At 34.5% G+C, this 113,451-nt stretch overlaps 1 protein-coding gene across 7 annotated transcripts; it reads left to right on the top strand.

The window, feature by feature from the left end:
* Positions 1-11,058: 11,058 nt before the first annotated feature.
* On the top strand, positions 11,059-106,785 carry LOC123554964 (ecotropic viral integration site 5 ortholog-like). Of its 7 annotated transcripts, none has more exons than XM_053525011.1 (21): positions 11,059-11,146; positions 32,398-32,468; positions 39,692-40,008; positions 43,375-43,458; positions 49,594-49,748; positions 51,508-51,590; positions 52,212-52,436; positions 53,180-53,254; positions 54,804-54,929; positions 57,708-57,851; positions 61,981-62,168; positions 88,448-88,508; positions 93,298-93,351; positions 94,132-94,302; positions 94,864-95,019; positions 95,544-95,690; positions 96,453-96,629; positions 97,014-97,160; positions 97,652-97,747; positions 98,172-98,258; positions 101,300-106,785. In XM_053525011.1, exons 3-21 carry the CDS (start codon positions 39,734-39,736, stop codon positions 101,957-101,959), a joined length of 3,111 nt encoding a protein of 1,036 aa, XP_053380986.1. In that variant the 5' UTR covers positions 11,059-11,146; positions 32,398-32,468; positions 39,692-39,733; the 3' UTR covers positions 101,960-106,785. The 7 variants fall into 7 exon arrangements, with proteins under 7 accessions (XP_053380986.1, XP_053380990.1, XP_053380989.1 ...); XM_053525013.1 differs by lacking the exon at positions 11,059-11,146 and adding an exon at positions 21,384-21,404; XM_053525012.1 differs by lacking the exon at positions 11,059-11,146 and adding an exon at positions 21,405-21,426.
* Positions 106,786-113,451: the final 6,666 nt, after the last annotated feature.

Here is a 113,451-nt window from a genome sequence, read left to right as displayed (position 1 = left end):
TTCTGCCTTGTAATTGTCCATGCATTAATGTTTGATTTGCAGAAATATATATATTTATTTCTCGAGCTGTTCCTTTTAATTACTTCACAATTTGTATACTCTGAAAATCATTGCTAATCAGTCACCTTACATTCAGGAATATATTTTTATAAGGTTTTTCTAGATAATATAAGAAACTCGTTGATAGTTGTAACACACCGTTGATGATTTGAGCCGCACCATGAGAAAACCAGCATAGTGCGTTTGCGACCAGCATGGATCCAGACCAGCCTGCGCAGTCTGGTCAGGATCCATGCTGTTCGCTTTCAAAGCCTTTTGCAATAAGAGAAACCGTTAGCTAACAGCATGGATCCTGACCAGACTGCGCGGATGCGCAGGCTGGTCTGTATCCATGCTGGTTGCAAATGCACTATGTTGCTTTTCTCATGGCACGGCTCATTTATTGATTACTAGAAATACATAGATAACAGCGGCTGTAAAAGTCTCCCCTTACTTGGACTCAGTGTTATTATATTTTCTGGTCCTTTGGGGTCATTGAGTCCATTGAAGTTTTCACAGATTTTATTATTCTATCATGGAATAAATAAAAAACCGGTACAAGGAGTGTGGAGGGGAATGAGTAATGTTGCACATTTTATTATCTCTCATAAACAAAACTCGGTGGTCAAACCGAGTCTGCTATTATTGTTCTTGGCTGCGTTCTATTCTCCCAAAAGATCTTCTTGATAGGTTTTATTTACAGAGCCGATGCTTCCTTCAGACTGTAAATGTGCAAATACAAATTTGTTAAAATTTTCAACAGCTGTATTGATTTAAATTTATACTAAATTAAGCCAGGCAACAACAAGAATGTTCGTGATCTGCATAGTCACAATGCATGTACACACAAGATAATAATGATCAAGCGACCCACAATGTGGCGGGTCACAAATGATTGGTCCTGTTACATCAGGCTAAGACAGTAGAAACAACGAGCAGACGTCTTCCTTCATTTCTATGCTTGCTTAGAACTCCCTCCAGAAATACAAACTTACCTAGAGAAATGTAATTAACGTGTCTGACTCCCTAATAGTAACTTAAGTGAAACAAAAAATGCAATCTGCAAAGCACCGAAACATGTTATTAGAGTGTAATAGAATAAAAAATAATGCATCAGTTCACATTTCTTTATTTTTCTGATATTGCTTTGATATAATGACTTTGGTTATATGTAAGTTTGTAAACATCATTATTCAAACATATTTGTATGTAAGTACTTTTATAGCGAAGTAATAAACTCACTGGTTGTGGGAAGGTATATCTTTGTATCGAACGCAAACGAATTTGAAAATATTCATGAAGCATATTGTTACAGAACAACATAAAAAATGCAATAGGTCCTGTCACCTGATTTATTGATATATCCGGAATCTGAATTAACTTGAGCTTATTACTTGCATAGTTTATTGTCATTTCACTAGTTTGTTCGTAATAAACTTGATCCAGCCGCCCTGGTTATTGCCACGTCAAGATACAAAATACAAGAACATTTATTTTGTGTTGGATAAGGTATAACAATACAACACTAACTATAAAGCTTATTTGCGATAAAAACAATTAAGGTCTATAACAAAACAAAACAAACATCTGTAAAATGAAGGGGTTCCATAAAAAACAATTTTAAATAGGCAATATAATGTCACATTCCAAATAACACTGATTTGAATATAACTACTAGTATATATCTATAATATACACTAAAATATACCTAATTACAATGTATGCCAAGAAAGTACAAGCAGAAGCAATAAAGCCTATGAGGTATATCCTTTTAAAAGTATATAAGATTATGACTACACTCGTAAAAGCAAATTATATATATATATATATATAGTGACTAAAACAAGCCTAGATTAGAGCTTTGCCAGTAAAGCAAAATTAAAAGACAAGACAAAGCAAAACAATAAAAAAATGTATAGGCAGAAACGTTTAAAAAATAAAGCTAAATCATGTTACTGATGTATTCGCAAACTAACACAACTGGATTTTTTTAATTTGGTATATTGCAGTGTCATAATAAAGCCCAACACTTTCTTATAAAGGTTTTGTCAGTCAAAAAATGATTATATAGCAGACAAGGCCGTCAAGTGGTAACAATCTGACTAAGAAACCACGGGTCGTGAGTTTGAGACCTGCCACTCCAACTTAGATTACTAGCTACGGGGCGCTATAAAGAACAAGGGAAGCTTTTGGAAATTTGGGCGTATTCTGTTTTATGCACAGTTCTCACACAGTCTTCTGGAGGACTTTCCCATATCTGTAATAGATGGATTTTGAATTAGCTTACATACACACAATAAAAGGATTATACTTAAGTGTTAAAAATACTCTCTTTATTAAAGATGGCACAGGCATTGATGTAAGCAAGTTTACAGTTCTAACAGTCATATTAACATATTAACATTACATTCCATCTAAGAACGCCCAGATACGATGCAGCGCCATGCAATATAAGTTGCGTAAAAATGAATAGGCCTACTTCACTTATTCCAGCGTATCCAAAATGCAGTTAAGTTTGTTGGAGGTCCCTTGAACACAATAGAAATGCCAGGCTTATCAGGCTTATGTTTTAATAATAGCTTGATCGCTACACAATCCATTCCCCTTTATCTCCAGTATACTGTTAGGATTATCAACCTTTTGTACCCTTGTTGACCGCGCCATATACTTGACGAAACAACGTCAGATAAGTATAATAACATTAAAACTTAAAAGAAGTTTGAACGTTGTTTAAATGTAAGTCATATGAAGAAGAGCAATCACCAATCACCAAAAACAATCCTAGGCGCTTTATATTGAAGTTTTCCTTTTATACTGTACTATTTTTTTAGAAAAATACAAAGTTAGAGGTCAGTAATTGAAACTGGACTGAATGAATGTTCTAAATATAACAAAACATGTATCAAAATTTGAGAATTCACTTAATCTTTGCAGGACATTTGCAGGACTTTAAATTGTCTCGCTGCCTTTTATCATGACTTATAGACCTGATTGTCAAAATTTAAGAGGTAATCAAAATCTCGTTTGACTGCAATTTTCAGGGGAGGCGTAGGTTCAAGTCCCACTGGAACCAAATTTTTTCCCCTTATTTTCCTTTTTTTCTAGTAAGTTTTTACTTCTTTCAAGACTTATTATTGATTTAATGTACAAAAGTGGGAAAAAATTCATTTGATAAGCGATTTCTTGCTGTTAAAAGTGAATTTACCTATGAAACAGAAGGGTAGAGTTAGACATCTTTAAAAATACTGAGTTACATGCGGTAAAAGTTCTCTAGTTTGCCTTCATTCTTTAGATTACATATTGTGGAAGAAATGTAGGTAGGTTTTACTTCTGCCCCAATGTTATTTTTGAATGAAGTAAGCAAAATTCAAAACAGACCCGCAGCATTCGACCTTAATTTTTCAATGTTGGAGTTAGAATTCTGTCTCATTAAATCCGTTTACTTGAGGCACCCTAGAAAAAATGATATTGACAGTTTTGTTTTAAGTTTTATAATTGTTTACTAATAGTTTGATGTTTCTTTTATAAAAAAAATAATGGTATAATGAATTCTCTGCGAACGTTTGGGATAAAGGCTGTCACTTTGAAATTGGTCTCAATTTGAGCTTGAGGAAATAGCATAAATTACACAAAATTTATAAAAAAAAACGGTACGGTAAAAGTTTTTAAAAAATTGCAACACTGTGCGAAGCACGCTCAACTGTAAGAATATACCAAGCAAATGCCATTTTTAAACATTAATATTAGGGGTCTAATACCTTAACAAGTGATCTCATTATTGTCAATTTGTGAAGATTCTATTACATTTGTTTTGCATCCTAGACATAAAAAAATATAGGCTGTTTTTTTCTGGCTTTGCATGTTATTACGATATTCTGGAATGGTCTTCTACCGTCCACGAACATGCTCAATCAAACCGAGCATGCTACTCGTGTTTCAAGCGACCTGTGGAATTTCCTCTTTTTCTATTTTATTATCACAGCAGCGTTGTTTGTGTCGTGTAGCGGCCGTAAAATGTCTTCCTGTACATTCAATTAGGGCTGTTATATTGTTATTGAGGGTAGAAGTGTGAGAAGTTGTTTTCATGTGTTCTGGACATTAGAGTGTTTTTTGGATATATCTGTGTATAGTTTCTATTAAAAAATATATCTAAAGAATAGTGAATGTATGGACTATGTGATGAGAAAATCTATTTTGATGCAAGTGTCTTATTAAATGAGAAATTACCAATTTTCTGAAGAACAATAGAGAATAATAGATATAATAGACTGCTATTGGAAAAATGTTCACTAACAATTCAAGTGTACCAACTAATCCATCAAATATGTTTCATTGTGTTCCATTGTGTATGGATTAATGTGAAATTTTAGGACACCTAGAGGGCATAGAATATATGGTAATCAAAAACTGTCAAGCTTAGTTATGGGAATAGATATCTCTTTGTATCGAGCAAGGATTGGGTTCTTTGGAGGTGGTCGTCATCATGCTTATAAAAATAGTCGTAAACATTTACAGAAATATGTATACAATCCTTATACCAAATCATCAGACATTTATGTGCGAGTTTTTTTCTTCTTGTATAGTGATCTTGGTATCACTGCTAGGGTATAAATATGCAATGCTGGCCAGTCAGAGCATCAACTTTAATGATGCTGTTGGTATTGATAATTGCTCGAAAATTCCTTCAGAGACTCGTATTTGCACCAACTACGGAACCAGCTTGGATATGTACAGTGCAGAGGGTGGCACGTTTACAAGCATGTATGCCTTTTTTTATTGAACGTCTACTCCTCTTAGCATCTGATGTCGAGTTAAACCCAGGGCCATCTTCAGAAACACAGACCATTCTAGACGCTATTGCAGCTTCCAACTCTAAAACTTCTAAAGAAATAAGTGAAGTTAAAAGCGAGATCCTATCAGTGAAATCTGAATTATTGAATGTTAAAGCCGAAATATCCTCTGTGAAATCTAGGGTCGAAGAGGTTGAACAAAAGCAATCTATGTTAGAGCATAAGGTGGTCGAAATTGAAAACAGGCTTTACAATACAGAATATGGAAATGAATTAGTAACCAATGATTTAGATGCTCTTGATATGAAATTTGATAACCATTGCGACAAATGCGAAAAGCTTGAGGAACAGGTAGATAAATTAGAAGCTGAACAACGTAAGAACTCCCTGCGTATATTTGGTCTTCCGGAACAAGTAAATGAAAATACAGATACCTTAAAGTCATTTGTCAAAAGTAATGTTCTTGATATTGCCTGTCCAGATAAAAGTATTGATCAAAAAGAAATCAAATTTGCAAAGAGATATGGTGAAACTGATAATGATGAACCACGTATGGTGCTAATAAAACTTAGTGATTTCAGCCTGAAATTGAAAATGTTTAACGGTCGTGATGAGCTGAGGAATTCGAATTTCAAATGACCTAACAATAAGACAGCGTACAGTTTTGAAATCATTGAGAGCCAAGGGACAAAAAGCTTATTACAAAGGTGGGCGGCTACAAATAATAACAGATGATACTGATGAAACTCATGATGCATTTAAAACTCGCATATTTAAACGGGGCGTGCGCAAAATCTCCAAAAGTGGATCTGATATAAGTATAAACTCAGTAATTGAGAATACAAACCAAAAACATGGAAGTATAAGTACTGATATCTATGAATCAGGTCAAGGCCCTATACCTACTACCAATCTTAAAAAACTTTCTTTTCTAGAGTGGAATGTAGAAGGCTTATCTAACAAATTGACAGATGCTGATTTCATAAAGTATTGCCAGAAGTTTGATATCATTGGTTTTATTGAAACGTGGGAAACTGATGTGCAGAAAGTGATTCCATATTTTAATGATTTTAAAATATTTATATGTCCAGCCATAAAATCTAAAAGAGGCGGTCGGAATATGGGTGGTGTAATTGTTTTGATTAGGGACTATATGGCTAAATATGTTAAACAAGTTAGCCAGGATTTCCAGTATGGCGTTATATTAGAAATAGATAAACATGTAACTGAGTTTGAGAAGAAACTCTTATATGCGTGTATATATTTTCCACCAGTTGGATCACCTTTCTATGACAATAAGTCAGAGTCTGGACTACAGAGCCTTGAAAATGAAATTATTAATATGGAGAATCTACATGAATTTGACCTTATTTTATGTGGTGATTTTAATGCTCGTACTGCAGAACTGGATGATTTTGTATTGTCAGACAAAAATGTACCATTATTTCAAGAATATTCTAATATTCTTAATGATACAATTACTACCAACAGAGTGTCCTGTGACAAAGTTATAAATAAACAAGGACAAGAATTAATAGCCTTTTGTAAAACATATGGTGTTTCAATTCTGAATGGGAGGGTTGATAAAGATGCTTATAAAGGTGATTTCACATTTATTGATTCTGTAGGATGTAGCGTTATAGACTATTTTGTTGCATCTAAAGCTATATTTATAAATATGTGTAACTTTAGTGTTGATGCTATGTCTAATTTTAAGCATCTACCTGTAACATGTTCATTATGTACACAAAACAGATATACAGTGAATGACAATATTTGTCAAGAGAACACTCAATCAGATTCAACTTTCTATAAATTTTATAGCAAAGATGAGGAGCAAAGGTACTATGAAAATATTGAAAATAGTGTTCTTAATGGCGATTTTGATTCACTAGATAGAAAGTTGTCAGACATGTCAGCAGATATAAACGATATCATAACAAATTTTGAATGTCTTATTTTAGAAAATTGTAAAGAAATGAAAAGAGTAAAAAAAATGTAAAAGACAGTGTAATAAGAATAAATGGTTTGATAATGAGTGTGTAAAAAACAGAAATGTAAAAAATAAATTGTTGAGGAAGTTTCGATATAGTAAAGATGTTAATGATTTGACTTCTTACATAGAAAGTAAAAAAACATTTAATAGAGTTTGTAAAACAAAGAAACATGAATATTATAGAATAATCTTAACACTATTACATCATCTGTCCGAGATTCAAAGAAATTTTGGAGTCAAATTAAATCTTCACAGAATATACCAAATACAATTCCAAAAATTGCAACTGCAGATTGGCAAGCACATTTTGAGTCAGTTTTTCAGTCCGGTTTTGAAAATAGCGATGATATCAGTGTTGATGATTATATTGATGAAAATGAAAATTTGGAATTCACTGATGATTCTGAAAATGTATTGTTCAATGGTGAAATTACTGATGAAGAAATTATTTATGCTGTAAATGAATTGAAGAGAAATAAATCCTCCGCTGGTCTTTTGATACCTGAGCATTTTATTACCACAGTGAATGTATTGTTACCTTATTTGCGCAAACTTTTTAATAGAATTTTTGTGAGTAATGTTTTTCCTGAAAATTGGTCAATATCTGTCCTAATACCTGTATACAAAAAGGGACTAATAGATAACCCTGACAATTACAGAGGAATAACATTACTACAGATTTTGAGTAAAATATATGTGAGTATTTTAAATAAAAGACTAACATTTTTTACTAATGCTTATAGCAAAATCACAGAAGCACAAGCTGGATTTCGCTCTGGGTACTCAACAATAGATAATGGTTTTATTTTATATTCACTTGCAAACAAGCATTTATGTAGAAAAGGAAGAAAGTTATATGTTGCTTTTATTGACTTTAAAAAAGCATTTGATAGTGTAGATAGGCCAAAAATGTTCTCTGTCTTGTCAAAATATGGTGTCAAAGGACACCTTCTAGATTCTATAAAAAGTATATATAATTCAGTTAAGGCCTGTGTAAGAAACAGAACTGTGTGTAGTGACATATTTGACTGCCCTATTGGGCTACGTCAAGGCTGTAATTTAAGCCCTGTTCTTTTTTCATTATTTATAAATGAATTATATGTTGCTATGGATGAAAGTGGCCTCTCTGGTATACAATTAACTCCAGATATGATTCAGATCTTAATGTTACTGTTTGCTGATGATGTTGCTTTAACTGCAGATACAGTAAATGGTCTGCAACAACAGTTAAATATACTATCTAATTATTGCCATGAATGGAAAATGTGTGTAAATATTCAAAAAACAAAAATAATTGTCTTTAAGAACGGTGGGCATCTATCAAGACATGAAAAATGGTTATATAATGGGGAGAAAATCCAAGTAGTTAACGGTTTTTGTTATGTAGGTTTATTTTTTAGCAGTAAACTTTCTATGTATAAAATGTCTGATCATATGGCTTGTAAAGCAAAAAGGATCTTAGTGTCTCTTTTATCATCTTTGAATCATTTAATGCCTATGACGAAAACTACATTTTTTAATTTGTTTGATGCTAAAATAGCCCCAATATTGTTATATGGATCTGAAATATGGGGTTTAGATTATATGTATGAAATTGAAAAGGTACAAATGTATGCTTGTAAACGGTTTATGTCAGTTCCTCTTAAATCTTGTAATGCAGCTGTTGCTGGTGATTGTGAAAGATATCCTATGCATGTTATAGCATCAAAACGTTGTATAAGGTATTGGCTCAGGATAATAAATATGCCTGATTATAGATATGTTAAGAAATGTTATCAGATGTTATATTATTATGATAGTATTGGTTACCAAAATTGGGTAACGAATGTAAGATTAAATTTATACAGAAATGGATTTGGGTATATTTGGGAAAATCAGAATTGTCAGAACCCTGAATTATTTGTATGCCAGTATGTGCAGCGATTAAAAGATCAATATTTACAAGAATGGTCGGAAGAATGTAATAATAATGCCAAGTTGATCTCTTATAGGCACTTTAAAACAACCTTTATGTATGAACCTTATCTTGATATATTAGATATTAAGAAATATAGCTATGCTTTCAGTACTTTGAGAATATCCTCACATCCGCTAATGATTGAACAAGGTCGTTATTTTGGTATAGACAGAGACAGGAGATTTTGTTTTTATTGCAAAAATGTTGTTGAAAATGAATGTCATTTTATATAAGTATGTCCTTTGTATAAAACACTTCGAGAAAAATACATACCAAAAAAATTCTATGAAAATCCAAATGTTCATAAATTTAATATTTTGTTGGCTTCCAAAAATGAAAATATTATTAAAAATACTGCAGTTTATATATATAATGCTTTAAAGTTACGGCAGTCTGAGATAGAGATAGTTTAAATTTTGTGTTGTATGTTTTACATATGCCATAACTATTGTATTTATATTTTGTATAAGTTTTATTTTATGGAAAAGCATTACTTTCTTTATAGCCAAGATATTGGTCTTGCCTTGACAAGGCTGATAGTTGGGCATAGTAACAAAGGTACAGATATTAATCTATTCTGTCCATGTCTTTTCTTTATTTCGTTTCGGCAAGATACATGGACAGGCATGTATTGAAGCTTTAAAAAGTTAGAAATTATGTACAAACCTCTTTCTCAAAACAAATGCTTTTTATGACATGAGTGATATAAAAAGTTAATATTTACTTCATTATTCCTTATAAGAGTTGTTGTATGTAAATGTTATGTTTGTATATATGTATATAATGTATATGATTGATGGTGTATGGGCCGGAGGCCTAAATCACAATAAAGATTTGTATTGTATTGTATTGTATTGTATTTCGATCTTCTCAGGTCGTTCAGCACGGCTTTTATGTCGTGTTATTGGTACTGTTTAGTTTATCAGCTTGAACAATTCGGCCTGGTGTTTCCAATACTCCCGCTTTAATAGCTTTAGGTTTTGTATAACCACCCCCTGGATATGGTGCCTGCTTTTTAATTTTGTCTTTTGGCAGTTCCTGTGATATGCATGCTCCATAACCTGAGATCCCCTTTCTAAATTTCAGTTTGTTTAGTTATACCCATTGTTTTCTCGTTTAAGGCAAACCCATTATTTTAACTGGGGACCATACGCCGCTTTTCATGGAATTACATATATTTTGAAGGTTCCATGTGCACCGCCGTATGAATGCATCTGCGGATGTTTCTAAATTGATTTTTGCACTTGTAGCATGTGTAAATGTTAAGTTCTGCTCAACCCGGGGCTAGAGGGCGTGGACAGCAGCATGCATTTCCACTACCGTCCATGAACAGGCTCAATCAAACCGAACCTACAACATTTTCGTTTTTGTCGTGTTGAGCGACCTGTGGAATTTCCTCTTTTTCTATTTCATTACATTGAACTGCCTAGCTCGGACTTTTTCAAGCAGTGTGTCTCAGAATTGAACTTTTAAGTCACCAAAGGATGCTTTTAATGCTATTAACTTGTTCTCACTTCTATCTATTATCGGATATACACCTTAAAATACATGCTGTATGCTTTTTATTCCATACTGTAATCATCTCTCACTTCTGTCCTTATCACTTGAAAGAGAGGTGTGACAGTAGCAGACAGACAGATTTCTTCATTACAGATTTCTTTATTACAACCCAAGTATACATTTACATATACAATATGGGGAAATAGATGACCTTGAGTAAAAGAAGACAGTGCTTTAGGGTATAGCGGATAGCTAACAAACTTTTAGTGTAAACACGAGTACATGATAGCTTTAGTCGTTTTTCAGTTGTTATATATATAATTATTTAAACCTCACCTAAATACATTACCCAAGATTTTTTTTACTACTACACAAAGAACTATAAAATACATTTATATTTATCAGAATAATAATGTGTACTATTTTCAAAAACATTCAACATTTTAAATTTCTATCAAATACTTTTCATTCACTGATGTCTTTTTATATGCACAAACAGCAGGAAGGTCTAGTAGATCTATTAGTCGTTCCAGGCATTTTTTTTAAAACGGATAGCTTTGATTTTCGTCTGGTGACATGTTTAAAATAATACAACAAGCAAACACTTGAAATGTATGTCATTTTGCCTGTCTGCAAGCCAGTAAAAGAATGAGATGGAAATCTATACAAGAATCTGTCCAAAACAAAAATTATCAACCTATCCTCTATATACCATAAAGCCCCGTTATTGAAAATTGATGATTCATACCTAGGACACTGAGTGATTCTCACGCTGCATTTATTCTTATGTATCACTTCATTTTGACAGAAAGAAGTTGGGCGTAAAAAAGTTTGGAAAACATTTAATTTACTAAGATATTACAGGTAAATTGACACTTAGAATATATATCTTTAAATCAGACATCTATTATAGGTGTCCTTGAAAACCTGTGGTCAGTCGTTAATTTTAGTTGTTTACATATAGTTGGGTATGGGTTTTGTGTGGGTGGGGTATGATTAATTCTGGAATGCACTAAATATTTTAAGCACAGGAAGTATTATGTCAGAAAATTAAGAGATGTGCCTTCGTGGTCCACTCAAATATAGTCCATATCAGTATATAGTGCCATTTTCCTGCCAAGTATAAGCCTTTTAATGCAAGATATTAGTTTAAAAAATGAATCATCAGAGACCTGTGTTTATAAACTTTATATGAGTGACAACAAATTCTGGTAATCAGTATACAATTACTACATTTCTAGTGTATATTGTAATTGCGAATATACAAGCTATCAGGGCCTCCTCTGCCAATGTAGCCAAATGCTACAAATTCAAAGAACTGGTAACAGATTTTCAAAAGTGGCTACAAGAATGTAATTAAAGGCAGTGGCAAGGTAGCTGGTTCCACCTACCTAGACCAAAAGTCTATGTAGCCGGTTCCGGCTATGTAGACTAAAGGTCTAGGTAGTCGGCTGTATATATACATATCGTATATGAACATGTACATGTATGTCAAGGTAGCCAGCTTTAATAGTAATAATACACTGTATTAATTATAAAGGATCATTATATTGGTTAAATAAATTGCATATTTTGTGATTTATTATTTACTGTTTGTGACTTACTTGTTTATTTTATCGTATTTACACACTCATATCATATTGGCCGACATGTTGTTATGTTATCAACGAATGATCAGAGTGTCATTATCGAAACAGACAGACATGACATTGTATCTTTAAAAGGGCCCAGTATGATTTTACTCTTTCGAGCGTGATCAATGCAGACGCAATTTATTAAAGGTTTCTTTTTTTGACACAAGGGCAGTCAGACAAACGGACAAAAAGAAACAGACATGACACTGTATGTTATCCTAAATAATTGGCCCTAAATAATTTATAAACTGTAAATTTTTACGCCTTGCGAGCATTCATGATCAATGCAGACGTGTTTTATCAAAGTTTGGCAGTTAAAGTTTTCTTGTTTTGTTTTATCTGACACAAATGACACAATGTGAATTGCTAATGTGAGTTCTTATACCTTCTAAAAAGTACTTGATACATATTTGCGATACTGTTATTCCTTCTTAAAACAAAACAAAAACAAACGGTTAAAAAACAGAAGGGAAAAACAAAAGAGTGGCTCTGCTGAACATAACGGCGTTTGACCCAATCATCTCCTGTTTTTAATAGCTAATTATTGCATCTTCACTGCAAATATCATTTTCACTATTTATATTGATTGCCAGACATCTAGTCATCCCAGATATAGGTAATATGCAGAAATTTCATGTATCATATGTTTTTGCATTAATGTCAACCCCATATTTCTGTGACCTAGGGCATATCACGATTGAACTGTATGTTCTTTTATATATCCATCCTTACAGAACCAGACTTTACCATTGTGAATACAGCCAATATTAAGGTAAATGAGTGGTGGGGGCATATAGATTTGCTCTTGTCCGTCCATCCGTCCTTCCGAGAATGTTTTGTCGCGCGTACCTCCAAAAGTATTTGACGTAGAGTCACAAAACTTTACAGGAATGTTGGTCAGCATGTGTAGTTGTGCACCTGGGGTTTTGCGTCCGGATTCATTCAGTCGTGTAGGCCTCTGACTTTGTAAAAATTGGTCATTTTAATGTTGTGTCACGCCTAGCTCCAAAAGTATTTGATGTACAGTCACAAAACTTTACAGGAATGTTGGTCAGCCTGTGCAGTTGTGCACCTGAGGTTTCGCATCCGGATTCATTCAGTCATGTAGGAGTTATGGCCCCTGACTTATTTTGTTTTTAGCTCACCTGTCACATAGTGACAAGGTGAGCTTTTGTGATCACGCAGCGTCCGTCGTGCGTTCGTCCGTGCGTCCGTCCGTCCGTAAACTTTTGCTTGTGACCACTCTAGAGGTCACATTTTTTGTGGGATCTTTATGAAAGTTGGTCAGAATGTTCATCTTGATGATATCTAGGTCAAGTTCGAAACTGGGTCACGTGCCATCAAAAACTAGGTCAGTAGGTCTAAAAATAGAAAAACCTTGTGACCTCTCTAGAGGCCATATATTTCACAAGATCTTCATGAAAATTGGTCAGAATGTTCACCTTGATGATATCTAGGTCAAGTTCGAAACCGGGTCACGTGCCATCAAAAACTAGGTCAGTAGGTCTAAAAATAGAAAAACCTTGTGACCTCTCTAGAGGCCATATATTTCATAAGATCTTCATGAAAATTGGTCAGAACGTTCACCTTGATGATATCTAAGTCAAGTTCGAAACTGGGTCACGTGCCGTCAAAAACTAGGTCAGTAGGTCAAATAATAGAAAAACCTTGTAACCTCTCTAAAGGCCATATTTTTCATGGGATCTGTATGAAAGTTGGTCTGAATGTTCATCTTGATGATATCTAGGTCAAGTTCGAAACTGGGTCACGTGCGGTCAAAAACTAGGTCAGTAGGTCTAAAAATAGAAAAACCTTGTGACCTCTCTAGAGGCCATATATTTCATGAGATCTTCATGAAAATTGGTCAGAATGTTCACCTTGATGATATCTAGGTCAAATTCTAAAGTGGGTCACGTGCCCTCAAAAACTAGGTCAGTATGTCAAATAATAGAAAAACCTTGTGACCTCTCTAGAGGCTATATTTTTCATGGGATCTGTATGAAAGTTGGTCTGAATGCTCATCTTGATGATATCTAGGTCAAGTTCGAAAGTGGGTCACATGCCATCAAAAACTAGGTCAGTAGGTCAAATAATAGAAAAACCTTGTGACCTCTCTAAAGGCCATATTTTTCATGGGATCTGTGTGAAAGTTGGTCTGAATGTTCATCTTGATGATATCTAGGTCAAGTTCGAAACAGGGTCATGTGCGGTCAAAAACTAGGTCAGTAGGTCTAAAAATAGAAAAACCTTGTGACATCTCTAGAGGCCATATTTATGAATGGATCTTCATGAAAATTGGTCAGAATGTTCATCTTGATGATATCTAGGTCAAGTTCGAAAGTGGGTCACGTGCCTTCAAAAAGTAGGTCAGTAGGTCAAATAATGAAAAAACGTTGTGACCTCTCTGGAGGCCATATTTTTCATGGGATCTGTATGAAAGTTGGTCTGAATGTTTATCAACTGGGTCTTGTTGGAAGAGGTGAGCGATTCAGGACCATCATGGTCCTCTTGTTTAAGTTTTTTCATTACACAAGACCTGACTTCTTGTCCAGACTTACTCAAAAAAAAAAGTTTGTGAAACATGTATGTTACAATGTACTTGACCTAGAATCATAAAACATTAGACGGTTGTTTTATAGCCTGTGAAGTGTTCTCTTTAGGATTTTACTCAGCTAGGCCAGAGTTATGGCTAACTAAGTGAAAAATACACATAAGGTTCTTAAAAGTTTGTGTTGCAAACATCTTAAAAATTATTTTATGAGTCATAAAACCATGTTACAGTGGCAGGAGGTGGGGGGGGGGGGGGGGGGCACCTGTGTCCTATGGACACACATCTAGATTTACATAACTTTCTTCCTTCTTAACTATTTTAGCTCTTACTAACATACAACAGTGCTTGTGGCAGAAATTTAAACTGACCTATACATAGATGACCTTGACCCTCTTATAACCTTCAAACTTTAAACCTTAATAAGCAACAACCCGCATAAATGGCCCACTTTAGATCATACTCACACTCAACAAACTTTGTGGCAAGACTTACAAATGAACCTACACAGATGACCTTAACTTTCATACGATCTCCACCTTAAACTTAAAACCTCAAAAACAACAAGCCCGCCTGCTTAGCTCAGTAGGTAAGAGCGTTGGTCTACGGATCACGGGGTTGCGAGTTCGATCCTCGGGCAGGGCGCATGTTCTCCGTGACTATTTGATAAACAACATTGTGTCTGAAATCATTAGTCCTCTACCGCTGATTCATGTGGGGAAGTTGGCAGTTACTTGCGGAGAACAGGTTTGTACTGGTACAGAATCCGGGAACGCTGCTTAGGTTAACTGCCCGCCGTTACATGACTGAAATACTGTTAAACGGCGTTAAACCCAAAACAAACAAATCAAAAACAACATCTTTGTCATACACCCAGGGGCATGATTTTGCGTTTTGAATACACAGCTGCTTGTTTTGTCGAGACAAGAGCGATCTTGCAAGAACTTGAAGAAGTGCATGAAAAACTGGAATTTTTTATGCTGATAAATAATATGTTATAAATACATTGTTACTTTAACAGAGAAACTAGTAGCAAAGACCTTTAGTACTGACTAACCTGTATTGCATATACGGATCTGACCGTTGATTGAGATATTGATGTGTTGTCGATATGACAAAGTTGATAATTAAATAAAAAAATGGAATATTAGTATGAAAAGAAAGAAAAATCAAAAGTTGGCAAAATTATTCACTTGATTCTAGGATAATGAATTTTTCAGTATTTTTACTGTTGTAGCTATAGCTGCCCCAACCTCTTTTCATGAGCTGCTTGCCGAATCTTCATCAAACTTGGTCTGTAGCATCATTGTAAGGTCCTTTCCCATGTTTGGAATGTGGGGATACATTTTGTATTTGGCCGCCAGGGCTGGACATTAACTTCTATTTTCACTTGTCCAGTCAGACAAGTACTCTCTGAAAATACTTGTCTGTACCAGATACTTACTTGTTCAGACCTCTTTGAACACATGGACTTTAGAGAGAAGTCACATCTCCCTCAGCTAAGATCAGGAAGAAGAATAGAGGTTTTATGGAGAAGTGCCATGACATGTAAGATGAAAAAGGAACTTGATATTCTTGTAAGCTTTTTTTAATATAACTTCCTGTCCTTGTTGAAGTCTATATTAAATTTAAAGTGAATAACAAATTCATTGAAAATGTATTTGAATCTGTTTTCTAATCTTTGTGAATCTAATTTGTGATTATTGTAGATTGCAATTCAAAGTGTTTTTTTTTCAGTCTTGCCTAATCATTAGCAAAACTAAGAAAACTCAATTATAAATACTATTTTCAAAAAAGAACATTTCATACAAAAAAAAAATGAAATCAACCTCCAAGTGCTATTAGTGCACAAAACAGAAGTATAAAATGTGTATTGTACTGACCCTGAATTAAATAAGTACATGTATGTCAACAGCAGTGACATCGCATAAGAGAAACAATACTTTTTTTTAAGATTTTAACCAACTCTGAGAATAACTATTTATTCAGTTATTGCACTTATAGTGCGATCAATTCGTAACAGAAAATGCCAAAATACTTCAGAAAATGGGAAAAGCACCAAAATTGGCACAGCTATTTATTAAAGCATTAAAAACATTTTTTTCATGGGACCCATTTGATATCTGTCAAGATGGCCGATGTGGCGGCCATTTTCCAAAATGGCCGCCCAAAACTCAATATTTACCTTAGAAGACTCTAATGAAAGGTCATTATATTTACATTCACCCCAAAATGCACTAAATATAAATGTATATAATAAAATAAATCCTAAATTTGCATCAAATGCAAAAATAACAATTCAAATGATGTTAGTTTCTTTCTGTTTCCATGGTAACGGCAAAAATCTAACCTTTAAAACTTAGTTTAATATTATCATTGTGTAGTTTTCATATTTTTAAGAATATTTTGTTTTGATATATGTAATTTATATTATTTCACTTGAATTCCCTCCACAGCAGCATGTTGAAACATTGTTGTTATTCCCTTACCAGTATTTAGCCAGATGGGGCTTATGGGTTGCCCCTGTATGCATGTCAATACGTCAGCCATGCAGAGTGGGATACCGCAATAACTTTGAAAGTACAGCAGAATTTTTCATGATACGTGGTACATGGATAGATGGCAATGCAGAGAATGCCAATGTCATTTAATTTTGTTCCTATGGCAACAAATGTTGTTGCTATGGCAACAAATAGTGCACAAATATGACACAAAGTGTCATCCTGCATTTCTTCAAAACAAGGAGAGATTGTTTCTTGAGAAATTTTACATAGACAGAGGGACAAATTGAGAACATGCTTGTTATCTTATTTTCTCCTCTTGTACATCATTTTGTCCGTCTGTATGTCGGTCCATCATTTGCAAATGGCGGATTCTTCAATAACTTCAAAATTGCAAATTCTATAGACTTCTTTATGAAACCTTGTTTATAGATGGTAAGTAATATGGAGAATGTGAAGGTCAATTAACTTAGTTGCTATATAAAATTGTAGTTTCTTTGACACCAAGTACGACAACTACCCCTTTCAGTTTGGGACTTCGAAATGCAAGAATAGATTATAGCGACGGGCTAGTAGGATCAAATGAAACAATGTTCGTTATTATGCACCCGCAGTCAGAATGTCTGCGTAATAAATTGCTAACTGTGTAACAAAGAAGAGTAAGGCTGAAAATATAAAAGTTGTTGTCATGGACAACACTTAGTAACTATTCTGTGAAATATATTACTCTGAACAGTGAGCTGAAATCTGAAATAAGGTACATGTCAGTTACTCTTGTCAGTACACACAAGCACAAGATTGTCGGCAACTTTAGTTAACTTGCATAAGGCAGTGCAGAGCATTTCAGCACGTTTGACAAATTACGTCTTCCTCGACAGACTTTATCGAGGTTGCAAATGCACTTGAGGAGCTATTGGTACGAGACTCGGATACTTGAGACAAAACTACTGGAAAGGTTCCAGTATATCAAAGATCTCTCTGGTCAGCCTTATTTATCTTGACTAGGAATTTTAGGAAAATGATAGAACACCCGACACCCATATGTGCCCGACCTAATGGGCAACCTTTTTTAGTATGTTCAAGAGGTGTGCAGACGATGCAGGAATGCACATTATAGCCCTAATCTATATGTGAACAGATGGTTGATCAAGCTACTTGACATGTTTTGCTGTAAAGAAGAGTATCGAAAGCCTCCATTTATACCCCAGAAATATAATACGAACAGTTTGCTTGTAGGAAGATGTAGAAAATGCATTTAAAAGCTTGATTCACCGGTAAGCGCGAGCTGTACTGGTTAGTTTTGTTTGACAAGACAGTGTTATTCTTACATTGGACTGCTTAACTGGAAGTACAAATGGTAAATAGATAATATTTGTCGTCTTAAAACTAGTAATTTAAATTGGTATTAAAATTGTGTTTCGAATGTACCTGTGCTCATTAGAAAAATCTTCAAGTACTCAAATTTAATTTAATTTTAATTTCAGTAAAATGTTCAGAAATAGATATCAGAGCACATTTTTCTTGTAGAAATGATAGATTCTGCTCTTAATTTATACCCCCGTTACACTCAGCCACGTCCCCACTACGTCGTAAAAACTAGCAGGACGCAGTAAGAACTTGTACAATGTAGAAGAAATACAGTAGACTCCGATAAAAACATGATAATTAATAATTATGGTCTCCATGAGTGTAGAGAACGCGGTCGAATTTTGGACATGTTCAAAACAAATGTAGTGAGAACGCAGTCTAATAAGGAAGCAGGAAGGACGTAATAATGATTAACTAACACCTAGTAGGACATAGTACAAGCGTGGTGCGGACGGGAAAGGCTGCATGGCGTGCTCACTGCGCTGTCATTGGGTTATCATTGCGTTCTTGCTACGTCAATGGAGTTCTTACTACAACTTATCTACGCTTGTGTGCTATGACCATGCTACGTGCATGCCACATTGTAGTATACCGCATAAGGTTATGAATACGTTCTTTCGGTTCTTAACACATCTATGTCACGTTTGCAGCAGGTTTTCACCATGATTGGTTCAGATTCTGATAATTAAGTATGAATACTGGATCCAATTCCCAATCACTCGTTTTCAATCACAATGGGTATCGAACATCATCAGGAATTGCCACATAATCATGGACTCAGCAGCACTGGCAGCTTGTAGTGGACTTTTGGACCTCCGTATATCCTTCACACTGCTTTTGCTTATTCCACCGCAGTCTCTCTCTATAAGACTGCTCTTTTTTCTTCATTGGGGCGTTGGGGTGGGGTGGGTGGGCCGTCATTTATTGTAATTTATGGTTGTTGAGGGGAGATGCGGACAAAATTATGTCAATATAACTTGCAGAAGGAATGAAAAAAAAGAGGCCCATTGCGTAGTATTTATAAGTAGCCGACGAATGCAGTGAAAAGGTGATAAGCATATGGTTAAAGCATGGTAAGCAAGAGGTGCAATCTGACTGATCGTACTAAGAATGTAGTAAGAACACACTGGACGTGAAGAAGCGCATGGTAAGAAAATTAGTGTGAACGTGTTAGACACCGTGAGAACCTGGCAAGGATGTTAAAAGCGCGCAGTATGAATTTTAGAACTGCACATTTTTCGAGTTTGATCCCCGTCCCCACCGAGTCAAAATTTTCAGAAAGCAGTATGATCTTCATGGTCTTTGCCCGAGAGTGATCAGGGCATTAGTGACTGTACATTATATGCTTATGACATTAAACTATAAAACCATAATGTGCTACAATTTGACAAAAACAGAATATTACAGGGACATGCAAATGTAAATTTGATTACGCTGATCAACCGGCAATGACTTTTTCCCAAAGAAATCATGATGATCTGACAGGCCAGGGATGTTCACATGGTCTATCACACTAACATAATTAATGAATAATATAGTTTTATTAACTGTCATTAGTTCTCTTAGTGTAAATAAATTGAAATGAATACAGCAACACTTACAAATTCTGAGTCACGAAAACTAATGACAAAGTGAAACACAAGTCATTTATTCACTAATACACATTATAGACTAAAATTTCGTTTGCTCAAACTCTGATAATTCGAACACCATTCTTCAATTAATCGATCATCAGGTCCCAAACAAATTCCTTTATAATATATTTTTCGATCACTCATACTAGTACTACCGATAATTCGAATAAATTTAGTCGGTCCTGATGGTTCCAGTTACCGAAGTTCGAATGTATTTATAATTAATTAATTTACAATTGTTGTAAAGTTCTGCACAAGACTGTTGCATTTTTAAACTTTCTTGATATGCCAGTTACCATTATATACTAAATTTTGATTCATATAAATGCATTATGACTTTTCTTCTGCTTAATAGCACATTTTATCCAAGGGAGACAACTTTTTTCATTTTTGTTGGAAGAGCGGTATTTTTGTTAATATAATATGTTTGGATTTATTCAGGCAGGTGGTTTTAGCTTATTATACAGATAACTGTAAGTGTCAATAGAAATTTTATATATGATATTATGTATTTTTGAAAATATATACATATATGGCGGCCATCTTGGATTTTTCGGCCATATTGGATTTTTCGGATTGGGTCTCATGCTCATTTTTAGTATTTTGCCCTAAAGTAGTTATGTACCAAGTTTCATGCTTTTCCCATTTTCTGAAGTATTTTTACACCATTTTACTGTACTATTATGCTCACTGTAGCCACCTTTCATTATAGCATTTTAAATGGAAGAATGTTTATCCAAGTTAACCATAAAAGAAATTCAAAGGGAGGTAACAATTAACAAATCCCTTTGACAGATTTTTATATTGAGCTCATATAAATTTTTCAATTAAAGGGTAAGGCAGAAGCAGTATGTTGTTCACAAAATTGACAAATCTGATTTGCCATGGTTCAGTGAAGACTGTTATTTTGATTGATGGTCCAAATGTTGTCATTTATTCAATGTTAATTGGTATATACATGTAAGGAATGTTCATAAATACCTAGTCACCTGCTTGACCAGGTCTGTGTAAAATCTACACTTTCATAATATAAAATATCATTAATAATTAACAAGTTAACTTGACTACATGAGGTAAATTATACGTCAATTAATACTTACAGGTATATATAGGTATATACAATTATAATACTATCATACATATATATAGTTACGTATTGTTTCAAGAGGTAACTTAAGATAATTTATATGTGATGTACATACATACCAGTATATGATTGGATGTAATTATTTATGATTTATAGTGACACAATAAAATAACAATATTAAAAGTTTTAGATAAAAATGAATATGACTTCCTTATGGACAGACATGGTATCTTTTTTAAGGGAAGTTTAATGGATAAATTTGTGTCTTAAAAAGTCTTTTATTTGTGGATTTACACTCGAAGTATTCATTTTATGTAAAGAGTTACAGCAGAATAAACAGACTTAAAAAGGTACATTATTATTGACAGAAAGGTAATTATTAAGAAAAATTATTCGAAAATAATATTTTAATGTATTAAGAAAACTGGTAAGAGTTTAAGATATGTTGAAACATGATTTCTTTTTAGGATATCTGTTAAGATGTTTATCTTAAAGTTTAAGGTAATTGACATACAATTTGAAACGTTTGTCTCTCATAATTGGATAATAAAGGTTACTGTGATTTATATCATGTATGAGGAAGAGTTATGTAATAGCCTCTTTATATAACTTAAAATGTTGAATGAGTTGTTGTATAGCCATTGGAAATTGTCCAAGGATGAGGTCCGAGTCCTCATCCACGAAACTGCTATAATGTATGTACTTCTTTACTTTAAAATATACAGTTGCAACATTTCTACATAGAATGAATATGTATATAAATGAGTGACCATACACATTTCATGGAGACATTGCTGACTGTTTCTGTTTTAACCCTTAGCCTGCTAAATTTCTAAAATAGACTGGTCCATCATTTAATTTGGGCAATATCATTTATCATTCGAAGGGGTGTTCTATTTCTATGAAAATTTACTAACTGAATAGCGAACAGTGCAGACCATGATCAGCCTGCACGAATGTGCAGGCTGATCTTGGTCTGCACTGGTCGCAAAGGCAGAGTCACTTGCTGCCAGCAGGCTAAAGATTAACATAGATTTACACAATCCACCATAAGACCCAACTGAAACCACAGACTTATTTCTCTTTTATCACATATTAGATGTCGCAGGAGTGAAATAAAGCCATCACATAATTTTGGTATTACCCTAGTGTAATAAAGCTTTGACATTGACGTTGTTTTAAGTATAAGAGACTTTGGTCAAATTAACTTGGTCCATAATATGTAAAGAAAGAAGAAATTTTAACACCTTAACATGGATAAAATGAATACTACATTTTTGTCTTTACACATTGAATTTATTAAACATGTTGAATGAAATGGAAATGGATAAATTAATCGACAGAGCCTCGTATTTTATTATTATCTTCAACTTGTTGAATAATTTCAATATGAAAAGACACTTGTGTAATATCCACTATTTTACATAGTTACCCAGTTCACTAAAAGGCCCAATGAGATTGCTTACATCCTCCTTTCACGTACGCTGTTTACTATAAGGTCCAACGGAGACCACGGAAAAATTCCAGAAATAGTGCATGAATAGGCATCAGGGGTCATTTTCCACCATTTAAAAGCTGGGAAGTTGCCATTAGACCTGAACCCCTTTATGACTTAAAAAAGCAGGACCTTTTTCTTCATGCAGTTTTTATGCCCCCGGCATCTACTGATGCGGGAGGCATATAGTGATTGTCCTGTCCGTTCATCCGTCTGTTTCGTCCGTCTGTACGAGGTTTACCAAATGGGACTGGTTCGTCTAGCATCAATACCCCTAACTAGAATGACTTGATACTAATGCATCTTCAGACATCACCTGACTTCAGTTTGACCTTGACCTTGAACTTAACCTTTTGGACTTAGGTTGCTTTGTATCGTCAAGGATGCCACCGGGGGCATCAAGCGTTTATTGAACGCAGCTCCTTGTTTTTCTTATAATTTAAGGGCTAAGCATTTTTTTCCCAAATAACAGCTGTTTTTAGTAAAAAAACAAAACAAATGAGATAAATTAGATTTGTCTTTGGAGAGGTTTTGTTACTAAGGGGGGAAAAGGGCCCACACCTCTGATTTGGGGGAAGACAGGCTTGGTACTTGGGCAAAAGGGAATAAAATACCTGTTGTAAAGTCGATTTTTTGGGTGAACTGCAAAAATTGAAAGAAATTTTCTGAAGGGAAGATGTTGGTAAATGGCCCTTGCTATAGAAGGGGAAAAATCCACCTGAAATTATTCAGTGAATGTAGTGCCAGTATAAATAAGCTAAAAGGGTAAAGTAATGACTTTATAAGCAGACTTACTGACAGTTATTTCAAGAGCATTGAAAATTACAAGGATGGCTGATTTGGATTTTGGTATTTGTTTTTATTGACCAGTCATATTAATAATTATCCTGTTACTGGTTTCAGATACAATGTAATTATTTTCCCTGTTAGATATGCTGCTGTACATGTAAGTAGTGGGCAGAGACTGAGTAGAAATTTGGCGAACAGTTGAAAAAGTCACACGCATTGAGTGTTGTTTATGTAGATGTATGTCTTGATAATTTGTCATTTTCTACATGTTCCAGCCCCGAGGTGATCAAGATACATGTCATGTATTGACACTTTAGATTTCATGCAATGTAAAACTATGTAAGCTTTGCCCAACATTTATATGGTAAATTAATGAATAACTATAAGACCTTAAACATAAAAAATGTTTTCGTGTAGGCTGCTTAGCAGTACTTGCACTTCCATCGAAATCAGGGGTTTGCTTAGAGTTTGTATTTTAGCTATTAATGAAGAAAGAAAATGATTTAAAAGGTTGTAGATTAGTAAATTCAGACAGGTTGTAGTTTTGAAAATTCAGACAAGGTTGTAGATTTGAAAATTCAGACGAAGTTGTAGATTCAAAAATTCAGACAGTGTTGTAGACTGGTACATGTACACTGAGATTAATTAAAAAAAAATCCCTGTATATTGTAACACTTAAACTTTATAAGCTCTCTGAAAGTTGTTAAGAGTTAGGTCCATGTTTCAGAGAAAAAAGTTTGAACACCACCAACTCATAGAAAGAAAGCATTGTTTAGATAAAAATTAAACAGCATATAAAACATGTATATTATTCTACAAAACCATTGTCAAATTACTCATATATATATTGAATTCCGGAAAGGGACTGCATGATGGGGCCACACTTCTGGACAGTTCAGCACCTTTAAAACTCACCATTTTTAAAAAGCTGTTACATGATTGTCTTCGTTTTGATGCATTTGCAACAATGTACCAGTGTTTAAACTTAATATAACTAGGTAAAACATCGTTTTTGACAATTGTTTACATTTATTTCTTTACAAGTTGCATTCTTTTTTAAAGGGGGACAACTCCTTTAGAATATTTTAAGTATCCAATTCTGTTGGACAGAACAGTAAAACATGTATTGGACAGATAAGGCCATCCTTAAAAAATTGTTTGTTTGCAGTAACGCGACCCAGAATTTTTAGTGTGAGTAGGTAGGTAGGGATTTTTTTTTTTTTTCGTTTTTTTTTTTTTTTTGTATGCTAATTGTACAACACCTGCATTTTCTTTTTAACCCTCTGGTATGTACACCTTCTGGGTACTAACACTTCTCTGTAGAATGCTAACTTGATTGTAACATATCTGCAAGGGTGGTAGTTTTCACATAGTATGAATACTAATATTACTAGTAATATCACCTTTTTAATAACAATAAAAACAACAGATAGCCTGACACCAGTCAGAAACAGAGCTTTTTATCTCCATATGAACTTAAAAATTTAAGATTATCAACATATTAAACAAAAATAATTGGCCAGACCTCTTGAATGTCCTTGCACTGGCTAGGGTAATAAAAAAAAACATTACATTCCTTAGGATTCAGCATTGAAGTACATAGCAAAATCTTTGATATTTTAATACCCTGTAGACCTGAGTCTGAGCACCCGCACTCCTTCAAAGCCTATGTATCATGTAATTTTAAGACAATACTTAATTGTTTTACATTGTTTACTCAGGGCTTAAGCAATGTTTATATTTTAGGGAGAAGTCATTTCTTCCTCAGCTAAGATTATGGAGAAGTGGAGAGATTTTAGGGAGAGGTGGAGTGATTTTAGGGAAACGCGGAAAGATTTTTAATAGCGCCATGACATGCAAGTTGAAAATGAAACTAAATATACTTATCAATGTAAACCTAATTTCTTATCCTTGTGAATCTAATGTGATTAAATTGCAAATTAAAGTTTTTTTCTCTCTTGCAATGATTGCCTTAACCAAGAAAAGCCTAATCTGAATATGAATACAATTAAAAAAAGCTAGGTTAATTCTATATCAGCAAAAAATAAATCAAGCTTCCAGTGCTAATGCACTCAAAGTCAAAACACAAAAACCCATAAAAGCATTTCACAGTCACTTCTTGAATTAAATACATGTCAATAGCAGTGACATCACTATGACATCACACATAATACATGTCTTCTTTGATCTGCTACTGTCGGCACACATTAAAAGAAACAGTTGTCAAACAGATTAAACCCAGTTTCTGATGGCAGATGTCAAAAATTTGCATGAATTTCAGTTACATTATTTAAGTCACAGAAAGTTTCAGTAATAATAACTATGTTTCTAAAGTCTGGGTTTTGAAAAATAGGAAAAAGTGGACCCATGGAAATTTAATTTCATGCAAATAGGAAAATCTAGAAATGTAAACATTATGGATTTCTTTCGCTGGTTTTAGTCATTGCATTGAAAGGATGTTTAGCTTTTATAAATAAATTTTCAGGTAAGAAAATTTTGTTTGTCTAATATTTTTGACGTTTATTGTGCTCTTTCCAAGTGACTTGTGCAGTGTCACTGCAGTTTTATCCTCGGGGCAGATTAAAAAGATTATGCAACAACAAAAGATCGAAACTAGAATTATTATTTGTTTGCAAAATTGTTTGAGAAATTATGACAGAAAGATATCCAAGAATTTATCTATCCCAGATGTTTTACGTACGAGAAAAATCATTATTTTACAAATCTAAAACTCGGTTAAATACGCCTGCAGTATTGCACAGATAACACTGTGTACCACGATTTTTCCATGTGGAATTTTTTAAACAACTTTTTGCATGAATTTTTGTAGTATATCAGGAAATCGGCAGGGCGTTCGGTAGACCCGAGGTTCTGGGTTTTCACTCGCACTTATCGAGAAAAACTCGTATTTGACCCACACAAAAAAATTTCCCGTGCGTCGGCTTGACCCGAGGAAATTTTCTTTTATGGTCTCGAGTTCGAAAGAACTGCCCCTTGTCAATCAAAATTCCGGTGAATTCGAATATTGTTCGCCGCCATAAGCGGAAGTATGGCAGTAGGCGGAGCTTGGTATATTAATCAGCTTCTGGCAGATGTCAATCATGCCACGCGCCGACTGACACGTGGGCTTCTCGCGGTTTGTATTTGGTACAATAATGTCCGTCATTGCCAAAGGTATTTATTGATCAATGTGTAGAAGTTAATTGATAAACAATGCATAGAAGAGCAGCCTATTATCGTATTTGTGTCACTTGTTAATTAGCGGAATACAGAAAGCGTAACATTCACATATTTTGTTTCTTATCGGTCATATCGATCATTCATGTAGTTGAACCTCAACGAACACTGTCTTGGAAAACTTATAAATACAAATACAAATAGTTACCCAAAAGAAATAACGAAACAGGAAAGAATAAAAACATGGCACCGATAAAAAAAAATCCGAGTTTTGGGTTAAAAAATTGTTTGAGTCGCGGCGATTTTCGTGAGTCGGTCGCGTTACTGCAAACAAACAATTTTTTAAGGATGGCCTAAGTTGTTTGTCAAGTTGTTATTCATTTACTAATAATTTCTGTTATTTTATGATATACTGCTAAACCTTAAATTGTTTCCACCATGTGTTTTCATCAGTCAAACAAAACCCAAAGAAGTAGGTGCTGAAATTTCTCTTACCCTATCTAAGCAGTGAATATTGTTATTTTTAGCTCACCTGAGCTCGAAGTGCTCAAAGGTGAGCTTTTGTGATCGCCCTGTGTCCGTTGTCCGTCGGCGTTGTCAACAATTTGACTTTTAACACTCTAGAGGTCACAATTTTGGCCCAATCTTAATGAAACTTGGGCAGAATGTTATCCCCAATAAAATCATGGACGAGTTCGATATTGGGTTATCTGGGGTCAAAAACTAGGCCACCAGGTCAAATCAAAGGAAAAGCTTGTAAACACACTAGAGGTCACAATTTTGGCATAATCTTAATGAAACTTTGTCAGAATGTTATCCTCAATAAAATCTTGGACATTTCGATATTGGGTCATCTGGGGTCAAAAACTAGGTCACCAGGTCAAATCAAAGGAAAAGCTTCTTAACACTGTAGAGGCCGCATTTATTACTGTATATTCATGAAACTTGGTCAGGGTGTTAATCTTCATGATCTCAAGGTCCAATTTGAATCTGGGTCATGTAGGATCAAAAACTAGGTCACCAGGTCAAATCAAAGGAAAAGCTAATTAACACTGTAGAGGCCACTTTTATGATCATATCTTAATGAAACTTGGTCAGAATGTTAATCTTGATGATCTTTAGGTCACATTCAAATCTGGGTCAGGTGGGGTCAAAAACTAGGTCAAATTAAAGGAAAAGCTAGTTAACACTTTAGAGGCCACATTTATGACCATATCTTAATGAAACTTGGTCTGAATCAATGTTAATCTTGATGATCTTTAGGTTAATAGGTCAGGTGAGTGATAGAGGGCCTTCATGGCCCTCTTGTTTTATATAGGATTAAGTTAGCTGTCTACTGCATTATTTAGTTGCAAATGTCAGCTTCTGTAATCAGAAATATCTATTATGACAAATTGAATATGATTGTGTAGAAAAATATTCTGTTGTGTCAGACAGGCCAGACAAGTGGTATTTTCCTGCATTCATCAAATATGTACTATTATTTATAATCACTGTGAGGGTTCTGCTCTTGTTTCAAAAATGAACTGGTCTATCACAATGTACCAGTATTGGTTTCAATGCGAGTATTTATAAAAAAAAGTAATCAACTCCACATGAATGGAAATAGGAGTGCAACTCTTGACAAAAAAGTATGACATCAATAAAGACAGGCTGAAAACTGCACGTCTGAGTAATTGGAAACTCGTCACTAAGGACCTGAAACTGGTTACTTCTGAGTGATCAAAAACTTGTCATATGTATGACTTTGTGATCCAAAACTTTGTCTAATTATGAGTGATCGAAAACTGTATATGTAGTTGTAAAAGCAGAAATTTTTGCAAGGGTTTAATTTTTGCCATATTTGCGAGGCCCTGCATCTCGCGAAAATTAATCCTCGAGTAAATATTTACCATTTAGTATGAATCAAATTAAAGTAGGATACCATTTTAACTATTTCGCGGATATTAAACCTTGTGAACATACTCAAAATTTAAAATTTGCGAAATTTTGACCCAGCGAAATTATATGCTTTTACAGTAATTATTTAAGTTATTGAAAACTAGGCACATGTAAGTGATAAAAGTCTTGTCACAGCTAAGTGTTTTAAAAGTTCAGCACATCTATTGTGATCAAAATAATAAATTGGTACTTATATGTAGTATTAAGTAATTGGTTTATTCTTTGCATCTCTTCGCACCAAAATTTTTAAGCTAGACTATAGTCACTATACGAGAGCTATCCTACTTGCCAAGGCATTGGTGTTGGCCTACTTCCGTGTCCACACCTTGGTTAAGTTTTGATGCACTTTCTCTTTTTTAATCCCCCAATACTTGTGGTGGGGGGTTATAGGAATGGTCTCCTTCCGTCTGCCCGTAACAATTGTGCCTGCTCCATAGAACTTAAACCCCTTGAAGGATTTTCATGAAACTTAGGACAAATGATCACCTCATCAAGACGATGTGCAGAACTCATGAGTCAGCCGTGTCGGCTCAGGGTCAAGGTCATAACTCAAAGTCAAAGGTATGAGAATTTTAGGTTAATTTTGATGCATTTTTACTATTTCTCTGTTATTACAGAAGGGATTTAATTCAGACTTAAAACAATTGTTCAGTGTCATCACCCACATATATGACTAATTGGGTCATACATCTGGCACAAATATTGCATGAATTATGCCCCATTTTTACCTTAAATTTCTGGTTAAAGTTTTGATGCACTTTCACTCTATATTCTGTTATTCCAAACATATTTGATTCAAATTTAAAATAGTTGTAGAACATCATCACCCACATCATAATGACACAAGGGCCATAACTCTGGCACCAATATTTTATGAATTATGCCCCGTTTTTACTTAGAATTTCAGGTTAGTACTCAGGTGCACTTTCACTTTATCTTTGTTATTAGGGTACTTAATGAATTTGTCTCAAACTTAAAATAGTTCTTTCACATCGCCATCTGCATCATATGACACAAGGTCCATAATTCAGTCACAAATATTTAGTGACTCATGTCCCCTTTTAACCAGAATTTCAGTTTAATTTTGAGTTTTTTTCACTATATCTCAGTTGTTTCTAAATTTTATGGATTTTATTCAAACTTAAAACAGTAATGTTTCACATGGTCACCCACATCATATGACAAAATTTTCATGATGCTGGCACCAAAATGATATACTTCTCTTTCTCTGTTATTACTAAATACATTTGACACAGACTTAAGCTGTTGTCCAATATCTTCATCTACGTTCGAGTAATTAAACACTCTAGTGACAGCTCCAGCTTTATCAAGAATGTGCCAGGTTTCACTATCCAGCATCGAAATAGTCGCGGGTGCTGTCTCCTGTGACAGCTCTTGTTCCTGTTCCATTAGGTCACCGAATGAATACCATGAGCTGGATTCTCAGAAGTTTAAGACAAGATTCTGGTATGTACTGTTTTCACCGGATTTTAAAATAGACACATTAATTTTATTTGAGTAATGTGGTTTAATTTTTACGTAATTAATGGCAGAACAAATACAAATTGCAGCAAAATTAGTGAAAATTTTAACCAGCTTGTCCTACAACCAGCTTGCTGTCAAGGAATTTGTCAAGCTCTGTACATTGTTTCACTATTATAACTATAAAGGCATTTTTGTGTGAGGGGGTGGGGGGGGGTGGGGGTTGGAGAGCAAGTTTGTTTTATTGTATCCTTTTTTTGTTGTCAAATTTGAATGTTTGCAAGCCTCGGACTTTGAAGAATTTAGCTATATACATTATTGTACAGCCTGAAAATATTTATGTTAACTTTGTTTCTAGTATTTCTTTTAAACTTGAGCTGATGCTGTTGTTTAGCATCATAATCACTCCATTGAGTAATGTAGTTCCTTACAGGACTGTCTATAAGGACCTGTTGTGGTGAGATACAGGTATTAACTTTGTAAATTTTGAGGCTCTGATAGGGAAGAGATCACTAAATCTTCAAAAAACATTTTTTGTTTCCACATGTTCGGAAACACAAACTAGAGCCCGACATTTGCGTGGGAATTTGTCAGTAGAAATCCAATTACTGGTAGAAGATTCAGCTTTAGTGTATTCTAATCATTCTGGTGATGGTAGAACTTGTTATAGAATCGATCCATGTCTGATGGAAGCTTGGAATCCCAGGGGGTCGTGTCAAATGTGATTCTCAAACAACAGTATGAATTCCAGCACAGAGCAACTCAAGAAGAATTTAATTGTTGTGTTTCATGTTCTTCATTAAATTATGGTTTAATATTAATGCCTTCTGATTTATTATGAGAATTTGATCGTCCTTGATATTTGAATAGTACACCCAGACTGGTTAAGAGTGAGGTGGCAGTTTCAACAGTTTGAAAGCATCAGGCAGGAATGAATGTGAAATTAGTTAGTGAGAGGATGAAACCGTTAGTTACTAATGTGTGTGAAAGCATTTTGTTTTAGTGAGATGATTTGTCAACAATATTAAAACATTTAGTTTTGAGTGAGATTTATTCTAAGCATTGTGAAACCTGGTTATGTATGAGATGACTTGTCAGCGATATTAGCTGGTTTCCTTGATTTGTCAGCGGTGTGAGGGTCTTGTTGTTAGTAAGATGATTTGTCAGCAGTGTGAAATGATAGGTCATAGTGAGATTATTTGTCAGCAGCATGAAACTTCTTATTAGTGAGATGATTTGTCAGCAACATGAAACTTTTTATTCGTGAGATTATTTGTCAGCAACATGAAACTTTTTATTAGTGAGATTATTTGCCAGCAACATGAAACTTTTTATTCGTGAGATGATTTGTCAGCAACAGGAAACTTTTTATTCGTGAGATGATATGTCAGCAACATGAAACTTTTTATTAGTGAGATGATTTGTCAGCAACATGAAACTTTTTAGTGAGATGATTTGTTAGTAACAAGAAACATCATATTATATGATTTGTCAGCAGTGTGAATCAATATTGGTTGTTAGTGAGATGATTTGTCAGGAGTGTGAATCAATATTATTGGTTGTTAGTGAGATGATTTGTCAGCAGTGTAAGGGCATTTTAGATTGTTTAAGTGAGGTGTTTTGTCGGCAGTGTGAAAATGTTTAGTTTTAGTGTGATGTTTTGTAAGCAGTTATAAGAAAATTTGGGTGTTATATATATATAATTAAGATGGTTCATCAGCAAGGAAATTGTTTTGTTATTGGTGAGAAAGTTTATCAGCAGTGCAAAACTATCTTTGGTTTTAGAGAGATGATTAATTAGTAGTGTATAAGCATTTTGATTTTAGTTGGCTTTATCATTAATTTAGAATTTAAAACAGTTAATCAAAAGTGTGATAGAACAATAGATATTTGTAAGTTGGTTTATTAGAAGTGTCACTTGGGCCATTGTGACTATTGGTTTATTAAGATGGTTTAAGCAGTGGTGAAGCTATAGAATGTAAATACTTAAGTATCACTTGAATGGGATAGTATCAGCAATAGGTTTTACAGTAGTACAGCAGATTAGAGTATAAATAACTTAAAATAAGGTGCTTGGAATACAATTTAATTTATTAAGTCTGAATGTTGAATAAAAATATTAGTATGGTTCTTTCGTCGCATATTTTTGACAATTTACAGCAGTTATAGACCACATCTAAAGGCTGGCCACTGTACAGAATATTAAATAAGCTGTATATATGCTTAAGGCGGTGAATATGAAAAGAACAAGTAAAATTTCTACACTGAATGATCTTTTCTGCAGTGTGTGTTTTATTGGTTGTAAACTTGGTGAAAACACAGGAGAATTTTTTTCATGTTTTCTTTAGTTTTCTCTTGTCTGCTTGGATCTTTGAAGTAAATATTGTATTTGATGTGTTTTTATTAACTTTTCAAGTGCTATTTTTGAGTGATGCCTAGTATTTTTTTTTTATTTCCAGGAGTGAATCATTGATATGTTGATATGCCTAGAGTAATCAGGTTTAAATGGATTAGCTTCTGACATCCGCTGGTGAGTGCATTACATTCATTACAAAAAATGTGTAATCCAATTTGTGTAGTGCTCATCTGGATATCCTGTCATACAGCTAATTTACATTTCTGAAATTTGCTTTTCATGTTGTGTGTTCATAAAATATACATGTTTATCTAAGTCAAAAGGTAGGTCTCACAGTTTTGAAGTTCACAAGATAAAAATGAAGGTATTGATTTTGGATCTATTCCATCTCTGAAAATTATGATTTAATTAAAATTAAACACAAATTTTAGATTCACCTTTTGTCCTGTGTTAGGTTTATACAATTTCATGGTGAAAAAAGTTCCTTTTCATTAATATACTATGTTGTTTGGATTTTAACAGCTGGGAAAAACTAGTGTTAACCCATGGGGAAATGTATAGGAGTGATGAAGGGGATGTAGGAATGTTTTAACAAAACTATAATGTTGAAAAGTACAAAACCCTTTCAGTGGTGAAACAAAATACAGGACTCTTTTGAAGCTTTTAGAAAGAAATTACTCCATTGTGTAATCAAGTTATTATTTTCCCACGTCTGTGTCAATGAACAGGTTAAGTATATAGACTGAATATAGACATTTCCTTACTTCCGTGATAGACATTTAGAAAAAACATTTAGACATATTACATTTATTAAAGAATGTTTTTATTTGTTATGTCAGTGTTTTGCCCAGGTGTTTATTTAATTAAGAAAAGATGTTGTTTTTTTGCAACCTTTTGCCACTGGTTTAATTTGTACGAGATTGTAAATAGACATTGTATCACAGAAAAGCCATAGAAAAGCTTAGAATAAGTTGTTTTATATGATCAGTGTTATTTTCATTTACATTCAAGTATTAAACAAATAGATACTTAACATCTTCACATATGGGGTGTGTGTGTGTGTGTGTGTTCGGGTTTAACATCTTTTTCAACAATTTTTCAGTCATATAACCGACGGTGTCTACTTGTAGCAGTGAGCACATTTATGCCCAACTTTATAGTGCTGCTTCACTGGAGTATCACGCTGTAGACAGGTGGCATGATACCCCACCCAGTCATATACTGACACCGGGCCGACCAGTCCTAGCACTATCCTCTTAATGCTGAGTGCCAAGCGAGGAAGCTACTAGTACCTTTTTTTACGTCTTTGGTATGACGTGACCAGGGATCGAACCCACGACATCCTGCACTCGAAGCGGATGCTCTACCACTAGACTATATGGGTTGTAGTAATTGTTAGATTCATTATTTATAAGTAACAACTTTTTTTATTGCAAAAAGCGGATAAGTGCTTTTTGTGATATCATTATTTGAGCTCATAGCACAAGAAACATAACCCTTACTTTTATTTTGACAAATTCACGCTGCCTAGCTATTTTTATGCTCCCCGAAGGGTAAGCATATAGTTGTCGCTTTGTCCGTCCATCTGTCCATTACATTTTTGTCCGGAGTATAACTTGAAAAGTATTAATCATTGGCATTTGATTGAAACTTCACATAATGATAGAGGCCAATTTGAGACAAAGTGCAGTGTCAAAGAATCGTAACTCTACCTTACCTAGTTTATTAATTATCTCCCTTTATTATACAAAATAAGGCTTGTCCGTACCCAGACGAAATGATGACCACGGTTTTTGATGGTTGACCATGATACCATGGTGAAAATATGGTCAGGACCACGGTCGGCCATGGTCGACCATGGTGAGATCGGATTGGCCATGGTTGACCATGGTCAGAAAAAGACGATCAATATTTTGACCATGGTCTACCGTGGTCAACTTTTTTCAACCACGGTTGACCATGGACTACCATGGTCATGATTGTCATTTTCACACTTATCAAGTTTTACAATGCACCAAAGACGCCTGACTGCATTTTGGTTCCAAAGGTTTTCCTAGATACAGAATAGTTTTCCTGCATTTATATACAGATTCAAGCGTAAACTTTCATAGTCTGACTTTAATTTATTGTCATCTTAGCAATTTCATGACAAATAAATGACTGACTTGCAAAAATAGATATAGACTGCCATTGTCATGTTTTTTCACGACCCTTTCAATTCCTATTTATACAGTTTTTGATAGTCAGTTATCACCATGGTTGACCATGGTTGTCTGGTCCACAACTATGGTTGACCATGGCTTTTGACTATGGTCTGAAACCATGTTTTATGACTGTGGTGCCAAATACCACAGCCATGGTCAGTCATGGTAAACCATTCCCAACAAATGATCGTCTTTTCTGACAGTGGTCGACCATGGCCAATCTGATCTCACCATTGTCAACTGTGGTCCTGACCATGTTTTCACCATGGTATTTGATGGTTGGCCACGTTGTGACCATGGTGAACCATGGTAATCATTTCGTCTGGGATTGTGTACTTGACTCCATCCAGTTGAAATGAAACTTGGTATATATTTTCAGCATGAAGTGGACAAGTGTAATTTCTTCAGAATCTTCTTTTCCAGATATTTTTCTGATTAGTTGGGGCCCTGCTGTGAACTTCATTTATTTCTAGGGGGCAGATGTCATACAGAATTTATCATTCTTGTTCAGTAAATTCTTAATGAACACCCCTTCGAATAATAAATGGTACTGCCCAAATTGAATGATAGACCAGACCATTTTAGAAATTAAGCAGGGTAAAGGTTAAAATTAGAAATTCATGAATTCATGTCCACATAAAATAGACTTAAGTCGTTCTTGTCAAAACCATGAAATGCAATACCCCTGGAAATAAATTATTTTACAGTACTGTACTTTTAATATCATTTAAGTTTTATCCGTGGGAAAGTTTTCAATATCTATTTTCTATAAATTTTCTAGTCTACTGCTTGCTTATGCTAAGAGATTACATAAGATTTTTCTTTTTTACCAGTAGAATGTATTATTTAAAGTGTATTCCTGTAGGACACGCTTCCATGAACATTTTTATTGCCCTTGCAAAACAGACCAATAAGTTGAACATACAGATGGAAAGACAGTTAAAAAAAACTTGTAATGTCAGAAATGCATTTCTGTCAGTTCTGTAGGGTCACTTGCATGAGACTCTAAACTTACATTTTTCAAATATAAACAAAATACCTGAGAAATATCAAAAAAAAGTTTTGTTCCATAAGGATTACATATGATTCAGCTAAATGCATTTAATGTTCTCGTGACATTTTGTGTTGAGTGAGTCTTGACTTTTCCAAAATATGATCTTCAGTGTCTATAAAAACTGTAAGTTAAACACAAGTCTTTTTTTTACAGTAAAATACTGCTTTGATGCCTCTCAGAATAATTTTGTTTTGTTTTTTGTTTACAATCGTTGACAAATGAATGTACTGACTGCTCTTTTAAAGAAATGTCTTAAATCTTGAAAAATGACCTGCCTGAAGTTTGAAGGGAAATAATCAGCATTTGCTTATGTCTAATCTGCAGGTGAAATACAAATTATTAGAATGATGAAAGAATTACAGTGAAGATACTAAACTATTTACATTAATAGTCTTATTTATGCCCCCCTTCGAAAAAGGAGGGGTATATTGTTTTGCAGATGTCGGTCGGTCTGTCGGTTGGTCGGTCTGTTGGTCGGTCTGTATGTAGACCAATCCGTTTCCGGATGATAACTCAAGAACGCTTGAGCCTAGGAACATGAAAGTTGATAGGAAGGTTGGTCATCACCTGCAGATGACCCCTATTGATTTTGAGATCTGTATGTCAAAGGTCAAGGTCACAGTGACCCTGAACAGTTAAACGGTTTCTGGATGATAACACAAGAACACTTGGGCCTAGGATCATTCAATTCAATTCAATTCAATTTTATTCAGGTTATAAGATCATAAGAATATAATATCATATTAAAATATCATACATCACATAAACATATACGTATTCAATATAAAAGACAGTTATTCTAAGAATATGATATTAATAACTAATCATATGCAAATTTGATCTTATAGCCTGGGATGGCCCATTAAAGTAAACTTAATCACTTATTTCCAATGGGGTCCCTAAAATTATATATCCTGTTGAATGCTGAAATTGTTACAATGACGATATAAGAACTTCACTCGACGATTGACCTTGTTCAAGATTGAACTAACTATTTGATCACCAGAGAGAGACTGGTCAAGTACCACACCCAGATATTTGACACTGTTTTGAGAAGGAATAACACGACCTTTGCAGACTACCTTGAACGAATTGACCTTTTTAAGTTTTTTAACTGATCCAAATAACATACATTCTGTTTTGCCCAAGTGCAAAGATAGCTTATTGTCAACAAGCCACGTCGAACAATTTTCCATGACCTTACCAAGTTTATCCGATATAACACTTGGATCTGTATATATGTGAAAACAATATGATACTGTCATCTGCATACAAGATGAGCTTGCAGTCAGATTCAACACAAGAAGACATATCGTTGACATAGCATAAAAACAACAGGGGGCCAAGTATACTCCCATGAGGCACACCACAAGTAACCTTTGCTGGAGCTGATTGAACCTTATTGATGTTGACCAACTGAGACCTATCAGTAAGATACGAACGAAACCATTCAATAGATTGAACTCCCATGTGTTTAAGTTTATCACATAGGATCCCATGATCCACAGTATCAAAAGCTTTTTGGAGATCCAGCATAACCATTATTTTAGATTTTTTTCAAACAAACTTCATATACATGTTCACCACTATGAGGTTATGGGGCCCATCAAGTTTCAGACAGATTGCCCAAGTAACACCAGGGTTATGGCCCTTAGAAGTTTCTAGTGTTAACTATATAGGGTACTATAGATCTATAGATATGCCAATTTCTGCATCATAACTTTTGATATATTTGACCTAGAACTATGAAACTTTAACAGAATTTAGAGCACTATAATGTGGTTGTGCACAGACAATTTTGTACGGATTTCTTTTTGTAACTTCAGAGTTATTGCCCTTTAATTGTCTAAAAATCCACATATTTGTACATAACAAACTTACCATTTGGCAGAATTTCATTAAATTTCTTTCATTCTTTTCTGTGAACATTTATTATAAACATGTGAAGTTGCGCACCCACACCTGGTCACCCACTTGCCTTGGTCACACCCCCTCCCCCTCCCAACCACACTCCCCCCCCCCACTCCCAATTTTTTTTTTTTTTTTTTTTCATTTCTTAGTTTAGATTTTTTTCAAACCTTCCAAGTTGTACTATTCCCCCACCTCACTTCTCCACCCAGTCATGCCCACCACTGATCATGCATTCTCTGACCCCCCCCCCCCCCCCACTCCAGCTTCACCCTTTTACCTTTTTTTTTTTTCATTTTTAATTTTCAATCAATATTTATAATCAGCATGATTGTGAAATTTTGTTTCCTCTCCCGTTCCCCTGCAACCCACCCCCTAAAAAAATAAATATATACATATATCTATATATAGATATATATATTTCCATTCCTTTTTTTTTTTTTTTTAAATGTTCACACCTTCAACATGTTAAGTTGTGACTGCACAAACCTTGCCCTCAGCCATGTTCAAGATATCTTATCTGTGTTCTCTTAAGGACATCTGATTTTTTAAGTTCAAATGTACATGTAAAACAGCAACACCTGGTGCCAAACCACTCAAAGACAATATTTCATTCCAGTTAAACTTCAAGCTCACATTTCAATTTACTGCATTTAATTTTAAAAGCTAAGCTTATTACAGTAAGCAAAGCCCATTCAAAATAAATTCTTTAGTCCGGATCAGAGTATCATACATTTATTGTGTACTCTTTAATTAAACATTTGTTTTCTGTTAAATTGATTTTGACTAATGAAATTATTTGCTTGTTGTATATTGTAATTTGTTGCACTTTAAAGTCCCATATCCAAATGCTCATAATTCTGTATAACATAATATACACCATAAAAACTGGTAGGGCTATAAAGAGGAGTAAATCCAGTCATTGGATTCAGTAATTCCTTCTATTGTGTTGATTAAAACTTTACATGATACAAATATCGAAGAAAACTGTCACCAAAAGCAGGAATTATTTAAAGAGGGAATTCACAATGCAAGTCAGGCTCATAACCCAAAACATGTGCATCAACATTATAAACAATTTATAGACCTCATGAAAATATTGAGTCTGGATACTTCTGAATTGTTATAAAATTTCAGAATTTGTTTTGAAGGCCATTTTTGTTCAGTGCCGAGTATTGGCTTAAACTTGCATGATTCAGTACAAATTCAGTACAAGTTCAGAAATATTTAGCTATATTTACTGACATATTCAGAAATAAGCAGAAAGTTTTCAGACACTTTTCAGAACACTAAAATGTTCAGATATAGTCCAGGAAGTATTCAGACAATTTTCAAAACTCAGTCATTATTCAGACAGCAACTTTTTCAGATTCAGTATGTTTCAGAACTCAGAAAATAACTTTCATAAGGAGTTACAAGCCTCTAAGCAAAGAATGTTAAGATCAAGTTAAAGTTGTAAAAAAAATAAGTTTTTTTGAATGTGAAATCTGTTTCCTTTTTAATTTGAAACAAAAACATGATCAAAGCATGTGTAATGTCATGATATATTATGTTTCATTAGTTGTCGGTCCACCTTTAAAGTTTTTGTGTTGTAACCTTTAAATTATTCAAGATATAATTTTTGCTGTACTTGAGATAGGTAATTTTTTTTTTTTTTTTTTTTTTACATGTTATCAGCTTGTAATTAAGTTCATGTTGCTGAATATATTAAAGATAAATACTTAGTGGGAATGTTTGTTTCTAACTAAAACAACACTGAAGTTCAGCATTGTCAAGAACTGCATTAATTTCCATTTAATCCCATCAGAATAGTTTCACCACAGATTGATGATTATCATGATTTTTGGAATAATCATCTTACCTGTTGAAATAAATTATACTTAGCATGCTGAAGTCATTTTTTGTTGGCACTATAAAAATGATTTATTTTAGATTTCTCCCGATTTCACCCTGATTATTTGATATGAGAGAAAGTGAGGATTTTTAATAACCTGAAAACTTGGCATTGTGTGAATATAGCTGACAAGATAACAGGAAAATCTGAAAATGATTGGAAAATTGAAGATGTAAACCCTGCAAAAAATATGCAAAAATGCAGAAAGCAAGTTTGCAGATGTAATTATGTACAGGATACAAAGGGAAAGACTGAATTTATTACAGGAACTTAATGCAAGTATTAGTTGTTATTTTGACATATTGATGATGAATTTGCAATTTTTGTCATTTTGTAGATTAACCACAACATGATATGATGTGATAGGTGGGTTAAGATAATGTCCACAGTGGAGAAGGCAGGCTCTGATGAGTCTGCCACCACTACAACAATAGAAACCGTACCCCACCCACCAGATGACAGCAGTGTGACCAAGTCTGAAAAAACCTCAAAAGCAGCTGACACAATTGGAAACCAGTCTGTACCAGAAACTACCCAGAATGCTCAGACAGCAGCAAAAGGGACATGTGGTGGTCAGGAAGAGAAAGGAGGAGGGACTGAAGTACTACACCCATCAGATCTAGAACTGCTTGCTAAATTAGAAGAAGCTAATAGGTAATGAATGATGATTTAATCCTTCAGTTATCTTAGCTGCAGATAAGTAATGTTGTTATCTTATGCACTCTTTGCCTAGTATAATTTTATTATCTTGAATGATCTAAATGGTCAAGACATTGATACGGGATGAATATAAGAATAGGGTTGAACTTGCCTCAGCACTATCTGTCTGATCAGCTTCGGTCACATAGACTTGTCTGGTTTTGAACTGAGTTGCACCATCAATACCGTTTATGATTGTGATTTGAGCCACGCCATGAGAAAACCAAACCAGCATAGTGATTTTTCGATCAGCATGGATCCAGACCAGCCTGCACATCCGCGCAGTCTGCTCAGGATCCATACTGTTCGCTTACGGTTTCTCTTATTGCAGAAGGCTTTGAAAACAAACAGCATGGATCCTGACCAGACTGCGTGATGCACAGGCTGGTCTGGATCCATGCTGGTCGCAAAGCCACTATGTTGGTTTTCTCATGGTGTGGCTTTTATCAACAGAAATTCTACAAAATAGCTATGGCTATTTATGAAGTTTTAACATCAGTGTGACATAATTTTAAAGTTTGATGCAGTAATAAATTTGTTTGAAAATTCAACACCTGATCATTTACACATACTTATACCCCCACAAAACGAAGTTTGGGGGTTGGGGGTATATAGGAGTGAGCTTGGCCATTGGTCAGTTGGTTGGCTGGTCGGTCGGTCCGTTGGTTTTCATGGTTTCCATATGATAACTCATGAAAGGCTTGACCAATTTAAATAATTTTTGGTACACAGGTGTAACATCAGAAAATACAGGTCATGTTCGACATTGGGGTCAGTAGGTCAAAGGTCAAGGTCACAGTGACCTTGAACAGTTAAACAGTTTCCGGATGATAACTTAAGAACGCTTGGGCCTAGGATCATAAATTTTGGTACACAGGTGTAACATCATGAAGTGTAGGTCAAGATCGACTTTGGGGTCTGTAGGTCACAGGTCAAGGTCATGGTGACCCTGAAAAGTTAAAACGCTTTCCGGATGATAACTTGAGAACACTTGGGTCTAGGATCATAAATTTTGGTACACAGGTGTAACATCATGAAATACAGGTCAAGGTCGACTTTGAGATTAGTAAGTCAAAGGTCAAGGTCACAGTAACTTGGAACAGTAAAACGATTTCTGGATGATAACTTGAGAACGCTTGATTATAAATTTTTGTACACAGTGGTGTAACATGATAAAATACAGGCCTAGTTCGACTTTAAGTTTAGTAGGTTAAAGGTCAAGGTCACAATTACACGAAACAGTTAAATGTTTTATGGATTATAACTTGAGAATGCTTGGGGCTAGGGAGAATGCTTGGGGCTAGGATCTTGAAAATTGATAAGGAGGTTGGTTATGACCAGTAGATGACCCCTAATGATTTTGAGGCCAGTAGGTCACAGGTCAAGGTCACAGTGACTGCGAACATTTAAAAGGTTTTCAGCGATAACTTCAGAATGCTTGGGATAAGGAACACAAAACTTAATAGGGAGGTTGGTCATGACCAGCAGATGACCCGTATTGATTTTGAGTTCCAAAGGTCAAAAGTCAGAGTGACCTGGAACATTAAACCTTTTCCGGACAATAACTTGGGAACACTTAGGCCGAGGATCATGAAACTTCATAGGGAGGTTGATGATGACCAGCAGATTAGGGGTGACTATTGAGGCCAATTTTGACTATTGCAATACTATTGATATCGCTTAAAAACTATTGCGATACTATTCTATTGCAGGTTACTATTGCGATACTATTGCAATAGTTATTGGCCATCATATTTTATACAGTAAAGCTACCAACTGGCATTGTTACACAGTGTAAGAGACGGCACTGTTTATAATTGCTGTTAACACACATTGAGATGTTTGTATAACTGAAACGGACAGAAATAATTCTAACATTAAATATTTCTTGCCTTCCTTGGCTTTGGAAAAATAAGTAAAACAATAAACCTATGCAAGGTATACTCAAACGAATCGGCCATTTTGTTGCGAATGTCAACATGTTTAATAAACCAAAGCATCAAAAAAGACGAAAATTAACGGATCGGATTAAGGTGTACCAGCACTAAATGAAGGGCCCTACCGAACAGTTTGCTGTATAATACAAGTATATAGCCTTCTTTCTCCATGTCCATAGCACATTTTCTCATCTAAAATTAACAGGTTATTTAAATATATTTAATCAAAGTTTCTAAGAAACTAAATTTATTAATTATCTCCCAGACTTCTCAGTCCTTTATGGTAGTTTAATTCCGTGAGGGTAATTATTGTAATGGAGACGTTAACATTTTCCGAGGCGCAAATGAAAGCTGGCTCTGTTTCTTGGTTTATAAATTATAAATTATTTCTGTATTTACAAAAATTTCAAAACTATCGAAACTATCGATTGTTGAAGGAACTATCGGCGATTGTTATTGGATCGTGACTTTTCTATCGATGCATGCTATCGGGACACTTAGTATCGCAATGCATCGATAGTTCGATGTATCGTTACACCCCTACAGCAGATGACCTCTATTGATTTTGAGGTCAGTAGGTCAAAGGTCAAGCAAGTTCGGCTTTGACATTGGCTTAGTTCTGTGACAAGGCCATATTGTGGGGGTATAATTTGTCACTCCTGTGACAACTCTAGTTTTTGTTGACTTGGTGCTTAATACATGCTGGGTTTTCACTTGAGATATTTTTATTAAAATTTAATTTTCCTATCCAGTTTTTCCAACCCAGTTATTTTAGCATAAGTATAACTTTGATAAACATACTAGCTGAAGAAAAGATATAAGACCTTTTATATTATTATATAAAAGATTAGATTTGCATTAACCTAAAATATTTACCTGGTTTGTTTGAAAAATTACTATTACCTCCCTTTGTCTTCGTTTTGCATCCAAGATGGATTGGAATAGCTAGACACTGTTTTAAATCCTTGCCTTTTGGCTCAGATTGTTGAAAAAGCCTGATATCTATCAAATGCAAATGTAAAACTAGAAAATATATTGAAATACAAAGAAATACTCAGCTTTTTAGATAAGTTCATGTTGAATAGAGGTAATTACAAAATTTTATAGAAATCAGTAAACATACATTAATTAATTAATTTTGTAAAAAGGATCTAAACCTCTGCAATGTTTCTTTTTGTTCCTAACAGAATATATCATACCTTAGTGAATAATGTCTTAAAATATTGTTAAAATGTGTTTGTCATTGAGGATGTGTAATGATAATTCCTTTTGACAGAAGTCAAGCTTCTACTCTACTCTTGTTTGTTTAGTATAAAGTACATATTCACTGTAAAAAGTGTAAACAGTGGAATGGTTTTAATTTGCAATTTTCCCAATTTTACAGGCAGATAGCTCTGAGTCCCTCCTCTGTGATTACCACCGACCCTACAGAACTTGAACTCATTGCCAAACTAGAAGAGGCTAACAGGTAACTATTACTTTTTTTGTTTTTTTGATTTAACATCACACCGACACATGATAGGTCATATGGCGACTTTCCAGCTTTAATGGTGGAGGAAGCCAGCTGGATGGCTACCTCACATGAAGAATTCAACGCCCAGAGTGAGGCTCGAACCCACATCGATGAGGGGCAAGTGATTTGAAGTCAGCAACCTTAGCCACTCAGCCATGGAGGCCCCTGGTAACTATTACAGTTCAGTCATCACCATAAAGGCAAATTTGCAAGAAATATAAGCAGAAATGAAACATTTAACACAACAAAGTTTTAACCCTTAGCATATTGGACATGATTGATTCTGCCTTTGACCAGTGTAGATCATGATCAGCCTGCACATCCATCCAAATTGAAAGATAGACAAGTTCATTATAGAAATTTAGCAGGATAAGGGTTAAGGCATATCTAGGACCAAAAGACAGCAGTCCTGAAACTTACAAGCAGGCCAGAGCCTACATTGCCTACATGGAGATATGCCAGTAGCTGTTTATTTGGTAATTACTTCATTATATGGCAGTACATTGAAAGTTCTTACTGTCCTGTTTCTAGATTTATTGCTGGTCAAATTTGTGTGGAAATTTGCAGTCAGAATTTGAATTTGTTGACAAAAAAATCAATTAAGGTTTTGTTCATTTATTTCAGTTTACATCTTTGTTACTGATCTTATTACTGATTACCAACAGTTGAGTTAGAATTTCAAAAATTTGATCAGTTGAAAAGTGAAATTTAGATGGGAATGAAACTAAAAATGTAAAGTACATAAATTTAGTGTATGGTAGCAGATATGAAGGAATTTCAGTATTGCACTACTTTTGGGGACGATCAGGTGTTTGAATAATTATTGAACTATTGGTATCTGATCTGTATTGGTCTTGGCTATCATCTCTCGTGAAAGTAAATCAATAAGTTAGATTGCCCTCGGCATGTTTGATAAATTATCTAGTTATCCCGACTGTTACACGCCAGGCGATTATACATCATAAAGTTAAATGACAGTTCATAAATGTAATATTTCTACAGCATGTCATGATAGACAATATTTTCCTTTTAATTATGCATCCGTCATACTGTGCCATTTCTCACAGGAACCTTTGATCTTATTGTGAAACGTGACATATTATTGAGCGTAATTAGTGAAATACTATCTTGTTTATTAATTTTTAGTTATTTTGCTGTAAAGCCATAGGTTACACAGAATTTTTGTAAATGTCTTTTATAAATACATCTATGAAAATTGTTGAAAGAAATTTTGTATTTACAAAAAAATCTAAATGAGCCGCGCCATGAGAAAACTAACATAGTGGCTTTGCGACCAGCATGGATCCAGACCAGCCTGCGCATCCAAACAGTCTGGTCAGGATCCATGCTGTTTGCTTTTAAAGCCTATTGCAATTAGAGAAACTGTTAGCGAACAGCATGGATCCTGACCAGACTGCACGGATGCGCAGACTGGTCTGGATCCATGCTGGTCACAAAGCCACTATGTTGGTTTTCCCATGGCACGGCTCAAATATTTCTACCAGCAGGTATATTGTACTAACATCATAAAGGATTAAACAACATTTACACTTGTATTTCTTGGGCAGTGTCCAGTTAACAGCACATGACTAACTTGACCATGTGACATGACTGTAAAGGTGCCAAGCCTTCAACATGTTCAAGGTTGAAGTTTTTGCCTGAAAAACAAAATGCTTCATATATTGAAATACTCATAGAAGAAAACAAGGATGAATTGTTTCAATGGCTTATTAAACGATTAAAAAATTGAATCAGACTTTTATATTGTTTGCAATGCAAGAATATAAATTTTCACAATTAATCAGTATTTTGAACTTTTTTTTTTTTATTTGAAGAAAAAATACAATGTATGAAAGTATGAATGGGTGCAGAATGGGTGTAATATATGACTGACCTATACATGCTTTGATGACACACATTTGTTAATGTGAACTTTCAATCATGAAGTGTGTAAGGGGAAAAAATGCAAAACTGTATTTGGTAACTTGAATGGATTACTTCCCTTTACCTGTCTTAACAGATGAGTAATCTGATGACATAATACTGACACTTGTGGTTATCGCACAAGTGCAAGGACGGGTCCATTTCATAATTGGTGAAACAACAATTCATATCACTTGAAGTAAATAACAGTATTTTAACTGCTGAGTATGCAAATACCAATAGAAAATGTGCAAGTTTGAGTTCTCATGAATTTTTTCGTATCATTTGTATCTGTCCTTTCTCTGTTCTATTTTCTTCATTTATTTCTCTGGTTATTTGTATATATGACTTTACTTAATATATTTTCATCTCTATTTATAAGATAATTCTAGTATGCATTTAACTAATATCGTATCTGTCACATTGCCTTCAGAAATTTGCATGTTGTTGTGTCAAAGAAAAAATGATAAACTCTCAATGAATAAAAAGAGAAAAAAAACTGCCATGGCTAAGATGCTTCATTAAAATCTATTTATAGTTACGTTTGTAAATATCACATTATCCTGACCTTATGAACATTGATAAGCTGTTTCCTTACTTGGTTTCTTTATTTGTTAGACCCTGTTTACACCATATTGTTCATTTTTCATTTGCCGAACTTTGTTGGTGCAACATTTTAAAATCATGCTTTTTTCATAGATTTGAATTTTAGAGCTGTTCTTAGCATTCGCTTGGAAAGTCAGAAATTAGGTACAATTGTTTGCAGTTGTTGTTTTCCCATCCATGGCTACCGTTTGAATTCTTGTGAAGTTTGTGCAGTTATTATTCATCAGTGGGAGATAGACAATAAATTTCTTGACCTTTAAAAACAAATGCTGAATCTGGCAATGGTTGAAGTCAAGCATCCAGAAGTATGAAATATCCACCATTACAAAAGTCTTACAATTTGTGGTAAACGAGGTCATATCTTTGTTTTGTTGTTATTTTATCTTTATGTCTAAGGGAAGTTATTTCTGGATCTTCTGAAGTGTTTTCCCTATTGTTAAAGTGTTTCACCAATTGTAAATATTTGGAAGTAAATTGGGATTATGTGCTCATGTGATTGAAATAATTGAAACTGAATTCTGGAACATATTCATATATATTTGTTTTGAAATTGGATAGAAATAGTCATGTTCATTGTACAAAAAAGGTAATATTTATTGTTTGATTTATTAGACTGTTCAAGATACTTGAAAAGCCAAGTTTTTGTCTTTAACGTTTATGACAACAATACCAAAGACCTCAAGCAAAAATAAACTAAAATTTTTTTATGAATATGGCCAGACTCATGGTTCATGTAAAATGTCTGGTTTTATACAATGTTGAATTATTAGCAATTAGTAGAATGTTAGCAGAATAAATGTCAGCATTTAGCAGGATGTTAGTATTTAGCGGAATATCAGCATTTAGCAGAATTTTTGTATTTAGCAGTATGTCAGCATTTAGCAGAATGAAGTAAACAATTGTGCCAGAAATCTGCTATGCCGTGGATGGGTCTGCCCGCCCATGGACGTCTGAGAAGTCTTGGTTTCTGACAACATAATAATAGAATAACTGCACGTGCAGATTTTGTATTTTAACTAGATACTATCTTGTTTCTTGTCACAAGTTTGTTACACCCAACTTGAAAAGATAACTGCTTTTGTTGTATCTAAATACAACGCAGCCTATATATATAGAACTGTACTGTAGACTGAAATTTGTTTGTTGTACATATTTTTTCTGCTCTGAAGAGGTTAATCTCCTTGGAATTGGTCAAGTTTTTAATTAGAATTATACCTTTTAGAGGGGTTGATTAGGGATGAAACTGTTATGACTTTGTATACCCCAGAAAATGAAGTTTAGGAGTGTGTATAGGGGTCATGATAATGCCGGTCAGTCTTGTGGTTGGTCAGTTTCAAGAAACAACTTTCACAGTTTTAAAGGGATTCCAGTGAAACTTCATACATGTTATCACCATGAAGTGCAGAATCTGATGTGCTTAACCTAGATTTTTAGGGGATGAAGGCTGGGGTATCCATTCCTCTGTTCACTTACCCACACACCCAGAAATAGTACATTTTGTATTTCTCTCTTCTTTTGGAACTTCATATGCATGATCTCCATGAGGTGAATATGAGCGTTTCTTTTGTTTATTTTGGGATGGTCAGAGGTGTTTGTGTCTGTTGGGGGTAGGGGTGTGTGGGTAAACTACTTTTACAGTTTCATTTTTTTCTGGAGTGGATGAAGGTCGGAATTGCGGAATTTTTTTTGGGGGGGGGGGGGGGGGGGGGGGAGGGTGTTAATCATATTTAGTGATAGCTCTAGTTAGAAGCACATAGTTCAGATTTTGTTGACTGATTACTAAGCTTTAAAATTTTCACATTTAATAAACAAGGAAGTGTACTTAGTCTAATTAGTAAGGTCAAACTTACCTATTGGTATCTCAATTAACAACATTGATTTTAATATTTATTTCCTCTTATGTCGTAATATTTTTTTTCAGCAGTATAAACTTCCAACTAGAATTATCGTTTAATATAATTTTAAATGAGATTTGTTTTTACTTGGATATGTAATTTTTTTTACATAATGTACACATATTCATATTTTGAAAGTTTGATTTTTTCTTAATTAAGATGTACAGTGTACAATGTATTTATTATGCAAATTAGTTGGTAATGAGAGTGAATAATGTTTGTTGTGACGAAGTAAGACGTTTATTGTTCTGACTATCAGAGCTGTTTCATTATACATTGAAACGTAATGATGTCATAGTTGTATTCTTTATGCACATCTTATTATTTTGACATTTATAATGGATAGGTTCGGATAACATATGATGAATGTTTTATAAAATAGTATTTTATACAGTACTTAAACAAATATGAAAGATAATAATTGCAGACAGTATCAGTTTAAAAGAAAGGACTTTTGCAAAGCTTGAGTGTACATTATGTTACATGGTTGGATTTACTTGGACATGTTTGTAAATGATAAGCCAGTAAAAAGGAGTAACAGCTTGTAATTCTGTTTGGCAGATAAATAAGGAGAGTCCACTCTTTATCTCCAAAATAAGATTATTTGACAGTAGATAAATTGGCAGACATTTTTAGTGTGTTTTCTTTTCTGTACATGTTAGTGTTCAAAAGTTGTGAAATGCACAGTGCAAATTTCTTCTTTTTGGATATATGTTGTGTTTATTTTTGAGAAAAAAGTGCTCCAATACAGAGTAGATTTCTGCTAAAGTCATACAGAAAGGTTGCATAGTTCTATAAAGTTAGCATAACTCGTGTGAAATACTAATACACAAGCACCATGATGAGAGCATGGTTGGAATCGTTTAAAGACGACGTGTTCTCGGACTGGTCTGCCGATAATGAAGATAGTGATAATAATGTCGTTGATGATGAGGACAAGGCTGATGAAAAAAAGGATAGACCTCGTCATAATAAACATGTTGATAATGAAATAAAACATCTCTTGAAAAAGAAAAAGTCAGCTGTTAGCAGGTATAAGTCAGTTGTAGAAAGATTTGTTACTAAAATTCTTTGCATAACATGAATTGAAAACAAAGCCTAAAAAATTCAGAAGAAACAGGTGTTTGCTGTTGAAATCATGCTCTCAAATCCTGAATATAGGGATAAATTCAGTTGTTCATTTTCTTAAATGCAGAGATCTCTGTACACTATTTGAAGGAATACATCCTCATCACCCAAGATTGTTCAGTTCTTAGTTACTAAAATGCACCAATAATTTGTAAAGATTGGGTTCCAGGTAGCCAGACTGAATTTGCTAAGATATGAATTTTACTTGTGAAATACTCCCAACAGTGTTAGAATAATGCATTTTCTTCAAATCGAAGTGAACTTTGATATTTATACCATCTACATGGCTTTGCTCTTGACTGATGTGTTTGTACTTGTTTTACTGAGAAAAGAAGTTAAAAACTACCCTCATTGTGATTGGTTTGTCTGTCAACACCGTGTGAAATATATCTAAAAAATTTAGACATCAATTTTCAGTTTGAAGGCCATATGTCTGTTTTGTTTATATTAACGATTATGGTTTCAGGCAATATCATTACCATATTTTTACTGACGTAATTCATACAGTCAGTATAATCATCGTACTGTGTGTTTTCAGGTTGCTTGAAGCAGATAAGAAGGGTATTACGCCCTCTCACTCAAGGAACGGATCGTCGACCGGACTGGCTGGAAATGGTCACTCACGGAAAGGTTCCTCAACTAGTCAGATTTCAACAAACTCAAGTACCAGTCAGCATGTAGAAGAAGATTCAGGTATTAAAAAAGAAGATGGTGGTCGTATTTCACTTGATTGTCAGTTTGTCAAGGACATCCGTTGTATGTTGCTTTGCAAGGCCTGTGACTCTGTAAACAGCCATTTGGTTTTCATAAACCTTAAGCCTGCTTCTGCCTATGCGACCAGTGCAGACCAAGATCAGCCTGCACATCCATGCAGACTGATCATGGTCTGCACTGTTCGTTGGTCAGTCAGTAAATTTTCAGTGAAAACCCCTTCGAATAATAAATGGTATTGCCCATATTGAATGATGGACAAGTCCATTTTAGAAATTTAGCAGGCTAATGGTTAATATGGTTAAAATTTGGAAAAAATAACTGTACGAAACATTCCTAAAACAGCTTTACATTCTGTCATTGGTCTGGCTTTCATGTTAGACATCAGAAATTCTCACTTGTCCTTAAAACATAGGTGTTTAACAAAGTCCGGCATCCTGTTGGACTTGAGAACTATTTGCTATTAAATGCCTACATGCTTTTAGCTGTTGATGACTAATTAGTGTTATACCATATACATCTTGATTTATATCTCAGTTGCGCAAGAACAAAACTAGGTCATTCTTAAACATTTTGCAGTTTAAAAGCAGTTCAGATTTCAAAAGGAAATAGCACATAGGTATCTGCTTTCACTGGCCGGTATCTTTTAGTAATTAGGTAACAGTTTGTTAAAAAGGGGCTTTTTATTGTATCCATAAAATACCTTCCATTTCATGATGATACAAAAAAACTACATGAATTGCTTTAACCTTTAGCCTGCTAGCAGTGCGGACCAAGATAGTGCAGGCTGAATTTGGTGCACTGCTCACTATTCAGTCAGTAAATTTTGTAGTGAACCCCCCTTCAGATAATAAATGGTATTGCCTGAATTGAATAAATGACCAGTCCATTTTAGAAATTTAGCAGGGTAATTTACTGAAGGTTAAAAAGCTACTTGTGTTGCACTACATAAAATTTCGGTCCGAGTAATAAAATAATTTCTGATGTAAAATTTTTCTTTTTATGTTCCCCTTCAAAAGCTCAATAAATAAATTTGTATTGGTTGATCTTACACTGTTTGTTACAATAAAATTAAGCAGTAAAATGTACAGTCTCAACTTATTGGCAATAATGTAATGTTTTACATGCAATGAAAAGTTTGTATTTTCATGTATAACAGACATTAAAAAATGACTTTTTATCAGTAACTCATTAAAAAATTTTGCAATTGTGTTTTATACAAATTTGAAAAAAATTGAAATGTCGTGAAAAAGTTAGTATTTGCAGGGGACAAATTTTCATGGATTTCAGGACTGTGTCATCTGAACAAACAAATAAAATTCTCATTTATTTTTATGTGTAAAATTTGAGATCTTAGAACTCAAGAGCCAATTTAAGAGCCAATGAAATTGCCATTTCATTTCTAACTTCAAACACTTGCCCTGCATCAGAGGTGGGGGAGGAGTGCAGGTTCAAAACCTCGCTTTTGATGTAGAATTCTTCATGTGAGGAAGATATCCAGCTGGCTTATGGATAGTTGGCAATATCTTAATTCATAAGAGGCCAGTAAGGGAGCTGTAAGTTTTTCATAGTTTAACATATAAACTGTAGGTAGCTGTTAGCAGGACTAAATGATCAAGTGAATGATTCATTTGAAAGGTACTGCATAAACTGGCATAATAAACTAGTAAATGAGTAAATAATTTGAAGATTGGACGTTTAGGCTAGTTAAACTACAAACATTTTGCTCATTATATTTCAGGAAACTCTGGCAATTTGTGGGAGATCTGGGGCAAGTTGGTCAATGACTGGGCCAGTGCAAAGAAAAAACCTGCCTTCATTAAGGTAACCACTAGTATAAATATAGCTTTACAGATATGTTGAAGGTTTATTTATGGCATGGTTGTCAAATCATTTTGTTTTTATGCCACCAGAAGGATGTATATAGTGACTCAGGGTACGTTGGTGAGCCCATTCATACTGAACACTAATTCAGATATGAGATTGATCAGAGATTCCAATGAAATGATGTTTGGCACACAAAAGTGAGGTCTGTACCTCTCTGTACTTCAAAGGTTAAGGTCAAAAGCAAGAATCTATTTCTTGCCCGAACCCTAAACCTACCATACAAAGGCATTCCATATCAGGAGCAGCCTTCTAAATATTTTACATTAATAGTGCTCATTTTTACCTTTAAATCATCCAGCCAAAACTAATGAAAGGGAGGTAATTAGCTGGAAAGGCTGTGATAATTTCAACATTATGTGCATGCACATGCAGGGAAAATTATCATGAGGTGTGCTGTGGGTAAAAATATTTGCTATGCACTTCTAGGTCCAACCTACATAAAAAAGGACCCCAAAGCAGTTTTGGCAGAAAATGGACATTTGGAGACTAGACACCTTTTAATATACCGTTTCGTAAAAAAAAATCATTATTCAAACCATGTTAAAATATGAATTTCAGCAACTTGTAAGAAAGGGCATTCCTCATCCATTTCGGGGCCTGGCTTGGCAATTGTTGTTAGGAGTTAACCACTCACCGATGAAGGACATGTATGTTGAGTACCTGAAACAGAAGTCACCGAGTGAGAAGATGATTCGGCGAGACATTGCTAGAACGTTTCCGGAACATGACTTCTTCAAAGAGAAAGATGGATTGGGTCAAGAGAGTTTGTTTAATGTGATGAAGGTTAGTACAGGCGATGATAATGTGTAACAGGCGGGTTGCAGTGATTACCTTAGAAAAACCATATTTCAGCGATATTCAGTGGAACAGTCATAAGTTAAGAGCGACCATTTTTGTAGAAAATACTTAGCTTCGAGTGTTAACTAATGCTGAAAGTTTAGACATGATTTAATTAGTTATAGTACATAATCATTCTGATGAGTCATTATTATTATTATTATTATACCAGATTTATATAGCGCCCTTTTCATGATGAACACATTCAAAGGCGCTTTACATAATCAATTTTTACGCAGCCACACAGGGTGCGAAATTCATCCTCTACTAGTACAGACGCAGAGTAATCTGACCAGGGACAGGGTGAGACAAAGCCCCCAGAACAGATAGAGAGAAATCATTTTTAGATACAGGCCTGTCCGGCTAACTTAGCCTAGCTCTTTGCGAATAGACAGTCTGGTTCTTACGTGCCCAGTGTATAGCACCGATACATGCGAAGCCGTCTTTCCTGGGAAGAACCAGTACAGGCCTCTTAGTTGGGTGGGAGACACTCAAGAGCATCTCAGAAATTTCCAGTGCCTGGACAGGGATTCGAACCCCGGACCTCTGGATTGACAGTCAAGCGTGTTACCACTAGACCACCGGCCCACCTATGATATGTGCATTGATTTACTGGACCAGCTCCTTAAAGCATTACTCACAAAACTGGCAAAATATTAAGTAATTTTGATAAATTTCTGTAATTTCAGGCATACTCACTGCATGATAGAGAGGTTGGTTACTGTCAGGGTAGTGGATTTATTGTCGGCTTACTTCTTATGCAGGTAAATCTTTTATAAAAAATTCCATTATTAACACCCCTTCAAAAGAGAAATATCATCTTAGATTATCATACACCCTGCTGCCTTACTCGTTGCTCCCACACCACCTCCCCACCCCCACCCTACCCTCTTTACACACACACGCACCACACACACACAAAAAAAAATTTCATACATTTACTTTGATTTCCTAGTATTCCTCAAAGTCGTCCAACGATCATAAAAGGAGAGAAAAGTTTTGTTCACATTCCTCACATTACATCTTGTTGCTTATATTCCCTCACCAGGAAAAGCAGTCCAGACTAGTACCCTAGAAAAAGTGGTCTAACTTCATGGGATGATTGCCTGTTATTGTTAGATGATCTGTATTATTTAGGGTCAGTAGTTCAGAGGTCAAAGTCACAGTGATCTTGAGACTGAGAACCAGTTTGGCTCAGTAACTGAAGAACTTTAAGACCTACATGGGCCAAACTTTGAAGTATAATTTCCTTTGTCAATGAAGAAGTTTTGCACCTGCATGGGTCAAACTCAAACAATAATTGCCTGTGGTCATTAGATGACCCTTGTTGTTTTATGTTCCCATGTGATTCTAGAACAACAACTCACATATGAAAAGAATTGGAACCACTGCCTTACCCTTGCATGAGCATAAGAGACAACTAATTGAGTCTGAACACTTGGTTTTGCTGTATCTCTTTGATTCAAGCAGTGTAAATTTTTTTTTATTTCATACCTCATATTTTTATTTCAATGTATATGAGATGAAACCAAAACTTGTAGTTCAGTTTGGCATCATATAACTATTAGTCTATTACTATGTTGATGCTCTGTGAAACCAAAATCAAATGGTTGTTTTAGGGGTCATTAGGTGAATGGTCAAGGTCACAGCAAATTTGAGACTGGCCTACTTCCAGTAGCCTGTCATGGGGGATGCATATGTGTTTTACAAACAGTTGTTTTGTATGTAGATTTTGAACACAAATGTTAGTTCAATACCATATTGTTCTGCAGTTTCAAAGAGTTTGTTTTATTAACATTAAGTTGGAAATTTTGTGTTGACTAAAGTTTGTAAGTATTAATGTAATTAGTACCCTTTTTACTTGTAACTTTCCCCAAAGCATTAGTAGTTACTTTCAAGGATACAAAACAGTTTCCCTCTATTTGAGGGTAAAGTATATAATAATTGAGCCGTGCCATGAGAAAACCAACATAGTGGGTTTGCGACCAGCATGGATCCAGACCAGCCTGCTGTTCGCGTTCAAAGTGTATTGAAATTAGAGAAACCGTTAGCGAACAGCATGGATACTGACCAGACTGCGTAGGCTGGTCTGGATCCATGCTGGTCGCAAAGCCACTATGTTGGTTTTCACATGGCATGGCTCATATCATCTTATGCCGATGAGCAACAACTGAATATCCGGTCTTACAGCAGATGTTGTAATTCCTTAAATGATTGGCAACTTTTGTGTTGCTGGAGTTAGAATTGTAGATGATAATTTATATCAAAGCATAAAAAATATTGAGAGTTTGAATTTTTGTTTTGAATTTTTAGATGCCTGAGGAGGAGGCCTTTGCAGTGCTTGTGAAATTAATGCAAGATTATCGACTCCGAGAACTTTTCAAACCCAGTATGGCAGAGCTGGGTCTCTGCATGTATAAACTGGAATGTCTTATACAGGTAATAACAAATTCATTAGTTGATATCAATTGGTATTTTATAAGGAATTTCGTTTGAAATGTCACTCTCATTTTTACTTCATTCAACCCTGACTTTACAGAAAGAGTGACACACACCCAGCATAGTTTCTGTATGTCTAAACAACTCACTGAAGTTTACGTCCAGTGACACACAAATTGGCAACTTCAAGCACTTTGTTGTAGTGATTAAGATATGAGCCGTGCCATGAGAAAACCAACATAGTGGGTTTGCGACCAGCATGGATCCAGACCAGGCTGCGCATCCGCACAGTCTGGTCAGGATCCATGCTGTTCGCTAACAGTTTCTCCAATTTCAATAGGCTTTAAAAGCGAACAGCATGGATCCTGACCAGACTGCACGGATGCGCAGGCTGGTCTGGATCCATGCTGGTCGCAAACCCACTATGTTGGTTTTCTCATGGTTCATATTTTATGGTAGTTACAGTGAAAGTATTACAAGTTTTTAGTTCGACTATTCGAAGAATAAGTAGAGCTATCCTACTCACCACGGCGTCGGCGTCGGCGTCACACCTTGGTTAAGTTTTTCGTACCAGTCCACATTTTGACAAAGTCTTTTGAGATAAAGCTTTGAAACTTTCAACACTTGTTTACCATCATCATGGCCAGTTATAGGCAAGAGCACATAACTCCATCAAGGATTTTGGCTGAATTATGGCCCCTTTTGACTTAGAAATCATGGTTAAATTTTTCGTACCAGTTCATATTTTGACAGAGTCTTTTAAGATAAAGCTTTGAAACTTTCAACACTTGTTTACCATCACCATGGCCAGTTATAGGCAAAAGTACATAACTCCATCAGGAATTTTGGCTGAATTATGGCCCCTTTCAACTTAGAAATCTTGGTTAAGTTTTTCGTACCAGTTCATATTTAGACAAAGTCTTTTGAGATAAAGCTTTGAAACTTTCAACACTTGTTTACCATCACCATGGCCAGTTATAGGCAAGAGTACGTAACTCCATCAGGGATTTTGGCTGAATTATGGCCCCTTTCGACTTAGAAATCTTGGTTAAGTTTTTCGTACCAGTTCATATTTTGACAAAGTCTTTTGAGATAAAGCTTTGAAACTTTCAACACTTGTTTACCATCACCATGTCCAGTTATACGCAAGAGCACATAACTCCATCAAGGATTTTGGCTGAATTATGGCCCTTTTTGACTTAGAAATCTGGGTTAATATTTCGTACCAGTTCATATTTTGACAAAGTCTTTTGAGATAAAGCTTTGAAACTTTCAACACCTGTTTACCATCACCATGTTCAGTTATAGGCAAGAGTACATAACTCCATCAAAGATTTTGGCTGAATTATGGCCCCTTTTGACTTAGAAATCTTGGTTATGTTTTTCGTACCAATTCATATTTTTTGTAAAGTGTTTGACATATGGCTTTTAAACTTTTATTACTTGTTTAGTATAATAGTCTCTATCTGTAGGAAAGAGAACATAACTCTGTAATCTATTTTGGCTGAATTATGGCCCTTTTTGGACTTTGAAATTGGTTCTGTTTTCATACAAGTCCATGTTTTGTCAAAACTATTTGACATATGGCTTTTAAACTTTGAACACTTGTTTATCATTATGATTTCCATCTGTAGGCAAGAGTACATAACTATTTTGGCTGAATTATGGTCCTTTTTGGACTTTGAAATTGGCTCATATATTGCCATTTAGTGCAAGACTAATCGAAATCAAAGTAATACAGGAACATTGTTTGTCTAATCTATTTATTTCTTTTGTCTGAATATCTGTGGAAATATTTTGACCCCATTCTTCAATCAATTCTTCGAATAGTCGAGCGCGCTGTCATCAGACAGCTCTTGTTATTTTCATGCTACAGAAAATATATACTTCTGATAAGTTGTCAGTCTATAAATGTAGTAAATGATGTTTTATATTTTAGCCCTTACCCTGCTAAATTTCTACAATAAACTTGTCCGTCTTTCAATTTGGACAGTACCATTAACTGTTAAAAGGGGTGCTTACCATAATGATTCTGACTGAATGGAGAATAGTGCAGATCTTGATCAGACTGCATGAATGTGCAAGTTGATCATGATCTACACTGGTCGCAAAGGCAGAATTAATCGTGTCCTGCATGATAAGGGTTAATGGTAAAAATAATTTGTCATGTAATTTTCAACTGTCAATTGATGTGGTTCACTTGATAACTCTTAATATTAAAGGCAGTACCTTTGCATAATTATATAACTTTCTCATAAATAGAAGAACTGGTTAACTATATTGAATTTCGCAATGGCTGCCATTTCCAAAAATGATCACAGAATCATTATGTGAAGTCTACACAATTACTAGCCTGCTCCTTTAGCTCAGTAGGGAGAGCGCAGATCTAAGGATTGCGGGGACGTGAGTTGAATCCTGAGGCAGGCCATAATGTTCTCCGTGACGATTTGATAAAAGACATTTTGTCTGAAATCATTCGTCTTCCACCTCTGATTCATGTGGGGAAGTTGGCAGTTACTTGCGGAGAATAGGTTTGTACTGGTAAAGAATCCAGGAACACTGGTTAGGTTAACTGCCCGCCATTACATAACTGGAATACTGTTGAAAAACGGCATTAAACCCAAAACAAAACAAACAAACACAATTACTGTTCTGTCTTCCTAATTGTTAACAAGATTTACTTTTTCTTACATGCCAAGACTATTAGTTATCAAGATTTACTTCCCTTACATGCCAAAAGACTGTATTTCTAATATTCTGTAATTTTATGTATTACAGGAGCTGTTACCTGATTTATACACTCATTTTCAAACCCAGAGCTTTCACACTTCTATGTATGCGTCTTCCTGGTTTCTTACACTGTTTGCTACTAATGTCTCATTGTCTGTTGCCTGTCGTGTTATGGATTTATTTATTTCTGAAGTAAGTATACAATAATTCTTTTTATTTCAGAACTTTGAGGACTCTTAAAGTACTTAAAGAATTTATTGCTTGTTAGAATTAATTCTCAATTTTGTATGATCAGCTGGGAGTATGGCTTGGCTGAGTGTTAATTTATAGTTTTTTGCTCGACTATTCGAAGAATAGGGGAGATATCCTATTCACCCCGGCGTCGGCGTTAGCGTCACACAAATGTTAAAGTTTGCATACCACCCCAAATATTTTCAAAGTCCATTGAGATATTGCTTTGATATTTTGCATACTTGTTTACCATCATGACCCCAGTCTGTAAAAAGAAGGAGGCAACTCTATCTAGCATTTTGACTGAATTATGGCCCCTTTTCGACTTAGAATATGCTTATTGTAATGTTAAAGTTTGCGTACCACCCCAAATATTTTCAAAGTCCATTGAGATATTGCTTTCATATTTTGCATACTTATTTACCATCATGACCCCAGTCTGTGAAAAAAAGGAGGCAACTCTATCAAGCATTTTGACTGAATTATGGCCCTTTTTAGACTTAGAATATGCTTATTGTAATGTTAAAGTTTTACTCATAGCTTATATTATACTATCAAGCACTGAGAATAGTTGAGCGCGCTGTCAACAGACAGCTCTTGTTCTAAAAAAAAAATACAAATAGCTTTATTTACAACAGTTTGAATATCACATAATTTGCTGTTGATTTTGAACATTGAGTTACTAATATTGATTATGGTATGAAGATATGGAGAGTTTAGCCAGCCTGCTTAGCTCAGGGAGAGCGCAGATTTATGGATAGTAGGGTTATAAGTTTGGTCCCCGGGCGAGGAGTATGTTCTTTATGACAGTTTGATGAAAGATGTGTCTGAAATCATTCGTCCTCCACCTTTGATGGGGAGAACAGATGAACAGATTTGTACTGGTACATTATGCAGGAACACTGGTTAGGTTAACTGCCCACCATTACATAACTGAAATACAATGTACTGTTAAAAACAGTGTTAAGCCCAAAACAGACAAACAAACAGACTTGGAGTGTGTAACTGGAGGAGCTTATATCGATATCTTGTCTCTTGTTTACTCAGTGTAGTGTAAGTGCATAGTGCATGTCTGCAAGAAAGTTGATTTACCGCAAATGGAATTACTATTACCTGATACATTTATATCATGTGTCAGTTGGTTTTGGTTTCAGTGGTATTATGTCTTCCACCACACAGTAGTGTGGGAGACAAATTGATATACTCCTGTCTGTGTTTCCGTGTGTGTGTGTGTCTGTCTGTCACAAATCTTGTCCGCACTCTTAAATCGAACATTTCTCATTCGATCTTCACCAGACTTGAACAAAATGTGTTTGCTAATAAGCCAAGTTTGATAACTAGCAAAATTGACCCAGGCACTTCAGAATTATGGCTCTTGAATTACCGAAAATCGCTCTGTACACAGATGCCAGTAATACATGTATTGGTGCATGGTTGACTCAGATACATAACTATTCAGATAATTAGGTAGTTGTGGGAGACATGCGCTTTTCTCAAAAGCAGCTGTAGTTTCACTTACTTTACTTGGCACTCAGTAAACCAGAGGTCCCTTTTAATAGATAATTTTGATAAAATGTCCTCTACTGTTACGACTTAACAGAAATACTAGAATTGTTACTTTATAAAGGACAACTTTGATAATATTATGCTAAAAGTTATATAACAATAAATGTTTGTAATATTTGATCAAGGTATGGATGTGATATTTCGAATTGTGATATTTGATCTAGGGTATGGATATTATATTTGTACCCCCCGACAACAAAGTTGTAAGGGGTGGGGTATACTGGTTTCAGGTTGTCCGTCCGTCCGTCTGTCTGTAGACACAATCTTGTGCGCACCATCTCCCCTCATCCCCTTGACACAATTTAATGAAACTTCACACAAGTGATCAGTAACAATGGTAGTTGTGCATGGGGCATGTTAGGTTCTTTCAGAAAAAAAAAATGCAGAGTTACGGGACTTTGTTTTTTGTTACTATACTATATACATAGTCACAATCTTGTGCGCACCATCTCTCCTCATCCCCTTGACACAATTTAATGAAACTTCACACAAGTGATCAGTAACAACAGTAGTTGTGCATGGGACATGTTAGGTTCTTTCAGAAAAAAAAAATGCAGAGTTACGGGATTTGTTTTTTGTTACTATGCTAGTATATACATAGACACAATCTTGTACGCACCATCTCTCCTCATCCCTTTGACACAATTAAAGAAACTTCACACAAGTGATAAGTAACAAGAGTAGTTGTGCATGGGGCATGTTAGGTTCTTTCAACAACAAAATTGTAGAGTTATGGGACTTTGTTTCTTGTTAACATACTATGTACATACAGTCTGCATAATATTATGCAATCTTGTGCGCGCCAAATCTTCCAAACCCTTGCACACAATTAAATGAAACTTCACACAAGTGATCAGTACCAACCCTAGTTGTACATGTGCATGTTACCTTCTTTTAGATAAATATTCTGCATAGTTATGGGACTTTGTTTTTTGTTACTATACTGTATACATACAGTCTATATACATACAGTCCACATAATTATGCAATCTTGTGTGCGTCGAATTGCAATGTACTGTGTCAGTGCATGCGGGGGGTACATTCATCACCTTTAGTGATAGCTCTAGTTTGTATTGTGATATTTTATTTAGGGTATGGATGTGATATTTCATATTGTGAATCACTGATATTTTATTGGCCCACCATCATAAGATGGTGGGCTATTCAGATCAGTGCGTCCGTGGTCCGTCTGTCCGTTAACAATTTCTCGTTATCGCATCTCCTCACTTGTGACATCACCTAGTGGTTCTCTACTAAGATTGTTCAAAGTATTCCCCTAGGGTCAAATATGGCCCCGCCCTTGGGGTCACATGGTTTACATAGACTTATATAGGGAAAAACTTTGAAAATCTTCTTGTCCAAACCACAAAGACTAGGGCTTTGATATTTGTAATGTAGCATCATTTAGTGGTTCTCTACCAAGTTTCTTCAAATTATTCCTCTAGGGTCAAATATGGCCCTGCCCAGGTGGTCACATGGTTCATATAGACCTATATAGGGAAAAACTTTTAGAATCTTCTTGTCCATAAACTATATCATTCAGATTTGGACCACATGTATAGTTTTGAGTGGCAAGATGAACCTTGACATGAGTTGACCTTGATCTTGACCTAGTGACCTACTTTCACATTTCTGTAGCTACAGCCTTCAAATTTGGACCACATGCATAGGTTTGTGAACCGAAACAAACTTTGACCTTGACATTGACCTAGTGACCTACTTTCACATTTTTGAAGGTGCAGGCTTCAAATTTGGACCACATGCATAGTTTTGTGTTCCGAAATGAAATTTGACCTTGATTTTGACCTATTGACCTACTTTCACATTTCTCAAGCAACAGCCTTCAAACTTGGACCACATGCATAGTTTTGTGTACCGAAATGAACTTTGATCTCGAGATTGACCTAGTGACCTACTTTCACACTTCTGAAGCTACAGGCTTCAAATTTGGACCACGTGCATATTTTTGTGTTCTGAATTGAAATTTGACATTGATTTTTACCTAGTACCTACTTTTATATTTTTCAAGCTACAGCCTCCAGATTTGAAGCACATGCATAGTTCTGTCTGCCGAAATGAACTTTGACCTTGAAATTGATCTAGTGACCTACTTCCACATTTCTCAAGTCACAGCTTTCAAATTTGGATTACATGCATAGTGTTGTGTACCGAAATGAAATTTGACCTTGATTTTGACATTGAGCTAGTCTTGAAATTTGGAACATTAAAAATGGCTCAATGGTGGGCGCCAAGATCACCCTGTGATCTCTTGTTTAGGATATGGATGTTATATTATTGTGATAATTATTTGATCTAGGGTATGGATGTGATATTTCATATTTTGATATTTTATCTAGGGTATGGATGTGATATTACGTTTTGTGATATTTTATCTAGGGTAAAAACTATGGATGTGATATTACGTTTTGTGATATTTTATCTAGGGTATGGATGTGATATTACGTTTTGTGATATTTTATCTAGGGTATGGATGTGAAATTTAGTATTTCGATATTTTATCTAGGGTATGGATGTGATATTTCGTATCGGTATAGCGATACTTCAGTCTAGTCAACCCCACCTATTGTCTATGGATATGGAGTGTATGTTACAGTTCTTCCAGAAAGATGTCGCCTCACTGTTTCAGAGGGACGAGGATACCCTCTTTAATATGGCTTGTCAGGTCCGCTTTAGTGCCAAAAAATTTAAGAGGTAAGTGCTGAATATTGTGTAGGTATACTCAGTATAAACAGTTTAGTATATTCACTTGCTAATTATTGTAGCTTGGTTGTGGAGAAAGCTCAGAGCTTATTTGAATCACTGTTAAATTTAATACCTTGAGAAAATCATAGAATATGTATCTTGTAAGATCTCAAATGTATCTCCCAGTAACTTACATATTCTAATGGTCAAATTAATGTTAACTGTATGTATGTTTAAATTAAGACTTACTTCTTCACACTTTCAATAGCATTCCTTGGATTCTGATACGTAGGAAGAAATCAATGCACACCAGTATGGTGTCATCTAGACTTAGCTGAACTGTCAAATTTGTTTTTTATTTGAATCTGAATTTGGTAAACCTGTAAGAAGGGAAGTAACTCTGATTGTCTTGCGTCACAAAAAAGAATAGATACACAAAACACAGATCATTAATTTCAACCTGTCTGTAAAAACAGACTTTCTACATATTTTCTTTTGACAAAATGAATATTTGAAATTTTTCACAAATATGCTGAATCATCTTGTAAAGATAGTTTAATTGAAAGAAGAGTATACCATGTCCTTTAATTGAAAGAAGTATATACCATGTCCATTAATGTTTTTTGAATTTACATAATACTTGAATGGTTGCTGTCAACTTGAACACAATAACAAAGTAATACTTTACAGCATCTTTTTGCTTCGCCTATCTGTTATGCAAATTTGTGAACTAATTGAAATTTCTCACATAAAATGGTTATATTGAAACATTGATAAACTTGTATCTATAGAGAGCAAATGTATTGTAACAAAGCAGACAATTTATTCTAAATAGACCAGTTTGTAAGTGAGATAACTAAGTCTAGAGTTACATTATTTGTGCAGCTTATAATTTCTTTGCATTGCCTGGTAGCATTGAATTAAATGAGAATATGCCACAATAGAAATAAATGTTCTTTTTAGAATGAGATTGTAGTATTGAAATCGGTGAAAATGTTATGAAAATCGGACTACAAACAAAAAACAGATAGTCATCCGAATACTATACATGTAATGTAATGTAATGAGCCGGCAGCCATTTTGGGCACAATTATCATTGTTCTTTCCTTACAAAAATGGGTGTTAACATATTTAATTGTATTTCTTTAACATAATATTTTCTATAAAAAATCATATTTATCAGTGCCTATAGATGGAAAGAGTGGTGACATCATTGTGCCCAAAATGATGTTTCTCAGTGATAGTATTCTTTTTTTTTTTTTTTGTAGTCCAATTTTCATAATTTTTCTCCTCCTTAAAATTTTCACCAAGCTCTTCCAAAATAGAAATAAGGTCAAATGATGTATATTTCCTTTAAAAAGTGATGAAATGGGTTTTCTTATTGCTACGACATCTATTCACTTGATGACTCTTTGATATAACTTACTTTGCCCTTGTCATAATTGCAACTTAAATTTGTCAGTGGCTGCCTTTTATTGCAACATTTTGAAATTCTTTTTTTTACACGATATTTTCCTAATGTTTTTCCTCTTCAATAAGGAGATTGTCCAAATGTCACATTGCATTGTTCTCTTGTGCATAACACTTTATAGTGGTGGAGGTGGTTGTAAACAGCTTAGCCAAATCATCAGATATATTTAAGTAATTCTGTAGGACAGTACATTATCTTAAGCCACACCAAATGACAATGCACAGTTGCTATATTTCTGAAATGTCACCATCTTTGATACATACCCTGTAATTTTCAGACAGATATTGCAATGAAAGACTGTGTCTGATTTCTCCAAGTTTGTTATATATAATCAGTGCTGACCTCTTTGTCTGGTCATTTCTTTGGATCACATTGTAAAATGTTGATAAAATAAGTGTGGAAATATTGTTGATGTTTTCCAGTAAAATTAAAGAAAAGTATTTTCTGAGATATAGATTTATGTCTGTAGCATTTTTAGCTCACCTGTCACAAAGTGACAAGGTGAGCTTTTGTGATCGTGCGGTGTCCGTCGTCCGTCGTCCGTCCGTAAACTTTTTGCTTGTGACCACTCTAGAGGTCACATTTTTCATGGGATCTTTATGAAAGTTGGTCAGAATATTCATCTTGATGATATCTAGGTCAAGTTCGAAACTGGGTCACGTGCCGTCAAAAACTAGGTCAGTAGGTCTAAAAATAGAAAAACCTTGTGACCTCTCTGGAGGCCATATATTTCACAAGATCTTCATGAAAATTGGTCAGAATGTTCACCTTGATGATATCTAGGTCAAGTTCGAAACTTGGTCACGTGCCATCAAAAACTAGGTCAGTAGGTCTAAAAATAGAAAAAACCTTGTGACCTCTCTAGAGGCCATATATTTCACAAGATCTTCATGAAAATTGGTCAGAACGTTCACCTTGACGATATCTAGGTCAAGTTCGAAACTGGGTCAAATGCCTTCAAAAACTAGGTCAGTAGGTTAAATAATAGAAAAACCTTGTGACCTCTCTAGAGGCCACATTTTTCATGGGATCTGTATGAAAGTTGGTCTGGATGTTCATCTTGATGATATCTAGGTCAAGTTCGAAACTGGGTCACGTGCGGTCAAAAACTAGGTCAGTAAGTCTAAAAATAGAAAAACCTTGTGACCTCTCTAGAGGCCATATATTTCATGAGATCTTCATGAAAATTAGTCAGAATGTTCACCTTGATGATATCTAGGTCAAGTTCGAAAGTGGGTCACGTGCTGTCAAAAACTAGGTCAGTAGGTCAAATAATAGAAACACCTTGTGACCTCTCTAGAGGCCATATTTTTCATGGGATCTGTATGAAAGTTGGTCTGAATGTTCATCTTGATGATATCTAGGTCAGTTTCGAAAGTGGGTCATGTGCCATTAAAAACTAGGTCAGTAGGTCAAATAATAGAAAAACCTTGTGACCTCTCTAAAGGCCATATTTTTCATGGAATCTGTATGAAAGTTGGTCTGAATGTTCATCTTGATGATATATAGGTCAAGTTCGAAACAGGGTCATGTACGGTCAAAAACTAGGTCAGTAGGTCTAAAAATAGAAAAACCTTGTGACCTCTCTAGAGGCCATACTTGTGAATGGATCTCCATAAAAATTGGTCAGAATGTTCACCTTGATGATATCTAGGTCAAGTTTGAAACTGGGTCATGTGCCTTAAAAAACTAGGTCAGTAGGTCAAATAATAAAAAAACCTTGTGACCTCTCTAGAGGCCATACTTTTCATGGGATCTGTATGAAAGTTGGTCTGAATGTTCATCTTGATGATACCTAGGTCAAGTTCGAAACTGGGTCAACTGCGGTCAAAAACTAGGTCAGTAGGTCTAAAATTATTAAAATCTTTTGACCTCTCTAGAGGCCATATTTTTCAATGGATTTTCATGAAAATTGATCTGAATGTTCACCTTGATGATATCTAGGTCAGTTTCGAAACTGGGTCACGTGTGGTCAAAAACTAGGCCAGTAGGTATAAAAATAGAAAAACCTTGTGACCTCTCTAGAGGGCATATTTTTCATGAGATCTTCATGAAAATAAGTGAGAATGTTTACCTTGATGATATCTAGGTAAAATTCTAAACAGGGTCACGTACCTTCGTAAACTAGGTCAATAGGTCAAATAATAGAAAAACCTTGTGACCTCTCTAGAGACCATTTTTTTCAATGGATCTTCTTGAAAATTGGTCAGAATTTTTATCTTGATAATATCTAGATCAAGTTCAAAACTGGGTCACATGAGCTCGAAAACTAGGTCACTATTTCAAATAATAGAAAAAACGACGTCATACTCAAAACTGGGCCATGTGGGAAGAGGTGAGCGATTCAGGACCATCATGGTCCTCTTGTTATAAAATATTTAAGGGAATGCTATAGTAGTGCCTAGTTGTTTCATGTAGTGTATGACAAAAACATGTTCAAAAATGGAATCAGTGCAAAATGATATTTGATTATGTTGACCCTAAATGAAGTGTTTAAATTCAGACCTAGATACTATGCCAATAAATATTTAACATCTCCAGATATCTTGTTACATGTATTAACCATTAGCCTGATGGCGGCAAGTAATTCTGCCTTTGCGACCAGTGCAGACCAAGATCAGCCGCACATCTGTGCAGTCTGATCATGGTCTGCACAGTGTTCGCTATTCAGTCAGTAAATTTTCAGTGAATACCCCTTTGAATAATAAATGGTACTGCCCTAATTGAATGATGGATCAGTTCATTTTAGAAAAATTTAGCAGGCTAAAGGTTAATATATACATTTAACTTTGACTCAGATACCATGCCAATAATTAACATAGCAAGATATCTTGTTACATGTATTAATGTATGTACTGATTAATATCAACTTGATAGGTATTGTAACCTTAAGAAGGGCGGGGATTGATATTTCACACAGAGTTAAACCTGTTCAAGCCGAGTTTTGTGTAAGCATGTAAATATGTACTAATGTTTAATTGAATGTATCAACTGTTCTACTTGGGTGTCCATCACTATGTCTAAGTCCAACTTATATCTTGTAGTCTTCTCACACCTGGACATAAAGTACTACACTCGCATAATCCTTTCCTGAAATATAAATTTTCAGGTGATAATTAGTGGAAAATAAAGGCATTCAATTTTCATGGTTTCTGGATTTTCATGCCTCTCTTCATAATCCAGTGAAAATGTTTTGTCCAATTTATTTCATGATGGACAAGGTTTGCCCATCTTGTAAGAAAAAACTTAATTTTTAGGCAGATTTATTTCAATATTTAAGATTAATTGTCTGGACTATTATACCATCAGGTGAACATCAAAGTTTCAATATTTTAGTAACAGATAGCAATATACAATAAGTTTCAAAAATTACAGATGAATATTATTTATAAATGAGTATGAGGATATGTTAAAGAACATCCTAATTTCAGTTTTCAGTTTCTTGATTTCTCGGACATTACTTTATGTTTTATAGACTTCACACCAGTATTGATACATACTAATTTTTTTTTATAAAAATGCTGTCTAAAGTAAATTGGTCAAATCTTTAGGTGTACTATTTTAAGAAAATAATGAGAATATTAAAGGTATGGTTGAACTTGAGATGACAGAAGGCTGTGTGAAAGTGTAATTTGCTGAGACTACAATAGTCACATTCTTTACCACAAAATGAGATGCCTTGAATGTACTTACATGAGTTTAAAATTCAATTAATGTATGTATTATGTATTCAACATGCATAGGCAGGAAATCAGAATAACTTAAGCATAATTTATAGAGGTTAAAATGTCATGCATTTACTGTAATTTGTCTTGAATGTGTGCACAAAATGACCAAACAGTATTGAAGAAAATAATATGTTCATGTAATAGTTTGTATTGTTAGAGCTTATGGGCTTACAATACTCATAGTCATAGCAATTTTGGGGTGAAATGATTTTTTGCACTTTTGTCCATGTTATGGATCAAGGTTTTGAATAAAAATGATCTTTCTTTAAAATTGAAGTTTTGACATAATTATTATGAACATTAGAACATGAGATTTTGTTTATTTACTTTCTTAAAAATGCCAAAAGTAAGAAGAAAGGAAACATGTCAGAGTCGGGAATTGAACCTGGGCCACTAAGGCAATAAATTTTTTCTTGCTATCTTTGACCATGGAGTACACCACAAAGAAGTATATACTGTCAGCATCTAAGTTTCAAAGCTTTCTTAAGAAATGTAGCAATAATTTTCAGATATCTAAAAATGTTCTTTTTATTTTGTTGTCATATGACCTGAAGAGCAGTGCCTTAAAAATTTAAAATTCAAGTATACCCAGACTGCTCTTGGCTGATGTTGTGATAATAATTGTTTGCTAATTACCAAACTGTACCAGTACATTCGTACATCTACTTTGTTTATTTCTGCCATTTTATCAAGGTTGATCAGTAGATGAAAGTGAATTGCTGATGGGAATCTTTCTTTTAATGTTAAATAGATTTAAATGTAATAAAATTTGTTAGAAGATTGTAATCTGTGATAATTTTCTTGAATGAATGAGCAATGTTTTCCTGGCTCACTTGCAATTTGTACTTACTATTTCATCTTAAACAGGTTGTGAAATTTAGGTTTTTATTTATCCATTGAAATTTACTAAAGACTTGTAATGCTTTAGAAAAAAACAACAGTTTTTAATGAATTTTTAAAGCAGAACTAGTGTCTGCTTAAGTATAGATGGCATTTTTTTAGTCCAAATTGCCATGTATAGCAGATTTAAACTCTAAGAGTAGCTGTGCGTTTAAATATGTTGCACAGAGTTCTGTGTTGCCATTGAATGCTCCTTTTCAAAAAGAAAATTTTCCTTAAATCTCCCAGTGATAAAAAACCGGAAACAAAAATGGTTTTAGTTTTAAATCTGAATTATTTTCAGTTTAAAAAAGGTCCCATATAATGAAATGACTTGGTTATATCCAATATTATGACTTAATTTGGTAGAAAAATGAACCAGTTTGAGTAAAGGTTTACGCGCCAAGTTGAAATGCCTGCTGTTTTTTAGTATCTAAATTGCAGTAATTTTCCCAGTATTTCCCAAACATAGTCATTATCACTGGCAGGTGGTGTAAAGATTTTATTTTGTAGGGAAAATTTTCTTATTTGCAAAGTTTCAGTAAGTAAGTTCAGTGTAGTTTGTTTTCTCTTTGTTTAGAATAATAGAGAAGTAAAAGGCATGACTGAGTTTCTATTTTTATGCCCCCGGCATCTACTGATGCGGAGGCATATAGTGATCGTCCTGTCCATCCGTCCGTCCGTACGAGGTTAACCAAATGGGACCGTTTCGTCTAGTATCAATACCCATTACTAGAATGACTTGATACTAATGCAGATGTAACCTGTGACCATTCCTCATCTTCAGACATCACCTGACCTCAGTTTGACCTTGACCTTGACCTCATTTTGGACTTAGGTTGCTTTATATGGGCCAGCTCTTGGTTAACCAAATGGGCCCGTTTCGTCTAGCATCAATACCGCTTACAAGAATGGATTGATACTAATACAGATGTAACCTGTGACCATTCCTCATCTTCAAACATCACTTGATCTCAGTTTGACCTTGACCTCGTTTTGGACTAAGGTTGCTTTGTATCGACAAGGATGCCACCGGGGGCATCAAGCGTTTATTGAACGCAGCTCCTTGTTTATTTCCTACTTTGCTAATTATGTTCTGTTGTTCCAGGTACATTGTAATAATCTCAAATTAGGCTTGAACATCTTAATTATGCATGCCTTCCAAGAAGAAAGGGTATTTTATTTTACTCTGTGTCTGTGGTCAGTTAAGATGACCTCTATTGTTTTGGGGGTCAGTAGGTTAAAAGTCAAGGTCACCTTGACCTCTGGACTGAAAACTGTTTTCACTCAACAGTTTAAGGATGTTTTTCTTGTAAGGCTTTAGTGATTGTTGCCTGTAGTTTAAGTAGACCGGTCATGTTGTTTTTGAGACCATTTGGTCAAAGGTCATGGTCACAGTGTACAAAATTTCATACTCACTGCCTCCCAACAGGCCAGCATTGCAGTTGGTGTTGGGGTTGCATATATGTTTTAATACAAACAGCTTTTGTGTATTGTTTCATCTGAAACTGTGCGTTTGTCAAAAGTAGATTATCTTATTATTCAGATTATATTTAACACAACAATAAACAGTTTGTGAGGGGAATAATGTGGCTATAAAAAAAGTTAATTTTGAATAGAGGCGAGCTATAAAAGAATGCAGGTGTGTTGCATGTTGAAGGAAAGTAATTACATGTTCATGGGGATACCTGTAGCTCTGTCTGGAGTGTAACATGTATAATTATACAGACAATTAAAACGTCACTGATTCATTTTTTTTTGCCAGTTGTGTTGTTTTATGTTGTTAAATTGTAGTTTTTGTTGAAGAAACGATTATTAAAAGTACCGAAAATGGGACCTTTTATCACTTTTGAGATATGAAAGTGTGGATTTATATGAAATGCTACGTACTGTTAATAAATCTTACTTTTTCTGCAATGAAGTTACAGTGATTTGCATCTTAATATATAGAATTACAATATTCACAGGTATTGATTTACTAAATCTGTACACTGCAGTGCAGATTTTCTGTTGTAGAATATGTATTGATTTGCTTAAGTGCTGTGGTTTTGAACATGCTTCTTTTTTGAAAAATCATTGACTATTATTTCAAAAAATGTATTGACATATTTTTCTAAAGAATTAATACTACAGACAGCATTGACTGCTTATTAATGCTGTATTTCTATATATGGGTGTAATAAACTCTTTAACCCTTAGCCGGCTGGCGGCAGATGATTCTGCCTTTGCGACCAGTGCAGACCAAGATCAGCCTGCACATCCATGCAGTCTGATCATGGTCTGCACTGTTCGCTATTCAGTCTGTAAATTTTCTGTAAACACCCCTTCAAATGATAAATAGTACTGTCCAAATTGAAAGATGGACCAGTCCATTATAGAAATTTAGCAGGGTAAGGGTTAAATTTTATGGCTTTATTATGTTTTTAGTTTTGCATGAGTTTTAAAGTTACATATCTCTAAAACTATAATTCTGGTTGTTGTTGGAATACCAGATGTTCTAACATGGCATTCTTTAGGCAACATCATGTTATATAAACAATTGTGTCTTATAAGATGAAATCAAGCTGTTGTGTAAAAAATGAAATTTCACTTTTGGGTCAAAAGATTGCATGAAAATTGGAACACAATACCTGTATACAGTTACATCAAAGGAAACACCTTTACATTGGATGTTAATAGTCATTTTTTTTCTTCAGATTGTACACTGTCGTCTTCTAGTTGTAATCCTTTAAAATGATAGGTTTGATTCACAAAACTGTAACAGTATCATGTCTAAATAACTCTTGAATAATGATAAAGCAGTTTTGATTTTTTTGAGTTAAAATAATCATGTTATCTCATTTATTCAAATTTAAAACCGGTATCTTGTAACACACAGCATGTCTTGAACTCAAAGAATTTTCTAAGGTTAATGATTACCTTTGAATAAAAGAGGCAGTACAATTTCTTCATATAAATCTGCTCTCAGTGAGTACAATAATCAAAGTCATTGACATATGGTTAAAGCTATAGGCAGCCTAGTCTGAACACTGTCATAGTGATTTTACCCATTTCCATACTTACAACAGAATTGTACAGTCGATAACAAAAATATACAACTGGTATTTGTCATCCTTAATATCGTATTTATAACTGCTGAGGCTGAAAAGATTATCTCCCCTGCATGGATGATTCTTCAATAATAGGAGGTTAAAAGGTTCAACGAAGCATTCAGTTCAAAGTGTTTTCGTTTGTGTCAACTTGGATGGACACTTCACTGGATTTATAGTGAACGTAAACAGAGAAATTGTTCTTTTAATGACATAAATTGTCAAAATAGTGCGTCTCTCCTTGAGGATATTATTTTTTGGCTTTCATTTCATATTTTGATACTGTATTTTTCGTCATGATTGTGTTCATGCTAATAAATGATAATATTTAAATGGGTATTTTTTACCTTTAATAGGATGGTATAGCATTAGTATGAGGATTATGTTTCAACAAGGGGATATATACTTTTAACTAACCATACTTGGACATAGCGGAGCATAACGTAAAACATTTTTGATACAAATTAGGTGATAAATGAATTTGAAAGTGTGGTAGAAACATTAGGCTGTTTTTTTTCTTTCAAGTTTTGTTTGACATGGTGATTTTGTTGTTATTTGCATTGTTTTTGGTTGGATAAAAAATTATATCATTTAAGAGGATCGTGAATGTGAGATAGTTTTCTTTTTCTTTCTGTAAACACTTAAGTTGGATGTTGCTCCAGTTTTAACTGTACAAGTTTTTATGTTTGTACTGGGGCCTATTTGGTGTATAGTATATTGAAGTAGGTGTATAATAAAATTATGTCATGTCACTTGTATGCCTTAGGTCACTAGAGGTAGGTAAACACAGTTATTGTCTTAGGGCAGCTAATTAATTGATAACCTAACAGGGCACACCTTGAGTAGTGTAGGAGACAAGTGAGACACACTGTTAATTAATCTGCACTAGATCGGTTCTCACCTCTATTTGTTGTCATTGTATGTATGCTTGAATAGTCAGAGTCTCTCTCAACCCTCCATGGCTGAATCACTGACTTTGCTCACTGACTTTGAATATCTGGCCTCTCACCTTTATTGGATTGAGGTCCACTTGGTTCTTCATGAGTAGAAGTTATCCAGATGGCTTGAGGAAGTTTGTGGTTCTTCCCAGGGGTGCCAGCCCATGCCTGAAATAATGCCTAGAGGGCACACCTAGGCTCTTGCTCCCAGGAAATGCTGGAAAGTCACCATATTGCCTGAACTGAATTGGTATGACATAAAATCAAACGAAAACAGACTCCTTGCATAGAGCTGTAATTCAAAAGTGTTTTTTTTTTTTTTTATATCTTCATGGTCCTATTTCTTTCTCCAGTGCTTGGCTGTGTTTGAAGATAGTGGCTCATATTGTCTTAGTTAAAATTGTTTACATGCTGATAAGAGTCCTGGCACAGTTTTAAAGGAGTGTCCTTTTACTGAAAATGACATTTATTTGGATATTTAAATTGTCTTGTCACCACTATGGTCAGTCATTACCAAGCTGTGTCAGTTTTAGTTTATGGCCCAGAGTTTATCAAGATGACCAGTGGGTTGTGAACCAATCCCCTGTCAGATTGAAGAGTTGATAATGGCCTGACATACCATTACTATTGTCAAACTAATTTAATTTATCTCATATATTGAAATGTCTCAAATTTCTTACCAGAATATATTAGGTGATCTTTCACATTTTTGTGAAATTTTTCCATTTTTATACGCCCGAAGGGACGTTACTATGTTATGACGCGGGTGTCTGTCTGTCCATCTGTCCGTTAGCAATTTCGTGTCGGCTTTAACCCATGAAGGAATATCGAAGAAACTTGACACAAATGTTCACCACATCAAGACAACATGCAGAGCGCCTGTTTCCAATGGCTAACTTCAAGGTCAAGGTCACACTTAGAGGTCAAATGCTATTATGACTTTGTTTCGTGTCCGCTCTGTAAGTTGAACTGTGCGAAGGATTTTACAGAAACTTGGCACAAATGTTCACCACATCAAGACGATATGCAAGCCGCATGTTTTGGATGGCTTGCTTCAAGGCCATGGTCACACAAAGGTCATATATATTGCTCAGCATTGCGGTGCTCTTCTTGTTTTGTTGTTGCGCTGACAGTACGGTAGTTGGCGCGAAATATCACTTAACATCTATTGTACTTGTCGGAGGTCCTGGAACATTCATTGATGTATTTCATTCAGATTAAAAGAAGGCTGCATTAAGACTTAATTATATAAATAATCTTAAATGTTAAACTCTATATATGTTATGATTAAGGCCTTAACATCTGTGGCATTGAATTTATTTAAAGGATTTAGTAACGGTGATAAGTCAAAATGCAAATATGTACAGTTTCTTATGAATACTTTATAAACACTATGTGTTAAAAGAGTGTTAAAAGTTGCTGAAATAACTGGGTCTTGTAACAACTGGATTTTAATCAAAATCTCTTTCTTTAAATGTTTTTTCTGTGTTTGGTAACTTATAATATCAACCTAGATTTGAGGACTCAGAATTTTCTTGATTGTATGTAGTAATTGACACAACCATGTTAACTCCTTCCATTGTGATACAAGTTTTTTTTTAGCGTCTTTATGTGAGGATGTCAAACTACTACATTAATTTGGATATATATATATACATATAAATATATCTCTTTAAAGAAATGTTGAAAAAGATAAGAAAATTGAAGATTGATTTAGAAAAGTTCAACCACAAAGAATGAGCGTGTGTGCATTTTAAGATTTTTATTGAATTGATTTTAATACATTATAATTTCAATAAAATCCGGCTATTTTTGCAATTTTATCCTGATTAGCCAAATAAAATTCAGCTGATATGATTTATGTTTCAGTTTAATAGCTAAACAAGGATTGTATGGCATATATAAGTGACATTTGACCCATAGGTGATATCAAAAGTTTCAGGTATCGAATAATCCTTTATTTGGACTATGTGGAGTAAATTAGAATACAAGTAACTTTTCTATTAGTAGGCTGTCAGCCGGGTTGACTCCTGTGGCTTGAAACTGATAACTGGTTTACAAAATGTCAGGATTGAAAGTTTTGATATTAGAGGATATTTTGAAGGATTTAGATTTTGTAAATGATTAGAGGGTTCTTTATAAGTGTTTGATGTGAACCATAGTTTTAGAAGACAATTAAACTTTGTAGATTTGCCAATATTGCCAATATTGATATGTAGGTGGAATTAGAATCTGTATGTGTATCACGAAGATAAAGTTTAATAAGTTTGTATAATTATATTTTTGAAAGAATTGATAGTACTGTTAAACATTACTTGCTTGAGGTTGTAATTTTGAAGGAAGCTGCAATTTAATGATGTTATCCAACTTGGTTTCGAGCAATCTAAACATAGAAAATATAAGGAAAACAATCTGGTGGTCTGAATGAATCGCTCGAGCTTAGATCAGATGCTTAAGTCTTTGGTGCTTCTCACTACTAACTGAACAGAGTTTTACTGTACTTTGAATATAAAGAATAATGATTCATTTTGTTGAACACAAACTAGTTATATAGTAAAGGGACGAGTTATTTAAATAAATTGAAATGTGTAGAATATTCTTTGTTTAGAGTATGGAGTAGATATTATTTGTAATTTTCTGTAGTCCATGACAGCACGGTTTGTTGAAAAAAAAAAAAAAAAAAACAGCAACAGAAAGGTCTAGGTATTTTAAAGAGCATCTGAAAACCTTGTTTGTTTTTGTCATTAAAAACAGAAGTTCAAGATCACATTACATGTAAAAACACTTGTTTCAGTGTGAACATCAATTTGTTAATGGCCGAATCATTTACCTTTGAGCTATATTAGCTACTCATTACAGCAACGCATTTTGACAGACGTCTTTTGTCTTATCCTGGTGGAAATGTTAAAATGTTACCAGTAGCTGTTACATACAATGTTACCTGCCCTACAGGTGTCACTTACAATGACTTAACTACTGTTTCTCTCTCTTTTTTTTTTTTTTTTTTTTTTTTATCAATTTAAGGTGAAGATGTGACAAGTTTCGCATCTGAAAGAGAAACCAGTGTTTTAGGTACTAAAAAAGTCTTTTTTGACCCACAACATTTTAAAATTATAGAAAATTTCAGGTTTGATTTTCAGGTTATTGAGAAATACAAAACAATGTAAGAAAATTCAGACTTAAAGTTTATCAGTTTAAAACAATTTCTTGGTATTTAATGTATAGCAAACTCCAGGCTTTGACTGATTAACATATAGTCATTGATGAATTCTTGTAGACATAATGTGGCAAAATATTCTAACAAAGAATGTTTTATGTACCTTCATTTAGAATAATCTAACATTTGTTGATTTTCTAAATGAGGAAACTGTTGGCATTTTATTCTTTAGCCAGAGTGTCAGCTTTGAAGATGTCATTTGACTGAAAACAAATATGCGATAAATGAAAGATGTCTTTTCTTTTAGATAATGGCACCAAATTCTAAAGTAAACAAACTTGTTGAACTTGAAATCTTACGAAGCATTTCTATGCCTATTTTTTCTCTGTTATTTACTTTTGATTAACCCTTAGCCTGCTGCAGGCGAATTTAACAGCCTTTGCAAACAGCTTGCAACCCATGCAAAAACAGGGCCTTTGCAGAATATATTTTTTATCTTTGCCAAATATTTGCCATAACCTTTGCAGAACAGTTGCAGCACATGATTGCTGAATACATTCCACAGACGAGTAGAAATGGAACGAAACGTGCAACTATTCTGCAAAGCTTTTGCAAATATACACTACGCACACAGAATGCAAATACTTCGCAAACAATTTACAATTCGCTGCTGAAACTTTGGCAAACACATTGCAAAGTGATAGCAAAGTAATCGCAAAGTGATAGCAAAGTATTTGCAACTTACATGCAAATAATATGCAAAGTATTTGCAAATACGTAACAAATAGCAAAAATGAATTTCTGAGGTTCAAAGAAAACAGTTAATATCTGAAAAACATAAGTAAAGTCACAAAACCATTTGCAATTTAAATATCTATTAAAAGTCAATCATTGCAGTGATCATTCAGTAACAATAACTAAAATCATGTAATAATGTAAGTTTCAACAATTGCTTCCGTAAAAAGTGTTTTAAATAACTATCATTGATTAAGATTAACTACCTTTCCACATGCTGCAATATTCTCTGGTTCTTAGAAGTCTTATTGCTTAATAATTGGTATTGCATTATCATATTCAACAAAGTTTATATCCAGAAAAAATAATTAGAATATAATGATCTGTTTAACACAAATTTGCATCACCAAAATATTTCTATAACTGATGTGTAAACATTTCCTCACAATATTTTCAAAATTCCTGCCATTTGAATATAGACCAATCAGGAAACAGAATGGTTAATTACTTCCTGTACCTAGAGTCTACCAGGAAAGCAAATTCATCTATGTTAACTATTTGCAAATGCTTTGCTCTTTCTTTTGTGTGCAAGGTGTTTACTTGCAATACCATGAGCTAAGTGTTTGTTTGCAGATGCTTTGCTGTCTGTTTGCAAAACCTTTGCAGTCTGTAATTTATCTAAGTGTTTATTTGCAAACCCTTTGCTTCACTGTGATATGTTTTGCAGACTGTTTGCGAAAGTCTGGTGCAAATACTTTGCAATCACTTGGAATATAGTTTCTGAGAAAACAAATATTCAAAATATATTCTGCAAACACATGACGAAGGGTTAAATGTGTATGGGTGGAACCAGATCAGACGCTGATTAAATCGGCGTCTGATCAGGTTCCAAGCTGTTTGCTACTCTGACAATATTTCTTCCAATTTTGGAGCAAATTGAATGAACTTTACAATTTTAGCAGACGACATTTCCAGCAGACGACAATTTATCTAGCATGCTAAAGGTTAATGGTGTACAGTGTTAGCCAAATAACTTCAACATTTTGCTGAAAACCATATAATTCATGTTGTGAGGATTTAGACTTTTAGCTCACCTGAGCACAGAGAGCTCATGATAAGCTACTGTGATCATCCTGTGTCAGGCATCCTGCGTTGTCCATTGTGCATTGTCCGTTGTGAACAATTTGACTGCTAACACTCTAGAGGTCACAGTTTTGGCCAAATCTTAATGAAACTTTGTCAGAATGTTACTCTAAATAAAACCTGAGACGAGTTCGTTACTGGGTCATCTGGAATTTAAAACAAGGTCAGTTAATAGGAAAAACCTTGTTAACATCCTAGAGGCCACGTTTTCTACCTCATCTTCTTAAAACTTTGTCAGAATGTTTTCAATATAAAATCTAGTTCAGGTTGGATTAACTGAAATGTTAAACTAGGTCACCAGGTCAAATCATAGAAAACCCTTATCAACACTGTAGAGACCACATTTTCTACTTGCTTATCATAAATCTTAATCAGAATGTTTGTCTCCATGAAATATTATGTAGGAAAGCTTTGAAACTGGATTAACCGAGATCAAAAACTAGGTTACTAGGTCAAATCATAGAAAAACGTTGTTAACATTGTAGAGTCCACATTTTCAGTTTGATCTTCATAAAACTTCGCCAGAATGTTTGTCCCTATGAATTCTAAGCTGGTTTACCTGGGGTTTTAAAGTCAGATCATAGAAAGACATTGTTAACACTTGAAAGATCACATTTTCTACCTGATCTTCATGAGGCTTGGTCAAAATGTTCATCTGTTTAAAATCTATGAAAAATTTGTAACAGGGTTACTTTGGAAAAATCTGTGTTATTTGGTCAAATCATAGAAAATACTTTATAGGCCACTTTTTAAACATAATAAGCATAAAACTTTGTCAGAATTTTTTGTCTGTATGAAATCTAGGTAAAGTTAAAAAGTCGGGTACCGCTAGGTCAAATCATTGAAAAACTAGGATAATGATCTACCTGATTTACAAGGTCAAAAAATTAGCTACTAGGTTATGTTGGGTAAGAACTAAGTCAGGTTGAGCGGTACAGGGCCTTCAGGGCCCTCTTGTTTTATTTACACAGTGCAAAAATATTAGAAAAATTGAGCGGTACCCTTTTTCGTGTAGGTGTGGATGGACATTGATTGAAAAAATAAGCTATATTAAATCAAGGTTGTTCTTCATATTTTAAATATTTACACCTTTATTAGAGAAATTGAGGCATTTCTTTGATCTTTTATCACTTGATAGAACATCAAACAATTTTATTAAGTGGTCATATATATTTTAAGATTTTATGTACCTTCGTAAAGAGTTGAAGAAAATTTTTTTTCGTCCTGAAATTTGTAGAAATTATGCAGTATGTTTTTACAAGCAAAAACTTCACATTAATGTTTAATATTTTAGATTATATGATAAAATATTAATTCATACGCATTAAAGTAAAACAAAACTATTATAATATACATTAATATCAAATTTCATGGAAAAATGTATTGTTAACAGTGTAATTATATAGGTTTGTATAACAAAAACTTCAGGAATTGAAATATCATTTTTGAATGTATTACATGTAGACTTAAAATATTTAGTAATATGGTTGATAAATGAATTATTTGAAACTGGATCGGTATTTTGTGATATAATGTCACTGTAAGGTCGGTGAAGTGAATCCAAGTAGTGTCATCGTGATGTTATAGAGATATATGTCTCCTGCGTAAGATGGATTACAGAAATATAGATGGATATAGACAGATTACATTCTTTAACTTTCTTCTCAAAATGTTTTATTTGAACCTACCAACTCATTTTTGTAAGATTTTAAGTACAGATACATCCGTTTTAACTGGTCGCTGCAGGTACCAGTTTAGGAAGCTGGTAACTGTAGATATACGTACTTGTCATAATTGTTGAGATTTTTCCTGTTGGATATTGATAGCTTACATGATCTATTGATGAATTCGTAAATGCATCCCTGTGTAATACAGAGAAAAATACACTAAATGAATTATTTATTTCACCTTTGCCTGTCTGTCAGATTCTAAGGAAAAGATATTCATTCCTAGAACTTTGAGACACTGTAAACAATATAAAAGGGCCTCTATTAAATAATTAATGGACTGCTATTTTATGTTCATAAATTATGGCTTCATATTTATTTACCTAAAAAGAATTACTGCAGTCCAGCCCAAAATAAATGTAATATTTTAATGTCTGCAAAAAATGAGGCTTAAAATTAAGCGATCAAGTGCTGTTTTCTTGTATTACCATATGCTTTTGATGAAAGAAAATTAAAGTATATCACAAAACAGCAAACATTTCTAGTAAACGAACAGCATCTTGACAAACAACTTTTCTGTCTAATACTTGTTTTATTGTTCTGTCCCATAGAAATGAATACTTAAAATATTCTAAAGGAGTTGTCCCCCTTTGAAAAAGAGTGCCATTTGCAAAGAAATAAATTTAAACAATTGTCAAAAACAGTGTTTTACTAAGTTACATATGTTAAGTGCAAACACATCAAAACGAAGACATGTAACAGCTAGCTTTTTAAAAATGGAGAGTTTTTAAAGGTACTAAACTGTCCAGAGGTGTGGGCTCTTCATGCAGTCCCTTTCCGAATTCAATACATTTGTGAGTAAATTGACAATGGTTTTGTAGAATAATATAAATGTTTTATGCTGTTTAATTTTCACAACTTAAAACTGGCATGCACATCAAACTGCATTTTTGTATTTCAAAATAGCAAGTATTTTGTTTAGAAAATTCACTGAATGACAATCTGAAAATTAGTTTGGCTGTAGCGCTTAATTGATAGGTTTCTAATTACTGTCCCCTGTGGCCTAATGATAAACTTTATTGAACAATCAGATGTTAGGATGTAACAATGAGTGTTACTAAACAATGGATACAGCATTTGCATATGAGCCTAAAAAGGTAAACTTTCTATATGATTTTAAAAGTTTTCTTCAGCTTGCTGGCCGGGTTTGAGAGAACTGTTGCAATTATATTCTGCCACGATGTAATGTGGCTAGTATAGAAGCAAGAGCTGCAGATTCTCAGACAAGGGGTTGATGAGTTTTGAGTCATTCTCTTCTCTTCCACTGTTTATAGGGATAAAGTCAGTAATTAGGTGAAAAAAAAAAGTGCGGGGATGGTGTAGTCGAAGAAGTCCCAAGTAAATAGATCCTAATTTTTTGCACAGTTTCATGTAGAATATATGGGTGTTTGATCACACATTTTCACTGCTAGAACTGTATTCTACATGGAATGAGCTGGTTAAATCTGTATACTCCAACTATGGCAATGGAAATAAAAAAAAACAAACTAGGGGTTAATATACAGACATGAGCAAATAATCATTTTTAAAGCAAAAGACCACCACTGACTGGCATTAAAAGAAAAATGACTGGGAATTATTGAACCCCTTATTTTCGCTAATGTATTATGGAACTTTAATGCAAAATAGGTATAGGAAAAAGTGATGTTCTATAAAGATACGTAAATAAGACCTGAAGTTTTAGTTTTTTACAATGAGACAATGAAGGCTCTGAATTAGTGACCTTTAACCTTATAGGAATGATCTGTTTGAAAATTAATCCACCTTCAGTGTTACAGCAGGAAGTAACGTCTGCATCTGTATTACAATTAAACTGAACCAATCAATGTAAGAAATGATAAGTACAAAACACCTAATAGAAATTGTTGACAAGTGACATTAAATTTTAATCTTGAAGTTTAATTGCAACAGTAGTTAAAATATATCAGAATTCATGCTGCAAACAGACTAATGTAAGGATGGTACAATTTGCAATCATTCTTTTGATTATAGAAATTGTGGTATCAGCAGTCTGCTAGGCACTGGTACTAACTCAGGATACTTAACAAAATCGGGCCACTCTAAATGAAACAATTGACTAGTGCTCTGAAAGAAAGGTCAGAATCAAGGACGGATAACTCTCCAATAAGTGGAGCAAACTGAAACGCATTTAATCTTGAATCATCATTCTTACAAAAACTCTTCATACTATAAAAGGTGGGATAGTTTTAACATTTGTTTACTGAAAATAACCGACGTTTCGACTCTCACGAGTCTTCTTCAGGGTACATGGATAACAGAATAAATAATGCTAACGTATATAAAAAAGCGGGTTTCAAAAGTCACGTGATTGTTCTAAAAATAGATATTTTTATTGTCTCTGATTCAAAAACTCTTCATTTCAGTCTCTTTAAATAAGTTTTTGTCAATTTATTAAACAGACAAAAACAGACAATTTAGAAACTTGATCATTTAGATAGGTTTCATAACATCAATATACTTGGGACAGTCTGCAAATAAAGATGTTCATGATAACTAGGAATGACAACAAAAATTCACTTATTTGTGTAATTTACTGTCTCTTTATTACAATTTTTCATCACCACATGTTATTGAAACAGGTACAATAAATTGTCGTTATATCACTGTTGTTTGTCGTTACTTTATTACCATGGAGAAATGTACATGGATTTGTTACTGCATGAAATTTTCCGTATTAAAAACACGTACTAAAATATGATAGCTATGTATGAGACGTGAATAAATTAAGTCTCAAACCAGCTGTTTCGTTACATGATTAGGGATCAGCATTGTTGGGGTATTGATGTTTTCTATGAAATCGCTGAAAATGGTCTTTTTCAACATTCTTCTGGTGCAAAAACATGGAAAGATGGATTTATTATGTGACAGATGTTAAAAGTAAATGTATATAATCCTAGGTAAAATGTTGTGTCAAAGTTGGTAACTTGTATCTCTATGCAGTTGCGGAAAGAAGTGTCAGATAATTCATAATTATACGAAATTTCGTATGAGCAGGTTGGACTTGCATTTAAGGAAACTTTTGAAATAATTTTGTATAATACATAATTGTGCATTGTGAGTTTTAAAACTCATATATAAATTTATGAAATGATTTGGATATGTTTTGAATTGGTTTAACATTATTATGGTGATAGTAAATGAATAGATCAGAGGAATGTGCACCAGCAGCTAAACTTGCAGGGAAAAAATTGAAGTGTACATGAAATAAAAAAAAATATTTGGAATAATAGCTATTGGCAGTATTGTTAGTTATTTTTCGCGATTTATAAGGACTCTTTCACAGGTATTGAAAAACAGTTGTATAAAATGCAAAAATTTTTCTTTTTAATGAATGGATATTATATAGGTACAATTTATTTTAATTCTGCTGGAAAAGAAAGAGAAAGCTGCAGGTGTTTTTATAAACATTTTTTATCCTCTAATGTAGTTAATTTTGGTTGCATTAACTTAAGTGCTCTGAGTTGATACTCTATGTAATATGTTTTATACATGTACCTTAGAGTAGTGGCATTTAGTATTAATTAGGTTGCAACGATATAATGGTAGTGTTTTAGTATGCTGTTATAATAAGATGTTTCAGTTAGATTGAAATAATTTACATTTACATAGATCTGTTGTGGCTTACATATTATTGCCTTGTGGATATCTGTTTCTATTTTGGACGCAGGAAGGCTTTTTCATTATCAGTTTTGCAGACTCGATTAATTGCTTACATGAAATGATCTGTATTCTATATGCCTTTTTTTCACTAATTGGTATTTTCCCTCTTTATTTCTGTGCAGGGGTGAGTCAATTTGTGTTTTATTGTGGAGTTAGTGTTTTTTGTTAGCGGTAGGAATAAGTTCTGATAGTGTAACAGGTGAATTAGGTGTCTTGTAAAATCTACATAGTGCGCATTAAGAGGTTACGTATTTACATATGAGCCACGCCATGAGAAAACCAACATAGTGGCTTTGTGACCAGCGGATGCGCAGGCTGGTCTGGATTCATGCTGGTCGCAAATCCACTATGTTGGTTTTCTCATGGCGCAGCTCATATTTTAATTAAATTGGAGATCTCATTTTCATTTTGTATTGTGTATATAGAGGATACTATAAACTAGTCGGTGACAGGGTTATGAGACTGTCGTGAAGTTTATATTGCTGCGGTCGTTTCTAAATTTCAACATAAAGACGTTTTCAAGAATGGGAATATTAACAAAGTGCTGCAGGAAATAATCTGCAATGGTAACTGAGGGATAATTTATAGTGTTACTTTTATTAAAAGAACGTCATCGCTTTGGACGGTTTCGGACAGAAAATCTGCTCACTGTACTTAGGGAAAAATGTTAATATATAACTGTTGGTGAAAACTGAGACGGAATTTATATTACTACAGACAATATAAAGACGGAAATTCTTAACAAAGTGCTCAAAGAAGTGAATTGGTTATTGTAGTAAATGTTTTTGAAGAGTGGACTAAAAATTTCAAAAAAGGTCATTCAGTACTGCCCTAAATGGCTTGCGTGTGTCTACTGACCTTTGTCGTCATAGTGACAGATTACCATAGTAACAGTGTGAACGCTTCAACCAATGGATTTTTTGGATTTTGGGGATGAGGACGATACATGTCAGATCCCTACCTTCTTAACTAAAGAGCAGTAAGTATCCCATAATCCAGTGTAATTGACACATCTGATTTCTTTATGGTCAGATCTTTATATCATTTGGACCGCATTTTGGTTTTCGCTATTTATTCATAATGATATACTTAACTGGGTTATAGGTAACTTAAATTTAATACTATGGAATTTTGATTAAAAAGCCTTGCATAAGGAAATACTATTTAAGCCCAAAACCTAAGATCTCTAAGGTAAAATATATATACTTTGCTATTAATTTATTATGATGTGCATGCTTTCGCTTTAAATATCAAAACTTTGCAACTAGTGAAATTTTAGCATAAAATTAGGTTCAGCTAGATGCTTTAAACATTTAAATGTTTTTCATTGGTTATTTAAAAAAAAAAAGTGTCCTGAAATTAGAATGAAATTTTCAAATATTTTTGGACACTAAATTAGTTTATTTCAACAGTTACAGTGAATAGTTATTTCAATAATGTAAAAATATTTGGCACCTATTACAAATAGATTCGTAAATCTGGCTTGGCCAGTGTTTTCAACTTTATCAAAAATATTTGACATTTTTGCACAGGTCAAAGTTGTCATAAAAACTTTATATTGCTTATTCATAGGTGTGTTTAGTAAAACATTGATATAAAATCTTTATACCCCATCATTATGAGAAGCATACAGTTTTCACATTTCTGTAAATGACCATGTTTATGTTGCCATGGGTTTTGAACATCTAAGACAACAGCATATGACAACAGATAATTAATTTGTACTAAAATCAAGTGACAAAAGTTTAATATTGATTTCCGAACTATAAAGCCATAATCACACCCACTTTAAAATGACACCCACCTTGTGGTTTATGCATTCAAACATTTTATCTTTTTTTTTTTGGGGTACTACAATAAATTATTGTGAGGAAGTTGTGTGAAGAAAGAAAGATGTTTACAATTTTAATGCTATTTGCAATTTCTCCCTAGAATGAAAATGTGAGAAGATACCTTAAAAAATTTGTCTTGCGTGTGGATGAGAAATTGGTTTTTAAATGTGAGAAACTGAGTGTGCTTTGTTTCAAAGGAAAATTGATACCCAGATTGTGTGACAGGCTCTACTGAAAGGTTTTTTGTACAAACGGTTTTCATGCCCCGAAGGCTAACTGCATTATAAAGTCAATATTAAACATGCAGAAACCCTGGTTCCAGATGCTGACTAGACACACTAGGAGACATATTGACTCAAAGTTTGTTGGAGTCAAATGATCTTGAATAATTAATCAATATTCATGCAGAAACCAACCTAATATTCAGGAATATCTTTATTCAAATTGATGTTACATGGCATTGTCTGTCTGACTATTGAAAATTAGGCTGTATTGTCTTAGATTGTTGAATGCTTTTGTTCTTTATGAGACTGTTAAATTATAGTTACAAGAATTGTACATTTGTTATTTTCAAACCCCATAAAGGGAGGCATGTAAATATTTTCATTTTCAGTCTGGATGTTAGAAAAATTATAGTTTGTCTTTTTCTGTCAGTCCGTCTGAAATTTATCATGTCTTGGCTAGAAATTTCTAAGAATTTATGGGGGTTCCAGTGAAACGTTGAACAGATGTTAACCCTTATCATGCTGGACATGACTGATTCTGTCTTTGCGACCAGTGCAGATCATGATCAGCCTGCATATCTGTGCAGCCTGACCAAGATCTACACTGTTTGCTGTTCAGTTAGTATCTTTTTTGTATGCACCCCTTTTAACAGTTAATGGTACTGTCCAGATTGAAAGATGGACAAGTTCATTATAGAAATTTAGCAGGGTAAGTGTTAAGGGTTGTGTATTGTGTTGTTACAAGTGCCAGGTCTGCACCACCACTGTCAAGGTCATAGGCTAGATCTCTAACCAGCAAACCCTAACCAACACGCAAGGGCACTTGTGCATGCAGCTCCGCTTTTGGGACATTCATCAAAAATTTACTTATTAAGGTCATTACCTGTTGGCTGAAAATTTATTTGAACTTGAAAGATTGGTTTGAAAAAGATCATGTGAAGTGCTTCCAGTGATAAAGTTTATCTTGTGGAAACAAATTTGCAATTCTGATGATCTGAAAATACTTGCTAAGATAATGCTGCAAATTGTTTTCAGATTATTCTTATCCAGGGACAGATCACTGTGCAGTTTACTAGAATATAAAGGAATAAAACTTAAGAGTAGCACAGACTAATAGCAAATGCATATGCATATGCCCATTAAATCAGAATACATCTCTTTGCCTGGCTATTTTTTGTAACATTTTTTGTGTCCCTTTAACCATGGACAAGAAAAATAGAAAACAGTTCAGACTTGATTTCCCTCCATTTGAAATTAATGTGTCTTCCAAGTTCAAGAAATATTGCAAAGTACTAATTGCTTGTACAAGATATAAATTATCTAGTGATTTATTGGCCCTACAAGATTTTCTTGAATGTAGACCAGCCTTAAAGGGAATTCCGATAGTTTTTTATGCGCATCTTTCTGCGCAGCCGACACGTTTCTATGGAAAACTGAACGAATCAACATTTGTTTGAAACATTTTTACAGGACATTTAAATATAGAATCTTTAATGAAATAACATTTTGATAAGTTTTTATCGTTCAAATGTTGATACTGGTTTGTTGTATTTACAAGTATCATGCAGACAGGTATCTTCTATTTTTTTTGGTGTGTTTTCAAATCGCACTGTTTCAATAAGAAGATTTTTGACTTATACTAAAAGCAAAATACCTTTCAATTTTTAGAATTTAAATTTTAAAAAAGAATTAAAAATTTTTTTAAAATTTTTTTTTAATTTAGCGCTACATTAAAAAAATTTTGGCCCGTACGCCCATTTCCGTCGAACAGGGGTTTTTTCTACGGGTTTTAAAATAAAAATTTTCCTGGGACCCATCATTTTTAGCCTTTTTTTTGCTCACAATACAATTATTTAACAACAAAAAAGGAAAAAATTTATAAAAAATTTTTTTCAAAATTTAAAGAAAATTCTTTACTATCGTATTTTCACTGAAAAAAGTTCACAAAAATAAAATGAAACAATATTTTTTTCATTTGTACCCATTAATGTAAGGATAGAGTATTACAAATATGACTATGATATCAAATAAGTATATGATAAAATCTGTAAAAAGAAAAAACTTTATTGTGCTGTCTTGATATATATTTTGGTTGGTATTTATAAAAAAGCAGAAAATTATGAAAATGTTGAAAAATCACTAGCTGCAGTTTCAGCAACAGTGGGTGTGTTCAAAACAATTTTTCACAAAAACAAGCCTGGTGACCTATTGTTTTTATTTGTTCATTGTTTTCAGCACAAATTTTCCTACCATATATGTGAATTTAAAAAAATTCCATGAAAGAAAAAAAACTATAGGAATTATCTTTAAGCTGATGATAAATGTATGCATCCATGGATAGTCTTGGCCCAAATAAGGGCTGTCAAAAAACTCTTAAGCAGATATTTGTTAAATTTAAGGAGCTGGCATATCTTTAAACATGAAAAATTTGGCCTTAAAATTTTTTATTTGGCAAATTTTCAAATACATTATCATCATGAATAAATTATACATTATGTATGTAGTATAGGTTGTTTCTTTGTCTTTGTCTCATCCTCTGTGGACTGTCATGTTTCAAATAATACATGTACAGAAGTTACACAGATTGACCGATGGTCAGTCAAATTTATTTATTTATTTTGTTGGGTTTAATGTCGCACTGACACAATTATAGGTCATATGGCGACTTTCCAGCTTTAGTGGTGGACAAAGACCCCAGGTGCCCCTCCGTGCATTATTTCATCATGAGCGGGAACCTGGGTAGAACCTGACTGACCTTCCGTAAGCCAGCTGGATGGCTTCCTCACATGAAGAATTCAATGCCCCGAGTGAGGCTTGAACCCATATCGATGATAGGCAAGTGATTTGAAGTCAGCGACCTTAACCACTAAGGCCCCTAATGGTCAGGCAAAAGCCTGACAGATTTGGAGGGGGCACAATGCATCTGCGCCCCACTTCTTGATCCGCCTATACACACCTCAAATAATTGAACCCACGCCTCATTTTATTTAAATTTTATTTGTTGATAACATTGTGTAAAACTTGACTTCTGCCCATGCAGGTATTCAGTACTTGACTTTTAAATTTTAAGGATCAAAACTTATGACAGAGATAGACTTGTTCGGATTCAGAGTCATTTTAAAGTTGAATGGATCCTTTAAATAGGAAGATAATCTGTGTAATTCAATTTGAATTTGTTAAATTGATAAGGAAGGCTATCTGTATTTTATCTAAAAAGCATCTATTTGGCCTAGATCGATTTATGTCAACTTGGGTTTATAATTAAATTTTCTGAATGAATAACTATTGTTTAAGGAGGAACAAAGAATATACTACAGAACTAACAAGTCACTCAAGCATAATCGTAAGGCTCTGGGTTTGAACTTTTTTTGTCCCTGCAGCTGTTCTCATGAGACACCAATTCTAGCACTTCCTTAGTTAAAGAGGGTATAGAATTATAGTTTAGATACAGAGTGATTCAGATAAGCTTTAAGCTTACTTCATAGATCAGCTTAAGCTTACTTAAGTAATGTAAATATAAGAAATCACAAATATATAATGTTAGATTACCTTATGGCTGAGTTTTATTTACAATGTGTTGTATATTTAGTCGACACTTAGTAGACTCTTATCCATTATATATATATGTACTTGGTCATTTTAAGCTTTCTATTGTTTAATCGTTATGTTTTAATATATTTTCAGATTAGAGAAAGAATACACAGCATTAAAGAGCAAAGAAAACGAAGATCAAATTGAACTTCGGGTAAGGCAGATAAATTATAACAAATTGCTTGCTAATTTATGTAGAATGCTTGGTCCCCAGTGGCAGTTAAATTTCATATGTTCATTATCTGTGGTCAGTAAATGAATCTTATTGATTTAGGGCTCACTGTGTCAAAGGTCAAGGTTACAGTTTATTTGGAGATTGAAAAAAATATCTCATCAATTTATAGAAGGTTTTTGGTTCTATGGTTGATGATTGCCTGTATCTGTTGGTCTCTAGCTTGACTATTTGAACAATAAGGAGAACTATCCTACTCACCTAACGTTAGGCATTTGCATCACACCTTGGTTAAGTCACATTTTGAAAAAACCTTTCGACATGTAGCTTTGAAACCCCTGTGTATTCCCTGTCAAGTCTTTAAAAACTGTCCTCTTTGGTAACACATAACTCTCAGACACTGCAAATGAACAGATCTTTCTCACTGTTCACAGATACAATGTAAAGACTACCATCTCGGAACCAAACACTCTGTCGGCCCCCACCCTCTCTTATTTCTTACTAGTCTAAACAACAATTTCATATATCTCTCACCTCCCCTCATTAATTTTTAGCTCACCTGTCACAAAGTGACAAGGTGAGCTTTTGTGATCGCGCGGTGTCCGTCGTCCGTCGTCCGTCCGTGCGTCAGTGCGTCCGTGCGTCCGTCCGTGCGTCCGTAAACTTTTGCTTGTGACCACTCTAGAGGTCACATTTTTCATGGGATCTTTATGAAAGTTGGTCAGAATGTTTATCTTGATGATATCTAGGTCAAGTTCGAAACTGGGTCACGTGCCTTCAAAAACTAGGTCAGTAGGTCTAAAATAGAAAAACCTTGTGACCTCTCTAGAGGCCATATATTACACAAGATATTCATGAAAATTGGTCAGATTGTTCACCTTGATGATATCTAGGTCAAGTTCGAAACTGGGTCACGTGCCTTCAAAAACTAGGTCAGTAGGTCTAAAAATAGAAAAACCTTGTGACCTCTCTAGAGGCCATATATTTTCATAAGATCTTCATGAAAATTGGTCAGAACGTCACCTTGATGATATCTAGGTCAAGTTCGAAACTGGGTCACGTGCCATCAAAAACTAGGTCAGTAGGTCAAATAATAGAAAAACCTTGTGACCTCTCTAAAGGCCATATTTTTCATGGGATCTGTTATGAAAGTTGGTCTGAATGTTCGTCTTGATGATATCTAGGTCAAGTTCGAAACTGGGTCACGTGCAGTCAAAAACTAGGTCAGTAGGTTTAAAAATAGAAAAACCTTGTGACCTCTCTAGAGGCCATATATTTCATGAGATCTTCATGAAAATTGGTCAGAATGTTCACCTTGATGATATCTAGGTCAAGTTTGAAAGTGGGTCACGTGCCGTCAAAAACTAGGTCAGTAGGTCAAATAATAGAAAAACCTTGTGACCTCTCTAGAGGCCATATTTTTTATGGGATCTGTATGAAAATTGGTCTGAATGTTCATCTTGATGAAATCTAGGTCAAGTTCGAAACTGGGTCACGTGCCTTCAAAAACTAGGTCAGTAGGTCAAATAATAGAAAAACCTTGCTAACTCTCTAAAGGCCATATTTTTCATGGGATCTGTATGAAAATTGGTCTGAATGTTCATCTTGATGATATCTAGGTCAAGTTCGAAACAGGGTCATGTGCGGTCAAAAACTAGGTCAGTAGGTCTAAAAATAGAAAAACCTTGTGACCTCTCTAGAGGCCATACTTGTGAATGGATCTCCATAAAAATTGGTCAGAATGTTCACCTTGATGATATCTAGGTCAAATTTGAAACTGGGTCACGTGCCTTAAAAAAACTAGGTCAGTAAGTCAAATAATAAAAAAACCTTGTGACCTCTCTAGAGGCCATACTTTTCATGGGATCTGTATGAAAGTTGGTCTAAATGTTAATCTTGATGATATCTAGGTCATGTTTGAAACTGGGTCAACTGCGGTCAAAAACTAGGTCAGTAGGTCTAAAATTATTAAAATCTTTTGACTTCTCTAGAGGCCATATTTTTCAATGGATCTTCATGAAAATTGATCTGAATTTTCACCTTGATGATATCTAGGTCAGTTTCGAAACTGGGTCACGTGCGGTCAAAATCTAGGCCAGTAGGTATAAAAATTGAAAAACCTTGTGACCTCTCTAGAGGCCATATTTTTCATGAGATCTTCATGAAAATTAGTGAGAATATCACCTTGATGATATCTAGGTAAAGTTCAAAACAGGGTCACATACCTTCGAAAACTAGGTCAATAGGTCAAATAATAGAAAAACCTTGTGACCTCTCTAGAGACCATATTTTTCAATGGATCTTCATGAAAATTGGTCAGAATTTTTATCTTGATAATATCTAGGTCAAGTTCAAAACTGGGTCATATGAGCTCAAAAACTAGGTCACTATGTCAAATAATAGAAAAAACGACGTCATACTCAAAACTGGGTCATGTGGGAAGAGGTGAGCGATTCAGGACCATCATGGTCCTCTTGTTGTTACTTGTTTTTTTGTTTTACATTTCAAACATTTATATTTGTCAGAAATCTTTTATTAACTGTACTTCACCATAATTTATACCATGTACCAATATTTAGCATACATTAGGATAGAGCTTTTATAAGCATTTTGCTTCCAGTTTGCTCCATTTCATTTGATACATAGTAACATGTACATTTATTTTGTATTATGTAATATGTATATAATAATGCCAAATAAAATATGTTTAAACCAAACCGTTGTGTACCATAACCATGTCCAGTTTTAGGCGAGAGCATACATATCTCGTGCAAGGGTTTTGTCTGAATTAGGGCCCATTTTAACTTGCAGATCTATCTTTGTTAAGTTTTTCGTACCAGTTCATTTCTTGTCTAAACTGTTGGACCACCTATACTACATACATAATGTTGGCTTTTAAACTTTTATCGCGTGTTTATTATAACAGTCTCTATCTGTAGGCAAGAATACATAACTCTGTCAAATATTTTTGTTGAATGATGGCAGTTTTTTGACTTTGATATTGGATCAGTTCTCAAACAAGTCTATGTTTTGTCAAAACTATGTGACATGTGGCTTTGAAACTTTGAACATTTGTTTATAGTCATGATACTGTGTCACAGATATTTGACTGAACTATGACGCTGGTGTCCGTCTATCCGTCTATTAGCAATTTCGTGTACGCTCTCTTTAACCCCTTGAAGGATTTTGAAGAAACTTAGCACAGTTGTTTACCACATCTCGATGACATGCAAAGCACATGTTTTGGGTGGCTCGCTTTAAGGTCAAGGTCACATTTAGGGGTCAAATGTCATATGACTATGTTTTATGTCCGCTCCATAACTCTTAAACTGCTTGAAGGTCACAATGGTCAAAGGTCATACTTTCAGGCGTATATTGCTCCGCCTTGCGGAGCTCTTGTTTACCACAATAGTCTCCATATGAAGGCCAGACTACTTAATTAGGACAAAGATTTTGGATCAAATATGGCGTTTTTGACTTAGAAATTAGTTTCGCGTACCAGTTCCACAAATATAGGTACATTGTTTTTCTTACATTTTTTTCCCATCTTTTGTCTGAAAATCTCTGGTAATATTTCGACCCCATACTTATATTGATTCTTTGAATTAGTCGAGCAGGCTTTCAACTGACAGGTCTTGTTATGTCATAAAGTCAGGGTAACAGTATAATGAGGAATGAAAATGATATACCCAGTTACTTCCATAAGACTATCAAGGCAGATGTGTGTCTATGTGTTAGAGGGTGGGGAGAGGGGGTGGGAATGTAGAAGCATATGTGTTTCACAAATAACTCTGTTAGCTTTAACTTCTTTAGACTGTTACACTGGTCACAACAAATAATGAGCATAAGTACCGTTGCCATTTAAACATTTCACTTGCACATATTGATAATTTTGGAGTAAGCAGAACTTTTTTTACCCACATAAGAAAGGCAAACACAACTCTTGGATGATTTGATTGTAGATATTTGTTTTTTGCAGTGCTCAGTTGTCTCCCTTTAGGTATTAGAATTTTACCATTGTTTACAATTTTCATGGTTCTCTTCTGTCCACCTGTCCAACCTTAATTCTGTCGTGATATAAGAATTCTTTGTATGAAACTTAAGCAGTTAAAGATAACTGAAATTTGAAAAAAAAAAGATCTGATGTGACTTTTGAATAGAGGTATTTATATAAATCCAGATATCCCACTTGAGGAGATTAATTTTCTTACATTTGATCAGCAGTCAAACATCATAAAATAGATGTCAATAAGTTGAAAAGCACGTTCTAAATAAAACATGACCAATTAATCATGTATTATTGACTGGAGACAGTTTAACAAATGAATCACTACCTGTTATTGCAATCTCGTACAGCCAGATCAATAACCTACACGCTTGTGTGTGTTTTCCCAAATATAGTACACATTAAAAAGAATATTTAAACTGTTATACTCCCTCTTACAGGATATTACATGTGTAAATTGTGTACAAATTTTATTTAAACGCGGTTTAAAACTGTATGTTATGTTTGTGTATTTCGATGCAATTGAAGTACAGCACAATCAAAGTTTCTTGGTTTGAAAGGGATTATTCAATTTATTGCTCAAATGTCGATGGAAACAGAGGTATTATTTAATATTTACAAATGTAGAAATTGATCTTGTGTTGCAGCAGTTTTTGTTAAGGTTTTGTCATGTCTGTTTTGTAATTGAGACATTTCTAATATAGAGATCATACTTAGTCTATGTTATACTATAATCTCTGAAGTATTCTAATGTTTCTCTTTCAGAGATTACGAACTGAAAACAGACTTCTTCGACAACGAATTGATAATTTGGAAAAGGTAAATTTTTGTTAAAACAAACTTACTGTATTAAATTACTGAACAGAAATTAAGATAATGTTTGTTGTTTCCATAGATGTTTTGGGTAAAATCTTAAGCAGTATTTTAAACTAATTACCTCTAGGCTGGTAACCAGAAAGAGAATTTACCAGAGACTTAATTGCACCTCTATAAAAAAAAATCCTAAGATACATGGAGTTGATATTGGGGCATCTGACAGTGTTCACAAGGTTGAAATTTATTATAATTTTACCTTTGATAAAATGTAAAACTTGCATTGGTGTGAACCTGCTTTTTATTGAGCAATCAGTATTGGCTATACCCGAAACTGTGCTTGTTTTGAAAGTGCATCAGTTTTGCCAACTTGCCGCCCAATGCCAATACTACTGCGCTGTTATGAATATAAGGGATACTAGCTGACTTGTCTTCAATAAATAACTGACATGGTAGCCAGGTGGTAGAGCATCAGCTTCAGGTGCAGGAGATCTTTGGTTTATTCCCTGGCTGCTTCATGCCAGACATGAAAAAATGTATTAAAAGCTTCTTTGCTTGGTACTCAGCATTAAGAGGAGTTTTAGGACTGGTCAGTTTGTTGTCAGTATAATTTGTCTGGGTGGGATATCATGTCATGTGTCTAAAGCATGATATTTCAGTGAGGCAGCTTTATAAAGTTGGACATTATGCTTACTGCTACAATTAGACAACATCATTTATATGACTGAAAAATTGTTAAAGAGGTACTGTACCCAAACACATACACACATTTTATCCTTTATACAGGAATCAGCGTCGCTGGCCGACCGTCTGATCCAGTACCAGTTGACGCGGGCTCAGGAAGCAGAAGAAACATACGCCCTCAAGAATGAACTGTCTCTAACTAAACAAAAATACTCACTGTCACAAAAACAACTAAAGGAAGCTGAGGCCCTGCTTGGGGATATCAAAGAAAGGGTTTGTATATTATTGCTTGAATTGATTATTCTATATTGCTGGTCACAAAGCAGAAGATTATATTTACACTGCGCAAGCATCTTATTTGTTTATAGGCAGTACTTGCCCTGTCATATTTGATGTTTGAACATGTGAGGTCAGTTAAGCACTGAATAGAGTTTAAACTTGAGGGTTCTAGCAGGAAAACTAACATAATTTATATCAGTGTGCATAGAAGCTTGTAGGTTTAGCTGAAATGACTTTGTGGGTTGGGCATAAATTCCTTGATTCCAAATTTTCAGATAAAATAACTAGAAATTTACTTGTTCCTTGGCATTTAATTATGCTGACAGATGCAACCACAAATTATACCTCAGTTCCCCGCAAAAAAGAAAAGAAAAGAATGTATCAAAGGCATAAGCTCTGGCTTACAGCTAAAATATGTAATAATGACAGGTAGAGATAACAAAGCAAAGGTGTGAAGGATAGACTTGCTTTACATACATGTATGTCTTTACATCGATGATATATTTCATGTGGCTTGGTTACATATTGTTAAGAGATTGTTTAACTTGATTACAGACTGACAGTATACACTCTGCCTCATCGCTAGATGAGGGTGAGGCCCAGGTTGTAATACAAGGATTACAGGAAGAACTCATCATGGTACGCTTACGTGAAGCCGAGAACTCAGACACTATTAAACAGCTTCGAAACAGAATTGAAGAACTTCAACAGGTAAAACTGTTATCCTGTGTTTTGCTGGGTTAAAATTTATAATAAAAAAATTGGTTATGACTGCCTTAAAGGTATTGGAAAAAAGTCGAGTGCCTATGTAGACATTACATCAGGCATGGGCAAGCACATGAAATTAACCCAGAACTACATGCTAGTTAGATATCTCACAAGAAAAAAAATATGACCCAGTATAAGTGATCGGCAAATGATTTGATACTAGAAACCACTTAGAAGTTTAGGTACCATCTTCAGTCTTCAACAATAACGCACACCATAAAGTTGTATTCTACTACCTTTGATGTATTAGATACAGTTTTCCAACAGTATGTCAAACCTATGATATCCATCATTTGAGCTATGTTTCTGAATTTCTTACCAAAAGTATCTTATCTGCAGAATGTTGTAAAATGCTTCACCACAAGAAAAATTGAAAGACTGTTGTTTTATCATATAAAAATCAGACAAAATTAATGTTGTTCAATGTCAAATGAAATATATATTTATTAGCATGCTTGAAATTTCAGTTAAACACCAGACTTCAGCAGGCTCCAAGTAATGATGTTCAGTGTTTACAAGAAGAGCTTATTGCTGTAAAACTAAGGGAGGCTGAGGCCAACCTCTCACTGAAGGAAATGAGGCAAACTGTGAGTGACCTCGAGGCTAACTGGCAGGTAAAGTATATTCTTATGTAAACTTTTCTGGAAAGTAAAGATAAATGAGTATATTTATGGAGCATTACTGTATACAAAGCTTGTTATAAAATATTCTGCTAACATTGGGTGTTAGGGTGCAAGATACTGGAATCCATGCATTGTTCATTCCGTACAAAAAAAATCGGAATCAAGGCTTACTTTTACTGTTTTCCGGATTTAGAATGACATTGAGCTGCAATCACTTACAGGATTGAAATCTAAACATAGGCAGATCACTACCTTTAATAAAGATTTATATCTGCCAAAATAATGAACCATAAGAGAGCAGTACTCGTTAGTCATACATTAGAAATTTGGGAATTTAGTCAGTCACCATTGTAGTAAGAATGAAAATTAATTAGGCACAAATCATCACTCAGAGATTTGATTCAAACAATTAGAGGACTTCTGATTAATTAAATCATAATTACACTACCATTACTGAATGACGACATAGATTTATCATTCATGTGAATTGAATAAGATTTCAGTTTCATTGTATTGCTATTTTTATCAAAGCGTTGGTCTTATAGCAGAGACCAGATAAATATTTGCTAGACATACCAGACAGTTGAATGTTTTCACAATCATCAATATGATTGTGCATGAGATGACTGCATGGATTTTGACTTATGTAACAAATCCCCAGTCATATCAGTATGTATTTGTTCCAAAGTTGGCTTTCGGAACAGATTTGTTTGCAACCTCGAGATACAAACTTAAGTTTATTGATACTTACAGAATCATCTTGCCAGTGCAGACCCGCAGGCATCTCCAAAGGAGAAAGGTAGCAAGAGTGAGCTTAAAGCAGAGCTTAAACGGACTCAAGAAGAGCTCATGACATCGAAGTTAAGGGAAGCAGGAGCTCTCTCTCATCTCAAAGATGCAAAACAAAGAATTATGGAACTAGAAACATCTGTAAGAAATTCTTTTCAGTTGATAAGATTCTCTTAAATAGTGCTAAATTTGTCTTTAAAAATGCATTTTGATATGGGTATGTTCTGTTGCGAGTTTCAGCCAGTTTGAGACATAACAGTTTTTTTTTTAAAAAGGCAGTAATGGCTTATTTGGTAACCAGAGACTAATTAAGCTTTAGAAATCAACTAATTGCTTCTTAGAAAAACTTAAGAGCTCAGAAATATATACATATTTGATACTACAGCAGTTTAATAATGTTTCTTGGAGACATTCAGAGTTGTGAACAAGTTGACTATCAAGCACCTTGATTTTAAAAGAACATGCTGAAAAGAGTTCTATGCTGATAAAGTCATATTGCTAAAAAAGGATCTCATTTTTTCATAGAATCAGATTTGCAGCAATCAGATAAAGCGTATGGATGAAGAGAACAAGAGGTTGAAGGGTGAGATAGAAGAGCATTCAAAGTCAGATGAGGAATTAAGTAAACAGATTAAAGGCCTGCTGAGAAAGATTGATGACCTTGAATCCAAGGTTAGTAGATTGTATTCATTTGAATATTTTTTTATTCAAGATATGAATTTGTTTTAACGAGTTTTCATTTCGGTGTGAATTACATTGGTATTGTTTAGCTGGTTCTAATTTATTTTAGCTTAGTTATAACAAAAGTTTCAAACTCTTAAGTCTGCTTCTTTGAAAACCCAATACTGGTGTCGTATGAGTTGTTGTAATCCCTGTTGTGCTCGAACCCACAACCTCTGGGTTCAGTGGCCAACGCCTTAATCACTAGACCATGGAACCCCTCGTGTTTTTAAGTGTGTTTGTAAATAAAGGGAGTTGATGAACTACTGTGACCTTCAGACTTGTAGTGTTAAATAAAGTAGTACTAAATGTTTTACCTAAAAATAAAAAAAAAGGTAAACATTTTTTTTTCAGAAAAAGTGCTATTTGGGAATCATTTAATAATTGTTGTTCTATAAATAATGGTACATTGTAAGTATCAAACATGATATGTTATCTTGTAGCGTCGAGAAGAGGGTATGATGGCTCGAATACGAGAGGCAGAAAGTGACCAGATTGTTGGAGAACTAAAACAGAAAATTGCACAAATGGAAATACAGGTAAACTATCGCTTTATATTGATCTATTTCTGTATATTATCCTCGAAAATCTCTACAATAATACCTTGTTTAAAAGAAAAAAATTCAAACAGATAAAATCTATTGTATTTTATCATTTCTGTTTCATTACGCAATAAATCATAAAATGTTTGTCAAACTTTTGATGAATTGCATAGACTTCTAAGAAATGACATTTCTGGGAAGACATTTATCATTTTGTTTGTGTGCAGAAGACTTGCCATATACGTGCATCAGATGTTACTTTAATATTGAAAATATGCTTTGTGACACAATACATTACAAACGTTCCCTGTTTAGTGGTTTTCTTTCATTTAGTTGCCGTACGTCCAAAAATACTGGACTCCAGACAAGGAAAAAATAAAAAATCAGAATGCATCTGTCACAGTATTTGTTCTGTTTTCAGAGAGAAGAGGTGATAGCAGCAGATCAATTAGAATCCAAGGGAGGTAAACAAGATTTGGAAAATACAATATATGACCTGCAAGAAGAAGTAAGTATAGAGTTCTCTTTTTTATATGAATACTTGTGTTCAACAAATTCAACAAATGACACTTGTTTTATGACTTTTGTAGCAGTCCAGTATATGTCTTAATGATTGAATGCTAAAAGTATACGTTACAAACATAAGGATCTTTTTTGTTTCGTTTGTTTTGATTTTGACTGCAGTAAATCTGTTCATGGTAAAATTACTACTTAATGATCAAGTTTTGTTAATTTTTTTTACCTACAAGAAAGATTAATAAAGATCTATTAGTAGAACTCGGTAAAAAGACTTGTTCTTCGACACAAGTTTTCAACAGAAGTTTAAATCTTTTTTTACTTCCAGTACATGCTCCTAGCTCAGTTATTCAGTTTACGCACATATATTTTTTACTGGATATGAAAAAAAACAACACAAAAACCATTGTTTACAAGGTAGCTAAATTATACCCAGAATACAACTAAGTGCATTTGAAAACCAAAAATGGATGTATATATCCCAGATATCTCTCTAGATCTGTATGCCTACACATAAAAGTTTAAACAGGCTATGCACCTACTGTATGAATTACGAGAAATGAACATTACTTTCTTTCAGGAGTTGACTGTATAACAGCTTAGTAATTGTACTTAATTTCTGTTTTACATTCTCCAGTTCTTCTGAATTTTCATCCAACTTATGTGTTAATTTGTTCTATTGATCCCTATTTTTAGCTCACCTGTCACTTTGTGACAAGGTGAGCTTTTGTGATCGCGCAGCGTCTGTTGTTCGTGCGTCTGTGCGTAAACTTTTGCTTGTGACCACTCTAGAGGTCACATTTTTCATGGGATCTTTATGAAAGTTGGTCAGAGTGTTCATCTTGATGATAGCTAGGTCAAGTTCGAAACTGGGTCAAGTACGGTCAAAAACTAGGTCAGTAAGTCTAAAAATAGAAAAACCTTGTGACCTCTCTAGAGGCCATATTTTTCATGAGATCTTCATAAAAATTGGTCAGAATGTTCACCTTGATGATATCTAGGTCAAGTTCGAAACTTGGTCTTGTGGGGTCAAAAACTAGGTCAGTAGGTCTAAAAATAGAAAAATCTTGTGACCTCTCTAGAGGCCATATTTTTCATGAGATCTTCATGAAAATTGGTCAGAATGTTCACCTTGATGATATCTAGGGCAAGTTTGAAACTGGGTCACGTGGGATCAAAAACTAGGTCAGTAGGTATAAAAATAGAAAAACCTTGTGACCTCTCTAGAGACCATACTTCTCAATGGATCTTCATGAAAATTGATCAGAATGTTCACCTTGATGATATCTAGGTCAAGTTCGAAACTGGGTCACTTGCGGTCAAAAACTAGGTCAGTAGGTCTAAAAATAGAAAAACCTTGTGACCTCTCTAGAGGCCATATTTCTCAATGGATCTTCATGAAAATTGGTCAGAATGTTCCCCTTGATGATATCTAGGGCAGGTTCGAAACTGGGTCACGTGCGGTCAAAAAACTAGGTCAGTAGGTCTGAAAATAGAAGTTCTTTGTGGCCTCTCTAGAGGCCATATTTTTCATCGGAACTTTATGAAAATTAGTCAGAATGTTCACCTTGATGATATCTAGGTCAAGTTCGAAACTGGATCACGTGCGGTCAATAACTAGGTCAGTTGATCTAAAAATAGATAAACCTTGTGACCTCTCTAGAGGCCATATTTTTCAAGAGATCTTCATGAAAATTGATCAGAATGTTCATCTTGATGATAGCTAGGTCAAGTTCGAAACTGGGTCACGTGCGGTCAAAATCTAGGTTAGTAGGTCTAAAAATAGAAAAACCTTGTGATGTCTGTAGAGGCCATATTTCTCAATGGATCTTCATGAAAATTGGTGAGTGTTCAGCTTGATGATATCTAGGTCAAGTTAATAACTGGGTCACATGCGGTCAGTAGGTTGAAAAATAGAAAAACCTTGTGACCTCTCCAGAGGCCATATTTTTCATGAGATCTTCATGAAAATTGGTGAGAATGTTCACCTTGATGATATCTAGGTAAAGTTCAAAAGTGTGTCACGTGCCTTCATAAACTAGGTCAGTAGGTCTAAAAATAGAAAAACCTTGTGACCTCTCTAGAGGCCATATTTCTCAATGGATCTTCATGAAAATTGGTGAGAGTGTTCAGCTTGATGATATCTAGGTCAATTTCGAAACTGGATGATGTGTGGTAATAAACTAGGTCAGTAGGTCGAAAAATAGAAAAACCTTGTGACCTCTCTAGAGGCCATATTTTTCATGAGATCTTCATGAAAATTGGTGAGAATGTTCACCTTGATGATATCTAGGTCAAGTTAAGAAGTGGGTCATATGCCTTCAGAAACTAGGTCATTAGGTCAAATAATAGAAAAACCTTGTGACCTCTCTAGAGGTCATATTTTCAATGGATCTTTATGAAAATTGGTCAGAATTTTTTATTTTGATGATATCTAGGTCACATGTGCTCAAATACTTGGTCACTATGTCAAATAATAGAAATAACGACGTCATACTCAGTTAAACACTGGGTCATGTGGGGATAGGTGAGCGATTCAGGACCATCATGGTCCTCTTGTCTTTGTTCTTGTTTTCAACTTGAGTACATTTTTCACTTAGGGATCTAACAAAAACATAAAAAACTAGTTGTGCTTATTGACATTAAATTGATAACAGCTTCAATCGAAACATTTCCAAGAGTGAATTTCTTTGTTTTACATTGTGTTGCTATTTTATCATTCTTATTACATTTTCTATTAATATTTTACATTTGTTAGCTTGCTCATATTTGATCCTGTTTGACCATTCATAAATAATCGAATAAGGTTATGTAAAATAAATAAAGTTTTTCAGATGAAAGTCTCAAAATCACTTTGTTATTTCTTTGTCGTTTCAATCATGAAGACACATATGTTAATCTAACATAATGGCTGCAAGAAATTTTCATTAATACCTTTTTTAATTGGCAGTGTTGATAATTCAACGTGGAAAATGGCTATTTCATTTTGTACTTTAAATAAATAGAAGTTAATAATATGTATCATCGTTATAGGTGATGCAATTAAAAATGGCTGCCTCTCCGAAGTCGCCCAATACCTCCGCTTCTTCCTCTAGTGCAAGGTCTGCCAGCAAAGTGGATGAAGATGACTTTAATGATGATGATGACGATGATATTGAAGACCCTGAAAGTCTTAATAGAACTTTATCAGAAATTATTGAAGGGAAACGCAGTAGTACCAGTCTAATTGCAATACTGAACAGAGATAACTCGGACTGTGATAGCATCAAATCTAGTAGCTCGGAAACATCTAGTAGCGGACAGAAAGTGGTTAAAAGCAACTCGTTCAAAGGATCTAAATCAAGTGAATTTGATAGATTAACTAGTGTGGAAGAAACCAGCAGTGCTGTTGAAGTTAAATTTGGTGCTGAGAACCAGTCTAAAAGTGGTATTGGTGAAAACAGTGCAATAAACCAGTCTAGTTGTGAAAATAAATCAGAGACGCAGTCTGTGACTGGTTTGCAGACTAGTGTACAAAGTAATGATAAAAATAGTGCAATTACCGAGACACAGTCTCAGAAAGATATTAATAAACTTGCTAATGGTGAAATATCAGCAGAAATGGATGCAAATGAAAATATAAGTTCAAAAGGGGTGAAACAAAAAACTATAGAATGCAAAAATGACACAAGTCAGCTGGATGTTTCTGTCTGATGTATAACCCACCAAAATATTTTGTATTTATATATGAAGATGTAATAACACTGTAATGACATTTTTAGCAAATAATTTTTATAAACTCAGTTACAGATATTTAATTTTTTTTTTAAGAGCCAGTACATGCTGTTATTGAATCATTCGTAGATGTAGCAGTAATGCAATATATCTTTACTACTTTTTTCTGTTTCTTTACCAACATCTTTATTACATTTTATACACTTTGACAATTGAAAACTACTGTAAAAGCAGAAATTTTCACGAGGGTTTAATTTTCGCTATATTTGCGAGGCTGTACATTTCGTGAAAATTTATCCTCGCATAAATATTCACCATTAGTATAATTCAAATTCAAGTAGGATGCCATTTTTTACAATGTCGCAAATATTAAACCTTGCGAATATAATCAAAATGTCAACTTTGCGAAATTTTGTTCCAGCAAAAATAAGTGCTTTTACAGTAGTTCAGCGGGCATTGAAATTTTGTAGTAAGTGGTCTTGTATTCATATTTCTGTGATTTTTTTTGGCTTCAAAGCATACAAAGTCATATTAAAGTTGGCAATATGTCCCAATACCTCTTGAAATGCCAGGTATCAATAAAATGTTAGTGTTTTTATTTGACTATCAAAGATGAAGGTAATTTTCAGAAGATACACACTGTTCTGATAGAGTTACTCTCAGTGGATTATATTTGGTTTAGTACAATCACATGTAGACATTCCTGTAAGCCTAAGAACTAATCACTTTTTTTCCTTTTGATATTTTTTAATATTGCAAATTTTGTACAATAATTTGAATAAAAGTAATACTGTATCTTGGTTAAAAGGCTATAAAAAATATCTGTTAAGTTTTACTGTTTTCAAGGCTTTTCATCCTTATACAAAAGACTGAGTCTACTATTCGGCTACTTCCCAATTGAAAACAAGGTTATTTATTCCCAATTATAGTAGAGAAACTTTCCAATCTGTAAAAAATATTCATATGACAATTATATTTCACAAATAAGGAAGCTCATTTAGGATTAGGAATCCACCAAATTTCTTCCTCTTTTTACAGACGTCTTTTGCCAAAGGGAAAAAAGTGTTGGATCTAATAATATGCTCCTTTTCCAAAATTTGCAGATATTGCATATGTGGGAATAAGCTAGGGCTTCTTCCCAATTTCCAATTGAAAGACCTTGGTTTTACATATTATGTTGCTAAAGCAATTTGTTTAATTGAAATTACTGTAAAACAACTGAAATTTTATCTGTGCAATAAACATAAATTTGGATGCTAAAGCCAAATTTCTTTTTCATTTTGTCAAGTTAATACTATGATATTGATATTTATGAGAAATTAACAACAAACAGCAAAACAGTAGCTTTGAGATAACACTAGGGCACATATACACACCCACACTGAATATTTCCTTTTTTTTTTCTTTAATAAAAGCAAAGCACCACTGAAAAATACCTTAGTTAATAGTTTATTGTATTAAAATGAACCAGACAAGCCTCATGTTGTGCATGCAAAAAAAGCAAAAAATATTAAACCACAAGAAGTTTTGATGAAAAAAAAACCAAACTGTAACTTCTAATATAGATCTAATTTGTAGCATTTCATTAACCATTAAAGCTGTACAATTAAGACTTATGTAATTTTTAAAATTGAGGTTATTATAAGTTGCAGCATGGCTTAATGGCAGTGGTATAAGCTCGAGCCATAAATTAATATCAAGGCCATTATAAACCTCATTATTTCTGATTTTTACAATACTAAACAATACTTTTTACTATTTTCACTATCTATGTCTGTCTGTTTTTATATGTTTTAGCTTTGACACATTCCCAGTTAGGAGTGAAAGCACATGGCGTAATACCTTTAAACACAGTGACTTTATACTGCAAATATAAAATGGCAAATTCAAAGCGTTGATTGCAGATTTATGTTGAAATTGAGAAAACATTTCAGTAGGTTGATAAAAACTTTATGCATTATTTTTTTGGCCCGGTTCAAAATATTCAGACCTGAAAACTGAGTAAAGCAAATAATTGTTTCAGTTTTTGATAATTTTGACTTAACTCTGCAGGGAAGCTGCTATAAATTCTATGGCCAGTCGTATCGAATGCTCTTGTAACTGGATTAAAGTATCTATTAGTGTTTTTTTAAAGAATAAATAATATTTCTGACAAGTAAAATGCTAGCAGTTCCAATTTTTGACAGATATTTGCAAAACAGTCAAATTTTGTTTAAACAAACTCAGATGATCGGAGCACCTCCTTTTACTCTAACTCATCATCAGATCCTGGGAAAATTGCTTTATAACATATTTTGTTTGATGGCTCGAACTACTGTTAACTTGAAAAAAATTTGCAGGTCCCGTCAAGTTTGAGCTAACAAAGTTCGACTGTATATTTAAAGGTAGTAGAAAAGTTCTCAGTAGTTGTATAAAGAAAGTTGTTCAGTATGTAGTGAGTGTCAGTCCTGTAGTATTTTTAAGAACTGTATATATCTCTACTGATGGTATTTTTATGCCCCCGAAGGGAGGCATATAGTTTTTGAACCGTCTGTCTGTCGGTCTGTCAGTCTGTCGGTCTGTCGGTCTGTCCGCATTTTTCGTGTCCGGTCCATATCTTTGTCATCGATGGATGGATTTTCAAATAACTTGGCATGAATGTGTACCACAGTAAGACGACGTGTCGCGCGCAAGACCCAGGTCCGTAGCTCAAAGGTCAAGGTCACACTTAGACATTAAAGGTTATTGCATTGATGGGCGTGTCCGGTCCATATCTTTGTCATCGATGGATGGATTTTCAAATAACTTGGCATGAATGTGTACCACAGTAAGACGACGTGTCGCGCGCAAGACCCAGGTCCGTACCTCAAAGGTCAAGGTCACACTTAGACATTAAGGGATAGTGCATTGATGGGCGTGTCCGGTCTATATCTTTGTCATCGATGGATGGATTTTCAAATAACTTGGCATGAATGTGTACCACAGTAAGACGACGTGTCGCGTGCAAGACCCAGGTCCGTATCTCAAAGGTCAAGGTCACACTTAGACATTAAGGGATAGTGCATTGATGGGCGTGTCCGGTCCATATCTTTGTCATCGATGGATGGATTTTCAAATAACTTGGCATGAATGTGTACCACAGTAAGACGACGTGTCATGCGCAAGACCCAGGTCCGTAGCTCAAAGGTCAAGGTCACACTTAGATGTTAAAGGTCTTTTTTCATGATAGTGCATTGATGGGCGTGTCCGGTCCATATCTTTGTCATTCATGCATGGATTTTAAAATAACTACGCATAAATGTGTGACACAGTAAGACGACGTGTCGCGCGCAAGACCCAGCTCCGTAGGTCAAAGGTCCTAAACTCGAACATCGGCCATAACTATTCATTTAAAGTGCCATCGGGGGCATGTGTCATCCTATGGAGACAGCTCTTGTTTTACTAGTGAATATGGACAAAATCCTACTAAATTTGACCAGGGTGGATGAAATATCTAATGCTGTTTTAAATCCATAAATTAGTGATTTCAAAAACATGTGTAACTTTCAGCTAAACATGTAATTTTCAATGAATTTTTTTTTTATATTCATGCGTTTTTGTTTTTTTTCATTTAACAGAATTGAGGTTTTGTCCGCTTTGATGAAAATGGGGATTTTGTCCTAAATCCTTTTACTATCTGTTGTCTTTTCCTTAGTGGCCAAATAATGTACAAAGGAAAGAGAGAATATTAATATATTTTATACTTGTTCTGAAATTGCTATTTTTGTCATTTTTCATGTAAGGACTGTTAAATTGTGTTTTCTTATAGAAATTTGTGAAATGTATCAATAAATGACCAGAAACCGACCTGTTTAGCGAGACAGAATACAGATCTTGGGCATAAATGTTGGATAGCTGGTTAGAAGAAATAAAGTTTCGAGGGTTTCAATTAAGGTGGTTCTGCATGTTTGGATCAGTTGTTTTTTCTGCATTGTCGAATTTGATTAAAACCCACTTTTACTAATATGCACATTAGACGTAGAAATTTTTGCAGATAAAGTTTTTTAGAAAATTTTGCAGGTAGAAAATAGAGTTGTATGCTTAATATTTTGCTTGACTGATTTCAAAAATTTGGACCTACAGCAAGTTTTCATAGTGGGAGTCTATGGAAAATCACAGTTCCGATGACATTTTTGCAAATAGGATTTTTCTACAATGTGGACTTCAAAGAAACTTTACACAGTTGTAAATAAGGATACTGTCTATTACTTGGTCAAATGATAATTTTAGGTCTTATCATTAGAAAGTAATGTTGCTGCCTTGTAAATGTGCACATGGGATGACATTTATATGCAGGATGATTTTTCTTTCCTTATGCCGGGTCTAGGCTTTATTCAATATTTTCCACATATATGATGTTACACCTTCTCTTAGGTTTATTAGACATGCAGAACCACCTTAACTTAAAGTGCCTAACTACATTTTCTAGAAGAATAGTGTCATTAATATAGAAGTCAAAAAGAAAAGAGGGGGATTATGATTGGTGCAATAGAAATATTTTTAGTCACAAAATCTCACTCCATGACAAGTATAGAGGTGCAGTCATTTCATACTGACAGTTAGCTATTACTTTATCATACTATATATTTTTTAAAGCTACCTGATATATCCAGTGGCATGGATTTTCATTAAAACGCAGTTTACAAAAACACCATAAAAGGAGACAGACATGTATACATATTTCACCACCATATATGAAGATTTAAGGTTTTATCTCGCTTGACAGGTAGGTTTCTATATTGTTTCACATTGCTAAAGAACCAGTAATAAATTGTCACACAAACTTACATGTTGTTTGTTTTTGCTTTATAAAAGAATGATTCTTGTTTAATGAGGATGCAATATTTTGCTATAAACTAGTCTTAACATATTTTCATCTAAAACAGTGATTTTAATATTCTATCGTTAATATATAACATAGCATTAGGTACTGTCCGCTAAGGATGTGGTTGTTCATGAATACATTATTTTAATTCGTCTATCAATGACAATAGCAAGAAATCACAAGCGCAAATACTGAATAACATTGTATCTTGCAAGACTTGTAAATATTACCTTATGAGAAATACTTGACATTTTGACAGCAACACTGGCAGATTTGCGAATGAAAACTGACTCTCATTTCCTTTTTGAACCAACGTTGAGTTTCATTTACACCGGAGAATGTCTGGATTGCATTAACAGAAGGTTCCAGACGGTAAATGTGATTCCAAACACCTCTGTCCACATTCAAATCGGGTATATTTATAAACACAATGAGCATGCCATAAAAAATGGAATGACGTATTCTGATAATTCTCGGTATGGTAGGCCTATTCATGTGACCTTTACCTGGAATATACATTTTAGTGCTTTGATTTTTCACACATTTTGATCCTCTGTTCTTTGAAAATTATTTTTATAGGGGTACAGATCCGTACCTCTAGACAAGACTGTTCTGGGTTGCCTAGGGGTAAGGACCTCCTTTTCCCACATATTTATGGTGATTAAGTCTCTTTACCCCCACCCCATGCACAGGGGGAGACATTGTTTTTGCCCTGTCCCTTCATTTCAAAATTAACTAGAGAACCATTTGACCTAGAACCTTCAAACTTCATTCGGTGATAGGGCTTACCGAGTAGATGACCCCTATTGTTGTTTGGGTCACTCGATCAAAAGGTCAAGGTCACAGGGGCCTGAACATGGAAAACCGATTCGGATCAATACATAGAGAACCACCTGACCCAGAATGTAGAAACTTCATAGGATGATTGGACATGTAGAGTAAATGACCCATATTGATTTTAGGATCACTCGAACAAAGGTCAAGGTCACAGGGACCAGAACAAGGAAAACCGATCAATAATTGGAGAACCATTTGACCTAGAACCTTCAAGCTTCATAGGGTGATAGAGCTTATGGAGTAGATGACCCCTATTGTTTTTGGGATCGCCCTGTCAAAGGTCACAGGGGCCTGAACATGGAAAACCATTTTCGATCAATAACTTGAGAACCACTTGACCCAGAATGTTGAAGCTTCATAGGATGATTGGACATGCAGAGTAGATTACCCCTATTGATTTTGGGCTCACTGGATCAAAGGTCAAGGTCACAGGGACCTGATCATGGAAAACCATTTCAGGGGAGACCGATCCCGTCCATAACTTACTTGAGAAACACTCGACTCGGAACGTTGAAACATCATGGGATGATTGGACATACCGAGTAGATGATCTCTATTGCATTTCAGTCCTTAAACCAATCGTCAATGCCCCTTTGGCTCTCGTTCTTTGACCCTACAGACTTCTTGCCTGTTACTACTATTTTTTGAGGAATACTTGTGCTTTTCTACAAAAGCATTTTCTAGTTGATTTCGTTTTCTGTTTTGCAGGAAATAACTCCTGAATTAATTTTTTTATACGCCAGTTTTGAAAAAAAAGACGTATACATATGCGATGGCGTGTGCGTATGTCCATTTGTTCGTCTGTACATCCATTTTCTAACCATTGAAGGTATTCAGACTTTAAACTTGGCATATTGGTAGATGACCATTTGACGATGTGCAGAGCACAAAAACCAGATCTGTATGTCAAAGGTCAAGGTCACAAATGGAGCTCAAAGGTTAAATTTGTACTTCAAATATAGTGTCCGGAGCAAAATTTATGACCATTCAAAGCATTGACTTCAATCTTGGCATATAGGCAGGTGGCGATATCACAATTTGCAGAGTGCATGAACCACTTCTGTAGAACAAAGGCCAGTGCCACAGCAAGTCAAATCAGTCTGTCATATTTTGTATCCAGAGCATGTTAAACTGGATATCACTTCAAACTAAGCATATAATTATGTAGTGATGAAATGATGTGTATAGCGCATGGATTTGGTCTGTAGTCAAAGATCAAGGTCACAAACTGAGTTCAAATTTGTCCTTTGTATTTTGTGTCCTGAGCACAACTTCAGCACTATTATTATTATTGACTTTAAACTGAGAATACAGTTTGGTGATGATGATTTGATTTGAGGAGCATCAGCCCACAATCCCCCACCCCAAAAAGAATCCTTTTACACTTTTTATATTTTTGTACCCACGAACTTGGTCGGTAGGTCAAAGGTCATAGTCGCAATTTGATTTCGAATCTGTCCTTCGTCCCCTCCCGTAGTATTCCATCACTGCTGCCATACTAAACCCCACAATCCCCCACCCACTGCCACATTACATGCCTCCTCCCCATCCCCACACACACCCTCCTCCTTTGATGTAAAATAAATTCTTTATTTACTGATGGTAAAACTCAGTATGTTTTATACACAAAAATACAAATCTTATTTTCAATAAGGCTCTCTAACAAACACAAAACCATTTACACATACAAATAAAAATGTCACATTCGTTCCATAGACCTGACTTATAAATGAAGATAAACGCGTGTTAACATAATAGGCGTTAAGTTGGTCTGCAGTTTGCAGTTCGCAATTCGAATTGCAAACCGCAAACTGTTTTGCAGTTTGCAGTTCGAATTGCAAACCGCAAACTGTTTTGCAGTTTGCAGTTCGAATTGCAAACCGCAAACTGTTTTGCATTTTGCAGTTCGAATTGCAATGCATTTTGCAGTTCGAATTGCAAACCGCAAACTGTTTTGCATTTTGCAGTTCGAATTGCAAACTGCAAACTGTTTAGCAGATTGCGATTCGAATTGAAAACCACAAACTGTTTTGCGGTTTGCAATTCGAATTGCGAACTGCAAAATGCAAAACAGTTTGCGGTTTGCAGTTCGAATTGCGAACTGCAAAATGCAAAACAGTTTGCAGTTTGCAATTCGAATTGCGAACTGCAAAATGCAAAACAGTTTGCGGTTTGCAGTTCGAATTGCGAACTGCAAACTGCAAACTGCAGACCAACTTAACGCCTATGTTAACATAATTTAATAATGAATCTCTACACTGTATTCGACAGAAAGTTTTAAAACATCTACATTTTTTGTATTTAAATAGCATTTCTAAATGAGTAAGTTATGTCTTTTCCAAATTTCTACAGCCATAAAAAAAAAGAATATTTAAGAAAATTAGTTTTAGGTCGAAGGGGCTGTAGATCAAAATGCGTTTTAGAACGAAGGCTATAGAGAGTATCGTCACAAATTTCAATTGTGTCACAAATATAAGGACGTTGTATTTAATTGGGAAAGTTAACATTTTTGGTTGCGGGTTTATCCCGCTACTAAAGTTGTAGTGTATTTCTGACAATCATAGCATCTTTATTTTATTCCGAATCACAACCAAAAGATGTTCTCGTGCTACACAAAATAGTCCCATTCATGAACAGTGCGGATGAATTATCTATGAACGAACAGTTCTTATTCAACCTGTATCCACTCACACTGACCATTATATAAGATCTATCAATGATAAGGTATTCCAGCCCATGGTTACATCACAAGCTGGGTCAGGCAGAGTTCATCTTGGATATGACGCACATTAAATTTGTATTTGTTTCTCATTCATGTATATTCGTAGACTGGCATTTAAACAGAAAATAAATCTACCAAAAACCCGCAACCATCAGACATTTCAAAAATTGGTTATAAAAAGTTCACGAAAGAGAGTGCTGGATGATGTCAGGAAGGAGGCTTTCAATATAGGCGGATGCCCTTTTGAATTTTAAAGATTTTTTCTATATTTCCATTAGAGCAGTTTCCCCATATAGTTGATGGGAAGTCAACAACTGGTAAAATGTACGAGTTATAAAACACATTCTTCATATCAGCATTCAGATATTTTAGATATTCTGTAATATAGATATAGTTTAGAGTGCATTTTTTCACAACCTTTTTGATCCGAACTTCAGTGAACTCGTCCAAATAAATGATATTAAATCTACTTTATCGTATATAAAAATCGGCATTCCGTAAGGATCTACACTTGGCCCTCTGCTCTTTTTGGTATATATAAACGATCTTCCATTGGTTGTCGGACACTCAAACATCGTCATGTATGCTGATGATTCTACGATACATGTAAGTGACCATAACGTATCTGATATTGAAAGAAAAGTGTAAATTGAAGTTATGTAGAATTTGGAGATGTACCTGTAACAACAGCTTTATGGTAGGTCTGCATAGGTGCTTAGGCGTTTTTCTACTCTTTAAGCTTTAAAGTTGCCACAGGACGTAAACAGAAGCAGCAAATTTCTTTGAAACTCACAGCTCCTCTTTTGTTTAATATCTATGCTGCACAGGCTGATATTTTCAAATTTAGCATTAGCATGATCCTCCAAAACCAGAATGAAACACTCAAGATTGGTGGGGTTTTTTTTCTGATTAAGTCTTGTCTTTTGAGTATGAATGATAGCAAATTCTTTTGTTACTTGCAAATTCCTTACTGACTCTCTTACATAATAAGCTCAATTTGAAATCGCTTTAACAGTTACTTATCTTAAATGCTTCCTAGGTTTTAAAACTATAAACATCCCCGCCATAAAAAACCGAACGTGAATAAAACGTAACTCTAAATTATGGTGATTTACAAAACATCCAAGGGTACACTACGTGTTAAAGGCATGTTGTATAAACAGAAAACTCTAAAACATATGTACAGTGTTCCGTTTCGTTATTTTGTTGTTTTTATTTGGTTTCACGTCACACCGACACAATTATAGTTCATATGGCACCTTTCCAGTTTGACGGTGGAAGAGGGACCTCATGTGCTCTCCGTGCATTATTTCATCAGGAGCGGGCACTAGGGTAGAACCACCAACCTTCCGTAAGCCAGCTGGCTTCCTCGCATGAAGAATTTAACGCCCCGAGCGAGGCTAGAACCCACATTGACAAAAGGCAAGTGCTTTTAAGTCAGCGACCTCAACCACTCCACCACGAAAGCCCACTGTTCCGTTTAGACCATCGTGTTTATTATTTCTGAACCCAATACCGCAGAAGTAGAAATCACGAACAAAAGTACAATGATGAAAGCCGGAACCACAATGGTGAACAAGTAAATAGCGAGGGAAAAACAAGAAACTACACTGATGAAAGTTGGTATCTCGAAACTACGATAATGGAAAAGAGATGAGATTTTACGTTTTCTCCATCGTGGTTTCATGTTTTCATCATTGCGGTTTCGACTTTCACCGTCGTAGTTTCGAGTGTATACGTTTATCATCGTAGTTTTGACCTCCAAAATCGTGGTTTCATTATAGTAGTTTCGCATTTTGATAATCGTATTTCCGACTTTCTTCAACAGGTTTCGGGCAACGTGGTTTGGGTAGGAAAATAAAAATATGATTATCCAAATAGGACATCGTAGAATGAATACTTAAAAATATCTTGAGAAACAGTCATCCATTGTTGAATTGCTACAGTGGCGCCCGCGTGTTGGTTCCCCGTGCACACGATTAAACCCTTGCGTGGCACCATTCATAAACGTTTCCACGCTACACGTTAGTTAATCGTGCGCCAATACAAAAAAGTATTTAACACCGAGTAAGCGTGCGGACAGCGGGGAGTGCGAGAGTTTTTTGCATTATACGCATGCGCAGCGTGTAGATTGGAGATGGTTAAAGCGCATGCTCAGCTCGAGTCGTCTGCATGCTGCCTGTTGTATGAATCACCCGTGGCAAATATACAGTTTGTTGTTTAATGGAATCAAAAACATATTTACTAATTGGTCTCATTACTTACATTAAAGCTTTATGTCTATAAGAACAAATTATAAAATGTTTTTATAATCTTTAAATGTCCTATCGTTAGTTCAAAACAAGAGTTAACAATACATAATACTCCATTTCATGTGAACTTCTTATTCATTCACACACGTGTTTTACTTAAGGTGAAAACGTCTTAAACAGTATCATTATAAGTATGCAAAACCATGATACACAGTTCTCAAGATAAAATGGAGGATAGGAAACCAAGTTGTTGTAACTAATTGTGTCCTTCTCCTATAATACTATACTCTTACACTACTTGTTAGAAGACTGAACATTACAAGCGCACAACAAACCTGAAAACCCCCGCCACAATACTGTTAAAAACATATTAATAACAAGAAGTACAAGGTGACATATATCATTATTTCCAAATGCCTCCGTGATGATTTATTACATTTTTAAGGATTTTTCTGCGTTTTATCCACTGTTACCGGATGAGTGTATACCAAGATATCATAATCTTCTAAGTATGAAACGTGATTAAATAACTTATGAGGCTGAATAATTATAAAATAAATTTCCGAGCGAGTAAACTCAGTCACAGAATACAGGCATTAGATTTCGAGTGATGATTGATATGATAGCTTATTACAATAGGGCAAAAAATAGCTTTTATACGGGAGCTCGCGTATATTAGAAAAGATAGTTTTTCTTCCTAGTATGTACTCATAAATTCATCTGTCTTAAAAATCAATCAAAAAAAAAGAAAGGGACGGAAATGCGAACTTTAAATTTTTAAAATATGTAAATTTATTATTCAAACATATAATATTCA

Source organism: Mercenaria mercenaria, chromosome 15 (assembly GCF_021730395.1).
Source record: "Mercenaria mercenaria strain notata chromosome 15, MADL_Memer_1, whole genome shotgun sequence".
Classification (NCBI taxonomy): Eukaryota; Metazoa; Mollusca; class Bivalvia; order Venerida; family Veneridae; genus Mercenaria; species Mercenaria mercenaria.
Note: the sequence above shows the minus strand (reverse complement) of the source record. Positions and strands in the feature narration are given on the sequence as shown.

Excerpts from the sequence above, each read along its gene's own strand:
- LOC123554964 (XM_053525011.1), top strand. The coding sequence starts at position 39,734 with ATGTCCACAGTGGAGAAGGCAGGCTCTGATGAGTCTGCCACCACTACA. Across the intron at positions 43,459-49,593 it reads AAACTAGAAGAGGCTAACAG|GTTGCTTGAAGCAGATAAGA; the intron begins GTAACTATTACT and ends GTGTGTTTTCAG. Across the intron at positions 97,748-98,171 it reads TTGCACAAATGGAAATACAG|AGAGAAGAGGTGATAGCAGC; the intron begins GTAAACTATCGC and ends TTCTGTTTTCAG.